Here is a 144179-nt window from a genome sequence, read left to right as displayed (position 1 = left end):
CGACATATTTTCGAACTGATTAAAATAATTATGTTGTTAGTATTCGAAACTCATACACGAGCAGAGTACCGTACTTTCCATAGCACAAAGCTTTGATATTGTAACTGCTTTAGCGGAACTGGCACCGATAAAAAGTTTCTGCAAATGAAGCTCGGGATGCTGATGGCCTTTTGGCCTTTTTATTATTTCGTTCATATGTCAGTGACATGAATTGCCATCAGGAATGTGAAAGCGGAGGTATTTGTGCTTTTAATGAAACCTGATGGAGAAGCATTGTAACAATATCGTCACGAAGTTAAGAAGCCCGTGTCATATCCTCCCGAGGAAGCGCAAGCACGAGGCTGGGTTGAATTGCCTAATGTATCTGGCCGGCGTCATGTTTATTTAAACTATTGCAAAACGTCATCTCGTGGCGATCCAGCATATTTCATAGGCCAATCGGAACGATAATGACACTCCTCGTACTTTAAGAAAAGAAGCAACTTAGAAAGGCTCCAGCAGTCATCTACATTCGGTCTTAACGTGTGAGACGCGATCGCTTAGCTCCGACTTCCAGGGGATTAGTTCCCGAGCGAAGTTGCGGTATTTTTAATCTACTCTTCGCGAGCACTAAATGTTAGCACAGAGAAAACGACTGGCAGCGAGGATTTTTAATCGCCGTGGCAACAGAGTGACGAACGACTTCATGGTTTCTGTGGTTTAAGATGTGGACGCGAAAGGTTGCGAAGGCGGGTTGTTTGTTTGTTTGAGCGAAAACGGTAAATTTTAGTGTGTAAAGGTGTTTTTTCTCGGATGTCGAAGCGGGAAGCAAGGTTTTTGGTTTTTGCGAACAGAGGGAGAAATTGCGACAGACAGAGCCAAGATCTTTGTTACGGAAGAAATAGCAGGAGTTTAGGAAAAGCGGGTAAGAGATGGCAGGGAGCTCAAGGGTGGACAATGCAACCCAGGGCGCAGAATGCTGCAGCTTCTTTCCCTGGCCCCTCACCATCTTGCGCTGATCTTGAGGCAACAAGGTGGTCAAAGCTGCCTACCATATGTGGGTAGAAGAAAAATATGTTATGTTTGAGTTATTGTCGCCTTAAAATACTATTGGACAAGGCTAGGTTGCGTAGAAGATGGTGGATGTTTTGACAATATTAGCAGACCTTTGAGTCATTGTGTGACGTTTTCACCGAACATCTTCGCCACTTGGATTTGTAGATACTTGTATTGGTTTATCTTTCGCAGAAGTTGCGATTCCTCGGCGTTGAGACCGCAATGGGTAAAATCGTGTTCCTAGGCATAGGAGCATGAAATGCTCTTGGCATTTTTCTTGGGACTGAGGTAGCCGCACTCGCAAGGCGCACCGTGTGTGAGTTGGGGTGCCTCATGGTCGGTGCTTTCCGGACTCATATATACTGGCGTCCTGATAACGTTATTAACTCTAGATTGTCTAAGCGAGTATCTCACCGAAGCGCTTAGGTATTCTTCCTGCCGAAGACAGTATAATACCGTTTCAGAATCTGCAATAATATTTATGCTTCTCTTCGGTGCTTCCGCTAGTCGCTGTCGTGTGGTAAGAAGGTGTGGGGTGAGAAGAGGAAGACGAGCCCATACCCGAAGGGGAATTGGCCCGAGAAGATGATGATGGAAGAAAAGACGAAGAAAAAGAAGAATCAGCTTACCGGACGGCGAAAAGGAAGGTACAGTTCACTGGACAGCTTCCCACCAGACAGCATCGCTGGCTGCCCAGACATTGAGCATCTCCGGTACTCTTGGAAGTGTGACTTTGCGCAGTCTCGGCTGTGCGAGGTCACACTGACTTGCTTGCGATGTCGAACACCTAATTTGAATTTTTATCTGCACCGTGCACGCATAGCGCCATCGGCCACCTGCAGCTTCTGTCAAGAGGAGGAAACACTTGACCACTTCCTGTTGTCTTGCCGGCGGTTCTCTTCCCTCCGAAATCGTTACCTGGAGGCTCCCCTCCGGCGCCTGGGTCTCGCCTTGTCGGTGCCTAATTTATTGTCATTTGGGGCAGTCGGGCTTGGTCGTTGCAACGGGGATGTTTTTCGCGCTCTTCACTCATTTATTGCCGAAACAGGTCGCTTGCCTTGTTAATCAATAACTTCAACCCATTTTTAATCGTTTATTGAAATACATGTTGGTACAGTAGTATTGAATTTCTTTTGGTTCCAAAATTGTTAGCATCACTGTACCCTATTTTCCCTTCGTTTGAAACTAATTACTAAGCTTCTTTAGCAGTGAAATCACAATAAGACTTGGCCAATCCCCCAGAGTGGGTACGCGCCATTCTCGTTCCGGATCCAACCAACCAACCATTTTTAAGAGACCACTGAAGAAGATACACACGGTGATGAAAGTGGAGGAGGAGGTCAGCTGAACCAACAAATGAGAGCCTCTCACGGTACAATGCGTGCTGAAGAGGGGGACGACGAAGTGGGAGGAGCCAGTGTGGAACGAGCTCTTGGGAGGAATGGTGGCAAGTTCGGGTCGAGCATCGGGGCTTCCAGGTGGTTATGCTACCCCCGGGACGAGACCTGGCGGACCGGCACTGAGAACCCCGAGCCCGGAAAGCACCCTTTCTTGAGAGCGCACCGGCGGCCTCGCACCACCGGCGGCCTGTCCGGCCGTACCCCACTACTTACCAGCGGCCTCGCAACGTTGACAGCGGGCAGCTAGGAACCACCAATTACCAACGGCTTTGCACTGCCGGCCTCCTGCTGCGACGTGCTTCTCAAGAAACCTGTGGCATCGCACCACGGTCATCCAGCCCACTGATGGCCAGCACGGCCATCGTGAAGTGCTGCTACGTGCGCCAACACGTAACTCAGCCAACCCACCCGGCCACGTCATCGGCATCGCAGCGGGTTCACCGTGCTACCGGCGGTAGGATTGGTTGGACTTCGGCATGGGCTGTTATTGTGTTATAGTGACTTTTTGAATAGATTTTTCATAGTGGGAGGCTGTGCTTGTTTTTTCGAGTGGTGCGGTATGCTTGTTCATTTGCTATGATCGTGCCTGTTCGAGGTTTGGTGTTGTAAATATATTGTGTGCGCATCGGATGCCTCAACCCGAGCCTGTTTTCTTTGCTGCGTGATACGTGTGGCAGTTGGATTACGAAGGGGATACCTCCAACTTTCACTTACTTTGTTTGTACATAGAAGGGTCATGCAGTCACAAAGATTGCCTAAGTAGCAAACTATGACAATTGCTGCTTCGTACATTGCTACATGCCGTAGTCGATGTATACCATCGTATTATGATTTGGAATTTTTCTAAAATGAATTTCATCCTGCCAATTCGCCGGTTCCTTTCTAGGTTTGGATTCATGCGTTTTGGTTGGAGGAGAGTTTTTATGCTAAGTCACTGGATCGGTGACTACTCTATCATGGTGTGCTGGGGTGTCAGCCTTCTAACCATGGAACAACCCGATTTTCTTTACCCAGCCGCGGTGTTGGTGCTTGGAGAGTGGTTTCTCTGGTTTCATCCAACGCGTTATGAAGGCACACTTTGATGGGGTATTCATCATCTTTATCAACATCTAATTTAGGTTGATTGCCGGACAAATGCCTCTCCTGTGGACCTTCACCGGTCTTGTGCTACGTGACGATGGTCTATTCCTTGCCTCCTAATATTATTTTATCCGTCCATAAATTAAACACCTTTACGGTTCCTTCTATTAAATCCCGCATCTTACTGCCGATTGTGTTCCCCTCATGACCCAGTAGTTCATTCGTGTCACGGTCAAGCGTGCGAGCCTGCGCATTTTCTTATGTGCTATCCGGATGATTCTTGCTCTTAGTTCCTTTGGTGCGGCTGAATCTGCGGTGGGGTAGGCTCTGCAATATCCTGCTAATGATCAGTTGATCAATAAGTCACCATTTGTTCTTGTCTGATCTTCTGTTGATAGGTGTTTTGCATTGTGGAAAATCAGCTAAACATTTCCTCTTTTTTGGTGATTGTGAGTTAGGTTCTCTGACTCTAGAGCCACGCCGAGCATACTTACATGACTTTGCCTGGGATGACATCCGTACGTCCATTGTGTTGATGCTTAACTTCGACGCAAGGCGCCCTCCATCATTCAGAAAAGGGGAACCAGCTAGCAGAACACAGGACAAGAAGAGGAGGCACACACAGAACACCACTGGATTTTTTTTTACATTTTATTCACGTTTTCGTTGGGCACAAGAACTGCACAGGAAAGATCGTACGGCTAAACCCACAGGTACTGGGGACGTTATTTATGTCAATTATTTAACTCAGCTTGGCTGCAAAGTCGTCTTTTAAGGTGGATCTGCATTTTTTGAGGATAAGATAAATATTGTTGAAAGCCTTGCGGAAGTCTTCACGAACCTTGGCACCGGTGAGCACCACCTTCCCCGCCACGAAGACCAGCAGGAGGATGCATGGCTGAACCATGCGGGGCACGAGACTAGGGAAAAACGCCGGCTCAAAGCATGAGAACTGCGAGTGATTAAGCGCAAGGCTCTCCAGCTTGATGCAGAAGCCGACATCGCAGGTGGCCACGATGTTCTGAATTTTAAAGTCGGTGAACTTCGCGTCGTATCCAAGCTTCTGGGCAATGCGAGCAAATTTGCTCGCCGGTATCCGGAGCTGAAGTTCGCTGCGGGTCCCCGTGCAAACGACTTTTCAGGAGCAGAACAGCAGCGCCGTGGTCCTGGACTGGCGGATGCGCATGATCGCGGCCGCGAAGCGCCCTGGGTTTTACTCGGTGTTGCGCGCCTACAGCGCCATCTTTCGCAGGTCCAGGGTGCAGCAGCAGGGTGCAGCAGAGGTGAAATCTTTAAGATTTCAGCCACAGTCGGATTTCGGATTCAGGTTTTCAGCCTTCTTCGTAACTTGTGGCGACCAACCTGTAACTGCACATTCCGCGATAGCGTCGATACAGCTGCAAGCTGCGAACTGACGACGCTAAGAACAGGAGATGCCTGCGAGCCGGGCGTACTGTTCGTGTACTGCTGAACGTCTCGGTAATCGGCGTGCACTACTGCCGAGATTTCACTCCGTACGGGTGATACACACCACCAACATCGCAAGAAAGGGTCAACCACTTTGTTTCTACTTATTTTTAAGCCGTGTGGTTCGTTTACACCTTGGAGGTTACTCAAGTTTCAGGAGCTACGGAAAAAGCTTAGCACGTTAACTGCCCCGATGAAACGAGGTGAGTACACGCTTTAAAAACTGGCGACTTCGACATTTCGATTTTCGGGCTGCCGACGGGAACGTGTGCGGGGGAGCCTGACTTTTCACATTTTAATCGCGTTTGCGTGCGGCACATGAACTGCACAGGAGAGATCGTACGGCTAAACCGGCTAAACAACATGAACCAAGGGCTAAGCAAAAACGGCTAATCAAAAACGGCTAAACAAAAATGACTAAAACAAAAACGGCTAAACAATATGAACCAACTAGCCCATCAATTCACTCTCGCGCCCTCCAATGTGTGCCAAACGTAGCTTGCAAAGGATGGAGAAGTTTAAAAATCTTTGTGCTTAAACCAAATATTTCTGGGTTTATTTTAGTTTGTCTTTACTCATTAACCAATTTGTTCCTTGATTTCTTAGACTCTGGCGTTACCCGTTCTCCCCAATTTTCAAACAAGCGGTGCATTGTTGGTGCCGGTATCACTAACATGCTGGGGCGGTGTAGTGGGTAATGCGTTGGGCTTTCGAGCCCGAGTAGGGGAGGTTGATTCCCTGCCGCGGATGCTCCGGCTGGAAGCAGAAAATTGAAAACGGCGTAAAAGATCCAGCGGGGTCGGTATTTATTCTGAAGTCTTCCTGTACGGCGCGCCTGGTGGCACATGTGAAACTTCGGCACTTGAATTACGGGAAGTTTATATCTTTATCTTCTGGTGCAAAGACGCTTTGGTGTGATGCCGTCAATTGCGAGTTCGGCTGGCGACCGTATCTCTATAATATGCTATCACCGACGTGGCGTAGAACATACTTTAGTGCACAGGTGTGACGCCTGCTGAAAATGCGTGTCCTTTCTTCCTTATTGACCGTACTATCATTCTTCTGCTTTCCACACTTCACTTGCCCCTGTGCCTTATTCTAGAATCAGGCCAGCCCTCGAATCTTGCTGCCTCATTGGCAGCTTCCGGGTGGCGGCGATGACGTCCTTCCCCGGACGGTTGATGAGCACGACGCACAGCTGACGGGTAGCAGCAACGGGGAAATAGAAAAAAAACGAGCCTAATAACGCTATTACTTTACAAATGAGAGAGCGAGGCACCCAAAGCCACTTTTGTTTCGCGCCCGCCAGTACGCGAAAACGATCGTTTAAGGTGAAATAAAAATTATGATAATTACAGGTAAAAGCCGCCGAATACGCGATTTCTTCGCTGGACTCGATTAACGGACACCATATCCGTTTGCCGTCACTTGCTTTCGTAATACAACGCTAGCAGCGCTTGAACCACCAAAGTGGAGGTTCAGTGGCTATGGCGTTGCGCTGCCGAGTATGAGGTCCTGAGTTCAATCCCCTACCGCGGCAGCCGCTTTTCTGATGGAGGCGGAAAGCGAAAACGCCCATGCGGTCGACATTTTGAGGCACGTTGAAGAGCCTAAGGTAGTCAAAATTCATCTGGAGCCCTCCATTACGGGGCGCCTCATCACTAGCGTTGCGTCGGCGCGTTAAACCCAACAATCAGTTAAGCGATGAAACCAATGAAGGAGAGAGAGAAACGAAGCGCGATTCCAGCCACATACCGTGAAACTTGAAAGTTTGCGATCGGCGGGCACGAGATACTCATGCAGAGCCACCCCTTCCTCTCTCAATGGAAGATACCATGCGTCAAGGGAACACAATCCCGATAAGAAATCCACTGCAATGATTAAGTGCTAAAAAAGTGCATTTTATCTTGATAGTCCGCGCGTGTAGCAACATCAAAATCGCACCGCAATTGCCTCAAACCTTCTCAAAACCAAGTTTTACAGCATCAAGTGCACGATCAGCAGTCTTTGCCCTTTCGTTAATTAGTGGAGGCAACTTTGAATGGGAGTCATTGTGTGCAGATTGGCTATCACTTCGGGTAAGTACAGATTCACTGCGAGTACCAGTGAGCACAAATTGAGTACTAGTACTAGTTATGAGTACAGATTAACCATGAGTACAAGTCAGTACACATGAGTTGACTACGAGTGGGGACGTGTACAAACGTAAAGATCAGTAAGAGTACAATTTAGTACCTAAAGATGATTTTGCAATGATTTTGTGCCATTGATATTGAATTGAGCTGGTGATGTACTTGAGTTTGAGTTGAGCAGTGATGTGCTAGTTGAAAGTGAGCTTGAGTCAGGAGAGTGGGCAAAGAAAGGGAAGTAATTTTCTTTCAGTGAATTTGTTTGTTTTGCCTACCTGTGCGACTGGGGCGTCCGCCGTGGCGGCACCACCAGCATGCAAACGCTCGGCTGCATCCGCCCTTGAAACATCCATTTCGTCGGCCCGGGATGCACCGCAAGTAGCAGCCTCTGGCATCCAAGCCAACAGAAATGCCCAAAAAGCCTCCTCCTAGCGTAATAGTCGCAAAACACGAGCACACACACACGCACACGCACACGCACGCACGCACACACACACACACACACACACACACGCGCGCGCGCGCGCACGCAAAAAAGCACGGACTCGCGCACGCACACACACACACACACTCACACGCACGCCTGCACGCTATGAGTACCGTTATGAGTACCGACTGACCATGAGTACAAGTGAGTATAGCTGAGTTGAGTACGGGTGGGCATGTGTACAAGCGCAAAATCAGAATACAAGTTAGTTCATTTCAAGATGATTTTGCGATGATTTTGTGCCATTGATTTTGAGTTGAGCAAGTTGCGTTATGTGCTTGAGTTTGAGTTGAGCAGTGATGTGCTAGTGGAATCTGAGCTTGAGTGAGCAGAGTTGGAAAAGAAAGGAAAGTGATTTTGTTCCAGTGAATTCCTGTGTTTTGCCGACCTGTGCTACTGGGGCTTCCCCCCCGTCACGGTACCATCAGCATGCAAACACTCGGCTGGCTCCGCGATTGAACATCCAGTTCGTTTGCCTGGGACGCACCGCAAGCAGCAGCCTCCGACATCCAAGCCAACTGAAAGGCCCAAAAAGCCTATTCCTAGAGTACAAGTCCTGAAACACACACACACACAGACAGACACACACACACACATACACACACACACACACACACAAACACACACACACACACACACACACACACAATTGCGCACACACGGAAACGCGCGCACACACGCACACACGCACACGCGCGCACACACGCACACACGCGGGCACACACGCACACACGCTCGCACACACACACACACACACACACGCACGCACGCACGCACACACACACACACACACACACGCACGCACGCACACGCACACGCACACGCGCGCGCGCGCGCAAGCAAACAAAACAAACCAAATGGAGCACCAGTTCTAGTTTTGAGTACAGGTTGACCATGAGTACAAATCAGTACAGATAAGTTGTGTACGAGTGGGTACGTGTACAAGCGTAAAGATCAGAATACATCTTAGTACATATAAAGATGATTTTGCGATGATTTTGTGCCATTAATTTTGAGTTGATCTAGTATTGTGCTTGGAGTTGAGCAGTGAAGTGCTATTTGAATCTGAGCTTGAGTGAGTTGAGTGAGAAAAAAAAGGAAAATGATTTTTTTTTCAATCAATTCATTTGTTTTTCGTCGTGTGCTACTGGGGCTTCCGCCGTTGCGGAACCACCACCATGCAAACACTCGGCTGGCTCCGCGCTTGCAACATCCAGTTCGTTTTCCTTGGACGCACCGCAAGCAGCGACCTCCGACATCCAAGCCCACAGAAAGGCCCAAAAAGCCTCTTCCCAGAGTACAATTCCCGAAAGACAACACATTCACATACGCAAGCACGCACGCGCACAAACACACGCACGCATGGACGCGCACGCGCACACACAGAAACAAACAGATATAGTACTAGTAGCATTTATGAGTACAGATTGACCATCAGTACAAGTCAGTACGGATGAGTTGTGTAATAGTGGGTACGTGTACAAGCGTAAAGATCAGAATACATCTTAGTACATATAAAGTTGATTTTGCGACGATTTTGTGCCATTTTGGGTTTCGCTAGTAATGTGCTTCAGTTTGAGTTGAGCAGTGATGTGCTAGTTGAATCTGAGCTTGAGTGAGTAGAATGGGGGAAGATAGGAAAGTGATTTTGTTTCAGTGAATACCTTTGTTTTGCCGACGTGGGCTACTAGGGCTTCAGCCGTTGTGGTACCACCAGCATGCAAACCCTCGGCTGACTCCACACTTGAAACGTCCAGTTCGTTTGCCTGGGACGCACCGCAAGCAGCGGCCTCGGACATCCAATCCAAAAGAAAGGCCTAAAAAGCCTGTTCTAAGAGTACAAGTCCCGAAAGACAACACACGCACACATGCACACACGCACGCACGCACGCGCACATAAACAAACAAACAAACAAACAAACACAAAACACAAACATACACAAAGTCCTTCATAAATGTAAATAATGGGAATAGAAAACATCATTCAATGGAACTGCAGAAGCCTCCATAAAAATATTGACGATTTTCATAAGATGCTGCATGCTAGACAGCCAAGGGTCATGTCTCCAAGAAACACACCTCAATTACAAACAAAAAAATTTCTAAATAGGTACATGGTATTCAAAAGGACGGGGTGTGCTGCACACGCTCTCCGGGTGGTGTGGCCATTGTCGCTAGGAAATGATTCGCATGCCACCCTCTCTCTTTGAACACTGTCTTTGTGCTGCAGCCATCCGCACGATAATATTTATTAGGTTCATAACGGTATGCATTCTCTGCACCTCCCCTGACTTCCAGCTTTTGAGCAGTGATTTCGAGGGCCTTGTAAATTAGCCCCCCAAGCCCTTCAATCTCATAGGATACATCAATGCACATAATTCATTCTGGAGCTCTTGGCACACGGGCCCGTGGTCACCTCAATGCAAAATTCCTAACATCTTCAGGAGCATGCCTATTTAGCAAAAACAGGCCCACATAACAAAAAGTACAGATCACAACATTTACGCACATCTGGACTTGGCTATTGGCTCTGCAGTGCTGTTCCTATCTCTTGCGTGGGACGTTTACGCCAACCTGTGTGGTAGGGACCACTTACCAACCACATTACAACCTAGGCACTTGCTCGAACAGTTCGCCTTCGAATAAAAGGTTCAATGAAGCTCAGCAAACTGGGTTACATTTGCAGAAACATCCAAACAACATGATACATTCGTTACAGGCCTGCAATCTGCCAAAAAGTCCATTCCCGAGGAATCCGGTTGCCCGCGCAACCCAAGTAGGCCCTTGTGGAACAAGAACTGCAGCCGAGCACGGGAGGCCGGGAACAGGGCGTTGGCTTTCCTTCGTCGGTACCCCACGCCGGGTAACAATATCTCCTTTAAACGGGCAAAAGCATTTGGAAAGCGAGTTCGCCGACAGGCAAAAAGGGAGAGTTGGGGCATCTTTCTCACATCCCTAAATTCTTACACCGACACTGAAAACGTCTGGACAGAAACAAAAACTCAAAGGACAACAAACGCACAGTCTTTCCGTGGTTAGTACAACGGGGGACCCACTGGAAGACGAGGCAAGCTCACTAGCACAACACTTCCAACGTGTGTCCAGTTCAGCGCAATACACCAACACTTTCATGAAACACAAAACATCCTGTGAGAAGAGGTCCGTGCGAGATAATAAAAAGTACACCATCTCTTTCAACACCATTTTTTCACTTCATGAGCTGAGAATCGCTCTCAGGTCGTGTAAACCTTCAGCTTCTAACAATGCCAATGTCGTCGGCATAGAGGGGAAGTTTGACCTCTGTGTCCTGTAGTTTAAATCCGCTTATGTTACTATTATGAATGCTGCTCAGCCACCCCGCGTCAATGTATATATTGTAAAGGGGAATAGCAGTCACGATGGTAGTTGATCGGGGAGGTTACCACGATGGTAGTTGATCGGGAGGGGTACAAAAAGCAGTTTTTTCTCGATCAGCTTCCACCATCGGACCAGCCAGTACCCGGATCAAAAATCTAGCAACGAGAAGTGTTCTGCTCCCTGGAAACGTCGAGTGCGTCGTCGATGCGGGGAAGGAAGTACACGTCCTCGCGGGTTATGGTGTTCAAACGGCGGTAGTCGACGCAAAACCGAATGGACCCATTCTTCTTTTTCACAAGAACCACGGGTGACACCCAGGGACTCTTGGAGGGACGAATAATGTCACACTGAAGCATGTCATTCACGTGGTATTCAATGGTGCGTCGCTCTCCAGGTGATACACGATACGTTCGTTGTCGAAGCGGGGCATGCGAGACTGTCGATGGCGTTGCTCACAACAGGCGTGCGGCCAAGCGAACTTTGCCCAGTATCGAAAGACGACGAAAACTGGCTCAGAAGTGTAGTAAGCTGCGCACGTTGGATGGCGTCCAAATTTTGGTCGATTGAGCGGCACAAAATCTGGGGAGATGTTTCTTCACGTATGCATGGCGTATGGTCAGCCCGTTGAGTTGGAGGTGGGGCGCATCATCAAGAAGCTCCGTAACAAGACGAAGATCTGCCAGCTCTACAAAGCCGAGTGTTTCTCCCTGTAAAAGGGCGCACGAAGTCGTCGACTGGTTCACAGTTATCATTGAACTCACGACATTGCGAATTGTCAAAAGGGCGAGGGGTAGCCGAAGACATCTGCGGTGGAAGAACTTGTCGGATGCCGTAAAAAGCACTGTGGCCTCATGAATAGATGTGCTGCAAAGAGGAACAAGAACGGAAGAACGGAGTTGGACGACAGTGTCTTCGGCGATGACCACCTTGGCGCTTGGAGCAAAGCAAGAATATTCCAAGAGAGGCGAAAACTCGACTTCGGCAGGTGCACACCGTATGACGGCATGATGGCGCGACAGAGAGTCCCAACCCAAGAAAACATCGGCGCAAGATGGCAATACGACAAGTTCAACGATGTACAGAATATTCTGGATAACGACACGGGCCGTGTAGGCTGCTATGGGCTTAATCTGTTGTGCACTAGCGGTGTGCCAGGATAGTCGGGAACGGGGCGTCAGTACTTTTCGAATTGAACGCCATAGGTCGGCGTGAATGACATAAACAGCAGCTCCAGTATCGATTAGGGCAGTAGTAGGGACACCTTCAACAAACACATCAATAACATTTTCGGGCGGGACGTGAGGACTTTTTGCTTTCGAGGGCGATGCAGCTCTTGCCTTGGGAACTGCGGCTGTTAGTTTTCCTCCCCATTGCTGGCAAAGCGGCGCCACATAGGCGACAGCGAGTGACGACTGGGAGAAGGCCAGCGGCTGTTGGTGGACGTAGTAGAGCGGTCAGGCGGCACCGACGTCATCGGCGGATCCGAGGCGACTGGGTACATTGGCTGCGGAAATTTATACGGCTGGGCGTAAGCGGGGTCGTAGTACGGAGCCTGTTGGAAGGTGTTCGGGGGCGGCATGCGATAGCGGCAGTAGCGAGCTACATGTCCGCAATTCCGCAGACAATGCATATAGGGCGATTGTCCTGCGTACGGACGTGCGCGTGGGAGGACTACCCATAGCCGTTGGAAGACGACTTGCCGGCACGACATTCGGGATCAGATTGGTCTGCAATGGACGTAGTTGCACCCCAGGATGGGCTGGTGAAGCAGGTGGGTGCATCACTCGAGGGTGTAACGAAGGAGCAGGCTCCAGAGGTGACCTCCCTGCAGCTATGGCGTTGGCTATGAGTGCTGCGACCGGCGCCTGGTACTAGGCAGTTGGTAGTGCCCCAGCGACCTTTTCTTGTATCACGTACCTCAGTGCAGGAGCTAGAGGTGGCGACGACTCCGCGGTGTACGGAAGGAGAGACACCTGGCGAGCCACCTCTTCCCGAATAAAATCTTTTATCCGGGTGAACAGCGTTGGGTCGTGTGTATAGGTCGCAGCCAAACTCGACAGGGGCTCGGCCTGAGCGCAAGCTTGCCGAGTTAGGCGGATTGTGGAGTTAGGCCGAGTTAGGCAAGCTTGCCGATTTTCACGTATCGGCATGGAGGTGGTTTGTATTCGCAGCGGTTGTTGTGGTATTGTCATGAACTGCACCGTTATGTCCAGAGTCATTTCCCGTTTTGGTGGAGAGAACTTATACGGTCTAAGCTAGCCCCCTCGTTCACAGAATCGTTGTTGGCATCGGCCATGGCTTGTATAAGCTACCGTTGCCAGCGTGAGAGCGCCTATACGGCACCGCTTCCTGGCTCCGACTTTGTTACTCAATATTTAGTTCACGTAAAAATTAAAGGGAAACAAGAAAGCGAAACGCCGGCTTTATGTTTTTCTAAAAACGCAAACGCTTTGTTTCTCATCGAAAAAAAGCTAAGAGTGCTATGAAACGTGTTACATTCAACCAAAACCATTTTATTGATGACTTTGTGTCCCTTTAGGATTAAACTGGTTGCTCAGCTCAAGCAAGCTGTTATTGCAGATGTGCAATGTCTGTGCGACACGTCTTTCGATAACAAAGTGTAAATAGTGGGGTATCATCTCCTGTGGCACCCAAGCACCGTAGAGGGGTTCACCTGCAGTTTCCTCCTGCAGTGTTCTTTAATATACATGTACATTATCATTTGGCCGCGCTGCATCAAGGATAGTAAATATTGATGATGTTAGTTTCCCGAAGTGCGGTGCCAATCAATAACCCAATCGCCCGGGCTCCGGTTGGTTTGGCAGCAGGCTCGCAGGGCGCTGGTGTTGAAGTTCTGGGAGATATCTGTCGAATTGATGAACTCGAGGTGTGTTTGGATTTGAAAAGGGAAACAAAGAATTTATATGCAACTATTTACAATAAAGTAACTAGGTACAAGAGTAATGAAAAGGGAAAAACTTTGATCTTCAGCTAGACGCTAACTCCAAGTGCGTACAAGTCACTCGAGCTTTCCAACTCAGTCTAACTCTCCTTTCCTGGGAGCGTCCACAAACCGCACGAGAAACGATGGCCGGGACTCTGTTCCTGCCACAGGACCCTTGTAGTTGCCCGGTACACAGCTGTACCCTAAACCTCTGACGCGATACTAAAGTCTACCTCTCGCTTGGGCGGCTTACAAATCCAAACATAGCTTTAGCGGCAGAGACTCCTTGTCTCGCCGGGAACCCTCCCAGCTGAGAGCTCACAAAAGAACGATTTCTAACGGCCAAGTTCGGCCTTATAACACCTCGGTATTACTCTCTCTCGGGAACGACCCTCTAGCTTCCGTACACGCGTAAGGGCGGGCCCAAATTCACGCAGACAGATGTCACTCCGCCATCTTCGGAATATTTTATAAGGCGCCACCTTCTTTGGGTGAAAATCCAGCCCGCGGGCGAGAAAGCACGCGGCGGCGGCGACGGGTGGGGGGGAAAAGGGGCGGCTACATGCCATGCCGACGACAGCGCCTAACACTGGTGTCTTGCCGCACCGCGCCACGCCGCGCGGTCAGACGACGATCACCACCCCTACATTGTCAGCTATGTCAACAATTCTGGGAACTTCCGAGACCATTGGCATTCCTAAATGGGGATTATCCGCACGGCATTCCTCCGTCCAGACAAGCCACCTCCCGAAGGCACTGTGGCCACCTGGCGGCGGCCACAGCGTAGTGTTGGCTGTGCCATGCCTCTACACCGAGCGCCGGGGATCTTTCCTGTCACACGCGTGGCCTGGGCGCCTGGCCACTGACCCAATAAGTGGGCTCTTTACAAGGATACAGTAGCCTGATTTCATCTTCCCCACAATAAGAATCACCGCTTTGAACGGTTATGTGACTTTGTGCAGTTGTCACTGCATAAACGGTGCTTGTGATAACCAGTAGAGCCGTTTGGGCAGTAGTTAGGGCAACGGGAGGGTAAAATTCTCACAGTGCCTTTTTCATTCACATGTGACTCGCAGGATGTCATCGAGGAAATGAAGCTACACCCTGGCAAAAGAGGTTCGCCATATAGCTTTCTCGGATTGTATGGTGTACAACTTCAAGACTGTGGCAACACCGCAATCCAGATTAGGTAAGTGAACTTCCTTTCGTTCCGCATTTTTTAGGGATTTTTGTTCACCCTTTCAAAAGCTGTAAGGAACGTAGGAGTTACTTTAACAGTTAGGTTTTTGATGACATAGTTGGAATGTTAGGACATCAAAATTAGTTGCGTTTTCAGAAAGTGTCGAGGTGGTTGAGGCCTTGCTGAAAACACATTCGGGAATACGTTTTCATTCCTCACCAGCAAGGCTCAAGAGAAGCATGCAAATGTACCGTCTGTTTTTTTAAGTTTTTTTGCATAAAACTATATCTTCAGACACAATTTCTTGTCGTGCAGGTCAATTGCAGAAACTTCACACTGTTACGCCTGAGCAGTGACACTTATCCCGTAGATTTCACTCGACCCTTCCTGTTTCAACTGTGAACTATCGAAAAGACGTGAGAAGAGTGGAAACTTCCCGGACGTAGTGGGTGCAGTGGTTTCGTTGGCGTCATGTTAACCATTCAGGATATGTTCTAGGAGGCTTGTCGGAAAGTTTAACGCAATTTTGTAGCTTTAAATGATTTAACTTTAAACCCTTTACTCATCATCACGGTGGCGATTGTGTCCTCCTCTGTAGGAGGGAGTCGGAGCAATTGCGAACTCAGAGTCTACTTTCCTGGTGTAAGAAATACGAAAGTGCCCTCCCGACACAATTTCTCCTATCATGAAACATAGAACGAGGTTTTTTATCTTATTTCTTCAGCCATATCTCCCTACTGGAATGCTAGAATTCCAAAAATCTTTATTGGTATGGGTAATCAAAAAAAATTAACCGACCCCTCGAGGAATTATTTGCAGCACCTTCTAAAGCGAAGCTCCCGATGTCTCGCAAACGGCGTACGTGATGCGGGAAACCCACTGTGGGAAAGCCAAATTTGTCTGTCAGTGATGGGCATTGGGATAAAGCGAAACGAGAAACGCGTCCTGTGGGGTATCAAACATGGGACCCTCGTGCTATGAAGCCTACGTTTATCCAATAGCCCCATCGGGACATATCGAAGCAGTTTGGTTTTGGATAGGGGTTGTGAGACCTCCAAAATGAGACAGAAAAGCCGCGCACCCTCTGCCTAACGACGACGATAATTGAAAGCGAAGCTTCCGGTTAAATTTCGCCTGTCCATCTTCTTTGCGAACTATGAAGACAAAATAATGAGGTTCTTTTGTTGCTCGAGCCGAGAGGACGATCTCGACTCGCTCCGATGACCGACGTCCGATGCTTGAAGCAGGTGAGGGATGAGGACTGCATTTCATGCTTGATATTATGTTTATTTACGCTATTTACATTACTCCAAGTATTGACATCAGGACAGAATGACGGTTACATTGTCACTCTGCCCGCAGCAGCAGCCTGTTCGGCAACGATCTATACTGAACTAGATCCCTCTCGACCGACCCCGGACAAAATCGAACACTCCGGTTTTTATCCCTGAAACCACGCCTCCAAAGTGGGCGTACAAAAAAGCCCCTTTCAAAGTAATTAATAGGAGCCATTGATTGGCCACAACAACCAGCCAATCCCACACACGTCCCCACGTGCGGTGACGTGACCCAACACTCGCTCTCATGCACTCATAGTATTTTTCCCGGTACGTTAGTGCAACCGACAAGCAAATACAAGACATCTGCCACCTCAACTCACTGACCACGCGAAGTGGTCAAACCATTACGTTAATCGGGTGGCGCCTGCTGAAAAGCCAAATCCGACCGCTTAGAGCGTCTTCGAGCGGCTAACATCTTACGCACTTGTCCGCGCGGGCTCGCCGGCACAATGAGGGAGTCGTGGCTAATCCCCTCCTAGACTAAGGGACGCCGCTGCCCGCCGTCTCACCCACAGGAACAGCCGCTGCAAGCCCAGGCGACCATCTTCGAGGCGACTGATTCATCAACGCACAGCGCCGGCGCAGGCTTCGCAAATCCTCGAACACTACGCCGCGCGCCTTTTCCACACTAAGAGACGGTACCCTTTCGCTTCCCGTTAGCTCGTCACCGAACGACCGCATACCAACTGGGGTGGCCAGGCTAAGCATCCCCGCCTTTTGCACACAAGGAGGAAGGAGCACAAAGCATGCGCTCTGCGGCCCCTAACCTCGCGTCCCAGCGGCTGCATGAAAGAAACGCAGCATGACAGCTACATGCGGAGGCGATGCCGATACATGAGCCACCGGCGGCTTCAATTAGTTAAATCATGAGCCCTAACTTAACACTTCATTCTACCAAATCAAACGGCAAAGCGTCAAAGACAAAAACGACAACCACAAAATTCTATAAGAAAAGGTTTCGCATTTAGTCATTGACATCGTTAGACGAACAGATGCAACATATATTTTCGTGGTGGTTAAACAGAAGATGCCGACAATGGTTGATGATGAAGCGCTTTATTTTACAAGAGGAGATGACATATTTTACATATATAGAAAGAAGCCATATCAGAGCGTCCGCGCAGGCTTGCCGCCTCACACACACAACGTCTTCGTCGCTTATAATCGGGCCCTCTTCTTCTCGTGACAATATTATAAAGTTAGCCTCGCTTGAATGACTGGGTAAGAGTTCAAGTGCATAAGAACTCGAGCCGGGCCTGCGCAAATTCTCCATAGATATTGCTCAAGCCACGTAACTAAAAAGATCGCATTCCTTTTGAGTAAATCACGTGCTTTTCCTTTCAACTAAAATTGATTGGTCGTGTAATAGAGGTATGATAACGTAGATGTAAAAACACCCCGTATCTCTGCTGAGCTGAGGTTGTCGTGTTACTGCGGCTTTACATGTGAAGTGCCGTGGTTTCGACCAAGCAGAACTTTCTTTCAGTAGCGTTAGCAGCGGAACGGCTAGCAGTGCTTTCATCCTCCTATAACAAACTACTAAAGGCACAGAAATGTCCGAAGTATGCGAGCACTGCTGGTTAACTTGGTTTTTTTATTGACTTGTATTTCTGTATACTGCTCTGTGTTTTCTCGCGATACGTTTGTTGGTGTCTTGTTTGTTTTTTTCACTGTTTTGGAAAATGAGTATACATTTGTGGTGTTTGCCAAAGCGATAAATTAGGCATTTCCGTTCTTTATGATGCTGTTTTTGTGTTTGCAAGGCAAGTACGCCTGTCTTTCGCATTGCGAAAACGATTATTTGTTTCTCGCATTATACGCACCAATGCACTACACCTGTACAGTGTTGCTCCTTTTTTCTCGTAGGCCTTCTCGTATGCTTCACTTGTATGTATCTCGCGTATGGTTCTTTTTTTGCATTTTCTGAAACTATATTTTGTTCAGGCATTACAAGTTTCGTTTCATCACACATGTACTGTGATGATTCTTCTTCTAGTAGACCTGTTTATTTCGCGCGTATGAACCGGAATATTTTTATGAAAGTGTGACGGCTGCTGCCATGTGTTTGGGGAGGGGGGAGGGAGCCTGCGGCCTTGTCAAGCTGGCATTACGCCAGCATTTTCTGGAGGTCTCCTGCATCATGTATCCTTGATGCCAAATAAAGTCATTATTATTATTAATATTATTATTATTATTATATGTTGAAATTGCTTACAGTAAGTACTCGGGCACTAGTTTGAGCGAAATTCTAAATTCACAGCCAAGTAAATACACTGTTGTTGCCAGTTAATTGTTCCACATAATTGGTGTTGCAGAATAGTACCAGCCCAGTAAAGATCGATCAGAATTCAAGAGGCGATATTGTCACGAAGCAGAAGACGTCGCAGTTGTTTTGAAGGAAAACACGTTTTATGGATCGAACTTGTACTCTTCTCACAACTCAAAGAATACATAGGCGGCCAAGCAGCAGTCAACAGAAGGTCAGGCGCAAGCGAATGTCGGCGAATCGAATACCACTGCGTGTGCGCTGCAGGCTTTTCTTTCGGCGCGAGAGCTTCTCGAACCGTCGATTGACATCCAGAACATTGTAGATGAACAAAGATTATTCTAGGCTAGTGACGTTAGGGAGGAACGCTCTCCTTATCAGAATGAGGTAAACCGTCCGGCATGAAACTAATTAATGGAAGACGGGCTTCGCTTGGAACACAGAACAGAGCCGGGCGCGGCCGGGCAGTAAAAACTAAACATAAACAAATAAACTCAATACATGATTCGCGAGATTACTCACCCTCTAAGAGTGCATCGACCCGATGCTAAGACAAAACGACAGTCCGAACAAACAACAAAAAATCCGTCATCTTGCCCACTAAGGCTTGAGGAGAACCACGTGGACGACGTCGCCTCGCATACGTCGTCGTGATGTGAAATTACCATCGGTGATCACTTTGCAGGTAAGTTGGCCAACACGTCGTAGAATCTGGTAGGGTCTTAAATAGCGTCGGAGAAGCTTCTCGCTGTGTCCGCGTCATCGGAAGGGAGTCGAAACCTACACAGGATCCTCTGCGTTATACTCGCGCATCGTGGTATGTCACAAACTCGAGCGTACGACGTCTAAAAATACCTTATAAATTTTTCATTTCATTTGTACATGGCCTAATTCTTCTTGCAGTAGTTCGATTTATTCAGTTCGGTTCCATTAGCCCAGAGACAATATGGAGCTTTCTCGAACGAAGAGGCGGTCACACGATCTCACGCCGGCTGGCCGGCCAGAAAACAACACAAATAAAACCTCCGCCGCTCCGGTTTCGTCGAAGCTTCCAGTACTTTCGAGGAGGTGCGCGTGGCCTTGCCAGTGCTAAAGAGCGTCGATCATTCTAGAATGGAGAAGAGGGAAGTTATTTCGCTGACGGCGGCGGGTGCGTTGTGTGTGTGCTCTCCCTCTCCACGCCGGCACGGTTATAAAAGGAGGAGCCGCGCCTGAGCAAGCCAGCTACGTTTGGACGTCGTGATTGACAACGGCACCTGCGAGTTTGTACATCACACCATCGGCGACCCGCGCCCTGGAGGACTCCAACGTACTCCCGGGCCTCGAATAACCGTGATCGTCTCGGACGGCCTGGCCTACAGCGAAGCCACGCTTCCCAGGTAGCCGTATCGCCTCCGACAGCGGTGCATCGTCCGGCCCGGTCGGTGAATATGCTGGGACTCTCTCTCATATGTATCGAACTGTTCGTTTCTTTTTAGTTAACTGCTCCGATTCGTAATATTCATTTGTTAACGCTCCTGTCTGCATCATTTTGTCAAATTTTGAACTGTTTCTTGTATTTTAATTCCATCTAAGTTGCCTGTCATTATCGATCTGTTACCTCGTGCTTGTGTTTGTAACTTGCCTGTCTAAATATAAGTCTTTGTGCTGTTTTTTTTCGTTCAGGGCTCTTGCTCATTCTTGCCGCTCTGGTCGGCGAAAGCCGCACAGAAAGAGCCTGGAACTTTTTTGGCATAGGTTGCTACTATCTTTATAAGTTGGTGCTCTCGTTAACATGTCGGTGTAGACATACCTAGCTAGAGGCTAGAGTATTGTGGCTAGATTGCGATACATTTGCAATCATGGATTTAGAGAAAATTGTAGCATTGGGCTGCAAGCTAGGCCTCTCACGGGCCGAACTGCGTAAGTGGGTAGCTCAGAAAGAAAAAGAAGAAAACGAGAAAGTTAAGAGAGTAATACAGGCAGCACGAACAGAATCTGAGAGGAAAAAAGAGAAAGAATTTTAGAGACAACTTCGGTTGGAGCGAAAGGAGAACGCAAGCAAGGAGGAGCTAGAGAGAACAGGAGCACATGCGGATGCTCAACGTTTGAAGCTCGACTGCTCATCAGCAGATCGGAGCATGAGAGGAGAGAATAGGCGCCTGTGTCTCAGTACCAACCTTGAAAAGGTTAAGGTAAATTTCGGAAACGTGGTAGCGTACCGAAGTAGGACTAGCCAAAACCCCCGCTGAAATGTTACTCTTGTAACAAGTTTGGGCATATTGCCAAGTACTGCTGGAGCAACTTTAAGAGAAATAGTGTTTCCAGGTGTTTTAAGTGCGGGCGGGCTGGACATAAGGCTGCGATATGCACGAGCAGCAACAATGAAAGGCGCCAGGATTTGCGCGAATGCGCACCTCCCAGGGCATCCAGACAGTACGATGTTACTGATGGTTCTGAGGAGCGTAAAAGGGGCACGAAAATTCACGTCTTGGGTGCCATTACGGCAGTCGGGTCGCAGACAGTGCCGGTGGCTGAGGGAAAATTGTCAGGCAAAACCATTACCGTTTTGCGCTCCACCGGCACCAGCACAGTTATTGTGCGAACGGACTTAGTCCGAGACCAGGAGTTCACTGGGGAAACAAACCCACTGTACTTTATGGATGGCTCAATGCGAGAGTTGCCGGTAGCTCAGATCGAGGTGGAGACTCCCTACTACACGGGAAGCGTAACCGCCCTTTGCATGGAGAGGTCCATGTATGACCTCATCCTCGGCAACATCGACGGAGTCAGGGATCCCGACGACCCGATAACTTTAACTGCCCCAGAAGAACCGCCACCCGTGGCGGTGGAAGAGCCACTTATTGAGGAGCCACACCCCGATGAGTCGGCTGGAGAGGCAGCTGTGGCTGCCGTGTCTCAAGACATGAATAGGAGCACAGAGATTGTGCGAAATGAGTTCCATCAAAAAGATGAACTCAATGATGAAAATTCGAGAGATGAGAATAGTGGCCAAAGTACTACCCGTGAGAAGGCAAAAGAATGCCAGGATAGCTCCGGAGGGGAAGAGGCGGATTCATCCGCGATCCGCAAGGAGGAAATACCTGAAGAATTGTGCGACAGCGCACCACTGCAGACCTGGAAGGACGATGATCCTACAGGGGATGCGGAGCTTGAGGATGGAGATAACATCCCGGTTGTGGATGCCATCACGACGTCGGGGCCGAACACTTTAGACGAAGGGGTACCCGATATGGCGGGGAAAGTGCCCGAGGGAACCGTCGTCTTTCCAAAACACACGGATGGAAGCACACTTATTGTGCAGGAAGACCCAGTTCGAGAAAGCGAACTCTCTGGGCAGACTAGCGCCGCGTGCGTAACTCAAAGCTCGAGAAGCGAAGAGACGGACTCTCAGGTCAAGTTTAAAACCCCCGTGCGAAGCGGAGCCGCACTCCGCGGAGGGAACGCGCCGTACATAAGCGTCGGCGACGATCCTGTGACTTCAGCGATGGGAGAGAAACCACCCGCTGTTTCGAAAGAACTCCAATTCGATGCCTCGGATCGAGGCGAAGCCGTGCTCGTCGTAACGCGAGCACCCGCGAAAGCGAAGCCGGCACATTTCCGGCGATTAGAGACTGCGGTCCTTACGACGGAGCCTTCTCGGAGGAGGAGAAGGAAGTCCGAAGGGCACGAAAAGAACAAGCCATTGAAAACCTGGCTTACAAAACTAGACAAGCAAATGAGCTACCAGAACAAGGAGTGCAGGTTTCGGCTCAAGAGTAAGAGAAAACATCTCCACAGGCATTTGTCCCGACGGGCAGGTGGGAAGTGCCAAGCCATTACTAGCCAATCGGACGTTCGCCAGACGAAGGTCCAGACACGGAAGCATTTTCGCAGGCCCGGTATCACGGCGGAAACGAAAGGGTTTGTCGCTTCGCGCGACATTTGGAAAAGAACTTTTCCGAAGAGAATTCCGCAGGCGGAGTTACGCAAGCACCCGATAGACACGGGATGAACAGGAAGAATTCAAATTTAGGTATGCACGTGGGATATGAGTGGAATTGTGTAAAACAGAGTTGTATTTTCACGTCGAGTACTGTATACTCGAACGTTGTATTCAACGTTTCTCTGTCGTACTCTACGCGAACGTTGTACTTATTTTGTCACTCTGGCTGTACAGTGTCACGCACTAGTTGGTTCTTGCGTGAACTCTCGTATTACCTATTGTACAGTACATTTGCCGTGTATTATTGTCGTTATTAGTGGTGACATTCCTTAACTTTGCGGTTGCATGTTATCGTTTGCAAACAGCATATTAGTTATGGTTTTTATGAGTTTCACTGTACCAGTGCATTGTATGTATTTCTGAGCACTGACGCACACTCATTGTATTTGAGCCTGCGGGACCTTCGCACTAGAGTGCACGGTGTATTTTTATGAGTTTCGCACTTGTCATGACTACTGGCCAGACATTTATTATGGGCACTGGCTTAATTCGAATTCTAGAACTGCATTGTTCTTAAACTTATGAGTTGTCCATAGGATGTTTATTTGTCGAGAAATCAGCGCCCAACCGCTGTTCTGTACGCGAACTTTGTACCTGCCATTATTCTTATGAAACACATTGGGCTGTACTCGATTTTGTGTTAGTAGGCACAGCCTCTTTTGTTCACTAAGTGTGAACGACGCCTACGCACGACTTTGGGAGTTTTGGGAATATTATTGCATAATATTCTGAAACTGGGGGGCTGTGTCACAAACTCAAGCGTACGGCGTCTAAAAGTACCTTATAAATTTTTCATTTCATTTGTACATCGCCTAATTCTTCTTGCAGTAGTTCGATTCATTCAGTTCGGTTCCATTAGCCCAGAGACAATATGGAGCTTTCTCGAACGAAGAGGCGGTCACACGATCTCACGCCGGCTGGCCGGCCAGAAAACAACAAAAATAAAACCTCCGCCGCTCCGGTTTCGTCGAAGCTTCCAGTACTTTCGAGGAGGTGCGCGTGGCGTTGCCAGTGCTAAAGAGCGTCGATCATTCTAGAATGAAGGAGAGGGAAGTTATTTCGCTGACGGCGGCGGGTGCGTTGTGTGTGTGCTCTCCCTCTCCACGCCGGCACGGTTATAAAAGGAGGAGCCGCGCCTGAGCAAGCCAGCTACGTTTGGACGTCGTGATTGACCACGGCACCTGCCAGTTTGTACATCACACCATCGGCGACCCGCGTCCTGGAGGACTCCAACGTACTCCCGGGCCTCGAATAACCGTGATCGTCTCGGACGGCCTGGCCTACAGCGAAACCACGCTTCCCAGGTAGCCGTATCGCCTCCGACAGCGGTGAATCGTCCGGCCCGGTCAGTGAATATGCTGGGACCCTGTCTCTCATATGCATCGAACTGTTCGTTTCTTTTTAGTTAACTGCTCCGATTCGTAATATTCATTTGTTAACGCTCCTGTCTGCATCATTTTGTCTAATTTTGAACTTTTTCTTGTATTTGAATTCCATCTAAGTTGTCTGTCATTATCGATCTGTTACCTCGTGCTTGTGTTTGTAACTTGCCTGTCTAAATATAAGTCTTTGTGCTGTTTTTTTTTCGTTCAGGGCTCTTGCTCATTTTTGCCGCTCTGGTCGGTGAAAGCCGCACATCAGACGGCCACCCCCCTTTGTCACCTGTGCCCTGTGGATTCGGTGGGGTTTGTTGGCTATCTTGAGTAGACTCCCCATATCTTCTGACAGAGCACCCTAATTTAAGGAAGCGGGTGACAGGGTAGGAGATTGTAACGTCCCGCATACCTGCTGCTGTTCCGTTGTACGAACTCGAGAAAGCTAGCGGGCCTTCTCTGCAGGCTGAAAGTATTCTTGAACGCCAGCGTTTGAGGTCGTCATATTCGACGTGCGCAAGCATGGCATCAAGCATCGTGGTCAGCCGTCATCTGTAGGCAAGCTCGAACGGTGTGATCTGCGTAGTTTCCTCGATCGCTGTTTTGCACGCGAACGTGAAATACAGGAGCACTTGATCCCAAGTCTTATGTTCAACGTCGACGTACATTGACAGCATATCCATGGTCGTCTTGTTCAGACATTACCTTATTTCGTTCGTTTCGGGGTGGCACGCCGTCGTTCTTCGGTGATCCGTGTTGCTGTAGCGTAATATTCCTTGCATCAGGTCCGCAGTAAAGGCCATTCCGCTGTCTGTGATTAGGACTTCAGGAGCTCCATGTCGCTGCACAACTTGGTTTATGAAGAACTTCGCGACTTCTTGTGCAGTCCGTCTAGGAAGAGTGCCGGTCTCTGCGCGAGTCATGCAGTCTATTGCTACGACAATTAACTTGTTCTCTGATCGTGACGTAGGGAACGCGCCCAAAAAACCCATTTCAATCTGTTGGTAGGGCCTCGATGGGACGGCGATCGGCCGCAGAAGTCCGGCTGGTCTCATCGGCGGTGTTTTTAGTCGCTGGCTGTCATGGCAGCTACGGACGTTTTGGGACAAATCGTTTGTCAGGCGGGGCAGTAGTACTTCGCCTTGATTTTTTTTATAGTGCGTGCTGCGCCGAGCTTTGCGGAAGACGGGTGGTCGTGACACTCTTACAAAATTTCGTCGCGAAGGTCTGCGGGCATGACAAGAAGAGTTGTTCTCGTTCCAGGGTTTACATTTTTCTTCACGAGGACGGAGTTTTTGAGGATGAATGCAGGTAAGTTGCGTTTAAAGGCTCATGACACACTGACGTTGCGTCCTTCGAGATAGTCAATCATGCCCTCATTCCCACAGCCGTTTTTCACCCCGTCACGTCACCGTCCCGTCACCGTCTTCCGTCATGGGCGCCGTTTTTCGACCGATTTCTCGCCGAAAACGGTGCAACGGTGATGAGAGGCTGAGCTCTACGTTTCCGTCATGTCAACGTGACGGGACCATGCCCCGAGCTAAACCAGCTAATCAGAAAACAAATTTTTACGGCTACATTTTGCGAAAACTGAGCACAAACTATTTTCTTTATTTTCAGATTAAAAAAATTCCCCGCATTTCCCCGAAGGGAAGAATGGGAAAGTGCGAATGCACGAGTTGAATTTGCGCGGTTCGGTAATGTTCGCGAAAGAGAGATCACACACACACACAACTATGTACAAAGAAAGAAAGATGCATTTATTCACAGACACCTATTTGTGTTGTCGTTGTACTTGATTGCTTTGAAATCTCAGCTTTGAAATTTCGTGGCAGTACTCCTTTAAGTGGGTGCATTAGCCCTTCTCACGCCCGATTCCTGGCCAATCCCCCACGTGGGTATGTGCCATGTCAGCAGGAACAACAACAAGAATGAGCGATGGGGACGCGGCCAGGCAGCGCACGCCCATCTCCCCCCGTTGCTAGGGAAGACGAGGAGCGCGCGCACCCGCAGCTGTTGCTATGCGGACTACGGCGGCGGACGATTCAGGCTCGCTTAAGAAGTACATTCGCACTTAAAACGCTCAATTCTAGGCTAAACGGATCCCTTGGTAGACGACCCTCTAATCTGACGGAAAGCTCCCGTGTAGATTCAGTCTGAACACTTCTTCGTTCCGTCAACGTCGCGTTTTGTTGACGTGACGGTTCCGTGACGGAGAAGGGGACGGCTGTGTGAATGAGGGCTAACTCGGCGTTGGCATGGTGCTGGCCGGCTAGGGTCGCTTCCCCTCACGACTCCGAAGAATGCGCCGTCTTTGTCGGAATCTCGTGGTGGTCTGCCGGGGGGTGGGGGGGGGGCATGATAGGCAGTCGGCGTCTGACGAATTTATAGACTATTGTAACTTCGAATTCTTGCAGGCCCCAGCTCTACGTACCGGGCGGCCTAAAGGGTGCTTCAAATATGGCGAGCCAACACAGCGCATGGTGGTCGGTCACATAGTTCGTCTTCCACGCACGTATGAGCGACATTGTAAAACCGCCCTTATAATAGCCAGGCACTCCCTCTGAGAGGCTGAGTAGTTTTTGTTCTTGCTTTGTGAGACTACGGCTCGAATGGGTGATTACGTTTTCGCAACTTCTTAGCTTTTGGGCGAGGACGGCCCCCACGCCTATATCACTGTCGTCCTCATGCATTTCGGTTTCGGAGTTTTTATCGAAATCAGCGAGCACATGTGGTCTTTGCAGGCATTGTTGCACATCACAGAATGCTTCCTCTTGGGCGGTCTCCCAGGTGAAAGCGGTGCTATCTTTAGTCGAGCGCGTGAGTGGCTCTGCACTGCGTGTGACGTTTTTGATAAGCCGCTGGTGATATGCGCATGGTCCGAGAAATCTTCGCACACACTTTTTGTCTTTCGGTTTTGGGAAGTTCGGTATGGCAGATGTTTTCGCCGGCTCAGGCAGGACTCCTGCGGCTTTGAAGACGTGTCCCAAAAACTTGAGTTCCTCGTAGGCGAAGCGGCACTTTTCGGGTTTCAGCGTTAACCCTGACGAGCGAATAACCTCGAGTACAGACTCCAACCTTGCAAGGTGTTCGTCGAAAGCCCTGGAAAATACCACAACGTCGTCGATGTATACGAGGCAGGTGTGCCACTTCAGGCTAGCTAGCACAGTATCCATGACTCTTTGAAACGCTGCTGGTGCCGTGCACAGGCCAAACTACATCTTCTTGAACTCGTATAGGCCGTCCGGGGTAAGCACTCGCTGAAGAAACGAAGCAAATTTAATAATTTGTCTCTGTTTGCTTGCGGCAGAACCAGTTTCATGTCGAAAGGATGCAGAAGTTTAGAAGCATCTGCGCGTGCGTGTTCAAAGTTGGCGACCACGATCACTTTTACTTATTTCTTGCGTCTCTCAGAGGGACGCAATTGCAGCGCCCCTGATATGTTGGTACTCCTCGATGAAATTAGTAAAGAAAACGTGGCATTTGCATTCCATAAAGCGCGCAATTCCACTTGCGATGGAGACACCGCGGTCGAGAAGCAAACGTTTGGTCACTGTACACGATAGCGTCGATGTCAGGCGCAGCATCCTCACCGCAGACGGTGATCAAGCTCGCGCGGGGTGGCAGGGTGACGTGATCGTCGGCGATCCTTACAGCAGCACGATGGTATTGTCCTTGTCTGCAGATAGATTATAGCACCGTTGTTTGTCAGAAATTTCATTCCAAGAATTAGATCGCGGAAGCAGTAGGTAAAATAACGAACGCAGCCGGGTACGTGCTGCCGTCTTAGTGACGCGCGATGTGCACGTTCCACTTGGCGTTACGAGATGCACTCCTGCTGTGCGTATGTGCGGACAGTCCCACCTTGTCGCAACTTTCTTCAGCTGAGACGCCAATGACCCTCTGACTGCTGAGTAGTCGCCTCCCGCGTCGATGAGGGCGACTACGTCAATGCCGTCGATGGACAAATGGACGTCGGACTACGCGTTCCTCGAGTTTCGGTTGCGTGGAGGCGTCGTATCTCGGATTGTGCAAGCTGGCGTTCGGGCACCATGCGTCGTCATTGCCCTCATCTCCTCAGCGGAAGGCTGTGTCCTTCCGGGTGTGCGTCGCGTCGTGTCGTGTTCGGGAGTCACGGCCTGGTTGGATCGGGTTGTCGAGATGAGGGCATGTCGAGAATTATGGTCTCGCCGAGTTGTTGCGTCCTTGGAATGTTTTCATTTTTCCGCTGTCGTGCACATTTACCTCCAGACGTTGCTGCTTTTAGTTTCCCCTACACTGCCGTGGGAAACTCCCACGCGTGAAGTCTGCGTTGCTTTGACGGCTTGGCGATCGGTATGGGTCAGGTGAGGGCGAACGGTTGAAGAGCGCTTGACCTGGGTTGGAAATGGAGAGGTAATCTTCTGTTTCATTTGGGCGCTGGCCGGGCCTGGGGCGTTGTTTGTCGATGGAAAACACTCGAAAATCAAGGATCTTGTAGGGGCAGCGACAGTAGGTGGTCGGCCTCTCCGCAGTCGAAGAAGAGCGGATAATTATCTGGCGTTCACCACATGGCGTTCTTCCTTAGGGCCGGGGTTCACCGCAGGTGGTCGGGCCGGCAACAGTGGAGGACGGTATGGAGCATCGGTACGATATGATGCAGGTGGGCGAGGTCGACGGAGAGCAGCCGGGTAGGCCATGGTTTGCGGCTCGCGAGGTACGTCTGTACTTCTGGCGTTGTTGAAGTTCCCAGCGCTTGCTGCACTTCTTCCCTAATGACGTCGGTGAGGGAAGCGACTTGGAGATGCGGTTTAGGTCTCCGCTGCTCCTCCCTCACTTCTGCGTGGATTTTCTCGCGTATTCTGTCTGCCGAAATCCGCTTGCTGTCGATCTAGTTCGTATTAGGGCCTTCTCAATTGTGCTGGCTTCGTTAACTAATTCACCGATGTTTTTCTGATTTTATTGCGCCATGAAAGGGTCAACACGCCTGAAAAACCTCCACCTCTTCGGCAAACACAACAACGCTTTCGTTAGGGTGTTGTGTCCGCGTTTGCAGCAATACCTCGGCCCCCTCGTTTCGCACAACCATGGTGAACGTCGTAAAGAACTGCTTTCTGAAATCCTTCCAAAACTCTAGGGATCTTTGAACGTTTTCGAACCAGATACTTTGTGAGACCTTAAAATGGAAGAACACCTGCCTCAGTGTCTCCGCGTCGTCCCATCGGTTAAACAGCGTGGCCCGTACTACTTGATCCAACCTATCTTCGGGATCTTGCGAAGCTGACTCATTGAAAAATGGGTGCTCCCTGGGTTTTGGAGAACGAGGACAGGATCAGAAGCGCTGCTCATAGTGCCTTCGTTTATCATAATGGTTTTAACGACATCTTCTTTCTTCACGTTATCTTAAAGCAGTCCACACTCTAGCTGAAGACCTTGCTTTCGGCGACTGACACGAGTTGGGCTAGCTTGTACGCTTGGCGATGGCTTAGAGTGCATGTACCCCTCACCTCTACCACATGTCACGAAGCCAAAGACAACGAAGTTGTCTTAAAGGAAAAACAAGTTTATTGGAGCGACCTTTTGCTCCCTTACAACTCAAAGCATTGACAGGCGGTGCAGCTGCAGGGAACAAAGTGACAGGCGCAGGCGAATGTCGGCGAATCGAATACCGCGGTGTCTGCTCTGCATGCTTTTATCTTTCAGTGGGACTGTTTCTCGAACCGTCGATTTACATCCACAGCATTGCAGATCAAAGAAGATTATTCTAGGCGATTATTCTAGGCTAGTGACGTTAGGGAGCAACGCTCTCCTTATCAGAATGAGATAACTCGTGCGGCATAAAACTAAAGAATGAAACACGGGCTTCACTTGGAACACAGATAACACAGCCGGGCGCGGCCAGGCAGTAAAAAGAATTTATAAACAAACAAACCCATTACATGGTTCGCGGCAATATAACACCAGCAAACGGGTTCTGCCACGCAATTATGAGCCGCAACGAAGTCCCCACAAAATCAGAGATTGGAGAATGCACGCATTGGGCTGCCACGAAGCAATAGAGCAATAATATATCGGCGGAATTTTACCCATGCGATTAAAACTATTTAGTTAATAGCAGGCTTCTTCGCCTTGACACGGATCACGGTAAAGTGCAACTTGACTTTTCTAGTTCTATACACCCCACGCGGCAGAAAAGCTTTCCGTTAGCTTGAGATGCACGGCATGCAGGATAATTGGGCCAAGAATTCTGCGTAATTGTCGTACACGCCCAAATACGGTAAACTTGAACATGGGCATGAAAAAGCTGAAATTGGTTTGTACATAAAAAACACCGTACACTGTAAACTTCAAATCAAGCGTTGGACGGAAGTCTGCCTAGTGGGGGAAACGCATGACAACTAAACTGCGCCGACCAAAAACCTATCTGTGAGCGCCAGCCTATGCCTTAATCACTAGCTAATCATTTGCGTCACCTCCAGTGCCATTACGCCGACGCACCTCCAGGCTAAAGTGAGGGCTGGGATACGGTCGTTTGTTTGGGGCTTCGTTTGTGGCCGCCTCCTGCGTGGCCAGTCGTGTTCTACTATGTGCAAATAAACGCATTCTTTCGAAGATGTCCGATTTGCCTCGCAAGCCTCTTCAACGTCCTAGCCTTCACGCCGAGCCCTTCCGCCTCGTTCACAAGACGGGATTTGAAATGTCTTTTGTGTATGTTATCAATATTCTTGGTCGGTGCCATATTTTCAATTTTTATTGTAAACCTGTTCACTTCAGCTTCAAAAATGCCATTCGAAGATTGGATCGGGTCCCCGCACGGGGCACCTTGAGTATTCATGGTGACGGTACTGGCGATACCACGGACCCTGAGCCCCCAATATAAGCTGTGACCTACCGTGGTGATGTGTTTTTAAGGTGAAAGGCAGAAACCTCAAACGGTGGCCGTAGCAGCCCATGTCAAGCTCCGGCGGATGGGCTCCCTTTCTGTTTACAAGGCAGGGAGCTCCGGGACCTCTCTCGGTATCAGGGTAACCCGAGCGAGGGAAGTACTTCCGTCCCCTGCTTTTTCCTATGCCATATGGTAAATCGAAAAAACCCCTCCAAACCTGATCGGACCCTGAAAAGGGTCCGCACTGAAGAATCTTTTCCACCTCGTCTGCCATGAACTCCCCGAAACCCGACAACTACCCACGTTTTTTGATAGCCGAATCTGTTGACAAATCTAAGCCTCTTTCTTCACAATCCGTATTCCTTGTATCGAAGTTTCTTGAAGCCATCCTTGGCAAGAGGTACAATACTAAAAAACTAAGAACCGGTGAGGTCTTAGTTGAGGTCATCACGCAGCAAAAAGCCACAACTCTCATCAGCCAAACCCACATGGCAGACCTTGATATCAGAGTCACACCCCACCGCAGCCTCAACAGCCCCCAGGGTGTGATATCTGAGTCAGATCTCTTAACCGAGGCAGAGACTGATCTGCTCAAAGGCCTAAAAGACGAAGGCGTGACAGCAGTGATGCGCATCGTCATTAGGAGCCATAACAAAGAAATAGCCACCAAACATCTGATTCTGACTTTCGACCGCTGCACACTGCCCGAGCATGTCAACGCAGGTTTCATTCGTTGTTCTGTCCGGCCATACATCCCGAACCCGCGGCGCTGTTTCAAGTGCCAGAGGTTCCGGCATGGTACCAACTCCTGTCGCGGCAGAACATGTGCCAAATGTGCCTAGCACGATCATCTCTCCGACAACTGCACGGCAACCAACTTCACCTGCTCGAATTGCCAGGGTCCACACGCAGCATATTCTCGTGCTTGTGAAACGTTTCATCTTGAAAAAAAAATCATTAACGTTATGGTAACCGAAAACATCACCTTCCCAGATACGCGAAAGAGGTTCGCCTTTTCCCCCTGGGGAGGTACGCCGACGCAGCTCGCCAGGGGGCGGAGCGGCGTCTTGTTTCGGCAGGGACCCAGTACGGAGAGTCCGACTTGGTCCCGACGCCGTCCCCCCCCCCCCCCCCTGGGTTGCCTCTTGCAGCCCAAGCAGCCTCTGCACCGCTCGCTCACCGAGCAGCGGCTGTGGTGGCAACAACGTCTGTTGGGGATGCCGCTGCATCCACTGCTTCCTCTCCACCGGCCCAAAGCACGCGCAAGGCACGCAGATGGAGACGGAGACAGACGCAGCGACCCCCTCCTCCTCCTGCCTGCCTGTGCCATCTGTGGTGCTCCCCACGCCTTCGGCACTGGCAGCGCAGGCAAAGAACACCCGAAAGGTTACCACGTCAAGGGGGCCCAGTCCGCTGGGCACCCCCTTGCCTTCAGATGACGACATGGACGTCGAGCGCTTCCGGCTTTCATTGCAGCGGAAGGAACGGGCTGCGACGTCCCGGTCAGTAGAGAAGGCCAGAAAACCCCTTCCAAGAGTCCAAGCCCCGAAAGACCCTACACCAATAGTCACACTCGAGTAGCTCCGAACACATCATAATGGGAAGAGAAAACATAATACAATGGAACTGCAGAGACCTTCTGAATAATCTTGACGATGTATACGAAATACGGTATGCTTATCAGCCAAGTGTAATGTGTGTTCAGGAAACACATTTGAATTCTAAACACACAAAGTTCTTGAACAGTTACTTGATATACAGAAAGCACAGGGATGGCTGTACGCACTCTTCTGGCGGTGTGGCCATAATTGCCCGGAAATCCTTAGCCTGCCACCCTGTCGCACTGAAAATGTCCTTCAGGCTGTAGCAATTCGAACAATAATATTTAATAGCAACGGTATGCTCCATACATATTCCTCCTGATCTTCCACTTTCGAGATCTGACTTCGAGGCGTTGGTTGACCACCTGCCCGAACCATACATCTTAACAGGCGACCTCAATGCTCACAGTTTTCTATGGGGCTCTTCTCGTACGGGTGCCCGGGGTCGCCTGATAGAGAGGTTTCTGGCATCCTCTAGGGCATGCCTTTTGAACAATAAACAGCCTACATCCCATAACATAGGACACAACACATACTCATATCTTTACTTGGCCATTGGCTCCGCAGTTCTCTTTCCTCTTTTTGAGTGGGGTGTGGGAACTGACCCATATGGCAGTGACCACTTCCCCACCTCACTTACATATGTAAGTACAGCCGCAAGCAGTTCATCTTCCCATAATAGGTTCGATGAAGCACGAGCTAACTGGAACACATTTACAGAGACAGCGAAACTACACTACACAACTATAAGACACCGACACGTAGATGAAGCCGCACCACTGCTCACGGCGCACACTGTCGACGCCGCCGAAAAGTCCATTCCCCACGCCTCTGGTGCCCGGCTCAAGCAGAGGAGGCCGTGGTGGAATGAGGACTGTAGGCGGGCGCGAGAGGCTCAGACCAAGGCGTGGGGTATCCTGCGCCGGTACCCCACGTCGGGAAACCTTTTATTGCTCAAAAAGGCTAAGGCGATGGGAAAACGTGTGCGCCGTGACGCAAAACGAGTGAGTTGGCGCTCCTTCGTAACATCCATAAACTCTTTCACTGACTCTCGCAAAGTCTCGACACGAATACTCAAACTGAAAGGACAACAGACACACAGCCTGTCCCTGGTTTGTACAACAGGGGACACACTGGAAGATCAGGCTAACACACGCGCACAACACTCCCAACACGTGTCCAGTTCAGCACACTACACTAGCACTTTTATGAAACACAAAACAATTGACTGAAAAGAGGTCTTTACTTGATAATGATAAGTAAACCTCGTTCTATAACTCGGAGTTTTCACTTCATGAGCTGAGGGCCGCTGTGAGCACTTGTAAACCCTCAGCTCCAGGCCCAGACAACATCACATATACTATGATACAGCACCTTCACTCAGACACTCTTCTAACACTCCTCCACCTATAACACAAGATCTGGCTTTCGAGGCACATTTCGAACTCTTGAAGGGAGGCTATAGTTGTAGTTTTCCTGAAAGAGGGGAAGGATCCTTCCTTTCCCGCTAGCTATGGACCCATTGCTCTGACGACCTGCCTTTGCAAGCTTTTCGAGAAGATGGTTAACCGGAGGCTTGTGTACTTGGTGCAGTACAATGGACTTCTCGAGAGCTGCCAGGCAGGCTTCAGGGCAGGGCGGTCTACACATGATCAACTCGTTGCCATAGAATCCTACATCAAAGATGCATTTATTCATAAACAGTATTGTATGACAGTATTTTTCGATATTGAAAAAGCGTATGATACTTCCTGGCGCTATGGAATTCTAAGCGACCTTAAGTCTTTTGGCTTGTCAGGCAGCATGTTAAATACCCTTGCAAGCTACATGTCGAAAAGAACTTTTCGTGTGAGAGTGGGCAATAGAAATTCCCCAGTCCACGACCAAGAAAACGCTGTGCCTCAAGGGGGAGTTTTGAGCTGCACGCTGCTTATTATAAAAATGAAATCGCTGGGAAAAGGATTGCCATCAACCATTTCTTAGTCGCTATATGTAGACGACGTTCATATCTCCTTCAAATCATGTAATCTGTCCGTTTGTGAGAGGCAAGTCCAGCTTGGTGTCAACAAACGCGCTGACTGGGCAGACAGGAATGAATTTAGGCCTAATCCGGACAAGTTTACCTGTGTTGTATTTTCAAGGAGGCGCGGAATCCATGCTGATCCTAATATTAGGCTTAAAGGTGTCTCAATCCCTCCCATAAAGGAACACAAATTTTTAGCCGTGGTACTAGATGAAAAACTGACATTTATTCCTCATATAAAACACCTGAAACAAAAGAGCCTCTAAACCATGAATAATCTGGAGGTCTTTTCGCATTGCTCCTACGGAGCGGACAAACAAATACTCCTCCGCGTTTTTACCAGCCTTATTGGCTCACTGTTGGACTACGGGAGTGTCGTTTATGGGTCCGCATGTAAAACTTCTCTGAAAATGTTGGACCCACTGCTGCACTTGGGTCTCCGTCTTGCATGTGGAGCGTTTCGGATGAGTCCCATTGTAAACCTGTATGCAGAGTGTGATAGGTGGACCATTGAACACCAGCGTTCGTATGCTATTGTTCATTGCTGTATGCTATTATGGCAACTTCTGTAAAAACCCCCCATGTAGTTTTATCATAAGCAACACCTCATCCGATCCGTTGTTCGCAGCACGGCCATCGATACCCGCTCCTTTCTTTATCCGAGTGAGAGTCCTCGCTGAGGAATTAGGGATTTCATTTGAGGAGAGCATGATGTGTTTTATTGCTGACCTCATTCAGCCTTGGGAGAGGTCAGCAATTTCTTGTGATGTTTCTTTTAAACATATAAACAAACGAAATGCGCCTACAAAATTACCTACAGCACTTTCTTCAGTTACAACACAAATACCCCCACACGACTTTCTACACCGATGCTTCGAAGTCTTCTTCAGCCGTCGCATGCGCTGCACACGGCACCAACTTTACCAGTACGAAGACGTTACACAGAAATAGCAGCATTTTTACGGCCGAAGCACATGGTATCTTATTAGCAGTACACCACATTACACAAATTAGAACAGAACACTGCATTATCTTTACAGACTCTCTAAGTGTGGTAACAGCCTTACAGCGCTGCAGAGCTACAAAAAACATTTTCCTCCAGCATCTAATCAAAGCTTTAACCTTTGCTCATCGCTCAAAACTAAAAATAATTGTTTGCTGGGTTCGAGGTTACAGTGGCATTCTGGGGAACGAAATCGCTGACCAGAGTGCCGCTGTGGCTGCCCTCCGCAGAAGCATAGATGTACCATGCGTTCCCTACCTCCACCTGAAGCCACTGGTACGGACAGCCTTGCGCAAATCTTGGCAGGAAACATGGGCCACACATACAGAGAACAAACTTTACACTATAAAGACACACTTAGGTAGATACATAACATACAAACAAGACAGACACACGGAAATAGCCTTAGCCAGGCTGCGAATAGGCCACACTTATGTAACACATTCAAACTTGCTCACTGGGTCTCCGAGACCCGTGTGCAGCAGGTGTGGAGAGGGCCTATCCGTAGTTCACATACTAACCACATGCAAGGCACTCCACACCACACGACGCAAACACTTTCCAGAAATCTAAAGACAAGAAATCCCACTCCACCCATCGCACTTCTTAGGCAATGAAACAATGTTTACTGTCAAACGTGTTTTTAAGTATCTATCAGAAGTTCAGTTTCTGAAACTCATATCATATTATGCATAATCACAACCTGGCCCTCTACACCAGCCATTTCCATCTGTTTTTGGCGCTCTTTGCCCCAGCTGGCCTTCGCCATTAAAATGCAACCATCTTCAGATTGGATCGGGTGGGCGCTGGGATAATAATTACGGTCGACGTTTCGAGGTAATACAAATGCAAAGCACTTATCTGAAGAACAGTTGAAAAATTCTTCAAATGTATGTTGGCGAGCCCGTTCTAAACAGCTAAATGAACTTTCATTAGCAACATTTGTTCATCTTCTTCAGCGCCAACTAAACTCCAGGCCTAAATGCGGAAAGATGCCAGTGTGTACAGTTAAAACCGGATTAACGAACTTCTGTGTAACAAATTCCTAGACTTAACGAAGTGTTTCAATTCCACATTGCCGTTCCAATTGAAGCCCAAGTGTTTGCGACCAGTATGTAACGAAACGTCACGGCGGTTAACCTCGATGTATCGAAGTCCGCGAGCTAGCTGACCAATCATTGCTTTTTGCACTTTTGCTCCAAAATCCCGAGGGATATGAAGTAATTTACAAACTATAGCATTACTGTAAGGGGTCACCAGCGATGAAAACGTCTGGAATCGCCCAAACACGAAGTTCATCATGATAATGGTCATGATGAACGGAGGGGCTAGCCCCATCCCGTGGCAAACGTAGCAGTCACTTCTGGTTTTGCTTGGGTAGTGTTACACCACACCAGCTAGCAAAAATAACTACCCTGCACATTTTTATCGTCCCCACTGCAAACTACGGCGTGTTTTCACGTGTGAGGGCGGTTTCTATTACACTTAGGGATAGGCGTGTTACGCCATCCTGTCCTCGTGTAGTCGCGCCTCTGCACTTCTATCTGTGGTATCGGTTCCTCAGTCATAAATCATTGTGCTGGAAAACGAATGGTTGTGAACTTTCAAGAAACGGGAACAATTTTAAATGCTGTCTCCGCGGAAGAGGAAGAAGAATGTTGCCACCTGATATAGTGTCCCAGCTATCACCCTCTAAACCATCTTGAATAAGGTAACGAGCACCAAGTTCGCGAAAGGGCAACCTTTCAGCATACGTTTGGTCATTGTGACGTGTTAAGGCGCCCAACAATGTCAAAAGGCGACAGTGATACTTAAGTTATTTTTATTAATACGGGGGTAAGTGACATTGCTTCTTTGAAACGCCATGCAGTGCCTAGGCTTGTGCGAAAGCAGGAGGCGAAATTCACGCAGGTTTTCGCTGTGAACTAAATTCATTAAGGGTTATTTCACATTTCCCTGATATCTAGCTTTTTGTCTTCGCTTATTCTTCATTCCCAGAAGCCTAACCTGCTTGTTAACTCCTAACATGCACGTAACAAAAACCTGCATTTAATGAAAAATGTCAAACTTTCGTGAACTTCGTTTCATCCAGGTTTAAGGTATTGACAGATGCAACGTATTTAAAAAAATAAACAGCTCGGCTTAATTCTTATAATAAAACAAGAAAAAAACACGCCCTGAAAATAATCCAATGCTGTTCATTTTGACACGCCATGACGGTCTAATTATGCGAGACGTGTTAGCACTGAAGCAGTGTCTATCTAGCATTAAATGCACCCAGATTCCAGAAAAAAGCGATATTTGCAAGCGTCAATCAGATATAAAAAAGCGTCTTCGGAATTGAAGAGTAACAGCTTAAAAAAAGACACGTGAAACGGCCCTATCTTAAAGCGCAGAGTTCTGGGAGCGGCGGGGGGGGGGGGGGGGTGCGAAGCGTAATAAGGTATAAGAGCAAGGTATTAGGTAGGGCGTAATATTTCCGGCCGTAACTTTATGACCGCAGACACGTGCTATGCATTGCACATTCTGCCACTCCTATAAGGAAACCAGTGAACTGTAGGTCATATGTATTTACGCGTGCATAATAAAATCACTAGCAGATAAGTGCAGGATATCGTCTAGCCGTAATGTAAAGTTAGAGAAGCACAGGGTAACAGAGGTGTAGAGAAGGATTTACGAACAATGTATCCATGCAAGTGGTTTACGGAGGTGTTCATTTCCCTCTACATAAAAAATGTCGACAAGACTTGAGTACGAAAGCCTTTAAACCTTACTATGAAAAATGGAGAGGTCAGTGGGGAAGCAAAGATAGCAAACATATCCAGAGAAGTACAAACGGAACAGCAAGTAAAAGAGGGAAAAATAGACCCGAGACGTCATTGTAGTTGTTTAGGGCAGTAAAATGTATTATTAGAATTCAAAATATATACCTCTAGAGGTAGTGCTTTCATTTTCAAGGCTCAAGCAGGCTGCTTGAAAAGGAGGAACCTTGTTGGCAAGTACACCAAAAAAAAACGAGGCAAGTATGGCCCGGATACATGAAAGATAAATGATTCAGAAATGAGAACGTACTACCTTTACTCTGCCAGGGTGGCGAATGACCGGCTTTTTTAACATTTGAGAGAAAGCAAGCTTATACGGTCCCAGCTGTTGGACTTTTTTTGTAATCTAACTTTAGGTATTGCATTACCCGAATATTTCGTGTTCGTAGCGTTATACAGATGTGTGGCGGTACGTTGCAAGATTTTTTTTTCATGTGCCTCTTCTCTGGTACTTTTCCCTTCATTATGCACATACTATTTGCAGGAATTCGCCTTATAAACCCGACGCCATCGTCCTCATTGGCCACCTCCCGTACAGCGACAGCAATATCCAAGGTTGCAGGATTCTCCCACCCAACTTGTACACCATTCCCCCAGCTCTGCAGAGCTCCGTAACTTACGCCCGCCCCTACGTAAGTCGGTTGTATAAAACTTTGGCACAACTTTGCCGTCTCTGCCTCTAAAAGGGTACAGCCCAGCCTCATTCTAGTCGTGTAGCTAGAACAAAAGTGAAGTCGTTGCGAAAAAATATGAAAACACAGCCCCTTCCATAGAAATAACGCAAATGGGCAACAGCTATCAACTACATTTTTATTACTACTAGTAGAGCTATATTGTCTTATGCGTGGAAACTTCACAAGCATACGAGGGCTCACAAAATGTTATCCTGACCATGTCTATTTTTCCTAAGGCCCTGAAGAGTGCCATGATCGTTTCTGCGCGCTCGAAACTATTTCTGCAAAATGCCGTTTAAAGGAGAGACCTCCAAGGAAGAATACCATACCCCAGAAAAACTCTCTGGTATGATTCTGCATCTGTTTAGTGCCAGAAAAAATAAGTTTGCACAAATGTGGGAAAGCAGTTCCCGCCAAGGCAATGCTGTTCTTGGTGCAAGCAGCCTAACTCTTAACGCGATAGCGTGATTAGACTCTTTTTTTTATTTTTTCGTGGCTCTAAGACGTCCAGTATCAGCCGTGTGCATCAAGTGCCCACTACTTTCTATTTGTCAACCCCAGAAGGCTTGGCCTTTTTGTGGGCGCTCTCCTTAAGTTTAAGCGAAATTCTAAGTTTTTTAGAGAACCACTGAGAAAATTTGGGATGAACAGGCTTATGAAGAGGGATGTACTTTTCCATGCCACTTCTGACAATTTCATTAAAACGTCGAGCCTGTTCGTGAACATCATTGACATCAAAAACACCTGCCCATTCAGCAGATGAATAAAAGTGATAGAGCTCAACATAATCTCTACGCTTGAAGGCATATAGCGGGACTGCACTATCATCAACCCCGCCATAGCGATGCTGGGCAGCGACAGAGACAGAGACAATAAGAGGGGGGTGAAACTTGTCGGGGTGTACAAGAGATATTTCGGAGGCACACACTTGCACGTTTTTCAAGTTCGAGAAACATGCATCTAGGAGAGTAGCACAGAAGTCTTCTCCTTGGTAAAACTGCTGCATAGAGGTGACCGATTATAAATTCAATGAAGTGCTGCATATCTGCACTGCATAATTGTTTTTTGTGCTGAGATGAAAGACTGCCCCAGAGAATACGCGGGGTTCTGAAATCTCCTAGTATAACTAGCTTATGGTTGGAGTGTGCATTTGCAACATTTTGGAGACATGTGAGCTTTCGATTACATTCAGGAGGTAAAATATCCGGGGATAAATAGAATGCACCGATGAGAAGCTTCTCGCCCCTCATGAGGCCTAACTCAAGCCAGACTGCTTTCTTCGGGGTCTCGATCGAGGTCAGCACGGCGCACGCATTGCACTGCGATAAGTGGCACTTAGAACACCGACACCCTTTCGGTTAGGCCCAGTTAATTTTCTGTCACTTCTAACAATTTTATAGCTCAGAGGAAAATAGTCAGAAGACGAGATATTATTGCTAAGCCAACTTTCACTAATAGCAATAGCAGAAAATTTGAAACACAAACTTTCTAACAAATTCTGAGGACTTAGTTCGTAGACCTCGAGTATTTTGATAGTATATGTCGAGAGTGTCGTTCTTACCGGTCATGCTCAGTAGTTCACAGCTGTGCGTAATGCCAGGGTGGAACTTGCCTTTGAACGGTTTGAAGAGGCCGCCCTTTAGCCACACAGACGGGTCGTGCAGGCGCTAAAACACTCCTCATCGACAGTTAGGCAAAAGAAAGAGTACGAGACGTACTTTCTCTTATGTCCTTTGAACGACAATGGCGTGACTTGCACAGTCGAGGAGTGGGCCAACAATTGGGCAGATGTGTTGTTAGCCGACACTTTTTGTAACAAAGATGGGCCTGGAGATCGGTGCTCGGCGCACCACAACCAACTGAGAATCTTCTCATGCACCAACCTGAGGAGGGCTCCTTTTTTTTCTATAAGTTCGTCGCTGGGCCATCACTCGCAGTGCCGCACCCAACAGTCCGGCAGTCCGAAGAGCAACCAAAACCACTGAACGCCGCACCTGGTTGACTCCTTAAGTTTTCTACGAACGCTGAAGCGTCAGTAGAGGACAGGAGGGGGCTGCCTTTACCAGATGCACCGATGGCCACTGCGGCGAACGACGACCTTTTGGGGAAGACGAAGTGAGGTGACGTCACCGGTAGCATGCAAAGTTAGGAGGATTCGGGGAAGCAGGTGGAAGAGGCGGCGGACGTGGGAGCTTCCATCGCAGGTAGCGAACCTCCTTACGCAGCGAAGCGACAATTCCCCGCACGGGGCACCTTAAGTAATCATGGTGACGGTGTTGGCGACACCGCGGACCCCGAGCCCCCAACATAAACTGTAACCGACCGTGGTAATGTGTTTAAAGGTGAAGGGTAGAAGCCTCAAACGGTAGCCGTCGGAGCCCACGTCAAGCTCCGGCGGATGGGTTCCCTGTCTGTTTACCAGGCAGGAAGCTCCGGGACCTCTCAGCCTATCATGGTAAGGTTTGAGAAGAAAGTACCCCCGTGCCCTGCTTTTTTTCTATCCTCTATGGAAAATTCAAACCCCCCTCCAAACGCGATCGGTCCCTGAAAAGGGGCCGCACCGGAGTATATTTTCCTCCACTTCTAAGCATGAGCGTCAAAACCAGACAAATACTCTCGTTTTGTTGTTATCGAATCTCTTGACACAGCCCGCCCTCCTGCTTCACAATCAGTATTTTTGATTACAAAATACCTTGATGGAATAATTGGGAAAACCTGTAATGCCAAAAAACAACGCACAGGTGAAGTCCTTGTTCAAGTAAAAAACCAGAAGCAGGCAACCACACTTCTTGGTCATACGAAAATTGTCGATCTGGACATCAGGGTCACACCCCACCGCAGCCTCAATAACTCGCAGGGTGTGATCTCTGAGGCAGATCTTCTTAACGAGACAGATGCCGACATTCTTGAAGGTTTAATGGATCAGGGTGTCACAGCCGTGCGGCGCATCACGATGCGTAGAGATGATAAGATAATCCCCACGAAACATATAATCTGACCTTCAACTGCTCCTCACTTCCTTACCATATCAACGCAGGGTTCATCCGATGCTCCATTCGTCCGTACATTCCGAACCCGCGCCGCCGCTTTAATTGCCAGCGGTTCGGGCACGGAACCAACTCCTGCCGTGGCCGTCTGACCTGCGCAAAGTGCGCTCGGCATGATCATTAATCTGACAATTGTCCATCATCAACCCTCACTTGCGCCAACTGCCAGGGACCCTGCGCTGCCTACTCTCCAAAATGCGAGAAGTTTAATCAGGAGAAGGCGATCATAAATGTGAAGGTCACTAAGAACATCACCTTCCCAGAGATGCGAAAGAGGTTAACCTCTTTCCCCCTGGGGAGGTACGCCGACGCGGCTCGCCAGGGGGCGGAGCGGCATCTGGTGTCCACAGGGACCCAGTTCAGCGAGTCTGACCTGGAACCTCCACCACCCCCCACCCTGCGGTGCCTCAGGCATCCCAGTCCGTTGCCACGCCACTTGCTGAGGCAGCAGAGGTTGTGGTGACAACCTCTTCTGTAGGGACCGGTGCCGCTCCCGCCTCTCCCTCCCCGTCCTCCAGTGCGTTGGAGGGTGCCGACCGGGGGCCCCGCATCGGCTCTCACCACTACCGCACCTCCCGTGCCAGCTCTGCTGCCCCGGACGTCCTCGGCGGTGGTGGCTCAAACGAAGGGCTCCCGAAAGGGGGGCCAAGTCAGGGGGCCAGCTCAGCCGGGCACCCTTCTGGTATCCGACGAGGAGATGGATTTCACGCCGTTCCTGCCTGCAACGCAGCGAAAGTAGCGGCATCCGATGTCCAAGCCGACAGAAAAGCCTAAAAATCCTAGAATAACAGCCCCGAAAGACGACACATGAACAAACACACACACACACTCCAGTTATTCTTAAAATTAAATTTAAATAATGGGAACAGAAAACATCCTACAATGGAACTACAGAGGCCTTCTTAAAAATATTGACGATGTGTATCAGATGCTGCATGCCAGTCAGCCAAGTATCATGTGCCTCCAGGAAACCCACCTTAATTCTAAACAAACAAATTTTTCGAATAGGTACATGGTATTCAGAAAGGACAGGGTTGGCTGCACACACTCTTCAGGAGGTGTGGCAATTGTCGCCCGGAAATTCTTAGCCTGCCACCCTGTCACTCTGGACACTGTCCTTGAGGCTGTAGCAATCCGTACGATAATATTTAATAGCTAGATAACGGTATCCTCCCGTTATACCTCTCCTGATTTTGCACTTCTGAGCTCTGATTTTGAGGCACTCGTTAACCAGCTTCCCGAACCATACATACTAACAGGCGACCTTAATGCGCACAACTCCCTTTGGGGCTCCTCCAGAACGGATGCCCGAGATCGCCTGATAGAGAAGTTTCTTACATCCTCCGGAGCAAGCCTTTCCAACAAAAAACAGCCTACATACCATAACTTAGCACACAATACATACTCGCATCTTGACTTGTTTCTTGGTTCCGCAATTCTCTTTCCATGTCTTGAGTAGGGTGTGGGCCCAGACCATATGGTAGTGACCATTTCCTCACTTCATTAACGTATATAGGTGTAGGCCCTAGCAGTCCATCTTCCCAAAAAAGGTTTAATGAATCAAAAGCAAACTGGAGCACATTCACACAAACATCTAAACTACACCACACATCCATAAAACACGTACACGTGGAGGAAGCCACCCAACTCATCACGGCGCACATCCTCGGCGCCGCCGAAAAGTCCATTCTCCAGGCCCCCAGTGAGTCCCGCACCCCAAGGTGGCCCTGGTGGAACGAGGAATGCAGGCAGGCGCGAGAGGCCCAGAACAAGGCGTGAGGTGTCCTTCGCCGGTACCCCACGTCAGATAACCTCATTTCTTTTAAACGGGCAAAGGCTTTTGGTAAGCGAGGGCGTCGTGAGGCGAAAAGGGACAGTTGGCGCACCTTCCTCAGTTCCATCAACTCATACACTGACACACACAAAGTCTGGACACGAATACGAAAACTAAAAGGACAAATGACACACAGCCTGCCCCTGGTTAGTACAACAGGGGACACACAGGAAGACCAGGTTAACACAGTTGCACAAAACTTTGAACACGTGTCCAGTTCAGCACACTACACAAACACTTTCACGAAACACAAAACAGCTGCCGAGAAGAAATCACTGCGTGATAGCAACAAGTCGCACACTTCTTACAATTCGCCTTTTTCAATTTATGAGCTGAAGGCTGCTTTGACCACATGTAAACCTTCAGCTCCAGGTGGAGATAAGATTACTTACACAAGGATACAATTCTTACTCTCAGACACCCTTGAAACACTCCTACACCTATACACCAAAATACGGCTTTCGGGGCACATTCCACGCTCTTGGAGGGAGGCCATAGTAGTGGCTGTCCTAAAGGAAGGCAAGGACCCTTGCTCTCCTGCCAGTTATCGTCCCATTACCCTGACAAGCTGCCTGTGTAAGCTATTTGACAAGATGATAAACAGGAGACTCGTGTACTTATTAGAGTACAATGGTCTTCTCGAGAGCTGCCAGGCATGCTTTAGGGCGGGGCGATCTACCAACGATCAACGAGTTGCATTACAGGCGTATATAAAAGATGCTTTCCTCTATAAGCAGTACTGTATGACAGTATTCTTTGATCTAGAAAATGCGTATGATACTGCTTGGAGGTATGGCATCCTCATCGATCTGAAGTCCTTTGGCATAACGGGTAACATGATGAACACGCTTTGCCAGTTACATGTCCGAAAGAACGTTTCGCGTGCGAGTTGGAACTGCACTCTCTATGGTTCATGTGCAGGAAAATGTAGTACCACAAGGTGGAGTCTTAAGTTGCACCCTTTTTATTGTGAAAATGAATTACCTTAGGGTAGGCATTGCCACCGTCGATTTCCTGCTCAATTTATGTAGACGACGTACAATTATCCTTTAAGTCTTGTAACCGGTTTGTTAACAAGCTAGCTGGTTGGGCAGATAGCAACGGTTTTAAATTTATTCCAGGGAAGTGCACTTGTGTCTTGTTCTCCAAGAGGCGTGGCATCCGGCCGGATCGAGACATTCATCTCAATCGTGTCTGGATTCCTGTCAAAAAGGAACACAAGTTTTTAGGTATAATCTTTCACGAAAAGCTCACATTCATCCCACATATAAAACAACTAAAACATAAATGCTTAAAAACACTGACTATCCTGAAGGCTCTGTCGCACATTTCTTTTGGTGCTGACAATTAACTTCTTTTACGTGTTTTTACCAGCTTGATAGGTTCACGATTGGACTATGGTAGCGTTGTCTATGGGTCAGCCACTAAAACATCCCTGAGAATGCTGGACCCTGTGCTTCATCTAGGGCTCCGCTTGTCGTGTGGTGCCTTTCGGAATAGTCCAGTCGAAAGTATGCATGTAGAGTGCAACGAATGGAGCCTAGAACGTCAGCGAGCTTACACACACCTGCTTTATGCTTTTAAAATCTCATCAATGCCTCACCATCCTTTTACATCAGTTTTTTATCATACATCCATATCTCAACTTCTTACTAATCGTCCATCAGTCTCTGCTCCCTTCACATTCAGAGTAAGAGAAGAAGCGTCACAACTTGATGTCATATTCTCAGACACCATCAAAACCTCCGCTACTGAACTTCTACTACCGTGGCAGCTTCACTCGATATCATGTGATGTATCTTTTACAAGTGTCGAGAAAAACAGAGTGCCTAGAAGCGCGATCGTGCAACATTTCTTGTCCCTGCAGCACAAATTCAAGTCTGCTGAATTTTACACGGATGCTTCAAAAACTGCCACAGCTGTTTCCTGTGCTGCGCATGGTGGCACCTTTAATGTCTGTAGAACTATGAAGAGAAATACAAGTATCTTTACGGGAGAGGCTTATTGCATACTTCTTGTAGTTAAACATATTGTTCTAAATCGAATTCCGAAATCTGTAATTTGTACTGATTCTTTAAGTGTTGTGCGTACATTATCCTCACAGAAGTCTAAAAACCATGTGGTCAACGCCCTCATTAATACTATTATGTCTGTGTATGCATTAAACCTTGAAGTGACCTTCTGGGTGACAGGGCACTCTGGAATTCCAGGTAATGACACCGCAGACCGAATTGCGGCCACTGCTTCCCTTACAACTACAGTTGACATGACACCCTACCCGACATACCCTAGTTGGCATACCCTACACCGACCTCAAATCACACATCAGACAACACCTTCGCACAACATGGCAGGCACACTGGAATCAACAGACTGACAACAAACTACACGTTATAAAGACACTCTTGGGAGCACATACCACTGACACACACAACAGGCACAATGAAGTTACCGTGGCTCGATTACTGATAGGCCACACGCATGCAACACATTCCCACCTGCTCACGGGATCTCCAAGACCCCTGTGTAGCAGGTGTGGAGAGGGCCTATCCGTAATCCACATACTCATACAATGCAAGGCACTTGACACAACGCGACACAAACACTTCAGAGAACTCTACAGACAACATATTCCCCTACACCCATCGTTGTTTCTGGGTGACGATGCCATGGTGTCTGTGAAACGCGTGTTTAAGTATTTGTCAGACGTTAGGTTTTTAAACCTCATCTTCTATCATGCATAATCAAATCTAGCCCTATACACCAGCCATCACCATTATCTTTATTGATCTTACTATGTCCAGTTTACACGTTTTATACCTACCTTTTGTGGTAATCACTTCTTTTCATTAAATAACTTCTCTGGCGCTGTTTGCCGTCGTCGGCCTTGCGCCATTAAACACCAACCCTCATCATCAGAGAAGCGACAAGTGCAGCCTGCTGGGCAAGCCCAGACACATGGTCCCGTCGCAGAAGCCGGTTCTCCTCACGCAGCTCGGTGACTAAATCACCGATAAAAGAGAGGCTGGCGCAGGCTTCCTACAGGAGACTCTACAGGGCAGCTACCTCGGCGGATAGGTCAGCCGAAGGGACGAAGCTTGCTCCGACAGGCGACTAAACTCGTTTGGCCGGGACGCGCTATTACATTTCGACTACTTTCCAACGGAGGCTTCGCCTTCGGGGCCGCTGACATCTCTGACGTCGACGTCGCGCTGCCCGCACATCCGCTGCACGCTTTGCAGTGGCAGTAAAAGCAACGGAGCTGCTCCAAATAAATTTTACAATCTACCTGCAAAACTTCTAAACTGTAAACGAGAACATGTTTGCTTTTGAGATGATTACCTTAGGCGCCGAAAAATTTTGGAATCCACGCCCGCATCTATTGCGAAGACACTCTCTAGCCTAGCCGATCCGCTGTGTGAAGAAAAATGTCGTGCACTGTGTGCGATTAACAAGCTGTGCTACACTGTCGCTGGTGCGCCGTAAAGTTTCGCTGAGCTGTGCTACCACATAATCCCTCGCTGGGTTGGGTGGGTGGTGGTGACTGTGATGAAAGTGCGCCGTGGGCTTCATAAGCCGTTGTATTGTGAGGTGCTGAGAAACCGTGTGAGATTCCCAGCCCAACTTTCCGAACCAGTGATCTTCCATTTCATCGTCAGAGGATTTACTGGGTGTCGTGATGTGTCCATTTCTTTTTTGATTTTTACCTGCGCATTACGGTGCGCTCGACGCCTGAGCGAACATGTTTCGTATGCCCAAACGCATCGCCGCTTATCTTTTGGTTTTCCTACTGACCAAGGTGGAGTGGTACTGTGTTTGTTTATCCGCTCTTCAAGCATCAAACAAAGCTTATTATCTTAAGCTAATCAAGCATACAAGGTTCCCACTGGTTGAATACGTTCAATAATGCCTTTAACAAGGCCTTTAAGACGAAAAATATTGTGTAGTACTATCCTAATTAAAACATAATGCCGACGCCGGAGCCACTATTTTTCGTATTGTAGCAAACACAATTGTTAAATTCAAATATATTGCACAATTTTCCAGTTTTCAACATTCTTTTGCTTCTTTGTTATATTGCGTTAAGTTTCTAATAGCACATGTGTGCTACGAGGCTTTCGGCTGCGGTGGGAGCCACTGTGACGTTTCAGTTTCTGTTGCTTGAGGCATGTAATTTGACTGCTGGTAAGCGGTCTGCTTTCTGTCCGGGAATTGGAATGTAGTGTGCCAGCTCTGCCAAGCAACTGTTGCTGGGTGAGCATCTTACCAGCAGTTGTGGAAAGCCAAATATCACGCTGTGCTTCGCGACTCCTGAAAAATTGGTGCGCAGCATTGTTATGTTTTGTGAACGCATCTTTTTTCTAATAATTGGGCACCACTGCATAGTTACGTTTTCTGAGCATGCCGAGACTGGAGCTATCTGTTACAAAGTACTGTTTTAGTGTATAAGGGTGTGTATTTGGCTTTCCACAATTGCCGGTAAGATGCTCACCCACCAACAGTTGCTTGGATGAGCTGACACACAACATTTTAATTCCCGGACAGAAAGCAGACAGCTTACCAGCAGTCAAATTACATGCCTGAAGCAACAGAAACTGGAACAACACAGCGGCTCCCACCGCAGGCGAAAGCCTCGTAGCACACGTGCTATTAGAAACTTAACCAAATTTAAGAAGGAAACAAAAGCATATCGAAAACTGGAAAATTGTGCAATATATTTGAATTAAACAATTCTGTTTGCTACAATACGAAAAAAAGTGGTTCGGCGTCGGCATTATGTTTTAATTTGGGTAGTACTACACAATATTTTTCATCTTAAAGGCATTGTTAAAGGCATTATTGAACGTATTCAACCAGTGGGAACCTTGTATGCTTGATTAGCCTGAGATGATAAGCTTTGCTTAATGTTTGCAGAGCGGATAAACGAACACAGTGCCACACCACCTTGGTCAATTAGAAAACCAAAAGTTAAGCGGTGATGCGTTTGGGCATACGAAACATGTTCTCTCATGCGTCGAGCACACCGTAATGCGTAGATAAAAATAAAAAAAAAGAAACAAACACATCAGGTGACGCAGTAAATCCTCTGACAATGAAATGGAAGATCGCAGGTTCAGAAAGTTGGGCTGGGAATCTCGCACGCTTTATCAGCACCTCACAATACAACGACATATGAAGCACACGGCGCACTTTCATCACAGTCGCCACCACCCACCCAACCCAGCGAGGGATTAGCGGTAGCACAGCTCAGCGAAACTTCACGGCGCAGCAGCGACAGTGTAGCACAGCTTGTTAATCGCGCACAGTGCGCGACATTTTTCTTCGCTCAGCAGATCGACTAGGCTAGAGAGTGACTTCGCCATAAATGCGGGCGTGTATTCAAAATTTTTTTTGGCGCCTAATGTAATCATCTCAAAAGCGCACATACTTCCGTTTACAGTTTGGAGGTTTTAGAGGTAGATCGTAAAATTTATTTGGAGCAGCTTCTTTGCTTCCACTGCCACTGAAAAGCGTGCAGCGGATGTGACGGCAGCGCACCGTCGACGTCAGAGATGTTAGCGGCCCCAAAAGCCACGCCCCCGTTGGAAAGTAGACGAAACGTAATATCGCGGCCGGGACGCTCGCTTAATGACCGCCTGCGCTGGTTTGCTCACCGCGGTCGCTACTGCTAGCAGGTGATGCCGCCGCCACATATTACAGACGACTGACCCCGCACCGGAGATCAAACTCTAATTCCTGATTCTGAAGAACAATCCACTTTCCGTGCGCACGGATATTCACACGCCGAACATGAAAAGACTTCTGCTTACCAAACAAAGCCAGGCAGCAGAGCATGCACTTGTCCTAACTGGCGCCATAATGCGGCGATAATAAGAACAATAATAATAATAATTATCTACTTACATTATCATCAGCAGCTTCAACCATTCTGTGTGTCCGGTTTAAATGTTCCCCTTTTCACCACCCTAAAATTTAATTTGATTTCACAGCTTCTGTGAATAAAATCGTGAAATTGCAATATATCCGGTGGGGCAGGAAAATGAATATTAATCGGTGTGGCCAATATATGGATATAGATTTCTTAGCTCTTTTCAATGAGAAATCAAGAGAGAAAAATTTTGAACACACCTTTCAGGAGTCTTTTTAGGACTGAATCCCTCGATTTAAAACATACTTAAAACCCAGCATCTAGACGTCTACGTTAACAAAAGCGAACCCACTGTTGAAACATTACCTCTTTAGCTAATCCACACACATCTGCTGTGTACAGACCCGAAAATCGCTCGGTATAGCACCGACCAAATCGTCTACAAATCTTAATCTAAAAAGCAATGACATTCGCTTGAAATTATCTTTTCATATAGGCATATGCCAGCTTTACGTCCATTAGATCACTGGTCGTCACAGCATTGGGAGCGTCTTCTCTGCCATTTTTTCTGATTTCAGGCAGACACGTGCAAAGTGGCGAAGTGCCTAAAGGGGCACCTGGTCACTACGCCGCCGATCAGCGTGTCTGTCACAATGAAAGGTCGCCTGTACAAGCCCCGGACTCCCGCAAACTCTGACCTCTTCAACGAGTGCGCCAAAGGAAATTACGACCAGCGCTTAAGACCACTTTCGGTAAGAATGTTCTTCGGTGATATGGTGAGCTGAGAGGGAAGAAACAGAAAATATTGTAAATATGCTCAGTACTAAAAAAAGCGTGCAGCTAATAGCTAGGAATGCCACTGCATATGCTGTAAATTTTTCCTCTAAGTTCCATAAATTTGGAGAACAGCCCTGCATAGATTCTATTTGAAAACAAGCTAACCGCGGAAAACAAATGCACATACACCAATCCGACTCTTGAAATTGTCTTGTAAATTCTTGTGAAGGAAACAAAGTAGCTCTCAATAGCAAATGATTATTCGGGATGTCCGGAATAAAAATGAAATAGTTGTAAGGAAGTACCAATAACTGTGAAGCAAAACGTTACAAAACTTTATAGCATATAAACTATTTCTACAAGTGAGCGCATCACCTTATTTTTGTTTTTTGTTATAAAATATCCTAAGTTTTGTCGGTGATCGTATTGTTTCTCAGCACACTCGAACCTAGTTATAAGGAAGTAGTGTCGGGGCAGTAAGTGAGTTCGTTATTTTCGACATTCCTTGTAACCGTACAGGTAAACATTGGCTCCACTAAATCGGCAATATGGCTCGCGCAAGAATCCGAGATAAAAAACGCATTGGTCTAGGCTTCGAACCCAATATACACGAGGTAGTCCTTGTCTTTGTGGCATTTCCAACTACTTAGAGCGGAACGTGAGAACGTATATTTACAATAGAACAAAGTTCGTTCGTGAAAACAAGCCAGCCTTCTTATTTTCTTGAATGAGGATGTAGCCTTCACCTGTGGCTTTTCACAGTCTGAGGGTTATGAAGTTTTTCGCAGTGTCTAGGCAATAAAGAACCTAAGCTACTAAAAACGGTTATTTGTCTCCATTTCCTAAATTTCGCTATTATTATGCTAGCTCTCCAGTTTTCAGCCTCATGGGAACCAAATGTTTCTTCGTTATAGCCGATATCACCTGGCTCTCGAGGTTTTCGATTCGTTATAAAAAGAATTAATGTCGTTGAAATGAAGCATGCTCAAACAAAATTCTTATATAGTTCGCTATATCCAATAGTTCGCTATATTACTGTTTCCTAGAACGACGTTTGACCCCAGTCTTAAGCTAGCATTGTGCGTGGAACATCCAAAGTAATATTTGCCGCAGAAGGGTTTTTTCTACATAGAAAATGTTTCTTACCTGAAGCCATTTTCTTGTAAACCTGTAGCTGGTGGTAGTTGTGGGCTCGGACGTACTTCGCGTAGGTTTCAACTGTAACTGCGGGCATTTCAATACTTTCGCTATCTTAAACGTGAATTCCAACTTCTTGTAGACAAAAGAGGCATGCGTTTTCAATGTCTGGAAACCAAACCAAAATACCATTATTTCTAAATTCGAAGACTGTTTATCGGGGCAAATAAAAAATTAAACCTATATGTAATGAATGTTGTCTCTACATATATTTTTAAACCCGAGTATATATTTGGTGATGCTGGAAGTTCTACAGCGCAGTGTATACAGCTACTGCTCAATGGCCTACAGCTATCTTGGAGAGTCGTGCAGCAAAGACGTAAGCAATTGACTGGTTAACGTGCACTTACTTCTACATAACAATCCACAACAATAACGAACATTAGGAGCATGCGAATAAAGTACAATAAACTACAACAAGGCAATCAGAATAGAACTGTGATTGTATTTTAAACTAGAAACAACTAAAAAACCAGGGCAATAAACGGCGAGTTTAAAAAAATGTTCCCAGTTCAGGGCATTGAAGCAGTTATTCTGACTGAAAGGGATATCTTTCACGTGTGTTTCGAATGTGTTTCTCGTGTATTTAAAGTCAATCAGCCTCCAACTTTGCTTAAAATGTCGGTGTATTGATACAAAAGAGGGATTCCCGTAGTTTGTAATTATGGTGTATGTATTTTGAGATAACTAAAAGGGTAGATACTGCTAGTGCCGTTACATTTGCCATGAAGATTTTCTTCGTGTATAAGTTGTAAAGCCTCATAAAACAAATTTCGTCAGCCTTAAGCTTCCTGTACTGAAGAAATAGTGGACCTATTCTCAAGCCGGCATAATGTCCACCAAAATTGGCAAATGTAGCGAGAATATTCTCTGTAACACGATCACTTGTTTGCAACGAAATTTATTTGTTGTTCTCCAGAGAGATAAAGTCCGATTTTCAAGGTGTATAAAAAAGACAGGGTTATCATTATTCTTAAATTTCAAGATACGCAGGGATGATGCCGGTTTTAATTTAAAGTGGAAACATAAAAATTTAAAAAAGCGTCAAGCAAATATAGATTGTTTGCACGTGAATATATTCTGCGTATCCGCCAGTGAGAAGCGAGTGCATGATGAGGCGATTCTGTGTATTGTTTGCCAGCTGGGACACTGCGTTTTCCTTAGCTTGTAACGGAATCAGATATGGTGATGTGCACCCGGCGAAAGTTTTACTAATATCGCGGGAGCATCCACCGGTGGCTGCTTAAGACCATTATCAATGTAGACAGTGGAGAAACAGGCGGGGGCAGTTTGTGCGCTTAGCACGATCTCGCCCCCTGTATTCGCAGCCTGCTAGGCTGTTTTTGCATGTACGACACAACCCCTTTCTGGTGAACAAGGCGCACGCGAAACTGCTGTGCCCAGCCAGCAATTGAGAGAACCGGCTGATTCTAAGAGCAAGTGGTTGCATCGGCGGAGGCGCTGGCATGATTTTTCTGAGCATGCGAAATACCCCCTCATGTTTAGCTGCTTTCTGTGGTGTCAAGACGCTGAGTCAACCAGGTGTCGGCAGGCTCATTTATTAGTCCGCTCACTCGCACTCACTTAAACGTAAACTCACGCGTGAGTTTGAGATTGTGTGAGCGTGAGGCTACTGTGCCTTCGTGATTTCTAGACCGAGTGAGCGCGAGAGAGTTTGAGCACAAGTTATTTCGCGAGAGTTTGAGCCCGACTCAGTTTGAGTAAGCCTGAGCCTGAGGGAGGTTTGTGTCTATTTTGTGTTCTGATCCCGAGTGAGTTCTTAGTATCCTTGAGTTGTCAGTCGATTATGAGTTCTGACCTCATGTGAGTTGTGAGCCTAGCTTGAGTACTGAGGCCGAGTGATTTCTGAGTCCATTCTGAGTAATGAGTGTATTTCGAATTGTGAGCCCGAGTGGGTTGGGAGGCTATTTTGTGAATGCAGCCCAAGTGACTTGTGAAAGTTATGTTAAGTGCTGAGCTCTTGTGAGTTCTGAATCTATTATGAGTTCGGAAACCAACTGAGTTCTTAGTCCATTTGAGTTCTGAGCCCATATTAACTTCTGAGCCTGACAAGGTCTGGGCAAGGAAATCAACCAATGATCCACTCGTTCTATTATAGTCGTATATCAAAGATGCCTGCCTCCAGATGCAGTACTGTATGTCAGTATTCTTTCAACTTGAAAACTCGTATGATACTGCTGGGCGGTATGGCATCCTCACCGACTTTATGCCCTTTGGAATGTCGGGTAACATGATCAACACGCTTGCCAGTTACATGTCGGAAAGAACCTTTAATGGGCGAGTTGAAACTGCACTCTCCAGGGTTCGTGCGCAGGAATATGGCGTGCCGCAAGGTGTAGTTGTGGGCTGCACTCGGTTTATTTTGGAAATTAATTCTCTCAGATAGGCATTGCCAACATCAATTTCCTGTTCAATCTATGTAGATGACGTCCAACCATCCTTTAAATCCTGTAAGATGTCTGTCTGTGAGAGGCACGGCGAGCTTGTTGTTAACAAGGTAACTGGCTGGAGAGATAGCAATAGTTTTAAATTTATTCCCGGAAAGTGCACGTGTTTTATATTTTAAGAGGTGTGGTATCCGGCTGGGTTCCGGGTATTCAATGGTGCCTTGATAACTGTCAAAAAGAAAGACACGTTTTTAGGTATAATCTTTGACAAAAAGCTCGCATTCATCCCACACATTCCAACTAAAACATGAATGCTTAAAAATCAATGACTATCCGGAAGGTTCTGTGGTACATATCTTTTGGTGCCACGAAACAACTTCTCCTTCGTGTTTTTACTGGCTTAATAGGTCCAAGATTGGAAAACGGATGTGTCGTCTGTGGGTTAGGCACTAAAACATACCTCAAAAGGGTCGACCCTTTGCTTCATCTGGGACTCCACCTGGCGCACTACTCCATTTGAAAGCCCCTATGTAGAGTGCAGCAAATAGATCCTCGAACATCAGGAGAATAAACGGACCTGCTTTATGCTTTTAAAACATCAATAATGCCTCACCATAAATTTAAGTCAGTTTTTTATGATAGATCCAGATCTTAACTCTTTTTTAATCAGCCACCATGTCTCCCTTCTCTTTCAGAGTAAGAGAAAAAGCGTCAGAACCTAATCTCATCTTTTTAAAAACCATTAAATCCTCAATTACTGATTTTTTACCACCGTGGCAGCTTCGCCCGCTGTCATGTGATGTATCTTTTACAAGTGTCAGGAAAAATCGAGTGCCCATATGTGCGATCCTGCCGCTTTCTTTCTCTCTGCAGCACAAATATAGGTGTGTGGAGTTTCATACTCACGCCACAAAAACTTCCTGTGCTGCGCTGGGTGGCACTTTATTGTCTGTAAAATTCCGAAAGAGAATACAAGTATATTTACGGCAGAGCCCTAAGGCCTACTTCTTGTAACTAATCATATTCTTATAACTCGATTTCCCAAATCCATATTCTATAGTGATTTCCTAAGTGTTCTTTATGCATTGTCATGAGAAAGATCTTGTAAAAACCACGTTGTCAATCTCAATATTACTATTATGTGCGTATATGCGTCAAACCTCGAAGTGACCGTGTGCTGGGTGCCATGGCACTCTGGGATTGCAGAAATGCAACCGCAGACCAAATGGCGGCTGCTGCTACACTTACAACTACAGTTGACATAACTACAACACACTACACCCACATAAATCCCACATCTGGCAACACCTTCGCACAATATGCAAAAAACACTAGAATGAACAGACAGACAACAAACTACGCATAATAAAGACACTCTTAGGACCGCACTCCACCGACACACACAACAGACACAGGACGTTACCCTGGCTCGATAACGGATAGCCACACACTCTCCCCTCCTCACGGGATCTCAAACTCCACTGTGTAGTAGATGTGGGGACAGCCTATCCATGATACACGTGCTACTTCAATGAAAGGTTCTCCACACAACACGACGCAAACGCTTCGCCGTACTATACAGACAACACATCCCACCACACGCTGCGTTTTTCCTGTCTGATGATCCCATCGTTTCTGTCACGCGTGTTTTTAACTATTTAGCAGAAGTTTTACTTCGACACCTAATTTCATACACGCATCATCACAACCTCACTTATGTTAATTCTGTTCTTGCTCACCGATTTTACGATTTAGGCCTTCATTTCTCATATGAGCAATTGTTTTGGCACTGTTTTCACCCGTTGGTCTTGCGCCAAAAAGTATTCAAAAATCACCATCATCATTAAAAATGTAAATGTTGTTCACGGTTTACAGAGGCGAAACCCATACTATCATGTTGGTAGTAATTAGTAATTCTCAAAAATTCCCGGATTCCTGTGACATAATTTTCTTTAGTGAAGGTTCTGAAGAACCTACTTAATTATCTCGTAAAATTCACGATCGTAGCATTAGCATCCTAAGTCAAAATTATCTTCTTTTGTTCACCATGATATTGAGCCGGAGGGTAGTTGGTCCTGCACATTGCCGCCACGTGGGTATAACTTAAGTAAAATATCATGATCTAACGCACGTTTTCAGAAAACACACTCCGTGCAAAATGACACCTCGACGTGTATACAGAATACCAAGAGAAACGTCGTACCATTAAGCATAAAAAATGAAAATACGCGACAAAAAATGATAAGCGATATAGAAGAACACATTTCAGGGTAAGGGGAGGACACGCATATGGAACACATACTTACCTTTTGAAATAAAAAGACACGCTCAAACCAGACGAGGACGCAGGCTTTCGGCCCTTTACGTCCCGGTTACAGGCGCAGCACACGAAGCAAACAGACGGAGCCATTTTCCAGAGCCATAGACTCGCAAAATGCACTGCGCCACGACCTCTTTCTGGGTGAACGGTCCAGTTTTCATAATACGTGTTTTGTTTATTTGCGCCTTATTGGCTTTTCACAAGCTCTCTTATTAAACCCAAAGCTGGTTTTCATCGTTTAGTATTTTTACTGTTACTCATAAACCAATGAAATAATTTTATCGAGAACAAATCAATGACACTTTTACATGTTTCAAAATGTTTAGTATCTTCTCTTCTCCCGGGACCAACACCGCTAATAGGCATGGCCCTGGCCTTGTAAACACACGAGTTAGTTCTAATGAGGTTACATCTATTTTATTTTTTATTTACATAACCTTTCATCAACATCGACCTAACATAACCTAAATAGTTATTTATAGGCTTTGCGGCCGTCGCGAAACAAAACACATGCACACAAAAAATAATTATCACAAGTTAAGATCAGCCAAATTAGGCCTACTGCCGAACTAACGCTTTTACGAACTTCACAATGACTGTATCTTCTTTTATTCGCATCCCAGAATTGGCCCTACATCGACCCTGGAAATAGGTGTCTGTCAGTCCCTGCTTCGCACCCAGTCATTCGGTCTTGATGTAGTTACCCGTATGCACAACCGACGTCTGGCGCAGTTTCCCTCGTTCATTTATTTAGGTTAAGATCATCGATGCGGAAGTTGGTAACCTAAACGATGACACTCGCGTTCTATCCTCAAGCGTTCGGTCATCATCCCAACTTCCTATAGTTCTTTTGGGTGGCACAAATTATCTTACAAATTGGTCAGTAAGGTGAAAATATTCATCCCCACAAGCCTGCACCTGACATATCCGTGTGCTCTTGTATAGGCCTCGTGCGCTGGAGTTTGACGGACATGCAACGCCCTCTCGTGCCCTGCCGCCATGGGTATGGCACACACTCCGAATGTTTGCATTTACTAGCAAACGGCGGTCAAAATTTAAAGATTTTAACGAAGTTTAGCGACCTTTGTTGGCATCACAATAGTGAAGATATCACGCCAACTGACTTGAGTGGACACCAAAAGCACCAAAGCTGCGGATTTGTTTTTTTCCGTAAACAGCACAGCGAGTTCCGGAACGCGCTGTTGTTGTGCGGGTAGTGATGGAATGTACATTCACTCGGTGCTTTCAAACCGTTGGTTCTTCCATGAAACCTTCATTTTAACCGTCGTGATATCTAAAAAACACCTGCCGTGGCAGCGGACGGGGAAACAAGCAGAACGCAGTGATACAGAAGAGGCCTATCTTATAGAAAACACCGTATACTCGAGCTTGCTGCTTTATCTTCTTTACTTTTGCTGAGCACAGCGTCGTATTAACTTCAGTTTCGGAGACAGCGAATGCGAGGCGTGCTGTCAAAACAACCGCACGGGGCAAGTCTCTGCTTCGGCAATCGCTTCTCCACCATCGTTTTTCTAACAACGCGCGAGCTGCTTTGCTCAAAGCCGCACTTTTTGTGTACGAACTTTCACCCTTTCCTATACCAGCCCTGACAATGATGCGGTCGTGTAAGCCGTTGAAAGGAAAACAAATTTTCAGAGAAATGCGTGCGAAGAATAAACATGCTGAAGATTCATAGGTACTTTCCCGAGTCGTCAAACTAATGCTTTAGAACGGTCCCTACCAGCTGTAAATCACTCTATACGTAGGGTACCAGTGGCTGAAAATGATTAAAATATAGGCTCAGTTACTCCAGGTCTACTCCAGAGCCCAAATTTAATAAAAATACATCGAACGCCTACGTGGCCCCCAGGGTTCAAAACAACACAGGCATAACTCAACTCAGGTTGGATTAACGCGTTAAACTCAAACTCTCGTATTGAAACCACCGGAAAGTATCGTCGAAGGGGAAATAAATTGATATCACTTTTATTCGTATTTTATGCGTGCACGTATACCGATCTCTATGAATCTACGGAGTAAAAAACCGGTCCATCAAGGCAGTTGGGCGGATTTCTGTGCGGGCCCAGAATTTTAGAATTTCGGCCCTAATTAATAGTTGAATTTTTTTGTTGTTGTTCTACTTTGTTTCAGGTTTAGCTAGGGTCTTGTGTTAATAAACAAAAACTCTGGGAGCGGTCTCTCCTGTTGCTCATTGGTTCAAGAAAGCATATCCCGGCAACGCTTACCCTCCACGGTTTGCAGAAGTAAACAATACCAATCCATATATGAAGCCACCTTGAAGTGCAAGCGCGCAGAAATGAGCAATATGTCGTGTGCAATGAGCGAAGTCCGAATGACTTTTACTAGCACTAAAAATGAGGAGCTTTTTATGAAATGAATATAGCATTGCCAATTCAGACAGGAAAATTCACATTAGGTACGACCCCAATGTCGTGTGAGGGAAGTTTAAAAAAAAAACGCGCTTCTTTTGAGAAAGCAAGGTGGCCTAACGCATGTGAAGAGAAGCCTACGTGAAAAAGCTACATAGAAGTAACGAAACCAATGCAAGGGTCCAAAACAAGCACTCACAAGCTTCGCCTGTCGCGTACTAGCGGTTCGCTCTGTGTCTTCTGTTCTACTTGTCCATCACTTACCCTCTGCCATAGTTCGCCATTGCATACCACTGATCTATACGAAAAGCAAAGCCGGGTTACTAATCCTTTACGTAATTTTTTTACATTGTTGCAAAGACAACAAGCGAGATCACACATTGCGCCATCTGCGTTACCGGTGCATGCAGAGTCCTTCGATGGGCGCTGCACGGAGCCCTCAACACACCAATTTTGCAACAATAGCTTAGTGCGCTCGCTTTTCTTTCTTTTGTAATTGCAAGCTTGGTCATAAAGCTTAGTAGATTAAGGGAAAAGCGCTCGGCTCAAACTATACTCCTATAACATCATATCCCCCCCCCACGGTGCTCTTGGGAGTGGGAGAGCTCCGACACTCACGTGCCGTTTCCCCGACGCTGTAAACCAATTTTTTTCATTTTTTAAACAGTAAACCACATAATTTTTATTTTCTGCAAAATGGAGTTGATAAGCGGAAAGCGCCGCTTGGGAAACGCATGAGGCCGATTCATTGGTTTCACTAACATCACTACCGCGACCATGTCGGAGCACTAGTTGCACGGTTGAAGACTGTTAACGTATCTGCCACTTTTATCTCGGGAACCAAATCCAACCAAATCATCTTTATGTCAAGATCAACAACTACAAGTATTCTCAATGCTGGGGGCACAATAAAAAAACCGTGGCTCGGCTTGACTGTGAGAGTGTCCCGTATATAAGGCAAAACACACAACTAAGTAACAACACAAAACTAACTGAAAAGTATCAAACGATTGAGTCACGTGAATGCGTGTAAATTTCGCACAACTATACAAATTACAAACAACTAAGTGAATTTCTCACAACTGTTCAAATAAGCGTACTATGTAAATACACAAAGTACACCGACACATTCACTTTTAATTTATACAACAAATAAACAGTCAGCAACACTCAATCTGTGCGTAGGTATGCCCAAACAAAAAAAGGAAAAAAGGCGAGAAAAGGAAAACAATTATGAACCTGAAATTGTATAAAAGTGGTATTAAAATTTGTTACTGAACACCTGACCTGTTCAGTAATTGAAGAAGCTTGTAACGCAACATCTGGAAGCCGTAATCGGTGCAGCTGTGTGAGACATTCCAAATATCAGTGTTGCGCATGGGGTACTTGTTCTTTTATAACTTAAATCGGCCGTTGTGTTCAGGTACGTGTTTTTATTTTTCAGACATGTTCTGTACCGGCGGAGCAGTTTCAGCCTATAGAGGTCATTTACAGGCGTTATTGAGACGGACCTGAAAATTGGTGCTGTGTGCGCGTCGTAAGGGGCATCTTCCACTATCCGGAGTACTTTTTTTGTAATAGCACCAGTTTTGATGTGTTTGAGTCAGTAGTGGTACCCCACACCAGGTCACCGTACAAAATGTTGGATAGAAATAATGAGTTGTACATGACCATCTTAACTGATGGTGGTACGAAATACCAAATCCTAGAGAGCATGCCTGTTATCTTAGACATTATGCCTCTTACTTTATCAACATGCAAATCCCATGCATGTTTTCATAAAATATTATGCCTAGGGTCTTTACCGATTGAACAACTTCAATGCACTCGATATTAAGCATATGGGGGGGGGGGAGTGATGCGCACAAGGATTTATTTTTGTGTCTTGCAATGCCTCACAACTCCTTGAACCGACAACGATGACGGCCACGACGAAGTGTCTGTGCGCAGTTGGCGCGAGCTCTGTGTCATGGCCGCTATGTACATTATGTAGATAGATCGCTTCACCCCACCCCACTGTTCGTCTCATCTGTGTCCTGCCGCCACGTAACAATATAAAGGTTGAACAGCAATGGGCCAAGTATGCTGCCCTGTAGCGCATCTGAGCTAATGGGCTTTGTTTCAGAATGGTAGCTGTTAACTACAACCTGTTGTTGCCGCTGCTTTAATAATGACTTAAATGCTCTAAATATCTGAATATGCTCTAAATATCTAAATATAATTTTTAGGAGGCATCCCCGAAATCCGTAACGGTCCAGCTTTAAGCATAATGTTTCAATAATAATGCAGTTTAATGCGTTTGAATAATCTATAAATATTCTGAGTATATACCAACGTTGCTCAAATTGGTTTAAAATTATCTCTTTTTGAGTTAACAGGGCCGATTCTGTAGACTTCCCTTTCGTGAAAACCGAACTGGAAAGGTGTTATTATATCATGTTTGTTCGAGAAACTAGTCATCCTCTTATGTAATAGCTTTTCAATTCCTTTTGAAAAAATTGGAATTATAGACATAGGCGTGTGGTTAGATAAATTATTTTTATGGCCGCCTTTAAACATCTTGGTGACTTTGGCAATCTAAAGTTGTTTTGGGAATATACCAGATGAAAAGATTAGGGTTATAATATATTCCAACGGAGGGGTAATTATTGTGGATACATGCTTCACAGGTTCTATTTGCAGCTCATCAATATCACAGCTTTTGCTCTTGTTAACAGGTTGGAGCGTTTTCTGCACTTCCTCACTTGTCACCAGGCTTCAAATGCGCTATTAACGACTTTCTTTTCCATATAATCCGTACAGCTGCGAGAATGAGGAATTCTCAGTGCAGACAAAAAGAAGTCATTTAAGATGCCTGGTAATTTGGAGTCTTCTATAATATCATTCGATTTTCTAGTTTTTGGAAATTTTTATACATTACAACTTTAGCTCTTATTGCTTTTAAGCATTCTTTCAATTTTCATTGTTTTTGCGCCTTGGATGGTTGCTTTATATTCTCTAAAGGGAACCACTCGTTGCATATTTTTTCAAATATCTCAAAAAAGGCTGCATATGACTCACCTGGGTTTAACTGTGCATATACATCGTCCTAAGCGACTGCATCAAGTTTGCTCCTAAAATTTTGTAGCGTATATTCATTCATACTCCTAACACATTTACGTAACAACTGCTTGTTGTACCTCGTCGTTGGCTTTATATTATTGATAAATCAGAATATTGGAAAATAATCACCAATATGAGTGGATATGGTGTCAGACGCCTGGATTTCTTTTGAGTTGGTGATAAATATGTCGAGGAGTGTTGCTGTGTTTTCTGTGATACGAGTAGGTTCATGCATCACACCTACACAAGCCTCGCTTTCTACATTTAGGCCCAGTTCTTTATGAATTGAGGAATGTTCGAGAAGGTTTACGTTACTATCGACGCCGAGAATTAAGTTGAGGTTATGCTGGTTTGCCCAACCCAAATACCCAACCATCAAAGAAAAATAATTAGTAGGATTCCCGCAGGGAGGGGGTGGGCGGTTCCTGGTTTGCCCAACCCAAATACCCAACCATCAAAGAAAAATAATTAGTAAGATTCCCGAAGGGGGGGCGGTTCCTGGTTTGCCCAACCCAAATACCCAACCATCAAAGAAAAATAATTAGTAGGATTCCCGAAGGGGGGGCGGTTCCTGGTTTGCCCAACCCAAATACCCAACCATAAAAGAAAAATAATTAGTAGGATTCCCGCAGGGTGGGGGCAGCAGTTCCTGGTTTGCGCAACCCAAATACCCAACCATAAAAAAATAATTAATAGGATTCCCGCAGGGTGGAAGGGGGCGGTTCCTGGTTTGCCCAACCCAAATACCCAACCATAAAAGAAAAATAATTAGTGGGATTCCCGCAGGGTGGGGGGGCGGTTCCTGGTTTGCCCAACCTAAATACCCAACCATAAAAGGAAAATAATTAGTAGGATTCCCGCAGGGTGGGGGGGCAGTTCCTGGTTTGCCCAACCCAAATACCCAACCATAAAAGAAAAATAATTAGTAGGATTCCCGCAGGGTGGGGGTGGCGGTTCCTGGTTTGCCCAACCCAAATACCCTACCATAAAAGAAAAATAATTAGTAGGATTCCCGCAGGGTGGGGGGGCGGTTCCTGGTTTGCCCAACCCAAATAACCAACCATAAAAGAAAAATAAGTAGTAGGATTCCCGCAGGGTTGGGAGGGGCGGTTTCTGGATTGCCCAACCCAAATACCCAACCATAAAAGGAAAATATTTAGTAGGATTCCCGCAGGTTGGGGGCAGCGGTTCCTGGTTTGCCCAACCAAAATACCCAATCATAAAAGGAAAATAATTAGTAGGATTCTCGCAGGGTGGGGGGGCGGTTCCTGGTTAGCCCAACCCAAATACCCAACCATAAAAGAAAAATAAGTATTAGGATTCCCGCAGGGTGGGGGCGCTTCCTGGTTTGCCCAACCCAAATACCCAACCATAAAAAAAAATAATTAGTAGGATTCCCGCAGGGTGGGGGCAGCGGTTCCTGGTTTGCCCAACCCAAATACCCAACCATAAAAGAAAAATAATTAGTAGGATTCCCGCAGGGTGGGGGGCGGTTCCTGGTTTGCCCAACCCAAATACCCAACCACAAAAGAAAAATAATTAGTAGGATTCCCGCAGGGTGGGGGGGCATTTCCTGGTTTGCCCGACCCAAATACCCAACCGTAAACGAAAAATAATTAGTAGGATTCCCGCAGGGTGGGGGGGCGGTTCCTGGTTTGCCCAACCCAAATACCCAACCATAAAAGAAAAATAATTAGTAGGATTCCCGCGGGGGGGGGGGGGGGGGCGGTTCGTGGTTTGCCCAACCCAAATACCCAACCATAAAAGTAAAATAATTAGTAGGATTCCCTGAGGGGGGGAGGCGGTTCCTGGTTTGCTCAACCCAAATACCCAACCATAAAAGAAAAATAAGTAGTAGGATTCCCGCAGGGTTGGGAGGTGCGGTTCCTGGATTGCCCAACCCAAATACCCAACCATAAAAGAAAAATATTTAGTAGGATTCTCGCAGGTTGGGGGGGGGGTTCCTGGTTTGCCCAACCAAAATGCCCAATCATAAAAGAAAAATAATTAGTAGGATTCCCGCAGGGTGGGGGGCGGTTCCTCGTTAGCCCAACCCAAATACCCAACCATAAAAGAAAAATAAGTATTAGGATTCTCGCAGGGTGGGGAGGCGGTTCCTGGTTTGCCCAACCCAAATACCCAACCATAAAAAAAAATAATTAGTAGGATTCCCGCAGGGTGGGGGCAGCGGTTCCTGGTTTGCCCAACCCAAATACCCAACCATAAAGAAAAATAATTAGTAGGATTCCCGCAGGGTGGGGGGCGGTTCCTGGTTGGCCCAACCCAGATACCCAACCATTAAAGAAAAATAATTAGTAGGATTTCCGCAGGGGTGGGGGGGCGGTTCCTGGTTTGCCTGACCCAAATACCCAACCGTAAACGTAAAATAATTAGTAGGATTCCCGCAGGGTGGGGGGGCGGTTCCTGGTTTGACCAACCCAAATACCCAACCATAAAAGAAAAATAATTAGTAGGATTCCCGCGGGGTGGGGGGGGGCGGTTCGTGGTTTGCCCAACCGAAATACCCAACCATAAAAGAAAAATAATTACTAGGATTCCCGCAGGGTGGGGGGAGCGGTTCCTGGTTTGCCCAACCCAAATACCCAACCAGAAAAGAAAAATAATTAGTAGGATTCCCGCAGGGTGGGGAGGGCGGTTCCTGGTTTGCCCAACCCAAATACCCAACCATAAAAGAAAAATAATTAGTAGGATTCCCGCAGGGTGGGGGCAGCGGTTCCTGGTTTGCCCGACCCAAATACCCAACCGTAAACGAAAAATAATTAGTAGGATTCCCGCAGGGTGGGGGGGCGGTTCCTGGTTTGCCCAACCCAAATACCCAACCATAAAAAAATAATTAATAGGATTCCCGCAGGGTGGAAGGGGGCGGTTCCTGGTTTGCCCAACCCAAATACCCAACCATAAAAGAAAAATAAGTAGTAGGATTCCCGCAGGGTTGGGAGGGGCGGTTCCTGGATTGCCCAACCCAAATACCCAACCATAAAAGAAAAATATTAAGTAGGATTCTCGCAGGTTGGGGGCGGCGGTTCCTGGTTTGCCCAACCAAAATACCCAATCATAAAAGAAAAATAATTAGTAGGATTCCCGCAGGGTGGGGGGGGCGGTTCCTGGTTAGCCCAACCCAAATACCCAACCATAAAAGAAAAATAAGTATTAGGATTCCCGCAGGGTGGGGGGGCGGTTCCTGGTTTGCCCAACCCAAATACCCAACCATAAAAAAAAATAATTAGTAGGATTCCCGCAGGGTGGGGGCAGCGGTTCCTGGTTTGCCCAACCCAAATACCCAACCATAAAAAAAATAATTAGTAGGATTCCCGCAGGGTGGGGGGCGGTTCCTGGTTTGCCCAACCCAAATACCCAACCATAAAAGGAAAATAATTAGTAGGATTCCCGCAGGGTGGGGGAGCGGTTCCTGGTTTGCCCAACCCAAATACCCAACCATAATAGAAAAATAATTAGTAGGATTCCCGCAGGGTGGGGGGGCGGTTCCTGGTTTGCCCAACCCAAATACCCAACCATTAAAGAAAAATAATTAGTAGGATTCCCGCAGGGTGGGGGCAGCGGTTCCTGGTTTGCCCGACCCAAATACCCAACCGTAAACGAAAAATAATTAGTAGGATTCCCGCAGGGTGGGGGGGCGGTTCCTGGTTTGCCCAACCCAAATACCCAACCATAAAAGAAAAATAATTAGTAGGATTCCCGCAGGGTGGGGGCAGCGGTTTCTGGTTTGCCCAACCCAAATACCCAACCATAAAAAAAATAATTAATAGGATTCCCGCAGGGTGGAAGGGGGCGGTTCCTGGTTTGCCCAACCCAAATACCCAACCATAAAAGAAAAATAATTAGTGGGATTCCCGCAGGGTAGGGGGGCGGTTCCTGGTTTGCCCAACCTAATACCCAACCATAAAAGAAAAATAATTAGTAGGATTCCCGCAGGGTGGGGGGAAGTTCCTGGTTTGCCCAACCCAAATACCCAACCATAAAAGGAAAATAATTAGTAGGATTCCCGCAGGGTGGGGGCGGCGGTTCCTGGTTTGCCCAACCCAGATACCCAACCATAAAAGAAAAATAATTAGTAGGATTCCCGCAGGGTTGGGGGGGCGGTTCCTGGTTTGCCCAACCCAAATAGCCAACCATAAAAGAAAAATAATTAGGATTCCCGCAGGGTGAGGGCGGCGGTTCCTTGTTTGCCCAACCCAAATACCCAACCATAAAAGAAAAATAATTAGTAGGATTCCCGCAGGGTGGGGGGCGGTTCCTGGTTTGCCCAACCCAAATACCCAACCATAAAAGAAAAATAATTAGTAGGATTCCCGCAGGGGGGGGGCGGTTCCTTGTTTGCCCAACCCAAATACCCAACCATAAAAGAAAAATAATTAGTAGGATTCCCGCAGGGTTGGGGGGGGCGGTTCCTGGTTTGCCCAACCCAAATACCCAACCATAAAAGAAAAATAATTAGTAGGATTCCCGCAGGGTGGGGGCGGCGGTTCCTGGTTTGCCCAACCCAAATACCCAACCATAAAAGAAAAATAATTAGTAGGATTCCCGCAGGGTGGGGGGCGGTTCCTGGTTTGCCCAACCCAAATACCCAACCATAAAAGAAAAATAATTAGTAGGATTCCCGCAAGGTCGGGGGGCGGTTCCTGGTTTGCCCAACCCAAATACCCAACCATAAAAGAAAAATAACTAGTAGGATTCCCGCAGGGGGGGGGGCGGAATGTGACACAAACACCTATGTGTCACATTTCACAGAAAGCACTTCATACTGTTCGGTTGTGAAAGAAAATTCTTCCAGCTGTTCACAGTGAAGTCCACGTCTTGATGATAGCAGATCTCCTCCACCCTTTTGCCAGGCCGATTCAAGAACAAAGAGGTGTATCCGGGCATGCGCAATACATCGTAAGCACTGAGATAGCCTAGCAGCACTAAAAAAAGAGCGCTAGTGATGTCACATGCAGGCTATGCATACTAGCCTCTTCTCTGAGTAAGGTTAAGTATCGCGAAACGCTTCCGGACGTTTTTTTTTCTGAATTCACTGCAGCCTACCATATTGTCAATTGTGTAACTGCCAAATGAAAATTGAGCGCTTCCTACGATCAGGGGGTCTGACGAAGACTTGCTATACGTTTGTGTATTGCAGGTTTGTAATACTCCCGGGTACATGCAGAGTCTAACACTTAATACTAAGTACCAAGCAATCACCGCGTACGACAAGGCTGCCGGCTACACGATTGTTTTCGACAACAGCGAGACCTTGCGGAAAAAGGTGAGGAATCTCTATGACGATGTTGATGTCTACGATGAAATTCTGGAGCGAATGCTTCACTTGAAGCTGAGTATCGTTTTTTCGCGCTTTTAACCCGCCCCTGCATATAACTCGAACCCCCACTGTCAGGCCGCCGGAAAAGAAACAAAAATCCTCTCGTATGGCCTGCACATCAGATGCAGGAAGGGCTGCAACAAAGAAGTTTGTTCAAGCAACACATCACATAAGTAGACAGTAAAAGCGTATAAACGCGGAAAAGCGTATGAAAGCTGTGAAATACAGAATGCAAGGCGAAAGTCCCAATTCCCCCACTGTCACTGCTTCCGCTAGAGCTATCACTTGAGGTGCAGTCTTCATTGTTGTATGCAAAGTTATCTTCACGGCAGAGAACGCATTGCCGTGAAACTGGGCTTAAGGAAACCTCCCCCCTTATTATCCGCACCCCTACATGCCCACTGAGATCATCGTATTTTGGTGCGGGAAACACGCGCGAAAATACGGCACGGTGCAGAATAGCTGGTCAATATGTTTGCATTTATAACGACGAGACAACAATACCAATTTTTTATTAAAGGCAGGGCGAGCTGTATGCATCACAGGGAATTGGAAAACACGACGGGGACAATGAAGCTCGTTCTTGCGTTGTTCCTCGAACAGATTAATGAACGTTTCACAGCTTATGGCTGTTGCTCATTGGGGGAAAGGCGAAATACGTAGGTACCCAGAAAAATTTACACAACAAAACGAACATTTTTTGCTTACAAAAAAGCAAAGATTGATTTCCACGAGCGACATACATGGATCTCGAAGAGCAAAAGGAGAATCTGGTGGAATGCCGAAACAAGGAAAGAATTTGAGCGGCGGAAAGTAGGAATCTTCACAACGGAGATAAATACATCAGAAACCGTTAAGGAAACAGATTTATTTAAAAATGCGATTCCTACTGAGGTAAAATACTGTATATTCGGGAAATGTCGCAATCAATGATAAAGAAAAAAAGCCACTGTTGTCAGTAGCGAGGACTGCATGCATCATAATTACCACACAAATCAGCACCACAAACCCTGCCGCACATTTCGCAACTTGGGCACCTAGACGCATCCCATGCGTGTTTCTTCTTGGCGCGATGCTAGAGGGCTCGAATAACTGACTACCGCTTTGGCAGGATGAAACAATATAAAAGATTCCGATGTGTCCGCCGTTTCATCAAGAATGCGTTTATTAGGCCAAGAAAGTTTTTTGCAGAAACCATTGTTCGGCCTTCCTAACAAAATCAGGGCCATGGGGTCTCGAACCCATTTTGTCAACGTGAAAACCCAGGACACTAACCCAACGTCACTAAGGCATTTTTAGGGTTGAAGCAGCTTAGGGGCTAGTGTTGTTGGCGCCCCCTTTGGTGTCGTCGTCGTAACGGTCGTCTCGTGTAGTTCGCAGTACTAAAACACCGGGAAGCTCATTTATGCCCCCGCGCTAGAACGTAACCCGCATTAGAAAACACCGCGACACTTGTTTACGCCATGCACTACGGCTTTGATTCGCAAAACTTTAATAGTTTGCTTAAGCGCGTGAGAAGTTTTTATGATCTAGAAGGACTTTCGACGTCATAAATACTAAGTCAGAAAAACATTCGGTTCATTTAGAAGGACACTAGGACGCACTGGGCACTGGGAAACACTGGCCACTAGCTGCCCATATACCACTTGAACAAGAAAGCTCCCTTTATGAGCATGATTTATGGTTGAAGTGAAGAGAACAACGTAACGTTTTTCTCGCTATCATTTGTAATCACACCGTAATTGGAAAATTTCGCTTACGAGTCGCTAGCCAATTGAGCTACGCGGGCTCGATGCCAGTTGACACGCTTAACAATATTTTTTAGCGCATGAAAATAAGTGCTGCTTTCTGTCCTTTAGTTGTTGCAGGTCATGGATCTTTTGTCTCTAAATTAGATGGTGTTAAATGTCGAAAAAACCATAAAGTGCGAGAGAGAAAAAATATTGTTTGAGTTGTTGCCCCTGAGGACAACTGGCATCAAAGGGCTAGAGCGCTTCGTAACGCGTCCTAAAAAAATAAAGCTGCTCCCCTCCCTGTGAAAGCGGTCGGAGGTGCAGAGCAGTAATTTGCCACAATGGGCTGTAGCGCCGTTATCCGCTTACTGTTACCACTCAATTCAATTCAAAATTTTCCCCTTCGCAGTGCTCGTGCACCCCCTGCCTGTAACTGTGCCAGCGGGACTTCTGTTTTTTTTTGTCTTGCTTTTTCTCCCCCACATACCGGCTTTGCACCACGGTGTAAGAATATTTAGGTGTTGACACTGCGCGTGGTGGCGCGGCCAGATCTTGTTCGGCGCTCCATGCGCTTCTCCGGAACGCCGCCAGACTGCGCCCCGCCACGAGATCCTGTATGCTCGCTGAGCTGCGCTGGCCATAATGCAGGTTCAGTGGGATCGTTCGGTGGAGCGGCGTGTACGTGAAGTTTTTTAATTGTAGATAGGCACGGACAGATTGAAAATGCTGTCGACACCAAATAATTTTGCGCTACTTTCATTTTTACTGGCTGAAACTGCAGCAGTGCGCGGAGAGGCATGGAAAACGTGGCAGTGCGGCCGTTCCGAGCTCGTTGTCGAAACGCTTTTATTGCAAATAATTTTTTTCGCTCATCCGCATGACTCCCGAGGGCATAGTTACTTCCCCGCCTTTTAAAATAAAAGGTTGTCCAAAACGCACACACTCGCCCATTTGGGCCGATGAGCCTACACGTAGCATAAAATGTTGCTTGAGCAGCGTAAATCGCCGGAGCTGTGACAGGGTAATGCTCGCCGTGTAGAGAACATGGTAAAACTCCTCCAAATTTGGTTCTTTAATGTGTCTAAAGACGGCAGTGACGTTTCAGTATTTCGCCTGTATCAGAAATGCTGCCTCCGTAGCAAGAAACACAACCCGCGCTGTTTTGCTGCGTAGCGGCACGCCTTCATCGCTCTACGCACGAGGGCCTGGTCCGAAACGAAACCAAGACTACATATGCAACATTTTAATGGCTAAGGCAGTGCAGTGCTACCTACTCGACGCGAAAATGGTCAGTAAAAATTTCCCAGGCGTTTCTCAAGCTCAGTTTTCACGCCGCGATACCGACCATGCTGAGCGGTTGTCTGTCTCGCGGAAACACAGGCATGCACGCGCAGATATAAAATACTGACGCTACTCTAAACAGGGATTGGCGGATGTCAGTTGAGAATAATTGCAGGCGGCGTGGTAAAGCGACTTGGTGGACCACAAAGTTCTCCACCGAATATAATAGGGGATGTCAGTTGAGAATAATTGCAGTCGGCGTGGTAAAGCGACTTGGTGGACCACAAAGTTCTCCACCGAATTTAATAGGGTCAGGGCGAATTACAGTCTAGTCCACTTATAACAATATCCAAGTGCCAAGAAAATCCCATCGTTATAACCGATAATCGTTATAAGCGGGTCGAGAAAAAAAAAAGCCACAAGAGAGATCAAAACATTTTATTAGCATGCAAGTGAGGTAGTGCAACTACTCGTTTGCAGAAAAGCCATAGTCAGTCAGCTTTGACTGCTTCACGCGAAGCTGACGCACATCTTTTTCGAGAGCATCTAATTGCTCCACATAGCTGAGCGCGAGGTCCTTCGCGAAAATGAAGTCCCGTAGGGACTGTATCATTCGTTGGGCCTCGTGCGATGACGGTACCTGGGTAGGCTGCTCAGCCGCGTCGTCGTCGTCGTCGCTCTCACCGCTGTCCGCTGCACCACGCACACTCGCAACGATCGCCTCGTCACTGAGGCACTCGGACGTTTCCACACCATCGTCGGCATGGAGAAAATCGTCGAGACCCGACGCGTCTTCGTGAAGCGCCGACCATAACTCTGGCACCCCTTCATCGTCGGGTGCTTCCGTGGCCTCCCCTGGGATCGCTTCCTCCTCGCCTGCTTCCTCCTCGTGACGCATTTTCGCATTTTCGGCGCGCGCGGTAAGCGGATTCAATCGCTATATCCGATATCGCGGCTCGGGAGCATCGTAATAAGCGGGTTATTTTACCATAGAAAGCATACAAAATTGGACGGTGCAATTGTTGTCCATCGTTATATCCGATATATTGTTATAAGCGGTATCGTTATAAGTGGATTCGACTGTATACAGCTTTACCAACATATGTTAAACAAAAATGTACAGCGGGTAAAAACTGGCCTGAGATGGCTGTTTAAACTTAACCCCTCCGCTGCTTTGGCATAAGGCATGTGGTGTGCCTGTGCAAATGCTTCTTTGAAAACCGATGGAAGATACCGCCATCGGTAGCCTCAAAAATTTATAATAAATTTGAAACATTGGGCTAATTTGTTCTTCCGCACATTTTGACAAAAAGAAAACTGCACGTAGACAAGGACGAAGAAAGGAAAACACAAGAGCTAGTGTTTGTGTTTTCTTTTCTTTGTCCTTATCTATGCACGGCTTTTTGTGTCAAATATTGCAGAAGCCTCAATTATTTTTTCCGGGGGCCTTGTGACCTCCAGACTTTTAATACCGTGAGATTTTACGTATCAGGGAGCTCATTCGAAGCACATAAGTGTAACACTGTCTGCGATATCACCGGAAAAATGCAAATGGTGGCCGCGGGCTGGCGATGTTAATGGGACCCTGCAACACTTTTTAAAAATTTTTGAACTCTTAGATGCTTGCAGAACGTAGATGCTTGCAAAACCCAGAACTCAGGCTAAGGGGTCGCAAAGTACCTCAGCCAAAAAATTACTGCTCTATGACCATCAGATAACCTGCAAACTCGCTCAAAAGATTTTCCTCTCTTTCCCGGTCTTGACGTTCTTCGACGGCCTGGATTACGTCACTCAGGGCATGTAGCGGCTGTTGGGCGGTTTTCCTTCAGTTGCAGCAATGAACGCTGTTCGATAGCAACTTTAAAAAAGCCACAAAACAAAGCAGAAATAGAAGGCGCATCTGCTGCGACGAGCAAATCACGCCGTGCTGCTCCGTGCTGGCGAAAACTGTAGCTTTCACAGTGGTTCCAGAAGGGAAGGAAAGAGTGAAAGCGCTTATCTAAAGCGTTGCAGGGTCTCTTTAATAACCCCATTTGGTCCTAATTTGGGGTCTTCCATTGTGGTGTATATTATCTGCAACAGAGGCGTATCGAGAATTTATTTTCGATGGTTAAACGCCACAGGTAAACAAAAATAAAAAGAAATAGATCCTGCGGCGAAACAAGTCATTTTTCTGCTTTAGTAATGCCTAAGGGTTATTTGTTTTGTCGACTGTAATATCTGAACGAAAGTGCGTGTGCGTGCAGGACTCCGAAGAACCATATTTCTGAACAAACCAACATTCCTGTTATCGTTCTTTTTACATTTTAACATAACGATTCGGCGTTTTAATAGCATTGCTTTATCTACGCCCCTGATTACCCATGCATACATTCAGCATAAGGAGGAGAAGGAGGAGGTATAACTTTATTTCTCTATTAGTAGAATAAAAAAAATGTATTTTTGTTCCACGGAAGCCAAAACAGCACATTTTTAACTACACGTCTCCTTTGTGGTTGGAGAAAGCGCAATTTATTACAAGTTGCCTTTCACAGGAAACTGCCATCGGAAAAGCACAGGGGCCGCGACATCCGCGCACTGCGCCGGCTCGCTCTACCGCGCGTGAGCTCCACAACGATCTCTGCGGCTGGTGCTGCAGTGATCGTTGCGGCGCGAACCCGGTGGCTAACACAACCAGGAAGCTTAAACATAATTTCTACTCCTCGTGATTGACTCTGGTAGCAGAAAACACCGCAACACAGCTTGAGCGACACGGAAAGTCAAGCACGCCGCGCATCCGCCGCAGCTGCGCCCGCCACTCCGCAAGCGATTGCCGGCCCCTTATCGCAGCGCCACCGCGCCGCTGCGGTCTGCGCATGTACTAAGGGCGAACACGATCTGGCCGCGTTCTCCACCGCGGCAGCCGGCGAGTGTCAACACCTAAATATTCTTCCACCGTGCTTTGCACTGCCACTTTTCTTCGCTTACTAGTGTAAAAACCAACCGGGCGAACGTTCCTAGCTAAATGAACGCGGGTGCGGCGGGTAATTACGCATATTTTGCTTCAAGTGTACCTGCAGTTTTTTGGCGCTAAACAACGGGAAGATGTATGGCAAGCGCCAGCGGTTCGCGAGTTTCGAAAGCTTATGACTATATAAAAAGCTTGGCTTTCGAAGCGTCTTGGATAGGCCGCAGCGACAGTCGTTACGACAGAACGCCTGTGGCCTTGGGTCCTGCGAGCGAGCTACGACGACAAAGTGAGCTTTAAGAGCAAGTGCTCTGCACTTAAAAACAGGGACACTCTGCCTCGCACGATAGAAGTTCGTGATTCAAATACACGAGACTTCTACGGCAAGGCTCAATACCTGTACCCCCCAACGGTTTGATCTTCGTTGTCAAAAAGGCCAAGGCGCCAAAATGGACTTATACACTGAATGCTGCGTCCCTTCCCAGGTTTCACGTTAGTAAAGATGGCCCGGTAAATTTATGCCATATTGCTGCAGGGCCACTAAGGCCGATCAGCGACTCCTTTCAGCAGTTTTTCACGAGAATAGCAGTGTTCCAGGAGAACCAGTGTGCGTCTAGGAAGCCACGTTTGTTAGTCTCTGGATCCTGCCACCGTTCGTCCGCCGTACCCTTAGCACTTTCCGAGTTTTCGGCGTGGTCATCATCATCATCGTCTCTCGGGGAGCCGTCAGGCGTATTCAGACGAGGCGAAAATCCCTGCACTCCCTCCTGGCAGTAGGCATACCTTGACTGCCGGTAGCGCCTTTGTTCATTACCATGGGCTCCAAGCAGCAACAGCGCGGCGGATGCCTCCTTGGGTGAACGTCGCTGTGTTGGTGCACTGTTGCGAATTTCAAAACGTTTCGGAGGGCTGGTAATATAGCTTCCTATTACTTGAAGCTTCCGGAGAAACAACCGTACGCCATGCAGAAGGCTGGGACAGCGTTGTCATCGCATCCGTCTTCACGTCAACCCAGATGAGAGCCAGCCGCCACATTGGAGACTTCGTGCGCAGGGCTTGCGGAAGAAGGGGTCAATGGTCGATCTGGTTAAAAAGCAATGGTTCATTCCTGGACTCTCATATTTCCGTGATTGATCAACAGATCAACCTAAAACCGAGAAAAATACTGGCTGGAGTGCAACAATTAACTTGCCAGTTCCTAAACGACGGAGTTATTTTGCCATTGCGAAAACACACGTCCCATGCACCTTCGGTAATCAATATTTTTTCACGTTCGCATTGTTTCTTTTCTTTTTATCTCTACTTATTGACATTTATCTGTTTCCGTGACAGTGGCAAATATTTCCTTGTGTTTTTATTCGTGACGTCGATTTTATCATGGGTGAAAGCGCGTGCATTTCCATTTTGAGCGTCAGGCAGGAAGTGCGATTGCTTTTTCAAAAAAGAAATGATACTCATAATGTCATTCTGTTGGAGGTTTATGAAGCGTAGTTGTTTAAAATAAATGGTATTTAAGTAAAGATTCAGTTTTATATCTCAAGATGGCCGCCCTGAATAGGATTTGATGGACAGACTTTATTAGTACGTGCAGTACGCGTGCGCGCGCGTAGACTGTGGCTACATCGTCCTCGGGGCGGCCGCCTGGCGTGGGTCCCCGTTTGCTGTTGCCGGTTCTGGGGGCCAGTGCCTCCAGGGCCTGCTGGGCGGCCCAAACTTGTTCTTCTTGGTTTTCGCTCTTCGTCGCAGCTTCCAGTCACTGCGGTACGCTTCATGACCTTGCTTCGCTGGGATTCTTGGTGCAGTCCCACAGCATGTGGGTGAATGTTGCAGTCTCCCGGCGTAACGCCGCACACTTGTCGCTCTGGTGTGTCGCGGGGTACATCCTGTTTAAGTATTCTTCGACTGGGTAGGGTGCCCGTCTGCTGTTGTCGGACAAAATAAACCGCCTGGGCCCTGCCCAGCCCTTTACAGGGGGGCGGGGGAATCCTGCGGCTTAGTGTAAAGGACTTCGTCATCTCGTTGTAGTTCCCCATGCGGTCTTAGGTGCTGAACCACAGCTAGGGCCAGCCGCCGCGGTCGCAGTCGGTTAGTGCTCGCGCCACGGCATGCGCCGTATCGTTGTGGTTCTCGTTTCCTTCCGACGCTTTTGCTGCGTGCACTGGAAACCACTTGATTCGGACCTCCTTGTTCTTTCTTGCTTTTTGCAGTATGCGGATCGCCGCCGGCGCGATCCTCCCTTTTGCAAAGCTTCTTACCGGAAAGTTCCTTACGGGAAGAAAGATCATTCATGCTTCGAAAAGTAAAACATTCGAAACGGAAGCGAATGTATTGGAGTGCCTGAAATCTAGGAAGCAGAAAAATGTGTGTGAATCAAAAGTTGTCCCAAAGCTTTAAAATACTGTCAGTAGTATAAAAAAGCAGCAGAATCTTTTAGTGCGAAGCCCTTTTGCGTTCGCTAATCTGTTTTGGTGGCGGTGACAGCGCGTTAACTGAGCGACGAAGATAGAAAATAAAGACGGAGGAATCAAAATTATCAGCCCTTAAACTAGACTCACTATCTTTAATTTGAATACGTAACTTCCTTTCTCTCCGTCAACAATTTACAGTAGTTAATAATTTTTCCTCCTCCCGTTGCCATGTAACTTCCGGTGTTCCTCAGGGTAGTGTTCTCGGTCCCCTTTTATTCTTGATTTATATTAATGACTTACCACGTAATATATCATCCAGAATGCGTTTATTTGCAGATGACTGTATTGTATACCGCGCCATCACTAACGCCGCTGACCACATAGCTCTTCAAAACGATCTTAACGCTATTTCCCATTGGTGTGAAATCTGGCTTATGTCCCTTAACCTGTCCCAATGGACGTTTGTATCATTCAGTCGCAAGCGTAACACTTCCACCTTTAAATATGTCCTAAACAACTTACCTGTCTCCCAAGCTTCCTCATACAAGTATCTGGGCGTGAATCTAACTCACAATCTTTCCTGGTCCCTGCATATAACTACTGTTTGTGCCAAAGCCTCCAGAACCTTGGGATACTTATGTCGTAATTTAAAACACTGCCCTACGAATGTCCGTAAACTGGCCTATTTAACGTACGTCCGTCCTCAACTTGAGTTCAATTCAATTCAATTCAATTTTTATTCAGGGATGTATACATATTGACATAAGGGTTGTAATACAGACGGACGTCCCAAGACCGAAGCCGTACGCGGGACCTCCGATGACGATACACAAAATATTACGAGCGACGTTAAAAAAAAATAAAAAGGTATACAGAACTATTGAACCATAAAGAACGACATATACAAAGCCAAACTATAAAACTATACAGAACTATTGAACAATACATAACTATGTTTTTAGAGACAAAATATAAAACTAAATAGAACTTTAGATACAGTTATAACAAGTAGTAGATTTCAAGCAAAATATAAACAACGAGATACAATAAAAAATGGAACATTAATATACCAAAAGAAATTTAAATGTCAAGCAGGTAGTTCCTAAGTACAGTTTTGAACTTATAGAAAGAATTTGTTTTAATATAGCTGGGTAAAGAATTCCAAAAAGATATAGCCGAAAACAGTATTGTATGCTTACCATAATTACTTCGAATCTTAGGAAGCAAGAAATTGTTTTGACTCGAAAAACGCGTGTTATTCGTATTAGTAATCATGCGAACTGGGAAAACCTCTAATACGAGTTTGCGATTAAGAATTTTGAAAAATAAGATACCGAGGCTGTACCGATAAACCCGAAGTTGTTGAAATAGTGGAAAGGAAGAAGATCGACGGGGTGCAGAGTTGATGACGCGAATAGCTTGTTTCTGTAATGTAACGAGGGGAGACAAATGGGTGGCGTAAGAGCTACCCCAGGATGTTATACAGTAGGTTAAATGACAGTGAACGAAAGCAAAGTATAAGCCCAGAAGGATTTGAGTGTTAAAATATGGACGCGCCCGAATCAATGCCCTTATACCGAAAGACGCCTTTTTAACAATTGAAATTACATGCTCATCAAATTTAAAGTTCGAATCAATGACAACGCCTAGAAAGTTAGTACGGCTGCAAAAGGCAATTTTTTTAGAATTTAGATACAGACTTGAAAAAGTAGGAAGTGTCTTGTTAGGGGAGCAATAAAGCATAAAGCAGGTTTTACTAACGTTAATGGATAGTTTATTTGATAAACACCAGCGCTGTAGTGAAAACAAGTCAGCTTGCAATTTAGACACTAAATTATTAACATCGTTATCACTGGAGAAGATAGTTGTGTCGTCGGCATATAAGATACATTGTGAAGTTGTTAAGCACTGAGGCAAGTCATTAATGTACGTCAAAAATAGAAGAGGCCCCAAGATTGACCCTTGGGGTACACCTTTGTTAATATTAGCCGGGTGTGACGTCTGGCCATTAACGCAGACTACCTGACGCCTGTTTGAAAGAAAACTTTTTAGAAGAGTTAGGGCAGGTCCGACAATGCCATAAAGCTCTAGTTTCTTTAAAAGAATGCTATGGTTAATCGTGTCAAAGGCTTTAGATAAATCAATGAAAACGGAGCCAGCATATTTACCACAATCAATAAACGACTTAATTTTGTCGGTGAAACAAGCTATCGCGTTGTCAGTGGACAGGCCACTGCGAAATCCGAACTGACAGCTAGTAAGTATTTAAAATTTTGTTAAATACCGGGAGAGTCTTAGTTCGATTAGTTTTTCTAACACTTTATCTAGAAACGAGAGGATGGAGATGGGTCTGTAGTTTTCAATAGAGCGATGATCACCTTTTTTGAATACGGGGACTACTTTTGCCAATTTTAATTGATTTGGAAACACACCGGTCTGAAAAACTAGATTAAAAATGTGACTAAGCGTAGCGGAAATAAGATTACAGGCAAACTTGATATGCGCCCCGTGTATACCATCTATTCCTGGGCCTTTAGCCTTTAGCAGTCGAATAACGGACTCAACTTCTTCTGGAGAGGTAGGGCGAAGATAAAAGGATTGAGCACAACGAGGAAATGGAGGCGAATATGTATAAGAATCAGATTCATGGGTAATATTTGCAAAATAAGTGCTGAAGGCATTAGCAATAGACGTTGGTTCAACAATACAGGAATCATTATAAATTATTGAAGTAATTGCTTTGTTTTGACTCGTGTTGTTCAAAAATTCATTAAGTATTTTCCACTTTTTTTTGGTGTCATGACCGCACAATTGAAGCTGACGCTCATAATATTGTTTTTTAGCACATTTAAGTAGGGATGATAAAGTTGAAGCGTAGCGTTTGTATCTTTCTTTAAGATTAGAGTTGAAAGGTTTACGCTTCGTTTTCTTAAAAAGATTTTCTTTCTTGCGCAAGCACCGTAGAAGCGCTTCAGAAAGCCAAGGGCTACGGGGAGCGTCGTATCGCCTGTTGGAAGATTTTACTGTAGTGCAGCTGATTACAACATTCGTAAAAATTGAAATAAACTTTTCCATAGCAGCATCAGGATCAGTAAATGAGTACAGACTAGACCAACTGACGTTTGAAAGAGCATCGATGAATTTTTCTTTATCAAAAGTGGATCTGTACTCAAATTGGGGACCGTTATTTGTCTTACTGATTTGCAAAAATACTGGAAAATGACCTGTGATGTCACATTCAACTACGCCAGTTTGTATAGGTACATCAAGATTAGAAAGGATATGATCCAACAACGAAACAGCAGCGTTATGGACGGCACGTGTAGGGACGTTAATCAGTGATTGAAAGCCATAACTCGAAAAACAGCTTAAGTAATGGGCTGTGGTAGGGTTGCAACTATCCAAAAGATTAAAATTAAAGTCGCCCATTATCAACACATTCTTATTTTCGAAAGAGAGCTTATCCAACAAAAGCGAAAAAGAAAGGCAAAAGTCGCTTGAGTTAGATGATGGTGAACGATAGAGTGATCCAAGCACAGTCTTTTTGCTACTGTTAGGAAGGCAGAACGAATCATCAAATTCTATCCAAACGGATTCGCACTTAGGGACATTAATCTGCAAATCATTGCGCCTAATATAAGCAAGATGCTTTGAAATGAAAATAGCAGAGCCTCCGTAAGGGGCTTCAGCTCTGTGAGCATATTCACTTGAGTAATCTGGGAAGCCATATAAGTCCCTATCTGCATCAGAAAGCCAGGTTTCAGACAGGCAGATGGCGGAAAATTTGTGCATAAATGATTGCAGTTGTACAGATATTTCAGCGTGGTGTTTCTTTAGGCTTCTAGCGTTGAAATGGATCGCACTGAATCCAGCACGCGATATGTTTTTACCAACATCGCCAGCGCTTATGTAAGCCATTTAACAGGCGTAAAACGACCTACAAAGCGCAAGGAATTATGGCTCAGTTGTTGAAGACGTTCAAGTCGGCCTCAGATAAGATGCGATAGACTTTGCTGTCCGTTGTTTTTCTCGCCTTAATTACGCAGTTCTCCGTCCAGACGTACATCCAGTTTTTTTCCTTTTTGAGTTCCCTGCATTTGGCAAGCAGGGCCTTATTGTCTTGGGTGAGGTGTTCGTTCACAAAAATCGGGAATTCTTGAGAGACCGTAAGGCCAAGTGCAGAAGAAGTAAGGCGGGCCTTACGTGCTTTTGCGATGAAATCAAAACGCTTATCGCGGGAACGGAAGCGGGCAATAATGTTCATTTGGTTGGGGGTGCGAGTAGGAACTCTGTGAACAGTTTCTACGTCATCCGTTGTTACACGACATTCAATCTTCTCTCCAATGAGCTCGAGGATGTTGGTGCAATTTTCGCCTTTTGTGACGGGCACATTCCGAATTTCTATGTTATTCAGTCGTGAATACTGCTCCAGATGAGCCACCCGAGCTGAAAGCCGAGCATTACACTCTTCCAAGCGTTTGTTATTTGCCACAAGAAGTTCGTTTTCCTTCTTGGCGGCTTCAAACTGAGTGTTGATGAAGTCCATCGATTTCTTCATTTCGATGATTTCTTTTCTCAGTTCATTCACTTCACCAGGCTCATTTTGCGCTAGCACAATCTTAGCAGCATTCAGTCCCTCAGTGAGTTCTTTGAGTTTATTTTCCATTTTTAATTTGAAATCCTCGAGATCGCTGGAAAGGTTAGCAACAGTGCGCGTCATGACAGACTGAGCGATCCGACAACTGCAGCACCCAATTGGAAGAAAAAGAAGCGAAGGCGTTACCTGAGTTTGTAGAAAATTCTTGATTAGTGCCAAGTTAGGCGCGAGCCACAGTGTCGGATCGCTCGTCAGTCAATGAAGTCGGTCGAGGCGAGATGGCGGTTTTGAAGTCCCGCCGGCGTCTGAAGCGTCACCGTGTGTCCAGGGCAGGAAGCTCACGGCACGGGATTTAGGCTGCGCGGCGCACCAGGCGATGCGGCGAGGGCCGGAGCAGGAACACGCGGCAATGAAGCAGCACGTCGGCGAGAAGTGGGGGGCACGAGGGAAGGTACCTGAGTTTGTAGAAAATTCTTGATTAGTGCCAAGTTAGGCGCGAGCCACAGTGTCGGATCGCTCGTCAGTCAATGAAGTCGGTCGAGGCGAGATGGCGGTTTTGAAGTCCCGCCGGCGTCTGAAGCGTCACCGTGTGTCCAGGGCAGGAAGCTCACGGCACGGGATTTAGGCTGCGCGGCGCACCAGGCGATGCGGCGAGGGCCGGAGCAGGAACACGCGGCAATGAAGCAGCACGTCGGCGAGAAGTGGGGGGCACGAGGGAAGGTACCTGAGTTTGTAGAAAATTCTTGATTAGGGCCAAGTTAGGCGCGAGCCACAGTGTCGGATCGCTCGTCAGTCAATCCGACCCCTTATCCCCCCCCCCTTATCAAAAATACTTAATCTCTATGATCGAAGCATTTCAAAACCCTGCTGCGCGTTTCATCTCTCAGAAATATAGCCGTTCTTTCAGTGCAACTCAAATAAAGATTGATAACTGTCTCGAACCCTTGGAAACACGTCGCGCTGTTGCCATCGTTTGCTTACTTCACAAATATGTAAACTGCTCTTATCTACCCCCCCCCTTCCTCTAGAAGCTCCCGTGCGCATGTCTAATAGACTAAACAACCAGCGAAGTTTCAAACGCATTTACGGCCGCACCCAAGCATTTAACTCATCAGCACTGCCCACAGCCGTAACATTATGGAACGATCTTCCTAACACAATAGTTTCAATCACTGGCCACACATTATTCTGCAACCAAGTATACCGGCATTACTTACCATAAAAGGGTAGCTCTGTATATCTGTACATATCTGTATATGTGTACTGACTTTGTACCTAGTGCTCATGTTTTTGGCACCATTTATTTGTTTGAGTACCTGTCGTATTCTACACATTTGTATTAGACACCATCATTGCATCTACATTATGTTTTTCCATGCCCTTCCTCTTTAAGTTATGTTATATTACCACATTGTAATTTTTGTACTCTGTTTGCTTCTGTTATATTTTGTGTTTTTGCTTTTCTCGCCCCTTTTACTCAATGTTCCTACGGGAACCTGTACGGTAACGTGAATAAATAAATAAATAAATAAATAAATAAATAAATAAATGAAAGTGTGGCAGACGTATGAGGGGGACGGCAGTATGCTGAGCTTGCGGGAGACGATTGTCGGCGGCGACGCTTTGCAAAAAGTGTGACAACGAGTGAGTGAGAATCAGCAGTCAAGAAAATGATGTGGGCAGGCGAATAGTGCCGCGGCGTCAGTTCTGCGGGCAGTTATCTTTTGGCGTGAGTGTTTCTCGAATCATTGAATTACATAGAGAACACTGTAAATCAAACATTATTATAGGCTAGAACGTGAGAACGCAACACTCTCCCGCATGGCAAAAAAAGAATGGAAGAAACGGTTCAATTGGCGCAACGATAACAAAGCGCGGCGTGGCTGCGCGGTAAACAACAATATAAACAAATAGACCCAATAGATGGTTCGTGCCCATATAATATAAAAATAATAAGCACACGAGGAAGCTTGCACTCAGACGCAAGACTTGAGTGGTGGAGCTGTTGTAGGTCCGCATTGCCGGAAACAAAGTTAACTTTTGGTATCAGTTTTTATTTGCATAGTTGCGGTGCTTGTAATTGCCGTCATATGCACCGAGGAGGTCGTCGTCTTCATCATGGCGAGTGGTGGATTTAAAGTCATCCTCAGAATGCTAGACTTTCCCCAGCTGTTCGTCATCTACGCGAGGCAGCCGTACCGTGATCTGCGAGCCTTCTCGAGAAAGAGTGGCCCTTTCGTTGCAAAGTCTCCAATTATCCATAATGGCTCCTCGAGAATGCGGCGGTCGCGGTGCCTTTTCACCTTTTGCATTAGTACTGTAGGTTTATTCACCAGTTTTTTTCTTTTTTTTGCGAAAGGCACTGCGTGAGCCGGAGACGTGGTGGTCCCCTGGTCCCAGCGAGGGACGTGCTCACGAGCGCTAGGAATGCTCTCACTCACGGGGGCTTTTGCCAGTTTTTTCTTTGCTACCCATGGCGCGTGCCAGGAACGCTGGGCGGTTTCAGCGGGGCACGCGCTCCCCCGTGCTCCCATTTTCTCTATTTTTTCCTGTAATGGCGAACTTACGGCTTGTACAACATCTCTGTTGATAATGGTGATATAAAAGTACCAACAATAACAACGATATTCCACAGTCTTGCTCCCGTCCCAGCTTTCCAAAAACTTCGGAAGGCTCCATGCGTCCTATAAAAAGCAAGTATTGTACCTATGCACCCTTGCGCATGAACGCAGTGCCTATTCCTTCGCTGCAGTGAACGACGCTACTGACTGCGAAACGGATGCTTGCTCCACCCTTTTGGAGGGTTTCTCCTCTACGATCTAGTGCTATGCGTTAATAACAACATTTGGAATGGGTTTCTGAATCTGCTGTCCAAATGTCCGTGTGTTACCCACAAAGTCTAAGTATTTTTATGACAAAGTCGTCTTCAATAATTACGATGCATACTGCATCACGGAGACGTGGCTACATCATCACATTGTTTCGGCCGCTACGTTACGGAGGAATGCAAAGTTTTTCGTAATTACCGAAACTATTTTGCGACAGAGCAAAAGTATGGCGGCGGAGACCTTATTGCTTTGAAGAAATTCTTCTGTGCGGTCAGACGGTCTGATCTTGAGCTGTAGAGTGAATGCCTATGGGTTGAGGTCAATGTCAAAGATGCGAAAAATGTTCTTGGCGTGAATTATTTACACACGGCTCTTAAAAATTCTGTTTTCATCAGCCCTGCAGAGTTGATCTGAGAAGTTAAAGCCGGAAAGGTACAAAATTCTTCTCTTTGGTGACTTTAATGTACTTGGCTCCCGTAGAAGATGTCTGTGGAAATTCCCAACCAGCTCACTGGTTTAGCTTATTATTTGTTTCAACGACATCTAGCCTAATGTCTTTCATCTAAACACTGCTGGAAATGTTCTAGACACTGTATTTACAAACTGCAGCTCAGTCGATGTTGATCAATTTCCCGATCGTATTGTGGCCGGTGATGCGTTGCATCCTCCTTTTACGGCTTGCGTATCCATGGCGCGTGACAGCAGCGGTACCATTTCTAGATATCACTTTGCTCGCGGTGATCACACGCCTCTTTATCAATCTCTGGTGAATGCTGAGTGGTCCTATCATAAAGCCAATGCTGACAAAATTACGCGCATGCTGGCCAGATTTTCGTTATATTTTGAAGTGAATTTTTCCAACCGTACTGCTGACCAAAATTGGGTAATATTCCGTGATAATCTTACAGCGATAGAAGATGCGTGCATTCCAGAAATTACAGTTAAAACAAGAACTAAAGCCCCGTGGTTCACCGCAAGCACAAAGAGGTGCTTAAATCGAAAGAAAGGGTCATATAGAAAGGAAAAAAAACAACAATCCTCAGGACTGGCAGTCTTACAGAGACATTGTGGCTCTGTTTGATGCAACCTTAAAAACGGATAAAAACAAATAATTCAACCACACTCTCCCTAATTTATTAAAGACCGACGCAAAAAAATTCCGGTGGACTCTTAACCCCTAAGGCACGGGAAGCACACATGTGCCTAAACAAAGTAATGGAAGTGCTCTCCCTTTGACTGAATGCGCCATACAGTTTCGTACTAATATGTACTAGAGAGAAATCTGGCGCCACTGTCTAGGGGAGCCGCGCTTCAGCGGGCGTGCCATCATGTACCGGGCAGGCACGTTCCACTTGTCCTTGGCATGGCTCACAAACAGGCTGAAAAGTGTGCTTTGGCTGCAAAAATGCAACAATATTAGCGCAGAAAATTAATCGAATTTGTTTTGTTATTATAAAATTAAAGCTCTAGAAAGATTTTTTTGCAGGGATTATTTATAGGCTTCACGAAAGATGAACAAAAAAAAAACAATCTTACCCCTTTTGGCTTCAAGACGAAAAAGAAGCCATGGGGCTAACCAAGCCAAGGAGGCGAGAAACGTAGCTAGCTGCAATGGCGCCGCCCACGGCGGCCCGCGAATGCAGCACCAGATTTCCCTCTAGTATATATTAGCATGAAACTCTATGGAATGCGCGAATGTATTCAATGGCCATTTCTGCAATGTTTTCACACAAGATACTCTTATCGATGAATCCTTTGACGTGAATCTCCCAGCGATCAACCACCCGGCGCAGCCTATCATGATTACGGTAAACGGTATTGCTCGCGCAATCGACAGATTAACGCTAAGCTCATGCCCAGGCCCCGACGATGTACGCACAAAGCTATAAAGGGAACATCCCCATGCTCAGCCTTTCTACTATCGCTAATTGTTCAGCAATCTCTGACAATGGATGCATTCCAGCCGTTTGGAAGCTAGCTTATGTAAAGCGAATATTTAAAACTGGTGATAGCAATCAACCCTCTAACTACCGGCCAATTACACACACATAATGTGGCATATAAACAGAAAATGACCTGCTTTTCGAAAATTCGCATGGTTTTAGGCATAAAAGTTCATGTCAAACCCAGTTATTCGAATAAGTAACACACCTTCATCAAGCCCTACATACGAAGCATTACATAGACGCAATTTTCATTGACCTGTCAAAAGCTTTTCATCGTGTGCCTCATAACCGTCTACTTCTGAAAGTGAATGCATTAGGGCTTGATCAGAGTTTAACTTTCTGGATAAAAAAATTTTTATCGGAAAGGTTGCAATCAGTCATTATAAACAACATTGTGTCAAAATGAACTTGTGGTAAATCTGGTGTTCCACGGGGCTCTGTCTTCTGCCCTTTGCTTTTCTTGGTTTATATAAATGATATACCGTCTAATATCAATTCAACGATACGGTTTTTTACTGATGACTGTGTCTTGTATAGGCAAATAAATTCACCAGATGATGTCACTAATCTTCTGGACGACCTAACCAAGCTCACTGAGTGGTGTCGTATATGGAAAATTCAGATAAACACGGAAAATATCAAACACGTGATGTTTTCTATGATTTCCGGGACACCTAAAACACTTTTATTGTAAACGGTACTGCTATCGAAAATGTAACAACATTCAAATGTTTGGGTGTATTTTTGTCGTCCGGTCTGTCATGGAGAACTCATATAAAATACATCACAAAAAAGGCTTTAAAATTACGTGTTCTGAAACGCAGTTTTTTTAGCTATCTCTGACACTAAATTTCGTGCTTACACCACTTTATTAAGATCTTCACTAGAATATGCGTCAATAATCTGGAACCCCCACCAAGCGAATTTGATTAATTTACTCGAGGCATTCCAGAACAAGGCTGCAAGGTTCATTTTGCGTTCATACTCCCGCACTCAAAGCGTATCCGTTCTCAAAAATTCCCTTAATGTACATAATCTCGATCTCCGTCGCAAATTTCGTCTAGTTTATTTCCATTCACTATATTGAAACCACTTGCACTTTTCCTCGGAAATTATTTTTGAGCGCGTCACATTTTCTTACGGACCGACCATGCGCACAAAGTATCTCCAATTTTTTCCCGTACAGAAAAATTCAAATCATCGCCCCTTGTCCTGTCAATAAACGATTGGAACCAGTTACCAGGCAGTATTGTATCTGTGAGGGACCCATTTTTATTTGAAGCCGCCTTACTCAGATACCTTCACGCGGAAAGTGTTGCATAATTTATTCTTTTTTTTTCTGAGATTGTTTTTCCGAAAAATTTGGTCGCACTATGTTGTTCGCCTTGTTACTGCTTTTGCTGTCTTACTTGCCCATATTTACATGTAAAATTTGCATGTATACCTTTGTTCCTTTTTTATACCTTTCAGTTTTGGTTCTATAACCACACCCCCACCCCCTATGTAATGCCCTGCCGGGCCTTTAGGGTAACAAAATAAATATTTAAAATACAATTGCATGAATTGTTCACTGTATGCAATGTACCAACTAGGCTAACAAGAATCTCCGCTTCCGCTTGTGCTGCTAGGGGCCAAAGATGGCCAGTTTGACGGCAGCCGCGGTGGCTGCCCTTTAGATGGCCGCGGAAAGCGAAAACGCCAGCTTGTGTAAATTACGGCACACTTGAAAGTCCCCGGGGTGGTCAAGAATAATGCGGAGCCCTCACTCTTAGAAGAAAGGTTCTGGCATTCACTAACACAATACTAAAAGTTTCAATGTCCAAGAATACAAATGTGATTTAGTGACTGGAGGCAGTAAATGCAGCCCTAGTCGGGGTACTAACTTAAGCAGGCAGTAAGCATCACCACGTTCACTAGTGAAGTCGTAGCAAAAACACCCTCCAGAGCTACATGCGTTTACTAACGGCCCGTGCATAACCAAGTCGTAAGCACGACCAGAGTCCTTCAATGCTTCTCTGGTCATGAAACTCCCGGCCGAGATTCGTACGGGGACAAAGGCTACCGCGAGTGGCGCCACCGCAGATCGGAAGGAATGGGGCGGCCGCCGCTGCTCTGTAGCCAGACCGGCAGGCAGGAACGCAGTAGCAGCATGTCTGTTCGCACCAAATTTTTTCGCCACTGACAAAGTGATAAGTCCATTTGAGCGGCCCACGACACGTAAAGCGGAAGCGCACTGCTGATAAGGCGGCGATCGTCTGTTTTATCTTACTCCGTGGTCCGTTCCCTGCCAAACGCGCTCTGACCACGCCGCCGGATTCCCTCCGATCAAAACCAGCGCCGCGGCGCTGCAGCGAACGAAGCTCTCCCATAGCGTGACGGCGAAGTTTTATGACCAGAAATGACCAGAAAGGCATTGAAGGACTCTGGCACGACCTTAATGCAGTGTATACTACTTCTTACACCCAGTTCATTTCCTAACAATGCAGTTGCTATTGGAAGAGGTTACGTGCCGCACCGCAGCGTAGTAAAGTTCATAAGGAGTTAATAAATACGGCCGTTTGTACCCTTTTACTGTATTTATTATTATGAGGGTTACACTATGCCGTGCCACATGGCCCAAATGTTGCTTCGACGGGTTAAACCTCCTATATATACACTAACCTAGCAATGCTCCTTGCGAAACTCGCGCACTCGCGGTGAAAATGAATTCCGCAGTCAGGTATCCCGCCTAAGAAAACGGCGTTGCGCTCCATTTTGTCGCATTTCCTTTGATCTTTCCTGCCATTTTGACGTTGCACCCAAGACCCGTGAAGTTGAAGTATTGCCCTTAGTGATTGTTCATTGCAGCTTGTAGGCCGCTCGCCTCACTCGCCTTTTTTTCTTGTCGCTTGCACGCAGGTGTGTGAGGCAAAAAAAGGTTATGCAACAGACGAGATTGGGCTCACCATATTCGACGTCAACTTCGATAACGGCCCCACAATGTGTCAACCCAATATCATCAAGGGCAGTGGCGACCGCATCAGAATGATGAAGCAGATCTCGGAATATTTTCGCGACGAATATAAAGACGCCTCCAAGGAAGCAGGCTGCCATAGCCTCACGTGACGGCACTTCGCTGGCATCCTTGCATCTGCAACTTCGCTGGTTCTGGCTCACTTTTTTGCAACAGCAAAAGTCAGGGTGTTAAGTAACATATTGTTTATTTCTCCATAAATATGCTTTTCATCACTGTTTTTTGGGTAGCTGAAATAACACCATATTACTCAAGATCGTACCTGTAAATTTACACAATTTACTACAAGTTAATTTGTGGTTTTCGTTTTTCGCACACAACATGCGGAGTAATGAATGTGTAACCTACAACACAGCCGCAACACACACTCATAGCCTCCGCGATAATTTCGAAGGAGCCTTCGTAAGTATGCATAACTTACGACAAAAAGCATACGCCGCGGGAGTCCCGCCGCCCGACGAGGCACTGTTAGAACGCACTATAGGAGACACTTAGTGGTGACTAGGCGATGGTAGAACTTGACGAAGATCCCCGTGGAGACGTTCCTATGGCCGACGAAACTCCGCAAGGTCCCGCAGCTGAAGGCGTCGTGTTCCAGGAGCAGGCACGGGACTTCGAGGCAAGGCTCTTTTGGATTGCATTGATTTACACTGTCAGAAACGCTAGGCTCGTCGCGGAATTCCAGCTAGTACGAATGGTCCCATCTTCCGGCAGGGGCTTGTGTGGATAGGTTTCCGCACTCCTAGTCAGTTTTAGGGCAATTGTTGTTTTATATTTTACTGCTCGTTAGACGGTCCCTTGATTAACCGCTTGTCACGTGCATAGGAAGTTATTGCGTGGTAAAATGAGTCGAATAGCTGGAAAAGTGTGTTGGTGCGGGCTTGTCACGAATAACTGGGTCACGTCCCAGTTTTATTTTATAGTTAGATAATTTGCTTACAGTTCCATCGACTGGGAATCACCACGTTTGTGTACGAAGGAACAGCCATAGAACAACATTTTAATACCAAATTGTTTTATGCCGTAGTATACAGAGCTCACCGACGTCATATCCGTCACGGAAATGATATAACCAGAAAATGTTCCATTCACGCCGGGCAGCTAGGTTTCGAGCCCAATATCACTATGGCCGCAACGGGAGGTGTGTAACGCTCCTATTGTGGCCATTAAGTCACGTCTGAGCAGCTGTACCGACGCGGCTTATGTCCTTCGCTCTAACTTGTCCATTCAGATGGTGCTGCCGTCTAGGAGAGGTGAAACGAAGTAGTGCGCGAGACGCCTGTGGACGCCAATAGTTGGCGCCTCGATAGACCAGCGCGTAACAGGGGAAGCTGCTGTGTTGACCCGTCCACCGCCTATGTGGAACGTCGCTCAGCTTGCGGAACGCCGTCGCCGCGATCCACAATCTGAGCTCTTCGCAAAGCAACCATCTGGTGTACATACCACGGATCAGAACCCATGTGTTCGCACGTTTGCCTAAGCGACCCGCTAGCAGGACGGCACTCGCCAAGCGCAATCACAAGACTGCTGCTGACCCGCAAATCATTCTCATTTCGCTGTAGCCTACTGTGGCTTCACCAAACGATTCCCTGACAACCCGTCCGGTTTCATTCGCACAGTTTGCGAGTGCTTGGGTTTCAATCGGTTTACGCAATGCTCCAGCGCGTGTAAGCCAGGGTGTAATGTTGATGCGTCTAGTGGCGCCATGCCGATGAAACATAAATAGCACTCTGCAAGTTCATATCGGTGCACTATAAACATTGAAAGGCTCATGTGAAGGCCCATTTCACTTTCGTTTTTCGCAGATTCCTATGAAAGAAAGATCAACAACATTCTTTTTTTTTTGTTCAGCTTTTCTGCTGCTTCGTAGGAATGGTAAAACTAATAAAAGGTTGCAATTACAAGAGTTGCATTTGACGAAATTACAAAACCCAGCTGAGGCTCACGCTATACTCTGGGTTTTTCGGCAGAAACAAGCTCATTGTTCCTTCTTGCAGGCTCTCCAATCCGTGTTTTAAATTTTCTTGTAGCCGTTTAAGGTTTAGTTGTTCTTTGTAATGACGGAGACATGTGAAAAGTTTAAAATGTGTTGTGCAATGTGTTTGTGCACGTGTATTTGTCTTCTGCTGTTGTCTATTGCATGAATTGTGCGTTGACAATGCCTTGAATGAAGTCTATGTGGCTGTGCTGTGCTATGTTTCTTCCCAAGTCGTTCCTGCCAGCGTGCGGCATCTGTAATGTTGCCTATATATACGTTAGCCACAGAGGAGACTCCTTCATCTCAGCGCCCACAAATAGTGATGCTTAGTAGGTGCCCCACCGCCCCCCAAACTTTTTTTTGTCATCAATCGGTCCGTTTTAAACTTTTACGATTGCTTTACTTCGATCTCGCTAGATGGCAAGCAGCGTCATCTCCTAGCTCACACGAATGTGGCGGAAGTTTTTCATGCTGCGTGCACCGCATTTGCCGTGAGATGCACGATTGCAGGCGATCTGCGTTTTGATGCATTGGTTGTACACTTCCTGTTTAGTTCTCTAACGGCTGCATTGGATGCTTGTGATCTTGTGTGTCAGTGAACTGCGGGATTTCAAGCGTTTGGGAAATAGAGGCAGCATTTTGAATTCAATGGCTACGACTTCTGTGCTTACAGAAGCGTGTTCGCGGCAAACGCGTAGACGGAGCGCTTAGAGGGACGAATGCAAAAAGTAGCAGATATACGATTGGCGTCATGGCCTGCCAACCGCAATGTGGAAAAACGAAACCGAAACTCAAAACGAAGAGCTTGGTTCGGCTAGATAGCAACACGCCACCGAAAGAATCCAAGCCAAGAGAAGACCCTGGAGAAGAGGAGAAGACGAGAGAGGAGAGAGAAAGGGAAGATGGCGCGAACGGAAGCCTAACAAGAGGCACGGTTATTGTAGCTCCTTACAACCGTTAAATAAATAAGTGTTTGTGTCTAAACGACGTCTCCTACCTTCAACGATTCCCACAAAAAGAAAAGTTGGTGCCGAAACCCGGGATGGTGGGAGGCCAGGACACTGCATCTCGTCACCTAACGTAAGAACAAAGAACCGCCTGGGAAGAACGCTACCAGCCCAGCTCCGCGGATTCAACGGTGACGCCCACAGGAGCCATGGAACGACTGAAGCAAAAACGCGCAGCCGTGCGTTCACAGGTGACGAAACTTCTTGCCGAAACTGACGCATATATCGAGAGCCAGGAGAAAAACGAAAAACACTTGAAAGTTTTATTAGCGCGGATTTCCGCCATTCAGGCTCAGCTCAACGAGGCAGACGCCGCCATTGAACCACGCATACCCGACGAAGAGGTCGAGCAAAATTTCGCCCGAACATTGGAATACGGCGACAAGATCGTAACTTACATCGCTATGCTCAAGCAAGAGATAAACGATGCTCGCGAGAACCGTCCACCCAGAACAGAAACCACGCCAGCCCAACAGAACGAGAAAGCAGGGGCACCGCCCTGTAAAGTGAAACTACCGAAGCTCGAGCTGCTCAAGTTCGACGGAAAGAGCGTTAGCTGGCAGGAGTTCTGGGAGCAGTTTGACCAAGTTATCAACGCCAACAGCGAACTCACGGTGTTGGATAAGTTTGGCTACCTCAAGGCAGCAGTGACAGGAGACGCGGCGAGTGTCATCAAGGGCCTTCCTCCGACAGCACGATGTTACGAGGACGCCTTGGAGCTGCTCAAATCTCGTTTCGGCGACGAAGAGGGGCTTATACAGGCGCACATGCGGAAGCTCTTGAGCGTCCCGCCGGTGAGGAGCGCGGACGACGTGAGGGGCCTCCGTCGGTTATACGATACCCTCCTGTCTCACATCCGAGGCTTGGAAGCGCTTGGCCAAAACCAAAACACATTCGAGGCGCTTCTCTTCCCCGTGGTACAACGTTCCCTGCCGAAGGAAATACTACTCGACTTCAACAGAACAACTGCAAAAGAACAAGCGGCGGAAAGTTCGGTGCAGCAGACTCTACTGCACGAAGCAACCCTGGTTACAGAGGATGCACACGAAAAATCATCAGAGAAAAGTGCAACAAAAGGAGCGACGGTGTCGTCCCTTTCCCGACTGATTGCCTTTCTGCGCATCGAAGTAAAAAGCCGCGAAGGTTTAGAAGTGCAGCCAAACGTGGATGCAAAACCGCACCTTCCCGGAGCTAAAAACGACCACAAGAATGTTTACAAACCGCACAAAGGAGGCAATCCGAAGTCATCGGTGGCGACACTGCACCAAACAACGAAGACTGATGCCTGTTTCTTCTGCACAGAAAAGAGCCACGAGACTGCGGCTTGTTGCGCTGAAATCAAGCTGGAAGAAAAGAAGAAAAGGCTCATGGCAGGAAGACGATGCTTCCGCTGCACAAGACCCAACCACCGCTCAAATGTGTGCAGGAGTAACGTCAAATGTGCAAAGTGCTCGAAACGACATGCCACAACGATGTGCGACCCAGAATTCACCGCACCAAAGGCACCATTGAGCACCAGCAGCGTGACCACCGCTCCAGTGAATTTGGAGTCCACAACGAACGAAGCCGCCAGACCGGTCGTCTTGCTACAGACTGCAACTGTATATTGTGCAGGAGCGGACAATGCCACCTCACTTCGAGCTCTCTTCGATGGTGGAAGCCAACGCTCGTTCATCACAAAGAGAGCATCCAAAAAACTCGGGTGCAAAGTTGTGGGATACGAAGCACTAAAGGTCGGTGTGTTCGGCGGAAGTCAGTCCGAAAGAGACTTTAAGAGAGTGCTAGTTTCTGTCACGGCACAGAACAAGAAAGTTCACCACCTTGAAGTTTTGGAAACCGAAGTGATCTGCGACCAGAAGGTTCCAATTCCAGAAGCCCACCTGCGAGATCTCATGGGATCAGAGGCTGTGGCTGACCGTACAGGTGACCAAGATCAAGGGGATATTGACCTCCTTATTGGCTCAGAACATTACTGGGATCTTGTGACCGGAAGATCGAAGGCTTTGGATGGAAAACTCCGAGCAGTTGAAACAGCTTTTGGATGGTGCATACAGGGCCCAGTTGGAACGAGAGTCAGGGAAGCACAGTGCATGCAAACAATTGCACTGAAGGTGTCACTTGACGACTCTGATGCCTCGAACTATTTAGAACGCTTTTGGACGTTGGAGTCGATAGGAGTAACGGACGATGTGGCCGGTTGTCCAGAACAACAACTACTTGATTCGTTTGACGAAAACATCAAGCAAGTTGGGAGTAGATATGAAGTTGCCCTTCCCTGGAAGGAAAACATCGAACTCAAAGACAACAGGGAAGTCGCGGAAAAACGCTTGGTGCAGCTAACGAACCGCCTCAAGAAAGACCCTGACCTGCTGCAAACTTACGATGACGTCATCCGACAGTACTGTACGGAGGGCGTGGCCGAGGCTGTGGTTGAAGAGGATGTGAGCAACGGACCGATATACTACATGCCACACCAACCGGTGATACGGGAGGCAAGTGACACAACGAGAGTCCGAGTGGTATTCGACGCGTCATCACATGGAAACTACGCAAAGTCGCTCAACCAAAACCTTGAAAGTGGCCCAAACCTGACAACTGACCTCGTTGGACTACTGCTTAACTTTCGAAGGCACAGAATTGCGTTAGTGGCAGACATCGAAAAGGCATTTCTACAAATCGGAATACGAGAAGAAGACCGAGACGCCTTGAGATTCCTTTGGTTCGAGACCGCAGCAGAAACGACTGAATTGAAGCCGAAAGTGCAGGCGTGGCGAATGACGAGGGTCCCGTTCGGAACAACAGCAAGTCCCTTCCTACTTACAGCAACGCTAAAGAACCACCTCAGAAGCATGGAGGGAGAGTATCCCGTCACTGCAAGAATTCTAGCGGACTGCTTGTACGTGGACGACCTCCTAACTGGAGCAGAAAATGGGGAAGAAGCCTTGAAGATTTACACGGAAGCTAATGCTATCTTCAATGCTGCCTCCATGAAACTGCACAAATGGGCAACGAACAGCAAGGAAGTGAGTGAACACATCAGCGACGGTCAAGAATCCAGGCATCTAGGTTACCTCTCGGGTGTTCTCAAGGTGCTGGGATTAACATGGAACCCCATCAGCGACGAGCTCACATTCACGCCGACAACGAGCGCACCGCCCGATCCTGGAACAAGCACGAAAAGAACTGTGCTAAAAACTACAGCTCGACTGTATGATCCACTTGGATGGCTGACACCATTCACCGTTAGAGCCAAAGCCCTATTCCAGGAACTCTGGCAACGAAACGTGGAGTGGGACGCAGTGTTACCGCAGGACTTAGACACTAAGTGGGTGCAGTGGTGTTGTGAACTGAACGAACTGCAAAGAGTGCATGTGCAACGTTGCTACCGTGCTGCCACGACTGGACTTCCGCAGAAAACGTTGCTACATGTGTTCGCCGATGCTAGCCCTGTGGCCTACGGGGCAGTGGCGTACATTTGTGTTACAGATGCGGAAGGCAATACTACGTCTAGTATCCTCATGGGCAAGTCGAAGATCGCACCTATCAAGCAGCTGACACTGCCGAGGCTGGAGCTGATGGCTTGTTTGTTGGCAGCTAGATTGGGCCGATACATAACGAACAACTTGAAGGAACGACCGCAGGAGACATACTTCTGGACAGACTCGACTGTGGCCCTGCACTGGGTGACAGGCGAACCGTCCCAATGGAAGCAGTTCGTGCAGAATCGAGTCACCGAGATACAACGCATCACGAACCCTGCGTTTTGGAAACACTGCCCTGGATCTGGAAATCCGGCAGACTGCATGACCCGAGGGTTCAGCGGTCAGCAGCTTGTGGAAAGTTCCCTCTGGTGGAAAGGACCTGAGTGGATGGGGTTGCCCGAGAACTTCTGGCCGAATCACTCGCCACCCAGCAACACCTCGGCGGCAACAGATGAAAAAAGGGTTCCGGCAGTTCTCCAGGCTACAAGCTCCACGTCACAGACAGTGCTGGACATAACACGATACAGTGAAGCAGCGAGACTTCTCCGTGTAACAGCTTGGATTATGAGATACGTTCATAAGTTGCGCCATACCAGCAATGAATCTGGCTCGTTAACGACACGCGAACTGGACGAAGCCGAGAAACACTGGATAAGGCTAGCACAGCGTGAAGATCTGCAGCGAGAGATCGAATGCACACAAACGGGGGAACGTTTTCCCGCAGACTCACCACTCCGAGATATTCCCGTGTTCATGGACAATGACGGTGTGCTCCGAATCACGGGAAGACTCCAGCAAAGTGAGAAGCCGTACAACGAACAGCATCCCATCGCGTTAACAAGCGGCCACCGATTAGCGGAGCTGATCGCTCGCCGATGTCACCTTCAAGTGTTGCACGGAGGAGTGCGGGACACACTCGTACAGCTGAGAGAGAAATTCTACGTGGTGCGTGCACGCCAGCTGGTGAAAAGAATAATTAAGGGGTGCATGACCTGTCAGAGGTTCAATGCTCGTCCAGCCACCGAGGTAATCGCACCGCTTCCGCAAGACCGAGTCACCGAGGCACAACCGTTTGAAGTCACGGGTGTCGACTTTGCGGGACCGCTTCTGGTCAAAGGAGAGAGCGCAATGCACAAGTCGTATGTTACATTGTTCACTTGTGCCGTAACCAGAGCTGTTCATCTTGAGCTCGTAAGAGAGATGTCCACTGAATCGTTCTTGATGGCACTCAGGAGATTCATATCCAGGAGAGGAATCCCTCGAGTCATATACAGCGACAACGCCATGTCTTTTAAAAGAGCAAACAAAGAACTTTCGCAGCTCTGGAAGTCATGGAGCCATCCTGCAACACTTGACTTCATCTCAAACGCACGCATTGAATGGAAGTTCATAGTTGAGCGTGCTCCATGGTGGTGTGGGTTCTACGAACGCCTCGTTGGATCCACCAAGCTTGCACTGAAGAAAGTAATTGGCTCAAGATATTTGTCATTCGATGAGCTTGCAACCGTGCTTTCGGAAGTAGAGGCAGTACTGAACTCCAGACCATTAACTAACCTCTATGACGAGGCTGGGGAACCGGAACCACTATGTCCTTCCCTGTTCTTGACGGGCAAACGACTGACAACGCTACCAAATGTGGGGATTAAAGATGACAATATTGACGACAGCCTGCACAAGCTTTGGACCCGTCGACAGCTGGCCATCAAAGCCTTCTGGCGTATATGGACCAAGGAATACTTGGCAGAGTTGCGAAATCTCCACAACGGAAAACGACGCCAAGGGAAAACCCTTGTGGTTGGGGACTTGGTTCTCCTTCGAGACTCGCAACTACCCCGGCAGCAATGGAGCCTTGCAAGAATCCAAAAGGTGTTCCCAGGACGAGGTGGAAAGATCCGATCGTGCATCCTGAGAATGCCCGGAGGGTCAACGCTCAAGCGACCGATACAGCTAGTGTACCCATTGGAAATTACGTAGCAGTAAAAGAAAATGACTTCCGTCATTTTGGGGGGGAATGTGTGGAAAAACGAAACCGAAACTCAAAACGAAGAGCTTGGTTCGGCTAGATAGCAACACGCCACCGAAAGAATCCAAGCCAAGAGAAGACCCTGGAGAAGAGGAGAAGACGAGAGAGGAGAGAGAAAGGGAAGATGGCGCGAACGGAAGCCTAACAAGAGGCACGGTTATTGTAGCTCCTTACAACCGTTAAATAAATAAGTGTTTGTGTCTAAACGACGTCTCCTACCTTCAACGATTCCCACACGCAATTCTGGTGCTGGGTAGGCTATATTAGCGCATATTAAGCACAAACAAGCAAAGTAACCTACCTATTTGTACTTCCTCGATCGTCAAACCGATCGGCCTTTCTCGCCTCCTTTCAACAGGAAAGATCGCCTTTCTCTGTAGACCTTTCTCGCATAACGAGCCTTGTGCGCGTAGCGCCGCCAGGGGAAAAACGCTCCTCCATTAGCTCATAATAGGGGGATATCTTCCTGCACTAGCAGGGAGACAAACGCACTCATCCCTCTTAACAGCATAATCTTTCTAGGCTTAAGGAGCAATATAAGATACATTCCTGTTTTACGCTCAATGGAGAAACTACCACACCCTTTTTTCTTAGAGTGAACAAGTTTGGAAATTGCGAATTGGCCCCTCCACGGCTCGAAGGTTGGGTGGGAATTAGGGTTACTAGTGGAGTGTGTTGGCGCTCCATAGCAGCGTAGACGGGGGATGGGGGGATAGACGGCGTGAAAGAGCTTGCTATTAGCGTAGGAACCTTCTTGTACAAGTGGATGGTAGTTGCCTCGGCGCGAGGAAGGAGGCGGGTAGGCAGGAGAGAATTTTCGGCGTTTGTGGCGAGATTGGGCCAAGATACTGGTGTAGCGACAGGGCAGGAACTGTCCGGATGCTTGATCCACTGAAAGGTTTAAAAATATCAAATTTTAACAACAAAGCGTTTTTTTCGGGAGACACGAAGGTATCACTGACGTCGCATGCGTCACAGAAATGACGTCAGTACAACGAAGCAAGCCACCTGTAAAGGGTGCACCCCTGCACACAGGGTCTTCTTGTAATGTGAAAGAGTAAGTAATATTCAGGGTTCTTCGTTTTAGGGTTTGGTATTTTAACACAAAGGGGTTTTATGCCGGCATGCACCAAGATTTCACGGACGTCATATCCGCTACGGAAATGACGCCAGTATACCTTTGCCGAAGTGACCCGCCAGCAGGACGTCGCCCGCCAAGCACACACACTAGACAGCCGCTGACCCGCAAACCATGCTCAGCTGCAGATTTCACGGCACATTTCATTTTCATGTTTTGCCGATTCATATGACAGATGAATCAACCACAGTTTTTAGTTCTCTACGTAACCGCGGAATAACAAAAACCACCTGGCTATCTTCATCTTAAAAGGGTAGTGACACAAACTTTTGAAGGCGAGATAATTTTGGAGATAGATTGGTGCGAACACGCACACATCATCTGCAAAATATCAGCGGCAAACATCCACCTACGCCCCGAGTTTGTGTTGGCCGCTGCCGCACTGTCTGCGTTTTGCGCCGACTCGCCAATCCAATCACAGGGCGGAGCTTCTGCTCTGGAGCAATGAACGATCCGATCGTTGGTGGCGGCACGGTGAAGGCGCCGTGAGTTCGTTGGCTCATCGAGTAGCTGGCCGTGACTTAAGTTCTGCAGCGATGCAGCTGGCCGTGACCTAAGTTCTGCAGTGGTTTTATGCGCTTCATGTTTATTGTTTTTTATTACACTGGGCGCCGAACGCGCTGCGCACATGAAAAGGCAGTAAGCGAGCCGCATGGTCGCTGCGCGCACGGCTGGAACGGACACGAAGTGGCTCTGCTCGAGCGAAAGCTTGTTACCGCTGCACGAAATGGAACACGAGTCTAAAAAATGGCAGCACATATGAGAAATTAGTTAATAATACGATGGCGTGTAGCATTAAAAATTTTCATCTGCACCGCTTACGAGAGCGGCAGTCGAATATCCGCCGCTGTGTTTTCCCCAACACATCTGTAGGCGGACCTGTAGGCAGAACGACCGGCTGCTCCCAGCGTGCGTCTCCCCACCCTATGGACCGTCGCGCGTCGTTTTCTAGACGCGGCAGCAATTTGCACTCGCAACGACTGCGTCATGTACGTCCATGGTCGCTTTTAGATGCGACGCTCAGAGCATCTCTTCTCGGTGGCCCTGTCCTTCCTGCGTGCGTCCGTTGTCCGCAGCCACTCTCCCCCTCTCCTCCCGATTGCGAACGCTCTCGCGAGGGGCATTGGATTGGATTCGATTGGATTGAATTGGCTTAGCTTGGCTTGGCTTGGCTTGGCTTGGCTTGGCGTGACTTGGATTGGATTGGATTGGGTTTGGATTGGATTGGATTGGATTAAAGTGGATTATGTTGGATTGTGTTGCGTCATAGCCGCGGCAGACGCACTGGCGCCGGCGCGTGCCCAGGTGAGAGCGTGTGCGGCCCAGTGCGCTCTCACTACGCCGGTAGGCGGCGCTGCGCGCGGTGCTGCGCATGTGCAGTACTCTCTCTCTCCGCGGTCTCCTGTCTTTCGGGCGCGCTGTGCATATAACCGGTGTGCCGCTCTCCGGGGGCCTTTCGGTCGACGGTTGCTCTCCGCTTGCGCTTGAACCCCCCTCAGCGTCGCATCACACCAGGGTTCCCGCGAGGGGAGGTGGGCGTAATTTTTTTTATGAAGCGTCTCGCGACATCAATACGTGGGGTATTCGCAGAAACTGCCGGCGACACGGATTCGACAGTGATACGGCAGCTAGGCTCTCTGATATCCGCTCGACGGTCGCGTGTTCAGCTTTATTTATACAAGACTGACGTTTTGCGGAAACTACGACTTGCCGCTATGAAAACACCGCTCATTAAACAACTGTCGCACGCTGATGCAAAAGAGGTTTCCACACGTGATAAGTAGGTCATTAGCTACATATTGCGTAAAAAAACAAGATGCAAAAGTATTGTATCAGTGCCCCTTCAAGCCGCAATGTCGACAAAGTGGTGCGTGCGTTTTTCACCTACATCCAAAAAAACAAACAAAAACGCGCGCCGGGGAATCGCGGGCACCCGCGCCCTCGGGATCCGCTGAGCGGCACCAAAGGCGGCGAGCCACCTCGGCTGGGGGATAAAATTTACTCCACAAGAATTGTATTCAAATAAATGTTTCCATATCAACTAAAAAGACCGGTTATCATTTAAATAATGCTTGGATGCCATTTCTATAATATTCAACGCGTAAACCTGGCACAAATCTGAAATAAAGTTCATTTTAAAGCTTACTTGCGTATATAGATTGTTTAAATAGGAGCTGGCGCTTATTACTCTGACGAATAATCAGCGCCAGCCCTTTCAAAAAGCGGTAAATTGAGCGTGTTAGTTAAGTGCTACTGAATACATATTGGCGCAAGAACACCGGAGAAAGGGAATAATTACGAGGGGCGACTGCCCGTGTTTATATCGTCTATTTCTATTTTGATTCCACGTTCAGTATAGTTCGGGTTGTTTGTTTTCCGGATTTATATTTTGCTAAAATGGGGAGGTAAAAATCACATGTAACATTTCAAACTGATAACCGGAGAGAAATCGGGATTTTGTAAAAATGCCCAGAAATTATTGTTTTTAACGTTACATCTGCACATGAACTAAGTGACACACCCATTATATTTAACAGAAGGGGTTTACCAGCTTCTTAACTCCAAAGCATTAAATTCGGTATTTCTTCAGGCTGGTAATGGGGGAACCTAGAGATTTTGCATGAAATTGTCTGCGAAATATACGTGTCTTCGGGAATGAATCAGTAATCATGACAGAGAGACTACTGATAATATCCAAAAAATAAAACATGTTATTGTCGAAAAGCTGTCCATAGACTTTTTTACACATCATGGCTTACATACGTTATCCTATGCATGTGCAACATGTCGGTCTCCATTCGAGACCAGTACTATCGTCGAACTTATCTCGGCTGAGAGAAGGTTCTCTCGAGATCACAGCTTCGGCTAGCTAGGCACAATAACATCAGTGCGGAATTGCAATAACATCAGTGAGTCGGCCTGGCCTAGCCAGCGGTAGAGTTATGCCAATACTCAATGAGTTCGAAAGCTGTCTTTGTTGGCCTTGTTTCCAACAAGTACTGGTAGAGAACGACGAACTGTCAGTCCACGATTGTGGAGTTCGCCACTTGGAAATGGTTCATTCGGAGAGAAATCGGATTTAACCTGATTCTCCTAATGTAATACTTGATTTTATCCGGAAACGGTGTAATACTTGATTTTATCCGGAAACAAACAAACATATTCTTACGATGGAGATGCGAATAAGCAATCTATTTACAGATAATCCATGTTAGATGCCAACAACCCAAAGCCAAGACATCCAATGCAGCTCGTGCCAGTCTGGTTCTGGGCGATCTCTTCCTCGTCATTTCGGCTGGCCGTGCGCGCCCACTGATGAGGCACGTACCAGTAGATTACGTATACGATGGATTGACCACCATGTGATCCACTCCAATGCTATGTGAAATGTTCCGGGAGTTACGTAGCAATATAAGTGGTGTTTAGTATATATTACAGGAAACTCTCGTCTACACAGGGGATACTTTTTATATTCCTGCCTTCTCCGCTCTTCGCCCATGCAGTGTCCTCACCTGGTTCCCGCTCTGTGGATCGCTCTCCTGTTGCTGCTCAACCGCCTTTCGCACACTCTGAGTCGGCTCATATTCCTCGTAGCGGGCGCCCTCTACCTGGCGTACGCCTGCTGCGAAGCGGTCCGATCGTCAGACCCCCGCCTCTATGTCAACTGGATGATGTACTGGATCGTTCTCGCGCTCTTGCTGGGTGTCGAGCCCGCGCTTGACCTCCTCTTTTTCGGCTACTTGCCCTTATACGCCGAGATGAAGCTCACCTTCGTCATGTGGCTACAGTCGTGTGGGGCCAGCGTCATCTTCCAGAGGTCCCTTTTGCCAGTGTTTGACAAGTACCACCGACAGATCGAAACCCATTTTGCTTGGCTTAAAGCACGTGCTACAGAGGTATGCTGCTCACCTTATTAACCCTATTATTATAAACCACTAGATTAACGTCTGCGTAAAATTTTCGACATTTTAATCTGGGTTGCATTGAGTGTTCCCTGTCGACAAACGAGAGTTTTGACATCTTAATGAGTAGACCACCTAACCATAAATAAAAATATCTTAAAATGTTTGGGAGTGGTCTTGTAAGGAAGAGGCTATACTAAGTGACCACAGAGGAAGCATTTCGGAAATTTTAAGTCGTTGCAGCTCTTTCTTTCGTTGAGACGTTGCAACTTTGTGGTCAAAGCAAACGGCTTAATAATTCCAGGGTAATACTACTGCAGTTGGTGATTATATAGAATATATTCAGCTTTGTGGCTGGCGCTACGTAGGCATAAAAACAGTTTGCTAATAAAGCCTTAAGTGTATCCAGTAATTATTTAAAGAGCCGGGCAAAATGATCGGTAATAGCAGATGACACGTTTTTCACCATTAATAGGGATGTCTCTTTTTACGTTAATATTGTTACTCCAAATTATCTGAATTCTTTGTGTTCTTTTTTTTTCTTTCCATAAGGTCGTCCAGAAGGTGGCATGGGGCGTGACAAAGGCAATCCTGGCGACGGCCAAACTGATTAGGGACACCTACAACTTGACAGACCTCAGTCCGTCCGAAGCAAGACAAATCCCAGTCGAGATAAACGACTGGAGGGACATGGGGAATGCGTGGGACATGGAAGACTGGTAAAGTAAGAAGAGGCGACACTACACGAAAGCATAGTGATGGCAGCCAGAGCAAGATCCCGGACAGCTTCCTAATGGTGATGAAGATTCGGACCGTCGTATTTGTCCTAAACAGCCATGAAAACTTAGGAAGTGACTCTTCTTCCTCTCTTTTTACATTACCAGCAAAGTTTTTCCTCCGATAAATGGCGAGGCGTCATATTTATGGTTTTGTTTGTTTTTGAGGAACGAAAAGGTAAATTGGTCATTTCAAATCTCTACTGAACTGTAATGCTTGATGTTACTCTTCTTGGTCTGGTTAAGCACTGCGATGAGAATGGGGTTGATAGCAAAAACTCCACGACCACCGAAAATCAGCTCAAAATTATAAAATACAAAAACGGCACACGTTGAACGCAAAAAATGTTGAAAACAGTCAGAAGCAACACGCGAAAAATTGGTTCGGTCTCCTCTTGCTTCCTTGGAAATGTGGAGGAAAGACGACAGTCTTTGCCACCCTTTCGAATTACCCACATTGCCTCATTTTACGCCTTTCAAGATGACCGTCGATGTTCGCTATTGTTAGCGGCACTATCTGGCATCTCCGTAACGGCGCTTCTGAAATTTTGTAGCGTAAGATATACTTGCCGAGTTTGAGCAGTTTCGCGTGGGCCTTGAAGGGCCATGCTGCCCAAGCACGAGGAGCATTGGATTGGATTCATCATCATTATCAGCAGCAGCAGCAGCCTATCTACGCCCACTGCACGGCAAAGGCCGACGGCGATGGTCGAGTAGTAAAACACTCGGCTCGTAAGCGGGAGGTACCAGGTTAGAATCCTGGTCCGCCGGATACCCACCGGTTCATTTAAACGGTACAAGCATCCTTTTCCGTAGCTTGGCTCGACGGTGGAACACACGCTTGCAGCTTGACCACAAACAGCCACGGGAGGCCATGGGATAGGTCCCTCGAATCCCTTCGCGAGGGGTCTGGGAACGCTGGGCACCCACCAGTTCAAAGAGTACAAACGCCCCCCGTGTCTCGGTAGGGGATGAAGGGCTTGGACACGCACTACCTCTGCGGCAGACGTGGTAGGTTCCTCGGGAGCCGCTGGTCACCCACCAGAGTAAAAACGGGGACAGGCGACCCCCGTACGGGGGATCCAGTGTACTGGAAACCGTTCAACCACGTCGGTTTGTACCATGGGGTACGAAAATGTGGCAGGTACTTCGGTAGCGCTGACAACCAACCAGTAAAATTGGTACAAGCCCCCCTGCACCGGGGACCTCGTGCTTGGGAAGTTACCCGACTTTGAACTGAAATGCTCTAGTAGAAGGGGTCGTAACTTTTAACCGCAGCGATGGTTCAGAGGTACAGCACAGGCCTCGTATGTTGCAGGTACCGGGTTCGCATCCTGGTACAGCCGGTTACCCACCGGTTTCTTTAATGGGTGCAGCCGTCACTGGTCGAGTGCGGGCCCTTGAGAGGGGATCCACGTCTGGAAAGCTGCCTTTACCCTTGCGAAGGGCTCCTGACCCTTGTCCATCTGGCGGGGCCTTCGGCCATCATGCCGCTTTGCGCCTTTGCCGAGGGTGAGAGAGTCTGGCAGCATGTCCTGCCACAGGCGGTGGCGAGTTGAGCGTCCACCGTGGCTGTGGAAGGCACCATGTGCATTCGTGTGGTTTGTTGGCACCGGGCACCTACCGGTAAAATAGGTACAACTGACTCCCCGGCCTGGCGCTCGTACCCTGTGTGGGACTACAACGCTTGGGAAGTTCACCTGGCTTGCACGGGAAATCGCCGCTATGGAAAGAGGCAGCTGCAAAAACGCAGGCACTTTTTTTTCTTTTTTCCAAAGGCGAGGAGCATTGGATTGCATTGGATTTTATCAAATTGGGGAGTTAGAGATTTGGAAATCCAATCCAATTGCAGTACGGATGTGTAGAGAATTGGGTCTGCACATTCACTGGTCTGTGCATTCGAGAGGAGTAACGTCATAGCCGCGGCAGACGCACAGGCGCCGACTCGTGCCCAAATGTGCGCCTCCGTTGCGCAGTACCCAAGTCTGCGCTGTACCGGAGCCGCTTCATAGCTGTTTTGCATGGCTCGTGGGGAGCTGTGCCTCGCATGCTCGAGGAACAGTGACTAGACTGGAGAGAAGTGGATTGGATTGGATTGGAAATCGTTGTAGCAGCAGCAAGCACGATAATCAGCTAATCCTAGACAACCAGGAAACCTAAGAATAACCACCTTAACCTTAGCTCACTCTACGTATATCCTGGCATAGCCGAGCTAAGCAAATACTAATTTTTTCACGTGGTGTCTGTCAGCCTATCAAGCGCAACTTTAACTTACTTGTGCGTGTGTTCGGGTGTGTGAGACCCTTAGCAAGACCGCGCCAATCACCTAACTAAAAGTAATACCTTTCTACGAAAGAACTCAACTTTTCCTTCCCGCCGCATGGACGCGTGTAGCCCTTAAGCAGCATACCTAAAATCTGCGAACATTCACTTGTTCAATTCTGCACTTCTCTTTTTCGATTTATAATTAGGTGTGTTTGCGGCAGCGCAAAAATTTCCTTTATACCATTAAAATAAGTCCTCTCTTTATACCTTGGAGGGCGCTGCTGAGCCCGAGGTCGCGGGTTCGATTCCCGGCCGCGGCGGCCGCTTTTCTGATGGAGGCGAAAAGCAAAAACGCCCGTGTGTACGAGATTTCGGCGCACGTTAAAGATCCCCAGGAGGTCAAAATTAATCCGGAGCCCTCCACTACGGCGCGCCTCATCGCCTGCGTTGCGTCGGCGCGTTAAACCCTACAATCAAATCAATATACCTGGGAGGATAACTATTTATAAAAACAAAAATAGCCCCGATTTACTTCGCTGCCAATCGATCCTGCGCAAGACTGTGCGCGATACTGTCCTCGCCAGAGTGAATGGATAAAGCCTGGAAGTCTGAGTTTGGTTGTTTCGTGATTTTTCAACTGTGTTAAAGAACAGAGTAAAATAAATAACCGCGGGGTATCTATCCTCAAGTGCGGCAGTGCAGTGTATTTATGCCACCCTTCTACTGATGTGTTTTTCTCTGGCATAAATTTACGGGATAATGAGACTATCGAGCTATTTATTGCAGTCACAAGACAAAGCTTCGCGATTCATTTTTTTTTTTCAATTTTCGTAAAATCAGGAGGCCCAAATTTGTGGTATAATTGCGGCGGCACATGTTAAGCGGTCTGTAGGACGTCTGAATATGTATGCGACAGTTGACGGCAATATCTGCGCGATTTGTTTGGAAATGGTGTCGGCTGACGGTTGTGAATACCCGCCAAATTCTTCAAGCATTTAAACGTGACTAACGGAATTCAAAACAGCAAAAAAGACGGGAAAAGAAACGACGACACCCGACGATGTTTTTTGCACGTCTTTTTAGGCTCTCATGAATTAAGTTAGTGTGCACCAACTAGCCCACACCACCGTTATAACGCAGTTCAAATGTGACGGAGGACAGATATTTTTCGGAAACAGGAATATGCACCCTTAACAACCGGTATGACCACAAACATATGGTGACCACCTGGACCATACACGGTAAAGTGACTTGTAAACATGGCGGAATTAGTTGTGGATATCGTAATCAGGAGTTCATAGATTGTTTCGGCCGCCATGGGTGCGCTTATGCTACTTTCTTGGCCGACAAATTATTTTAAAATGCTGTCCTAGTCTCTGCATCCTCCTTGCCGATTTTGTATGACGTTTCGTATGACGCTTGCTCCTGTAGGCTCAGCTTGACGGCGCCCAATGCGGCTTGCCGGCCCTAGACCGGCCGAAAGTGGGTTGCCGCAATTCATTTGCACAGTTAAAGCTAAGTTATGGCAAGAACTGTGCACGGAAGAATGTGGCTTTATTTTACTAGTTTGTAAAAAGTCTATTCTACGCTAACGTACGTGCTATCTGTATATTGACTTACGACGCTTCGCTGAGTTCACTTCACAGGAGCTCCAAGCTGCATTTCACCGCGCAACTGGTGCGCTTGTAGAAAATCTAAAACCAATAAAAAGTGGGGGAAGATTCGGCGAATTCAATCCAATACTCTTTTAGTGAACTGTAAACCCAAGGTAAGGGAAATACGTTTTGCGCAGGATAAGCCAGCACCGAGGTCAGCAGCACGATCGCACATTTGCAATCCTTTTTTCCCGCCTGAACAACGCAGTCACTAGAGATAGCATAATTGTGGAGATTTCACAGACGTAAAAACGTTTTCATTTAAGCTGTTTATATCATAACTGTTAGTTAAAACATGCTTGCTCGACAAAGGAATGTCTATCTCTTGCTCCGATAATTGCCGCTTACATCAACATGAAACCAATATTGGTCTCTTTGTTTTGTGCCGGAATGCGGTACTTTTTGGAATTTTTTGCAAGGAACTGTTAAAAGGGACTTGGGCATTACCCTTCAGACAATGCGGTTCTTCCCTTTGCGAGATAGTACTAGAGCGTCTCGCGATACAATTTAAAGCAAATCTTTTTACCTCGACCCCCCAAGGGGCCGTTCGCGACCGTTGGTGTCAACAGAAAACTCCCGCGAACCAAATAAAGAATTTCCTGGCGCCGCCAGGAATCGAACCTGGAACTAATAGAGTACCAAAGCGAGAGCCCGTTGTCTTACCGATTTAGCTACGAGCCCAAACGGAGCCGGGGAAGGCAGGTGGTGTACTCACTGAGCGCATATAAAGGTTTACCCCCTGCATTCTCACTGAATTCCACGTGATAGCGTCACGCGACCCCTCGTGCTGCTGTGCGCTCCGACCCCAGCACGTCTAGCGGCCCTGCGCGCGCGCTGTGGGTGTGCTAGAATTTACAAAAATTAAAGGTCGCTCGCACCAACGCACGTCATATCACTTCTAGTACGCCATCTAGAAACCTGTGGCCTGCAGTGTCCACGCAAGAAATTACCGCTCCTTGTCCTCCGCCCTCACACCAAACGACACATCAAGGACAACATTCAAATACTCATTGATGCCCAGCAGCAAATGTAACTTCACTTGATGTACTCCCGGACTCTTGGTGATAAGAACAAAAGATTCTCCCTTTGCTTAAAAATATGGACACCTCACACCACGGGGGCCGCCGACTAGGACGGGCTCAAGCGCTCGACCCCATCCTCAGTGGCGATCATGATGTCGTCTACACAGACGCCTCCCAACATCGACAGCAGCAGAACGCGATCATCGTGGATACATCTAGAACTAACCTCATTGCGTCTGCCTCACTCAAGAACCAAGACATGACGGCAGCAGAAGAGGCAGCCATCGCCTTAGCTCTCACTCAATAAGGGTTTCGTAATGTAGTCACCGCTTCCCAAAGCCTACCAAAATTACCTGTCGGGTTGGGTGTCTCGCGCTGCACGGCGTGTGCTAGAAAAACACTTTCCAAACGGTTCCATTCAGCTCATCTGGACACTAGCTCACGCTTAATGGAGGGCACCGAACAAGCAACCAACAAGCCTGCGCTTTTACCCCCACCCCCTTCCCCTTTCCACCCTTCCCCTCCTTGGATATGAAGCTGCAGAAGGACAGTCACCCGCTCGTCCCGTTCATGGACATAACCCAGAATTATCGCCTTGAGAGACAGACCCCGCCTTCACGTTACCCTGCCCTTTCCAGAAAACAACAAACTACCCGACGGCTCATATAATCCGGCTCCTTCCCACACCCGACGTGTCTTCACTTAATGCACCCCAGTCGCTACGACGCTGAATGTAAATTTTGCTCAGAAGTAAGAACACTCCACCACATACGCGGGGTGTGCGACTTTAGTCCTGAGCAACCTCCTCTTGTTCCGTCAACTACCCAACAAAACCAAAGGGAGATGCTGCTGCCCAGCACCTCTCACCCTACCGAAAATCAGCTGGTGGACAGGCGGCCCGCACTGTGGAGAAGGAACCCCTGCCCTGGGCCGCACGCTGGCCCGTTCAGAATTCTGAATAGAAGTATTTGTTTCTCTTCATGCTGGTCCTCCTTCCTTCTATGCCGCCGATATCGTCGCCTCCGTCCGCAGCGACAGAAAAGGAGAAGCGAGATCGTGTCACCTAGGGTTTGAGCTTCCTTTAATTTTGTAAGAAAAGTTCCCGCTCATGTGCTATGCCAATACAACTCAACCAACCACTGCTAATACAACATGCATTTATTTAATACTTACCAAGAATATCTATTTGAAGTAACAACGGGTGTGGGTAAGTGCATTTCACTTCTCTCTGGTTTCACTATTTGTAGAGCGACGTGAGGGAATTTAAGTTACGCGTCATGCGTAATTCTCGTGGGTGCCTTTTACAGCTTTGCTTTCAAACCACATTCACATGGTGGATTGGCCTGAATTTTTTTTGTTATCGGATATTACAGCTTGTTGGATTGCCCCATGACTAACCGCCATGCGCAACTCCCCCCCCCCCCCCCCCGGCTGACGTACTCCGTTTTTTGGGAGCTGGCTGCGTTGTTGCAGAGCAATTTTTCAGCGGAACGCTACCCATCAGAACGGAACACCTCTTGGACGCGTTTGCCTGCTAACTGAAATTTGGACGGCTGCCTCGTTATAGCTGCTGTGTTGTTATCCTTCTCTGATAACGGCTAACTTTTGTATACATATTCGCCACAAATTTTTCGTGGAGACAAGAAAAAATTGGGGCATGTACGAGTGCTCTGAAACCCTTGATGTAGTGTATCGTAGCAGGAGGTTCGAATCTGCGGTTGAATTTGTTTTTTTCTTGGCAGTGGATTTTGTTTCGTATAAGTAATATTTTTTCTCATGCATTCACCATTTTGCGCTTCAATCATCATTGCATTATGAGCGACCTTAGAGACTGCGTGCACACAGACGATAATGCCCTAGCAAGTCTTCGTTGGCGTGGTGTTGAGGTATCACTGGCAGCTTGCAGGCACAGAGACGAATCAGCTGAATCCGCCGATGCCTAATGCACGATGACAGATATCGTTAAAATCTATGGGCCTGTTGCACGGCGAAACCAAAATCGAAACTAGAGTTTGAACTCTCCGAAAATAAAACACAAATGCTTTCTTCTGGCCCGTACTCGTTCCGAATTGCACTAAATTATTCCCTAAAGAACATCATTTACACACACGCATGTACGCATGCCTTAGCTCTAAACAAACCATGCTTATTTGTGTCCGTGTATACAATGCAAACACCAACACAAGTTAAATATATAAAAAAAGCGGTTGGTTCCGAGTTAGCAACTAGAATGTGTAGAATTCCTAAATTTCCAACTCCATTTTTTTTTCTGGACTGGTGAAAAACGGAGAAAGTCACATATTGGTGTGGCGTTTCGGCGCGGAGCTCGGAATACTCTAAGCGTATTTCTGCCTTTGCAAACATTGATATTAGAAATTCATTTAAATACCAATCTCATTTTAAACCATTTTTTCTCTAGAATATGGCAGCTCCGTGCATGAATAAGGTACTGTATACTTAACACGAAGTTTCGGCTTGTTTCATTGCTACGACAGTCGCATTTTCCAAGCAAAAAAAGGGCACAGAACGATGTAGTAGTACAAGCAAAAACGTCTATGTAGCACGAGTGTTACGTACCTTTAAATCAATTAGGCATCATAAATTGTTCCTTGGCCCCTTCTCCCACTCCCACGCCTGCCCGCAAAGCCTCGCAGTATCTTTTGTTCCGACGTTTCTCGTTTCAACTGAATTTTAACACTTCGAATATGTTTGTCATCTTCAGATCACTTTTCTGCTTCTTCCCAGGTAGCGCACACTACAACTGCACAACATTGAACTACTTTATTTGAATCAACGGAGCTATGGAGTGACAGGGCTGGCTGGTTGCACACGCTGAACTGATTCACTTATGCATTCCGCAGCCTCTTGAGCTGCTTTTGTCTGCACATTCATTCCTGTCACGCTTAACTTGTATGAAGTTGTTTAGTACGCCACCAATTCAATAAGACATATTATGCGTTGATTTAAAAAAAATGGCAAGTGCAAGAAGTGGGTTTTTCTAGCCTACGGGTAATTTTCGAAATAGGATCTTCTGACGGCAATCGTCATGTGTATTTAGTGATGCCGCCACACTGTGAGCGAGGAACCCAACAGATAAGACCCTGACGATTTGCAGTACACAAAACAAAACTTTACAGTTTGTTTTGTTGACAGACAGTATTGCTGAACTTGACTAGAACATCGCGGCACAATGCGTTTACGTTTGTGCTGCTGAGCCCGAGGACGCGGGGTCGATTCCAGGCCGCGGCGCCCGCTTTTCACATGTAGGTGAAAAGCGAAAACGCCCGCCTGTTCGAGATTTCGGCGCACGTTAAAGATCCCCAGGGGGTTAAATTTAATCAGGAGCCCTCCACGACGGCGGGCCTCATCGCCTGTGTAGCGTCGGCGCATTAAACCCCACAAACAATCAATCAATCAATCAATCAATGCGCTCACGTGCAACAGGTTACATGCACACAAAACTGAGTGCTACATTCATAAAGTTAAAAAAATTGTCAAATGGGTCAGTTATATTTGATAAGGTGAAATTTTACACAACTGACTCAAGCCCATCGCTATCCCCATTATCCGAATGAGCCCGCTAAACATATCGTACCGTTGGACCTTCCGTCTAGGTGGATCATTCATCTCGTTCGACATTCAGACTCGTTTGAACCTTCTGACTCGTGGATCTTTCGTGTCGTTGGACATTCAGGATCGATTAAACCTTCCAACTCAGTGTATTTTTCGTCATGTTGGACACTCAGGCTCTACTGGACCTTCCGTCTCGGTGGATCTTTCGTCTGACCATCACATCACGGATTCTACCTCCCGACTCGGTGGATCTTTTGTTTCGTTGGATATTCAGGCCACACGCGAATTTTTTCGACTGTTCATGACAGTATTGTCGGGCAAATGCTAAAATGTTCTAAACCTATACTTGTTCTTGCCGACGGCGAACTTGCAAAGAATGAATGTCTCCCCACTGTTGTGTACGGAACTTCCAGCCGTAGGATTTTTCTTGTCCATTTCAATGTTGGTTGTAAGCCATGTGACTAATGTTTTTAAATCAATTCTGAACTTTTAGTGTGCGCATGAAACACGTTTTTGGTAAACTTGCCTCATGTTTTGATAATTTCATGTGTTGCGCTCATCACAAACCTGTTGATGCGTTGACTAAGCAATGTTACAGCATAGTTATGAGTGTATACACTAAAAATTTTTCCCCCAAAAGGGTGCGTTCAGCTTGTCGCCGCAGGAGCACCCTTATAACTGAATATTTTACAGTCTTTAGGGTGCTTAGATTCTGTCGCTGCTGGAGCACCCTTCGTGAAGCTCCCCAGAAAACGGGTGCCTTATAACAACTTTTTCGGCCTAAAAGTATCATAGGGTGCTAGCACCCTGATCTCTAGGAGCTTTTAGGGGCGAAGCTCCTCTTGCTCGGGCCCCGTCCCGTCCCTCGTTGCTGCTGTATACGACACGGCACAATTATGATGATCGTGGCAGGATTACCCAAAGAATTGGCCAACCAAACTTTTGGCCGAAGAGGACAAAACGTTCAACGCGTTCGTTGCTATCCAACAAGGAGAAGAGGAAGAAGAAGAGGTGGTCGTTCGTCGCCTGCGAGCTCAAGGCACGTACCGGGGGTACACGGCACAAGGCGCTCTGCAGAAGGCGACGGCCAAGGTGGCTAAAATGTCACACACCGAATTCGCCAACTTACCTATGGAGATTCTCATAGTCCAAAACAACCCCTACATAACCACCACAAACATCGACGTCGTCGACGGGCTTGTCAACGGAGCGGTCGAAAGCTTGACGTGTCGAGTCTTTATAAGATGTGCGGGCGAATGTTTCAGGGTTTTGCCGATAAGCATTTTTGCTTCGCCCCTCTCATCATCATTCACTTTGTGGAGATGGCAGAATTGTTTCTGCAAAAGCAACCACCAAAAGGGGTACAAAAAGGGTGCGTCTTCCTCGCTACACAAATGGGGCAGCAGGTGTGCAGCCACATATTGCACAAATGACACACGATTATGGTATGAAACATTCGTTCTTTCCAAGCTCGGTTCTATGAGATATTCCATCGAAGCTCAACAACAGCTGATAATTTGCTTGAACTAGTTTGTCCCACCAATTGTTAGAACGGGAATATAAAAAGTCCAATATTAGAGCCACATCTCAGAACGGAGTACAGGCCGGAATGAGCGGCGGGGTAAGCGCACACCGCCTCATATGTGACGGCTGCTTATTCTCTAACAGGGAACGTTTAGTCTGGAATCATCAAGGCCAACTGAAGAATATCTATATATACCAGGAGATCTGAGATGAAATCATACGACGACGATTTAGAAGAACCACACAAGAAATGAGTCAAAGTAATATTGCACACTGCAACATGCACTCCAGCCTGATTCGATTTAAAGTAAAGTGGCACACCGCCAAAAACGCTCTTCCTTCGTCGCTCGCTACCCTGCCACGCGCTTAACAATTTATGCTTCTTTTGCACACACGCAACGTTTACGTCCGCAGTCGACATGTGCGTGCGTCAAAGATGCATACTGTTCCACACAATCAACACAAAAAATTTACGGCTACCTCCTTGCCATGAATATGGAAAAGCGCTGTCAACGTCATTAGGCGAGTCAAGAATTTAGAACGCTATCTTTGCTTTAACCCGCGCCGTAACTTACGGCCCGATGTTCACTGTCACTGCGCAGTCGTGTAATTTTGTCGATGGCGCCAGAGCATACCGCCAGATGCAAGCTAAGCAACGTGCTGTGATGACTTGGTTTGGGAAAATATAGCTGTTCTAGAATAAAGAGCGAAACCCGACAATAACATTTATTTTAAATATTGAAAATCAAATTAAATAAATTTGTAACATTTGCTAAATCTACACCTGTCGTTTTGACATATCTTATTAGTGGCTCCATCGACGGAAGTCTGCCCCCTGCATGTCGTATCTACGTGTCGTAATTTAACGGTGCACAACCAGTTGAGGGGCGGCAAGTACTCAGAAATTAGAGAGGGAGGCGGAGAAGCCAAGGGATATGTCAAAAAATCATAGAACATATTGCTACTAAGTGGAGTTGTGATACGGAAACATTTCTCGAAGCGTCCCCCGCGTGCCCTGGCGTGGTAGTTTTTGCACTACTCACAACTAGTCTGAATTGATGAAAGAAGCAGCTGTTCATGCAATTCAAATCGTTAAGTTGATTTGAAACTCAGTGGTGCCTTCAAACGCACCCAGGCCCAATAATCATTTCTGAAACAACACTCCGCGTTTTACGTGCGCTCTGCACCAAGCTCCTTTTGACTTGGTGGATGTAGTTCTCTGGAGCACTATACAATACCATGGTATGCAGTACCAGCCGTACGCATAAAGCAATGCTTTCGATCGTATGCATTTCTAGAGTAGAAGGAAAATTTTAGGGCTACACCCCCGCGTGATAGGAGCAGAAATATTGAAACAATTCGGCATGTGAGCTCACTGCTTAGCATTCATTCCGATTTTGAACCAGAAAGTTTAGTTTACAAGTGGCGAGAAGGTGGAAGGCACTTTTAAAATCGCTATTTTTTAGAGCTAGTTGCCTTCTGTCGGCTTTTGTAATACATGCATATAGCATCTACAGAATTCCCTTTCGCTAATTTACGAAACGTAGTGCCAATCGTGGCCCGAAGTGCGGAAAACGAAGCGTTTCTGCAGCGGCCAGATGTCTGAATGTTCTATCTAAATTTCGTATTCCCGTCCTGCAATCAAATCATTACGTATCTTCGCCGTACGACAACTTAATTCCGCCGGGTACCGCTTACCCAGGAGGTGCTGTGGAACCAGTTAATCAGGCCGGCCACGGAAGCGAAGCTGCGACAAACGAACCGCTTCCGAAGAACACGGAAAAGTCAGCCAGAATGCGCTTCGCCGCCGCGCCCCGCCAACTGTGGAGCTCCGGAGCACGGGCATTGATGCGCCATTCGTAGCGCGCCATCTACATTGTGCTCTGCTAGTGAGAGATATTAGGGTCCGTCTAAGAGAGCGAAGTCAGAGCTTTGGTTTATCTTACTCCGTGGCTTAGATATTAAAGTTTACAAGCATAACACGAGAACTGCAGAAGGTTTTTGACGCTCGATTTGAACAATAAAAAGCAGCAGATGGCAGGATAATACTTTTAAATGTCATTTGATTGTTTTTTAGTGTAAGTAATAGTAGTATTAGTTGGCGTCTGTTTATTTAGCGCCCGATTTCATGCTTCCTAACCACCCAACTTTTGTTTCCTTTTGATACCTGCCTCCTTCTCCAGCGTTGTTTGTGCAGGAGAGACCGACGTGGTTTGTTTCTTGCATTTGTACAAATTATTTACGGTCGCTAACAAAATTAATTTAATGAAATTGTGAGTGCTAGTACATTATAACTCCACTGATCTAAGATAATGACTGTTGGCAGAGGGGGCACGCTTGCGCGGGTGGGGCAGGAGAGCAACAGCGAACGACGGAATGATAATACAGATGTCACAGTTGAAGGTTGTGCTGGGGTCCGTGCAACTCTTTAGAAAAACAAGTGCAAGGGGAGTGTTATTGTGATGATTTTCGTAATAGGCTAGGGCTGATTTTATTTTCCTGTTAAAACGTCGGTGCGGCTGCTGCGTTATATTGAATTTGGCGAAGAGAGATTCCATCGTAAGCGCATTCATTTTCCGTTGTATACTGTTGTATACCGTTGTAATTTTAAGTCTCCATTAGGGACGAGAGATTTTTATCAACACTGAAAAAAAAACCATTCGAATCTTACTTGTTTATCATAAAATGCGGAACCCCCTTTCAAACACTGCGTAGATTCGCGTCAGCAATGCTACGGCAGAATAATACGACAACAAATTCTTGGTTAAATTTATATTCGTTGTAGACATCGATGCCTTGCGTAAGAATTTTGTTTATAGGAATACAAGGGGAATTTTGTAGCCTTCTCTTTCCGTATACTCAAACATCGAATTAAACCTTGTGCTGCACTCGAAGAAGTAAATTAGTGCAGAGTGGGATTTATATATTCAGCACGTTTTGTTCAATTTTCTGCCTTCCATCAGCATATTTTCACCCTTTGTTTTAATACCCAAACCATGGGGTGCTGTGGTGAACAACCTAATCGGCCAGAAATACCAATAAGCACCCTTTTCGACGGCTGATGCACCTTTTTGAACGGCTGTTTACCCAGTTATCTTGAAGCACCCTCATGTTAGAATGCCGGAGCTAAATTAGGGTGCTTAAAAGGTGCCAAAAGGGTGTAAATGGTTCAATGCACCCTTTCGACACCCTTAAGGGTGTAGAAATGTTTAGTGTGTACAGCGCAATTGGTTCCTGAATACAGTGTAAAAATTCACGCTAAACTCCTATGGCACATACAGCTTAAACGTCGGAATAAGCCCCAGCGGAAGCGACGGAATATGCAGAATATTGACAAAGATTCCCCTATTTATGACTTTATTCTGAAATAAAAGCTCCCATGAGTAATGTTAGAAAGTTAGTCTTTGAAAAATACCTCACTTAAGTTTCTAAAACCATTGATCCCACTACTTCTTGCCCGTCATTTATCGTATAGAAGACGTGTCCGGCTCCTACTCTTCGACCCTCTAAAGGCTTTATTGGCGCTTTCCCAGATGTATTTGGAACTGACAGTAGCACCACCCCTGATAATAATATAAGCAAGGAAATGGGTTAGTCCTGGGCAATTGAAAACAGTTTCAGCGGCGTTTGTAACCTTCGCTTGAGTATCGAGACTAATAAAGGTGGCGGGAAAGGTGTCATACGAAACATGTTTATACCGCAGAGCTTTTCTAGCGTGAGTTGGCTACGGTGGCGTGAACAAAAAAAGTACAAAGAAATAAAGACGCCTTGCGAGCCACCTGCCAAGGGCGGAGAGCGCGAAACAATTGTGCTTCAGATAACAATAGAGCGCATGGGCTAGCCTCCAGACCTGCCTCCCAGAAGGGTTCCACTCTAGTCGGGCCGAGCTTGGAGCAGCGTGGAGAGCTAGCCTCACAGCAGTGCTAAACTCTACTCTGTAAAAGCATGGCATGAAAAACTTGCGCCGTTAGCACAGAGCTCCACTTCTTTTCACGCCGAGCACACCTTTTAAGCTCCCACAAAAGGTTGGTCGGCCGAAGCAGTAAGTAAATCCCGAGGATGGTGCAATGCTTGCGCGAACACAATCGGGTCGCTGCGCGAGATCTTATAAAATCCCGTTAAACTTGCCTCACCCCTCAAAACATAGTTTATAGTTCACCAAGAACACCCCGAAACCTAACAAAGCTTAGCAAAGCCTAGCAACACCTAGTAAAATATAGCAAAACCGGAAGTGCTAGGTCACCAAGAGATCTGCTCTCTATTTAGCATTGCACCAATAGAGCAAGCTGCACACTTATTTTGAAGGGTTGTGCAAAATGAAACTCTCGTAATTTAACCATACTTTTAGTAAATCCTTGCAAGTTCTCTTGTTTAAATGGGCTAATCAGAAACTCATTTTCAACTAAGGCGTATTTCGTTAACGTGTACTTGTTGGAAACATCTGGGGCCCAATTCTCCAAAACGGCGCCGTTATTTCGGGTGTGACGTCATTTTGGCGTCAAAATCGAGCAAGACCCCGGCCTTTTACGGTGTCGGGGAGAACGTGGGAGAGGAACTAGCCAATCAAAGAGCAAGCTACGTTCTCTAGCGTTGTCCCTAGAACGACTTCTAGGGAACGTGGCCCGGTGACATTCGAGACGGAGCCGCAACTCGCCACAGAGAATGCGCACCGTGCTCTTGAAAAGGCGAACTTTGCGCGCAGGCTCCTCGTCGCTAAGGCCGAAGATGTCGCACGGCGTGTGTTGCCGCCTAGGCCATCGCATTTGCCGCCTCGGAGCTTGCGGAGATTGCTGCGCCGCTAACGAACAGGCAGGTGCACAGCCGTGTCGAGATACACCGATTTAGGCACGGTCTGCGGCATCGTTCGATTTACCGCGTACTGCCAGCACTGGTGCAGCCGCGTACAGGCGCACTGGTGCAACCCAAGTGCGCCTGGTGGAAAATTGTGCGGCATATGTTTGTTCCATGTGCGCGTAGTTATTGCGCCGTTCGAATTGACAGAAGGGTACATCCATCAGCGACAGCGTAAAAATGTTCCTTGAAATCACGCTAAGCTACGTGGCCGAACTATTTGGCGCGAACGAGCTTCGAGTTTTACAAAAACAGAGGTAAAAACAACTAGCAGACGACAAGGCGCGAACGCAACCGCCTCTGCACCGCCCAGGGGCCTCGCACGCTGTCGCCGTGAAGCGAGCGCCGTTTGAAACGACGCACTTCCACCGCATCGTTTCTGGCCACCTTTTGGCGTGCAGTGGATTGACAGTTGACGTAATCAATTACGGTCTTTTGTCTTTCAAACCATATAAAACGGCGTAATAAGTAGGTCACGGGCTAGGAGCGACTGCTTCGCGGTACTTGTCCGGATGACGCAAGGCGTGACGACATTTTGCACACGGCCAATCACGTGCGCCCCCAAGGTTGCCCTTTAAAAACGAGGGGCAAGTGGCGCGCCGTTTCCTTAGAGAATCGGTACCCTGGAGTACCTAACTTATAACCACACTTTTTAGGGCCTCAGGGATGATAATGTATTCTCGCAGAATGAGCATGGTTTCCACTTTGCCTTACTAAAACTACCGCTTATTGAATTCACTCATCACATTACTTCAGCTCTGAATATTCCATGAATGGTTGGCGCCATATCTACTACTTAAAGGAAATCATTTCATGTGGCATGCCACCGAAAACTTCTTTTTTTTTTCAAAGAACGATTACTACGACTACCTAATACTACGTTGATTGTCTCAATTTGTAACTTTTATTCAAGCAGCATCATCCTCGTCCTCAGTCACTTACGGGGTGCCACGGGGTTTAATACACTTTTAAAGCTTATTCACTTGCCACAATTACAAAGTGAGTAAACTTGAAACTACAAACTTTAAACATGATAATGACAAGATTTTACATTCTTAGAGCTAACGGCAGGCCATCGGTAATTCGTTCGGGCAAAGAGCGGGTGGTTCTGCGGGAATGCGACCGTGAGCGTAAAAAAAGAGTTTGAAAAAGTTACAAAGAAGAACACCAAAAATAAAAGGGTTTATAAATAACAGAAACCATACATACTTAAAAAATCAAATAAAATTCTGACTTGCAATAAAATATAAAATCTTTTGAATATAACAAACAGGTTATTTTTTATGCTGTAAACTTGATTTTTTATTACCTGATGACCTAATTTGATGCCATGCTTGTAAATCGCTACTTACATTCATCACAAGCTAAGTATTCGTTTGTAAGCTTATAGATTCCAAATAATAAGGAAAGCATAGATAAGAAGTTTTGTTCGATAGAAATAAAAACTTCAGTGCTTAAAGGGTTAAAAATGCGATTCGTGCGATTTGCTGGCTGCACAGATGAAGCAACAGGTCCACGGCGGCACACTTCAAGGAGGCGCGGCTAGGACGAGGCAGCCTTTTTCCCTGCTTTCTCTCGCTCCGCCATTCCACCCCTGGCTACTGGGGGCAAGGAGATCCCAGTATATCTCTTTATTGTTCTTTTATTATACTGATCTGTATTTTATACCACAGTTCATCATTTTTTATATCTGGTGTTAGCTTACCTCGCCTATAAAAAAATAATCTAGACACTTTTGTTTGCAATTTTAAAGTTCATATTTTGTTACCTACGCGCTAATGTACAACCGCCCAATTTTTTACCAATATCACAGGAGCGCCGACCGTTCGGTCGATCAGCGCCGCATTATGGAGTGATACGGCAAACTCGGCGATTGTAGCCGCATGCGCACTAAGAAAGGGCCACTGCTGCCGTCAACTGCTAGGCTGTTCCAAGAGCACAGCCCGCCCCCGAGTTTTGTTATTCGCTTATCACACTGCCTGTCATACTGGAATTTTTTTTTCAAGACCAGGCACGTAGCGCCGAGTGAAAAAGAGTAATGAGCGTTGCCGAACGCAATGTTCTTTCAGCGCAAAGTTTGTTCGGCAATGCTGATAATTCTGTTTTCAATCGGCGCCACGTGCCCAATCTTGAAGAAACATTTGGAGTATGGTAGGCAGTGTGACAAGTGAATAACAAAAAAATCGCGACAATCCACCGTGTGAATGTGGTTGGAAAGCAAAGGTGTAACTGGCACCCACAACAATTACCCATGTTACGTCACTTAACTTCACTCACGTCGTTCTACAAATAGTGAATCAGAGATAAGTGAAATGGACTTAACACACCTTTAGTACTGCAAACAGATATTCTTGGTAAGGTTAAATCGATGCATGATGCATAAACGGTGGTTGGTTGAGTTGCATTGGTGTAGCAGAAGAGCGTACACTCTCTTTTTATAAAATAATGAAAGTTTAGACCCGGTGTTAGACGTCTCACTTCTCCGTCTGTGCAACCGCGGACAGATACGACGTGATCGGCCGCAGAGACGATGGAGGAGGACAGGGTGGAATACGAGGAGGAGAAGCAGGAGGAGGAAGGAAAAGAGAGGAGGAGGAGGAAATACTTTTAGTCAGATTTTTGAACGGCTCGGAATGGGCCCAGGGGAGTGGATCGTTTTTCACTGCAGTCCATATGCAGCCCGCACCGCATGTGCTCTGTCCACCGGCTGAAGGTGGGTAGGCAGTGAGGGGTTGGACAGCAGCACCTCCAATTGCTCTCGTTGGGTAGTTGACGGAAAGACACGCGGGTGCTCAGGGCTATAGTCGCATACCCCGATTATGTGGCGGAGTGTTCCTCCTTCTGAGCAAAATTTACATTATTCGTAATATCGATTCGGGTGCATTAAGTGAAGACACGTCGGGTGAGGGAAGGAGCTGGGTTGTATGATCCGTAGGTAGTTTGTTGTTCCGTGGAAAGGTCAGGGTAAGGGGAAGCTAGGGTCTGTCTCTGCAGTCGATAATGCTGGGTTATGTTTCTGAACGAGACAAGTGGGTGACTGTACTCGTGCAGCTCCATAGCACGGGGGGTAAAAGCACAGGCTTGTTGGTGGGCGCATTCGTTGCCCTCCATGGAAGCATAGCGGGCGACCAGATGAGCTACAGGATGAAACCGATTAGTGAGGGACCTTTGAGTGACCTTTTAACAAAGGCAGTGCAGCCTGGGACACCCACCGCAGCTGGCAATTACGGTAGGTTATTTGGAAATCGGTAACTATTTTTGGAACGCTTGCTTCCAATGGCGTGTTCAACGGCCTTTTTCATCATTATATAAAGCATCTTCATGTCCTCGTTGCCGAGAAGAAGACAGAGGATTGATATAAATGATTCTCGAGAGGACAAAAGCTTGAATTATTGGCTCTCTCTCGAGAGAGGTATTGAATTCCTTAAGGCCTTGACTCTCGGTGGGAACTCGCCTGATCATGTGTATGATTTCACTGATGCTCTGTTTGAAGCGCTACGAGGATACGTCACTCTTGGTGTTGGTCTGGAGATGCAGGCCCACGATCTTGATGCTGGGGCTTGGAGGGATGGTCTGGCCATCAGGCAGTATTTCGATGTGTTCCTTGATGTGTCGTTTGGGGTGAGGGCGGATGACAAGGAGCTGTGATTTTGTACGTGGCCACTGGAGGCCACAGTATTCAGCACGCTGCAGTACTAGAAGTTAGATGCCATGCGTTGGTGTGAGCTTCCTTTAGTTGTTTTAATTCCTAGCACACGCGCAAGGCGCATACAGAGCCGCTAGAGGGGCCGTGGGTCACGCGCACAGCGGCTCTAGAGATCGCGTGACGCTATAAGGGGCATTGACCGAAAATGCAGGCAGTAATCCCGTAGATGTGCTTGGTTAGTGCACCACCTGTCTTATCTGTCTCGGCATGTGGTCCTAGCTGAATTGGTAAGACAACGGGCTCTCTTTGTTACTCAGTTAGTTTCAGGTTCGATTCCTGGTAATGCCAGCAAATTCTTTTATTTGTTCGTGGGAGTGTTCTGTCGACACTAACGGTCACGAAAGACCCCTTTGAGGGTTGAGGTAAAAAGCTTAAAGCTTTGCTTTAAAATCAGAGGCGGCCGTCTGCTCTTGGAACAGCCTAGCAGACGACGGCAGCAGTTTTAGCTCCAGAAGCGTTTTAGCTCCGTTTTAACACTTATTAACATCTTCTTTGGGGACCCAAGGTATTTGCGTCTTTTTTTTTCGACCAGTTTCATTATTTCGGCCAGTTTCATTTTTGCAATGCCATGTTTAGTCTTTTTCTTGTCTTTCATTTCGTCTTCTTGCTGCATGAGTTACGTCGGCAAGCAGGCGGCAATTACTCCGGCATACACAACACTACCCGTGGTATTTCATCCTTCTATTGAAAATACATTAATTTCAGAAATAGGAGTGGAAGTAATGTAGCCAAGCTATTTGGGAGAGTTTGTGAAACAATGTAGCTGGATGCGCTCTACGATGCTGGTTTACGTCATCAATTATAAACTTTACATGTGTTTGCTTAATTTACATTTAATGACATTTTATTCGTAATCTACGCGAGAATTTCTGGTATACTACATGAGTTCTTAAGCTTCTGTGATTTGTCAAAACAATTTGCATTGTTGGTGTGTGCCCCAGTAATTTTTATTTGCATGTCGTCACGATCCGCGCAGCACATACCGATAAAGAGATTTTAATATAATGAGTAAAAAATGTGGAAGGATATGCAGACAGTTTGGGGGTAGGATCTGCGGCTGCATGCGGCTTGGCTGATTTAACCTTGCACTTGAATGACGGCTTGAGGCTTTGAAGATGCTGCTCTATGGTACTCCTGTTTCTCCCCAAATGATCTATTTTACGCTGGGTCTGAATAATATTTCGGGTAATGCGATCAAAGTAACATTTGCTTCTAACTTTTGCTAAGTCTACAAAATGCTTGATGCAGTACTTTACCATTTCCATGAAATGCCTCCAAGACCGGTGCAGATATATCATTGTCTGTTGGTTTATGAAATTGCAACTCTAAATAGTCAACGATACTACCGTCATAAGCACGGTGAATGTTTTATGACATATTTTACCCGGTGGTCTTTAACACTTCCAGGGCCGGCAGAAGAACCATACAACAATAAACTCCGGCGGTCAGAAATACCAGGATCTACATTAATGCGCCACTAGAAAACACGTCGCTATGAAAAACGATATGTAAAACGGCATTATAACGGGCGTATTCCACAACAAACCGGTTCAAAGTCATAGCCGCCCTCATGTATAAGATAGATAGTATCGCAAGAGTCCCTCACTCGATAGTAGGCAGATTCCAGTCAAGACTTGGCATATTGAATTCACCCGTTACAATAACCGTGCGTCCACGTTGATGCAAAAGGTAATCATAGAACTCCCAAAGACACGATTCAGTCGCATCAGATGATCAATAAACAAAACAAAGCAAAAATTTTAGGTGCCAAACAGATACCTTCAAAAACAAGCTTTTATGATTTTATTTCCAAGCAAAACAGGTATTCTCAATATTACTTTTTGATGTAAGGTCAACACCCCCACCAAAGGCACCCGGATCACGCCTATAAATATAATAACCATGTAAAACATCCTCGCAGTTGTTTTCTTGTCACTCAGAGAGGTTTCGGTATTTACAAAAGTTGGGGGTCATCTGCAAATTTTATTTACGATGCCACTTCAATTAGGCGAGACGACAATCAGTTAATCGAGAGGGCGACTGAGTAGATTAGGTTAGCTGGTGCCGATTCATTTGCCTGGACGTGAATGCGCAGGTAGTAGCGCCGTCCCAGGCGTACAGATCATTAGAAACGTAAAGTTTGCCGTGCACAACCGTAGCCTTTCTTCCCGTTATCTATTTACTTTTGGCACACTGCCAAAGTGATGGTGTTTTTCTGAGGCTTTCTCTGAAATAATCCCTTTGAATGAAGACAGGCGTTTCATTCAGTTTCTAGGGTTGAGCATGACGGCTTATTTTTCAAGTAAATAATTGAGGGGAAGGATCACTGGGCGATTTAAAGAATGCTTACCTATTGTGTGAATTCTGTTCACTGACGTACAAATTACTCCTTTGGTTTCTTTTAACATATGCTCGATAAGCAGTCGTCTAAAGTCGGCATCAATTTCCTTCGATAGACCTTCCACGCAAAATACTACCAAATTGTTTCGTTTACCCTTGTCTTCAAACTCAACTATCTTCGCCAGTTGTTGGTGCATTGTATCCTACAAAGCCGTGGCAAATTCTCTAAAGCAAACAAAAGAATTCATTCTCACAACTTATTCCTTCACTTCACACTCCAAACGGCCTAACCGTCTTCCCAGAGACTTCGCCCTTTGTTCGGTTTGCTCAATAGACCTTTCCAGAAACTGCCGCGCCGCTCCTTCCCCTGGCGTGCCCGCGCAAGGCGCCATGGGAACTGCGTGCGCGTGCGGTGCGGGCGGTGACGGGGTGGCCGCGCCGCGTTCCGCGTGAGCGGAGCGAGCCCGTCAAATGACACAGTTTAAGTAGAATGAAATGCTGTGCTTTCAACGTTATGTTCCGCATCAATGAAAGCATCTTTAAACCATCGAACCCAAAATAAGAAATAAACCCCGCATCCTTCTGTAACTGCCTGCACCGCATGAGAACCTTTTGTCGTCTGCTAGCAACGTCGTCTGCTAGCTTGCAGAGTGGAACCAGCTGCTGACAGTTGAAAAGCGTCTTCGCGCTCCTGCTGGCCCGCGGAAAAAAATTATTCCTCAACGCGAGGAAATAGAAAACAAATGTGACACTTGAGCTCCCCGAGAAAATTACAAATAACCAGCTCTTGCTTCCGGCAGCTCGGGGTGGGGGCGCGGAAGGGAGCCGAGTGGGAAAACGAAGAAGCCCATATCGTGTGCACACGTTATTCGTGATGCATTTCCGCGTGTATAAAGCTACACTCATTTACGACCTGCCTTGGCGATTGTAGTTTACGCTATACTGACGATATGGCGCCAAGGAACCTGCGGTAGCCGTAAAAACGGGCTGAGTGCTCGGTTGGGACAACAATACGCTACGAGAACGGCATGTTTCATTGTAATTGATTGTGGGGTTTAACGCGCCGACGCAACGCAGGCGATGAGGCGCGCCGTAGTGGAGGGCTCTGGATTAATTTTGACCACCTGAGGATCTTTAACGTGCGCCGAAATATCATACACACGGGCATTTTTGCTTTTTGCCTCCATCAGAAAAGCAGCCGCCACGGCCGGGAATCGAACCCGCGACCTCGTGCTCAGCAGCGCAACGCCTTAGCCACTAAGCCACCGCGGCGGGTGCATGTTTCATTGTAAAAGTTTCCGAAGGACAACAAAATTAAATAGAATTGTTGTGTTCGCCAGATAAATCGCCAGGGTCGTGATGACCGATTCGCTTTGTGGGAGCCGTCCGAGCATCACAGGATATGTGGAACCCACTTCAACGCGACCAGACGCAAATGTTACATGGACCGTATGCGATCATTTTTCCACACCGGGTCTTCACCGAGATGTGTCCTCGGGTAAAGACAGCTAAACCACCCAGCATTATAAAGTAAATCATGCTTTTTATGTTTTTTTTGTTGCCTAGCTGCTGCGAAGTAACGAAACGCCGCCCTACTAAGCGCCCGTACCGCTTCCAGGCATCCAAGACGAACTAGTGATATGCAGCACTGTCGAGATACTCCTGTCAGCTCAGAGTAATCAACGCCCGTTTTGTAATGAATTTTAACACAAAGGGCGTAACAAGGCGATAAAGCAATGCTTTCGCTTCAGCAGACAACGATGAGGTTTCTCCAATGACAGCGACTGCCTGCAGCCCATTTCCTGCGGCATTGGAGGAACGGGGTTTCTGCTGTAGTGAGTTCAGCATTTCGACTATTTCTTTTCGGTCGCTCATTGTGGAATTATTTCCCACTGTTAAGGTGTGGTGTGCTTCCTGTGTGAAAACAAAGCAGGCAGCTCGCCATAGCTGACCCAGGATTCTTGATCGAAGATGAGCTCTGTGAACCTAGCGTTGAATACCCCCCACGTAAAATGGTCGGCGTCAACTGACAGTAGCGGAGCAAACACGCACACGGCAGATCGCCAACCTGAGGAGACACGTTGAGCGAGTTATTCGAGAAGTGAAGAACTTGGGAATACTACATGGGGTATGATTTACCAAATGAGATGGCTGACAAGCCAAACCAGATATGGAAAATTTGGTGCTACCTGAACAACTTCCTATATAAACTACTTGTCAATCGATAAGTAAGCAAAATGTCAACTATGCATGTTGTGTATTAGCGCCCTCTGAAACGTTTTACCTTTTAGTCGGTATTGGTTAGTTTTGCTAACGGAATAAAAGTGTACGTGTCTTTTATTGTACGTGTCTTTTATTGCAATGATACCATAACAGCTGCCTCGTCTTTTTTTCTACTAAAATAAACATTTCTATTTTCGTATTTACACACAGCCGAAAACAGCAAAAGAGCTCAGGATTGCGTAGTAAGGCTTGCCACTTCTTAGGCAACAGTACTTGAAACAAATACATAGTGTAGCATGAATCCATGGGATACACACTGCACCTCCCCAAAATGCAGCAGTTTGTTGAACAAATGCGGGCTGTGGTAAGAATGCTTAAGTTTGAAAAGCCAGTTAATAAAACAGCTGTCCAGGATAGCAGATGTTCTGCATGCATCACACAATGTTAAACGCCGAAGCTGCACCGTCAAAAAATGCTGCCTCCACAGGCGCAGTCGTGCACGGCACGGCCTGGCACGGTAGAGCTACACGAAGAGCGGCCCGTGCGGCAGCGGCGGCGGCTGCTGCGGCGCTCACAGTTCCCAGGCTGCTTTGCGGCCGCCGTTTGGGGGCGCGCGCAACTTTCCGGAAAGGTCTATTCTGTTTTACTTCCAGCCATGCTAATTGGCAGGGGGGTGCAAAAGGGGCACTTTCCCCAAAGCGACTTCAACACAATTGCCACGACCCCTCCCCGTCGCCGCGTCCCCCAACAATATAAAGGTTTTGCCCCCTCAAGACAAAATCCTGCCGACGTCTATGCTTTCCGCTAATCGTTTCGGATAGCTTGCTGACCTTTTTTATATCTTGAATTTCCTTCAATGTCCCCACAAAACAGGGAGGAGGATTGCCTTTTACGCCTTTGCGTGAAGAGAGGCAATACAACGCCAGTGATTGTGCCTATGCCCTTGGCCAACGGAGATGAGATCGGAGCCAGGAAAACTCGAATGGCCTCCACAACTGAAGCGATGAGTGTACAAATGTTCCCAGAGTTTTGGTGAACACGGCGCTTGGGCCTGTTCTGGTTTGCCTGCTGACCGGAAGACCCTGCTGGCGCTGTCACACTCTACGACGCAGCTGGAGGCGCTGTCACGCTTGAGGAAGCAGATGCAGGTGCAGGCAATGACTTAGGAATCTCCATGGGTGCACACTCGGATGACGGCGCGGATGTCGGTGTAGCGGACGCTGCACGTTTCACGGGTCCGCAACCAGGAAGGGGCGGGAAGTAATCATCCAAGCTTGCATCTAAAGTGTTGGAGACTCGCTATTGGCTTTCGGCGGTCTTCTGTGTTTCTGAAGATAAAGACGACTTTTTCGAAGCAGCACCTTTCCGCCGCTGCTCATGCAGGGTCGCCTTCGCTGATTTGTGGTCAATGTTTTGGTCACCATTGACCTTGTGAATGGCCCACTCTTTCAGAAGGACTGGACAAAGGACAAACGTCGACTTGTGACTGTTACGACAGTTGGAGACAGAAGATCATCAGCATCACACCCAGATTTTTTGTGACAGCCACCGCACCGAGTCCAGCGGCTCGGAAGTCTGCACTTGGTTGCCACATGGTCAAAACGCTGGCACTTGGTACATTGCCTGGGCGTCGCAACATACGGATATACGCGGTAACGCGTTTAGCCTAGGAAAACGTGTTCAGGCGCTGAAGCAGTGGCAAATACAATCCGCACGCTCTTGAATAACTTGCCTAGACGGCGTACAGATATCACCTGTGTCTTCTGACGCAGAGCTACGAGGATTTCAGGGTGAGACAGATAAACTGGAACATCCCATATCACTCCTGCTCCGCACTCACTCGAGCGAGCGAGGCTCGTGCACCTGGACAGGGATGCCCTGAATGATTTTTATTTTCAGGGGACGTGCAGTAGCGTCAGCGTTGCGCGTGTCCACTGCTAGAACGTTCAGCCGATAGTGTGGCCTTACTTGAAGGACTCCACCTGGAGCCGTAGACTCAAGGCCACTTCTCAGAGCGAGAGGGTTGAAACGAGTAATGACGCTCTCCACCTTTGTGGGTTTGAGAATTACTACGCGCCCATGCTTCGGAAATTTAATGATCGGCTCGCAGCTCGGAGTCAGATGCTGTCTCTTAGAGCCACGTCGCCGTTTAGAAGGCATCGCGGTCTGGAAATTTTCTTGTTCGTCCGTGCTGCTCCACTTTTCTTGAGCATAGATAATTGTGGCAGAGGTTTCGTCTGTAATGTCTGAGAAGGCATCATCATCATCGTGCAGCGGTTGATCAGATGCGGTTGACTTGCTTGAGAGGGGACTTACTTGACCAGCTAGTATCGGCGGCGATTTTAAAGAGGAGGCGTTAGGAGCGTCTCCAGAGGCAGTCGCGGAGGTTGCCTGATGAGATGGGTTCATCTCCAAGTGACCGGTAACAGCCCCTAGAGCGGGGGCAGAGAGGTGACATCCAGACGTGGCACAGGCAGCATACTAGGAGGCGAGCGCGGCGGCAGCCCTTGCGTGGCTGCGCCCCCCGCAGGAAGCATGTGCTTGGCTGATGTGACGTACTAAATTCGACACGCGAACCGTCAAAACTGATTAAAAAAAATTCCCCCGCACCTCCCCGAAGGGAATCATGCAGAAATGCGAATGCATTGGGTGCACCGATGAGTATGTTGCAAGTAATGGCGTAATGTAATCATTTATTCATCAGCACCTGTTTGTGTTATCGTTGTACCTGACGGCCACAATCACTGCCTTGTGATCGCTAAAGTGCACGGTCAAAGGGTCTTTGAGAAGCATACGCGCGTCACAGTTTCGCTTAAAGACCAGATCAATGCAACTCCCGTGAATGGTAGTGGGGCACGTGTCGAAGCCGGCAGAGAGACAATGCAGAGAGTGCCTGGTCTGCATGTACTCGACCAGCCACTCGCCACTCTTGTTGCGCACGTCAACGTTGAAGTCGCCAACCAAGACTATGGGGTCAGAGGGTTTGGAGCGCACGCGCACACTTTCCATAGCCGCGTCCAGAAATGCATTCGCATTTACGACGATGACGACGACGAATGCAGAACTACGAGGCGCGAGCGCACGTGCGACGACGACGACGACGGCGAAAGAAATGCATTCGCATTTACGACGACGTCGACGGCGAAGGCAGAACTACAAGGCGCGAGCGCACGTGTGCGCGCTCACGTGCGCTCGCGCTGGAGGAATGCAGGCGCACGCCGGCCAACGGAGCAAGACAACCCCCGGCTAATAAATGCATTCGCATTTAAAAACTGCAAGGAGAGACAACCGCACCCGGCCGAACACGTCTTCTTCCTCTTCTTCCACAATGGCTTACACGCATGAAAGCGATATATTTTAGGAATACTTGAAGAAACCAAAAGTGCCTACAGCCTGGAAAAATGCGAGAATTATTCTGAATAATAAGAAGGGAAACCCCAAGGACCTCAAGAATTACAGACCTATCAGCCTACTCTCCATTTTTACAAGCAGTTAGCAAAGTTATAGTTAGCCGCATAGGTGACAGCCTGAATTTCCATCATCCCAGCGAGCAGGATGAGGTTAGGACCCGCCGCGGGGGCTCAGTGGCTAAGGCGTTGCGCTGCTGAGCATGACGTCGCGGGTTTGATTCCCGGCCGCGGCGGCCGCTTTTCTGATGGAGGCGAAAAGCAAAAACGCCCGTGTGTACGAGATTTCGGCCCACGATAAGGATCACCAAGTGGTCAAAATTAATCCGGAGCCCTCCACTACGGCGCGCCTCGTCGCCTGCGTTGCGTCGGCGCGTTAAAGCCCACAATCAATCAATCAATCAGGATGAGGTTAGGAAAAGGAACTAACCATGAATCCCACCCGTGTCGTCTACCGAGGGATAGAAAAATCCGCCGAGTACTCCAAAGCCCTTGCTGGGTAGCTATATATTACGAGAAAGAGTCTGATTCTGTACCACCACAGCCGTTTTAGAAGCAATAATAGACGAGGGAATACACAAAACCTACATAAGACTTCTGGAAGACATATATAAGAATACACGGGCAGGACAACCATTCACAAGTAAAGCGATAAATTTCCGATCCTAAGGGAGTAAGACAGGAAGATACCACCTCTCCAAACTATTCACAGCATGTTTGGAGGGGGTATTTAGAAAGCTTGACTGGGAAAACAGAGGATAAATGATAAACGGAGAATACATGAGCAATTTAAAGGTTAGTCTTGCTAAGAGAGACTGCGGAGCATAAGAAAAGTATGCTTGAAGAACTACAATCAAAAAGCACGGTCGTGGGGTTAAAATATATATGAATTTATCTACAGTAGTCAGAATAAGCATGCCAAGAACGCTGTGTTGATTGAGGAACCGAAACGCATTAAGAGAAAGTTAGAGAAAATAACTCCCTACAGAACATAACTAACTACAGAATATAGTTACAGAATATAACTGACTACAAAATATGGTTGGTGCTGACCCGAACTATCTGAGAGAACTCTGTCGCAGAATAGGTATGGGCTGGGGAGCACTGGGAAAGCACTCCAAAATAATAAAAAGTAAGCTATCTCTGTTAGTCAAAGAAAAATCTACAACCAGTGCATACTGCTGGTAACGACATACGGAGCTGAAACTTGCCGCCTTACTAAACAGCTAGAGTGGAAACTTGGGTCGACTGAACGGGCCATGGAAGGAACAATGTTAAGAATAACACTGAGGTTCGAGAAACGATCTGCCTGGATCAGAGAACAAACTATAGTTGATGGTATCATATTGAAATACACAAACAGAAATAGACTTGGGCAGGCCAGGTAGTGAGATGAACAGACAACCGGTGGAAAATTAGGGTAACAGAGCGGATACCAAAAGTTGGGCATAGAAGAAGGGGAAGACCAATAACACGATGGAGGGATGAAATACAGATCTTCAGGGGTAATTATTATACTCAATTAATGCAGGACAGGAGCGAGTAGAGGCCCACGGTAGGTCTTCGTCTTGTAGTGGACCTGAGCAGGATGATGGTGATGATGATGATGGTGGTTAGGACGGTGGTGATGAAAGCAGTAACATAGAATGAACAAGATTTTCTATGGGCACGCCACATGAAGGCATCGCTTGTCAGTTCAGAACGAATAACCACAACTAACTTGTAGCAATTTAACCCGGGTGAGGTGAACATCTTGCCCAATGCCCTCTCTCCGTGCCCACTCTTGATGAGTGAGGAGGAGCGAGCACAGAAGAGCAAGTTAATCTTAGCGAAGGAGAGGCCGTTATACAGGCACTAGAAATGAATAAATCCCAGTCCTTGACCGCCTTAGGTAGAATTCTATCAAAATTTTCACGCTTTCTACGCCTGTTTTGCTGGCATTTTTTACAAGACTCTACGAAGTGAATCCCCTCGATTCTACGTTTTACTTTCCTCATACGGTACTAGATATAAAAACCTTGACAAAAGACCGCTTGAAAACTACCGACTAATAACGAACATTCCCTCCATGTGTTGATCACAAAATGTTTGTTAACATTTTCTCGTGTAGGAAGCAGCTTCTCACTTATAGCCTTACTGGAGCATAGGCACGTGGAATCCCCCGCCACAGTGCTTACACAAATGAGCCTATTGCTTGTGTTTCAGATGAATTGCGAGAAATGGCACTTGCTAAATTATATCTCGCAAAAGCGTTTCATCAAATTCGATATTACTTTATTGTAATTCAGCATGCGGGCATTGGTGATGACTTACTAGCGGGAATCAAGTTTTGTTATAACAAATGCACTACAAGGTTGATATTATAAAGAGTTTCTGCTTCTGTTCATATTGCCACGGGACGTGCCAAACAGTCCCCATGGCTCCAATGCCCACATTCAACTACGCTACGATGACGACGAGGAAGAAGCTGTTTTCGGGGCGCAGTAGTAATGAGGAACGTAGATCAGTTAAAGTTACACCCATCCTTTCGCATGCTGTTAAAACCTGTGAATTCATTGTCTCTTCCCAACCAAATTGCACTAGCCAGTGGGGGAGTTAGGATTGCGCACTGGCGTGGTATATAAGGCAATCAGCTTGAAAGGAAGTTGCAAGAAAACAATGCCTGACTAGCTGGACCAATTGCATCTAATGCGAAACAATTCGCATCTAATGCGAAACAATTCCATAACATCCATATTTTGCCGCTTTCTCAAGGACAAAGAATAGGCGATTACTACTTAAGTTTCTTCACTCAAGAAAGAGGCTACCAGAGCAGTACAATATCAATTCAGTTGTTCAATCAAAACAGGAGGCTATTCATGCTCTCGAAGACATTGAACCCGAGCCTAAATCTCACTTTGCCTACGCTTCTTCTGTTATTTATCAGTCATATTTCTAATGTTGGCTTCAATTGTAATTAGTTGTGAGAATTCGCTCACATTGTTTCATAGCTTTCTGTGGCTAACCCAGGGCCAGATGCCATTACTGTGCAGTGTTATAGTTTTTATTTGAGGAACCTTCTAAAGATTGACTGAACATAATTTCCATGCCGCTGACAACTATCTGGCTACCTCCGGATTACAAATTTTCTAAGACAGTGCCGTTTGCTAAAAAACGAATGTTTAGGTAATGTAGGAGATATCATCAATCGGTCTATTCTGACTAGTAACTCGGTAAGGCTGATCCTGAGGCACTGCACGGTAGCGGTCTCTGGAAAGCAATAGTATTTGAAGGCGCGCCCAAATTGGCGTCAGACCTAGGAATTCTATTTCGAATGTTAATGTTGACATCCACACATTTCCTAAAACACATCGACGCTGTTGTTACTTAGGTTATAACTGGCACTTACGGCAGCGGAGAGTATACGTTACTGTCACATTTAAAATACAAGCGGTTTTGAGGATATATTCAGTTCTGGAATATTGCATTTTTAATCTTAAGGACATTCTTTTGCCCATAAAATGGTTTATTTTCTTGACGATATCAACATTTCCGCGGGGTTCCTAAGTGGTGAGTTCTTTTTAAGCTTTTTACACTCTTCTCAGGTCAGTTGCTATTATGGATGGTATATACACTTACTTACGCCGATGATATTTCTTTGATATCTATGGTAAGAGGCACTCTTGAATTCTGTCAACGATTTTAAAGCTATCTACACGCCCTTGATAATAGCATGGCTTAGCAAGCTTTAGTTATCGATTAGTGTTGAAAATGTGCCGTTGTAGTATTTCCTATTGCTCTACCCATATTATAATGCGCATTGTACCACAGCATTTCATCCCTAAAGCTACTGAAATTAAATATCTCAGTTTATAATACGATGACAAGCTTACATGGCGCCCTCATATTAAACACGTCGCTGCTCAAGCAGAAAAAGCTTGAACAGCTTTACTGTTTTATCTCTGTTATATACGCCCGGCATTATAGTTTAACTGTGTCCTGTTTTCTGGTTTTGCGAAGTACAGATTCTTCTATTTTTGGTTGAGGTAAGAATGTAGGCTTTATTGAAAATCTGTTGCCCTCAGGAGCACGCCGCGATCATGCCCACCATGATGGACAGTTGTACTGGAAAGCGGGGAAGCTAACTGTAGAGACTGTTACGCGTTCTGGAGTGTGCTGTCGTCCAGGATGTTTTGCGCCACGCTGCCCACCGATTGGGAATGAGGATGCTAAAGAGGGAAGGAAAAAAGTTCTCGAAGTCAAAATATCATTGTGTCATCTTAGGTGCCCCAACGACCAGGGCGAAGACGCTGCTACTTTCTCTTGCACGCGGGTCTCGTTCGCTGAGAATCGCACTTGTTGTAGATTCGCTAATGCAGCAACTATAAGGCAATTATACCCTTATTATGCGAAAGAAGTTACCAAATAACAGCCTGCTGATCTAACATTTGCCAGTTAATTCGAGTTAACACAGCGGCGATAGAAGGCTGCTACTCCGGTGATCGGCGCGAACAAGGTCGCTGCTCCAAAATAATTTAAAGCTAATAGTGGTTGGAAAAACACGCCAACACAAACGAAAAACACGCCAACACAAAAATATAAACCAGAACACAAAAAGCGATATTTCATCTTTTATTGAAAAGAAAATTGACGTCTGGCCTAATAACAGTAGCAAAGTCGGGAAATGGGGCTTCTCAAATATACGAGTAGGAGTCTGGAATTCTAGCAAAGAAATTTCCAGTGTTGCATGTTGTGGTTCATTATTTCGTGTTTGCATTTCATTTGTCCAAGATTGTACGTGCGCCTAGTAGTGGTAAGTTAGCGGCGTTCGTTGTTCGGTATTCAAAATTATTTAATCCTTCGGAAGGCAAAAATGCCAGCTCACATTTGAACCGAAAAACTGGCACCGCTATGTTCACGTACATGCCTAGTGAACTCAAGGAAACCGCAGCTGATACAATTCGTGGCCTGCAAAGTATTCTTTGTAAGAGTTCGTTTTTCACAATCCCACGACAAAGAGAAGTTTCCGAAGTAGGTTTTGCTCATTATGTATTCCAAACTATCTGCAGATCCTTCCATTTATTATTCATTCTTCGAGAACAATTTCCTGAAGGGTACATTTTGGTACGCATCGCGAGCAGACACAAATTTAAAAAAAATACCCGGCGCATACCTTACACATGCAAATTGGTTCATGAGATCACGGAAGCTTAATGACTCATGCAGTATAATAGATATTCTTAGTTGATTATGTATATAATGTCTTTTTCTGTTGTACTTGCTGACATGACATTTATTACAAGCAGGAAATTTCAACTTCTTTTTTATAACTGCTGATTCCCCCGCACCTCGTATCACGAGCGCAGAAGAAGACGAAGGCTAATACGCGCCGCACGCATCCTACGTGACCCAGCGACAAAACCTCAGCTTTAGCATTTGACGGGCGTTTCTGGCTGACAAAAACGTCGGTCCAAGCCTCAGCGACCAGGAGAAACGTCTTTTGTGTGCTGCACTACAACGTGAAACCCCAGGGATGCAGTCAACCATTTATTCCACAGGGATGGGTGAGTACCCCAGCTCTGGGACTGCCCTCCACAGAATTTCTGCTAAGACGTAATTGCTCTAGCAGTGAGCAGAGGTAGCAGCAAATTTAAAGTGGCTGGGGCAGATTTAATGACTGTGGTTAGCGTTGGACGGTTCCATATTTCCCTTTGCATAAATCTGTGAATCCACCTTACCTCCACTTATGTCCGCTATTTTTACCGCCGAGAAAGTGCAGCAGCAACATTTTTTACCCGAATTATGTAAATCTACAAACGAGGATTTCACGGTAAATATTTTTCTTCAAGCCCGTGGAAAACCGTGTTATGGCAAAGAACGAACTAAAGTTTTCGGCAAGCCGCAAGACAAAAATCTCTCGGAGTGGGTTGGAAAACGGCAGAGACTCGCCAGTGATTGGCTGGGAGATGTTATTGGACGTCAGCGCGTGCTTAGGTCACTACAGGCACGATAATGTTGGGAGATGGCAGTTGTAACTGAGAAAAAATAAATCGTTCTAGGAAGAACATGGTGAACATTGGGCTTTAGTTACGCAAGTTTGCGATGCCCCCAGATGTCTATGGTTACGCCACATTTTGGAAGAAAGGCAAGGTACATGACACGATCACTGCGGTCATTAATTCACCATCGGTTGCTGTAACCGATGTACACAAAGGATGGGCTGCGCGGCTGCGATAACGTATGCGGAAACATGCATGCGGTTGGGTAGAGAGCGAAATTTTGAAATTCATTACCCTTTGGGGTAGAAATTCGAAATGCACTTTGTTTAGAGAAAGTAGGATAATTAATTTGTTATCTAGTGCTGGGTTAAAGTTCCCCTGGTGCATATTATTTGTGGGCATTTTTTCGCGTACTAGTGTAAGTGAATTCGGTAATATGTTCCACAAAAAGCTACCATGAATGCATAAGCCTTCATGAGATCCGGACATTTTTTCACCCATGCTAAAGAATTTGCTGCAGCATCTGTTCTAGTAAAATCTAAAGTTATTTTTTCCCGTCAAAGACTGAAAGCCTATCGGACGACTTCTTTGAAAGAACAGTCGATTGTAGTTCGTCTATAAGCCTTTCAGCTACTGTTTTGTTCCTTCATACGGAAGAAGACGAATATTGCAAAAAAATTGTGTTTACGACATGGCTTGTATTTTTATCGCATTTCGGCTACCTACTCTGGTTTAAACTTGCCTGCTACTAAAGGTATACAAGGTATTTGTCGAGGTATTTTTTTTTTGGTTTTCAAATTTCTATAAAAGACGTTTTCCCCTGCAAAACGAGCGTTGGGAGGGCTTTGTCGATGAAGGGTCACTTCAGTGTGTCATCATTTATTTTTGCCTCCACCACAACGCTGCCATTCATTTCGTGCTATACGGCATCAGCTGCGTGCACTCGTTAGAAATAAACAGGCATATAACCAGGAGTTAAAAAATTCAGGATAATCCACTATATGAATGTTGTTGGAAAGCAAAGCTGTAAACGGCAGCCACAACGATTACCCATTAAGCGTAACTTAAATTCCCTCACGTCGCTCTACAAATAGTAAAACCAGAGAGAAGTGAAATGTACCTAACCACATCCATTGCTACTTCAAAGAGACATTCTTGTTAAGTATTAAATCAATGCATGCTGTATGAACGGTGGTTCGTTGAGTTGTATTGGTGTATCACATGAGTGGGAACTTTTTTTACAAAAATTAAGGAAGCTCAAACCCTATGTTAGCCATCTCACTTCTCTGTATCTGAAGTCACGGACGCAGGCGACGGGATCGGCGGTATAGAAGGAAGGTGGAGCTGGATGAGGAGAAAGACATACTTCTATTCAGATTCCTGAACGGCCCAGAGTGCGGCCCAGGGGAGTGGTTTCTTCTCCACAGTGCGCCCCACCTGTCCAACAGCTGAAGCTGGGTAGGCGGCGAGGGGCTGGGAAGCAGCGCCTCCCAATGGTTTTGTTGGGTAGTTGACGGAACGAGAGGAGGGTGCTCAGGGCTAAAGTCGCACACCCCGCGTATGTGGCGCAGTGTTCCTACTTCTGAACAAAACTTACATTCAGCGTCGTAGCGATTCGGGTTCATTAAGGGAAGACACCTCGGGTGTGGGAAGGAGCCGGATTATATGAGCCGTAGGGTAGTTTGTTGTTCTCTGGAAAGGGCAGGGTAAGGCAAAGTTATGGTCTGTCTCTAAAGGTGATAATTCTGGGTTATGTCCCTGAACGTGACGAGCGCGTTACGGTCCTCGTGCAGCTCCATAGCCGGGGAAAGGGAGGGGGGGTAAAAGTGAAGGCTTGTTGGTGGCGTGTTCGGTGCCCGCCATTGAAGCGTGAGAGGGTGTCCAGGTGAGCTTAATGGAACCGTTTGGAGAGTGTTTTTCTAGCACACGCCGTGCAGGTCGGTACACGCAACCCTACTGGTAATTTTGGTAGGCTTTAGGAAGCGGTGACCACCTTCCGAACCCCTGGTAGAGTGAGAGCCAAGGCGATGGCTGCCTCTTCTGCTGCCGTCATGTCTTGGGACTTGAGTGAGGCACACGCAAGGAGATTAGTTCTAGAGCTAGCCGCGATGCTGGCGTACTGCTGATCTCGATGTTGCGAGGCGTCTGTGTAGACGACTTTATGAACGCCACCGAGGGTGGGGTCGAGCGCTTGAGCCCGTCCTTATCGGCGACCGCCGTCGTGTGAGGGGTTTATATTTTTAAGCAAAGGCAGAATCTTTAGTTCTGGTCGCCAAGAGTTGGGGAGCACATTAAGCGGAGTTACATTCTGTGCTGGCCACCAAGGAGTACTTGAATGTGTTCCTTGAAGTGTCGTTTGGTGTGAGGGCGACGACAAGAAGCTGTGATTTCTTGCGTGAACACTGGAGGCCACAAGCTTTAGGACATTGGCATACTAGAATTGAGATGACATGCGTTAGTGTGAGCGTCCTTTAATTTTTGTAATTTCTAGCACACCCGCAAGGCGCGCGCAGGGCCGCTAGATGGGCCGTGGGCGGAGGGCTCATCCGGGCGAGAGTTCGCATGACGCTACCACTAAGGTATAAGCTTGGGCTCGTTGGTATAGCATTATCGGAACAGCGCTAAGGGAAGAGGACCAGGCGTAGACGGGAAACAGCGCAGACTAACAACGTCACGTGGCATTCAGCTATCTCTTGGCATTCAGCGAGAATGCAGGTGGTAAACCCGTATATGCGTTTTTTGAGTACACCACCTGCCTTCCTTGTCACCTGTTGGACTCGTAGCTTAATCGGTAAGACAACGGGCTCTCCCTTTGGTACTCTATTAGTTCCAGGTTCGATTCCTGGCGGCGTAAGGAAGTTTTTATTTGTTCGCGTGAGTTTTCTGTTGACACCAACGGTCGCGAACGAACCCTTGGGGGTAGAGGTAAAAAGCTTTTCTTTAACAAAGAACAAGTTATTTACTGTTTTTGCCCACTGTTTGTCGTGCCACTTTTTCCCACTATAGCGTTTGCATTCACTGAACCACCCAGCCCCCTCAAACGTACAGTAAAGCAATTACACTAGGCAAAATCAAGGGTATCGGAAAAAAATTATTTCGTTTGCAGTGCGCAGCCAGAAGTGGCGGAGACCGGAGATGCCGACCGGAACGCGTTCCGCTCCCTGCTAGCAGACGACGCTCGCTTTCCTAGCGCAACTCGCAACCGCAGCGCCGCGGTTGCGAGAGTCGCGGCAGGCCGCCTTCTCTCCACGGCCGCGGCGGGTAGATACGGAACTGAAACTAAAGCGTGGCAAATTGTTGGCATGGCGACGCAGTGAAACATCCCCCTCACGATGGGCACGATGAAATGCAGAGCATTTCCGGGGGCGCACGACGTTAAGTATTTTGCGTTACGTTAATGTTGTTGCCCTTGTGGCAACTGCTGACGAGAGAGCGCTCGTCAGCAGTAAAATTGGCAGCCTCGGCGCACGTTGAGTACAAGAGAGGGGAGAGAGTGTCCTTGAAACGTGCCTGGGCGCGCTATCGAATGTTGATCGCGCCGATAGCGAAACGTCTGCGCCGGGCTGGTCGAGGCGAGCGATGCGGACAACTACGGACGCCAAGGACGGGTGACATCGTGAGTTAAAGAAATGCTCTGGATTTAAAAACAGCGTTTAAATTACAGTCTTTCGGTACGAGGTATTGTTGAATGCCCCGTGGCGTCAAGAAAGAGAAAGTGAAATTTATAATTACAGTGCGGCACTTCCCCAGGAGAAAAGCAGGTACAGAGGCGGTTTACTTCGCGCACCCGGACGAGGGCGTGCCTTGTTAACGCTTTTGTTAGCGGTTTATTTGCGCCAAAACGAAATAGCGCACAAACCAGCATGCACTGCTTGTTATTGTTGTGAAATTCCCCACAGGCATTTATGCGACCTCCTTGGGGGGCTATCACTTTCTCTTGTTCAAAAGCAGGAACTCTAGGGTGTGCGGTCGCGAGTGAGCTTTCGGCTAACATCTTGTCCCATGCCTTGAGAAGTTAATTAGCACCTGCAGCTTAACGCACCTGAAATCGATGAGTAATTTCTTCAAAGGGTACTACTTAACGAAGATGAACTTGAAAGCGCGACGCCAAGTCGAACTTGATAAGTCAATGCCGAACCTAAACAAAGTTTGAGAATGAGCATTGCAAATTGCGTACACAGGCAAAACGGGAAGTCCAACACCGGGATGTCGCGTGCAGGCATGGTTGCTATCCGCTACGCCGTATCTACCTTTCGACAAGCGGTTTAAAAAATACAGGCTTGAAACCTGCTAGCCTCGATTTAGGAGAAAAGCTGCTGATGCTTTCGCGTACAGAAATTTCTAGCGTGTCATAGAGGAATGTTCGTGAGCTTAGGCGCTAGAAGCAAATGAAGACGACACTCTGTAGCAATGTAATAGGAAAGATATATTCACGCTCACGCATGGCGTGACTTTTCAGTTACGCTGACAAGCGCTTCTTTTTTGCGACTGCATTGATTCTGGACATCGGAGAATACCGGTGCCTGCCGCGGCATGCGCGGTTCGAGCCGCTCGTAGGCCGTACGGGCTTGCACGATCGGCGAGTGTGTGGATGCTTTTGCGGGAAGAAACGCGTCATGCGTTTCAGCTTGCTGGTTGATTTCTTCTTAAAATATACCAAGTCAGCTAAACAGTCGTCATAGCCGACAATGTTGATCGGGAAAATGAGCAAGAACTTCGGGAAACGACCAGCTTTGCGGTCTCACTTATTTTCTAATCCCCGTATAATAATGAATCAGGAACTTGGGGCGCCTCCGTATTTGTTTGAGCTCATCGCTCTGCGTATGACACACGGAGCACCCGAAAACACGGCCGGCCCCTACTACCCGAGCCACGGACGCTCGGATAGAGAATCTCTGGTGACCACGAGTCGCTTTAGAAAACCTCTAAAAACACAGTAGCATAACGGGTAAAAATCGACGAGGAAGCGCCTGTAGACAATAAAGGATAGTAAAGTGCAGATTACACGTCCGTTTAATTCGGAACCTCTCCCAGAAAACTGGGACACAGCTAAGGGGCGGCGACTGTCGCTGGCAGTCTTAATAATATGACGCCAAATCCGGTCGCTGCCTTTCGGTTTCTCGCTCTTCCGGCGATGCGGGAGGGAGCAGTGGGCGGGGCGCAGGGTCAACTTTATCAACTAATACCGCTGTCCCCAACCTAAAAGTGCCGAAAACACGTTTACAGGCATAAACAGACCAATGTAATAATAGCAAAAATAGAATTTTATCCGATTTTAAAAGCCCTTCAGTAGCCCTTTCTGGCGGCTTCAGCGCTTATGCGACATTCAGTTCAAGGAGAAACGTATTTTTGAACGCTGATTGCGAACAACTTGCATAGGGGCCCGAACGTGGAACAGGTGGCGCTGCTGATGATGAGGATTAGAGTACCTTAGTATCACGGCATCGGTTGTCATCAACCGACTTGCCTGTGTTATTCGACTTGTTTTCCCTAACCTTCCCTACCTTAATGGGTTATCCTCCCTCCGTGACCCCCTTCCTACCCTTGCACTCTGCTTTACCTCCCCCCCCCCCTCTAATTATATTTCGTTATAGTATTACTCATCCTACGTCCCACTCTCTTCCCTACTTTTCTTCCACCAACACTACGGCCACGTCTTGATTGATTGATTGTAGCGTTCAACGCGCCGACGCAACGCAGGCGATGAGGCGCGCCGTAGTGGAGGGCTCCGGAGTAATTTTGACCACTTGGGGATATTTACGTGCGCCAAAATCTCGCATACACGGGCATTCAGCCGCCTCTTCGTCACATCTATGGCCCTGAAGTTGAGGCTCCCCCCCACTCACACCAAATCCCAAAGCCTACGTCAACGTCGCTTCCCCATCGCCCCCGTCGCGGTCGTATCTCTGCGCAGTCGATGACAATATGCCCTATGGTTTTCCGACCCTTGCCGCAGCATGCACAAGTTTCGTCCTGTTGCTTGTAGTTAACCGTGTATGCCTGTCTTCTCAGACACCCCGCCCGTGCTTCCGAAAGCCGCGCAGTGGCTCGCGTATTGCCATAGAAACCCTCCTTCCTGATTTCTAGTTTCTCTGTTCTTAGGTCTCCAGGGGTTTCTCACCTTCCATTTTATGCACCCATTTCGTCATCTCTGCTGCTTTAGCTGCTTTTTAGCTGTTGTGTATACCGATGTGTATACCTGCTTGTAACTGTTGTGTATACCTTCCCCTACCGATTTCCGGTACCGCTTGGTCAGCTGTCTGGTCTGCTGGCGCCGTTCAACAGCGCAATCCGCGGAAGAAGATCGTGACATGCCCTGGCGTATGCTTGTGGAGCACGCGTTTATTTCCGTGTTGTTCAAAAGTGGAACCGCTCGTTACCTTGAGGATGATAGTCATATGACACGCACAATTTTTTGATTGAAATTAGGTCCGGTCGATGCGTGTTTATTTATTATCGAATTTCTATTCACTAATTATGAATAGTCATTGAATGGGTTAAAAGTCAAAGTGATGAAACTAGTGCTTGGTGACATATCAAATTAAAGGTCTCCGTGAGGGGTATCACGTGGGGCAAATTTAAAATCGCTTTCTAGTTATACTCATGATACTCACATGAATCATTGATTCGGTTAAAAGTCAGTGGTGCCAGTGGGTCTTGTGACGTATCAAATTAAGAGCCTCGATGAGGAGAATCACGCCCGACCTATTAAAAATTGATTCCTGGTTGTAGTCATGAGATAATGACGTGAGTCCTAGATCGTGTTAAATGTCAAAATGATGCCGCTGGGGCTTTTGAGATGTCAAAGTAAAGGTCTCAATGAGGGGAATTGCGTGGGACAAATTAATAATTGCTACCTGGATATAGTTACGAGAGAGTCACGTGACTCATGGTTTTAGTACCAGTCAAAGCGATGCCACTAGGGCTAGTGAGGTTGTAGGCGCCGATGTGGTCGTGCGGCTGACCCTACATTTATGAACAAAGGAAATTCAGTGGCAGCAGCAAATCGCGGACCGAGGAGCGCCCTTAGAATGCGGCCGAGCAGCGCAGAAGCCTGGGGGTTCTCTCTCGCAAGTCTCGTCGTGCGTGTCGCGGCCACGCGCTGCCTGCGATGCAGACAGCGGCCAATGATGATGATGGTGGGCGCTCTATGTCTATGACGAAGTGGCCGCTACAAGGTGTGAAATTAAAGATATCGATGGGGGGAATCGCGTCGGACAAATTAAAAATTGCTTCCGGGTTATAGTTGTGACATAGTCACATGAGTGATAGTTTTAGTTACAAGTCAAAGTGATGCCACTAAGGCTTGTGAGTTACCTAAATAAAGGTCTATATGAAGAAAATCACGAGGCACAAATTAATAACTGCTACGGGGCTATAGCCACCATTCACGTGAGGATAGATTAGGTTAATAGTCGGAGTGATGCCGCAAGGGCTTGTGAGGTATCAAATTAAAGCACTCGATGAGGGGAATGGCGTTGGATAAATGAAGCATTGCTTCCTTGTTATAGTCACGAGATATTCACGTGAGTGACAGATTTGCTTAAAAGTCGAAATCATGCTGCTGGGGTTCGAAGATGTCAAATTAAAGCACTCGATGAAGGGAATCGCATTGGATAAACTAAGCGCTGCTTTCTAGTTAGAGTCATGAGATAGTCACGTGCGTCATAGTTTGGGTTAATAATAAAAGAGATGCCACTAATGCTTAGAGCTACGAAATATAAATGACTCGATGAGGGGAGTCGCGTTGGAAAGATGAGGGGATTAGCGTTGGAAAAATTAAGCATTGCTTCCTGGTTATAGTCATGAGATATTCATTTGAGTCAGATTGGGTTAAATGTCGAAATTATGCCACTAGGGCTTGTGGGGTATCAAATTAAAGGTCTCGATAAGGGGAATAACGTGGGATAAATAATTAATTGCTACCGGGTTACAGTGGCGAGATAGTTACGTGAGCCATAGTTTGGGTTACAAGTGAAAGTGATGCGACTAAGGCTTGTGAGCTACCAAAATAAAGGCCTAGATGAGGGGAATCACGTGGCGCTACTTAATAATTGCTACCGGGCTATAGCCGTGATATTCACGTGAGCACAATTTATGCGGAATATCGAAATGATGCCGCTAGGGCTTGCGAGGTATGAAATTAAAGCTCTCGATGAGGGGAATCACGTGGGAAAAATTATAATTGCTACATTTTTATAGTCATGAGATAGTCACGTGAGTCATAGATTGGGTTACCACTGAAAGTGATGCCACTAGGGCTTTTGAGGTTGTAGGCGCCGATGTGGTCGTGCGGCTGACCCTACATTTGGGTAGAGCGCGCATTTTGGACGATATTTTCTTTTTAATTAGTACTTGTTTGTCTCTATTTAAAACCAACATGAGGAAAAATGTGTTCTGACAGTTTTTACAAACAGTATCTTTTGGTTTGTTACTGAACTTATAGTCACGCGCCACTACAGTCGAGACTACTCATTTCGCCGCTGAATGATCTCCCGAACCTCTGTTAGCCACTACATGTTATTCGCCTCGGACGCCATTCAGTGCAGTCATGCAGCGACGAATTATTGACAATTAGCGCAAATGTCATTCACTCTAAATATCATTTGATTGGCCATGTGACAGTGGTATTGCATATGCTAGGCAGTTTCGATCGTAATCTCATATTTTGTTGCTCATAAAATAAAATAATGAACAGGTGAAGCCTTTTTGGGGTGGCCGCTTGTGCACCCAAGGTAATGTTGCCTTCGCAGAAGACTCCGTCCCAATACATGGCTCGCTCAACAGCACCCTGCATTTATTAGCAGAGGAAATTCGGTCGCAGCAGGAACTCGAGAACCGAGGAGCGCCCTTAGAATGCGGCCGAGCAGCGCAGAAGCCTGGGTGTTTCTCACGCATGGCTCGTCGTGCGTGTCCGGGCAACGCGCTGCTGACGATGAAGGCAGTGGCTAATGATGATGATGGTGACGCTTGCTTTCCATGACGAAGTGGCCGCTACAAGGTATCAAATTAAAGATCTAGATGAGGGCAATTGCATGAGAGAAATTAAAAATTACTTCCTCATTGCATGAGAGAAATTAAAAATTACTTCCTCATTGTAGTCGTGAGACAGTCCCGTGAGTCATAGTTCGGGTTACAAGTCAATGAGATGCCACTAAGGCTCGTGAGCTATCAAATTAAAGGACTGGATGAGGGGAATTGCGTGGGACAATAATAATTGCTTACTGGTTATAGTCATGAGATAGTCACGTGAGTTGTTGAAT

The 144179-nt window shown here is 46.9% G+C and overlaps 2 protein-coding genes across 2 annotated transcripts; both read left to right on the top strand.

Moving 5' to 3' along the window:
* The first annotated feature begins 67142 nt into the window (after positions 1 to 67142).
* On the top strand, positions 67143 to 88165 carry LOC144175934 (uncharacterized). The gene is made up of 2 exons (XM_077705007.1): positions 67143 to 67259; positions 87952 to 88165. The coding sequence occupies exons 1-2, from the start codon at positions 67155 to 67157 to the stop codon at positions 88156 to 88158; spliced, it is 312 nt and encodes a 103-aa protein (XP_077561133.1). The 5' UTR covers positions 67143 to 67154; the 3' UTR covers positions 88159 to 88165.
* A 12963-nt stretch (positions 88166 to 101128) lies between these two features.
* LOC144175932 (receptor expression-enhancing protein 4-like) lies at positions 101129 to 102475 on the top strand. The gene is made up of 2 exons (XM_077705005.1): positions 101129 to 101590; positions 102149 to 102475. The coding sequence occupies exons 1-2, from the start codon at positions 101192 to 101194 to the stop codon at positions 102317 to 102319; spliced, it is 570 nt and encodes a 189-aa protein (XP_077561131.1). The 5' UTR covers positions 101129 to 101191; the 3' UTR covers positions 102320 to 102475.
* The last annotated feature ends 41704 nt before the right edge of the window (positions 102476 to 144179 follow it).

The sequence above is a fragment of the Haemaphysalis longicornis genome, unplaced genomic scaffold (assembly GCF_048455015.1).
Source record: "Haemaphysalis longicornis isolate Haplotype H1 unplaced genomic scaffold, Haemaphysalis longicornis Haplotype H1 scaffold_3, whole genome shotgun sequence".
NCBI lineage: Eukaryota > Metazoa > Arthropoda > Arachnida > Ixodida > Ixodidae > Haemaphysalis > Haemaphysalis longicornis.
The sequence above is the reverse complement of the archived record's forward strand: the minus strand, read 5'-3'. Positions and strand labels throughout refer to the sequence as shown.

What these genes read in the sequence shown, in the direction of transcription:
- LOC144175934 (XM_077705007.1), top strand. Translation starts at nt 67,155, where the DNA reads ATGCAGAGTCTAACACTTAATACTAAGTACCAAGCAATCACCGCGTAC. An exon ending in GCGAGACCTTGCGGAAAAAG is followed by an intron (nt 67,260 to 87,951) that starts GTGAGGAATCTC and finishes GCTTGCACGCAG; the next exon opens with GTGTGTGAGGCAAAAAAAGG.
- LOC144175932 (XM_077705005.1), top strand. Translation starts at nt 101,192, where the DNA reads ATGCAGTGTCCTCACCTGGTTCCCGCTCTGTGGATCGCTCTCCTGTTG. An exon ending in TTAAAGCACGTGCTACAGAG is followed by an intron (nt 101,591 to 102,148) that starts GTATGCTGCTCA and finishes TCTTTCCATAAG; the next exon opens with GTCGTCCAGAAGGTGGCATG.